The sequence below is a fragment of the Pseudophryne corroboree genome, chromosome 1 (assembly GCF_028390025.1).
Source record: "Pseudophryne corroboree isolate aPseCor3 chromosome 1, aPseCor3.hap2, whole genome shotgun sequence".
NCBI classification, from domain to species: domain Eukaryota; kingdom Metazoa; phylum Chordata; class Amphibia; order Anura; family Myobatrachidae; genus Pseudophryne; species Pseudophryne corroboree.
Window position 1 is genome coordinate 904,558,424 of NC_086444.1, and position 144,179 is coordinate 904,702,602.

Consider the following 144,179-nt stretch of genomic DNA (forward strand, 5'->3'; position numbering starts at 1 on the left):
ACTTCAGGCAGTGAAGCCAGTTCAATTTTGGAAGAAAATCGATAGAGCCGAAATCTGGACCTTAATGGAACCCAATTTTAGGCCCATAGTCACCTCTGACTGTAGGAAGTGCAGAAATCGACCTAGCTGAAATTTCTCCTTTGGGGCCTTCCTGGCCTCACAGTATGCAACATATTTTCGCCATATGCGGTGATAATGGTTTGCGTTCACTTCTTTCCTAGCTTTAAATAGCGTAGGGATAACTTCCTCCGGAATTCCCCTTTCCTTCAGGATCCGGCGTTCAACCGCCATGCCGTCAATGCAGCCGCGGTACGTCTTGGAACAGACAGGCCCCCTGCTGCAGCAGGTCCTGTCTGAGCGGCAGAGGCCATAGGTCCTCTGAGATCATTTCTTGGAGTTCTGGTTACCAAGCTCTTCTTGGCCAACCCGGAACAATGAGTATAGTTCTTACTCCTCTCCTTCTTATTATTCTCATTACCCTGGGTAAGAGAGGCAGAGAAGGGAACACACACACCGACTGGTACACCCACGGTGTTACCAGAGCGTCCACAGCTATCGCCTGAGGGTCCTTGACCTGGCGCAATATCTTTGTAACTTTTAGTTGAGGCGGGACGCCATCATGTCCACCTGTGGCCTTTCCCAACGGTGTACAATCATTTGGAAGACTTCTGGATGAAGTCCCCACTCTCCCGGGTGGAGGTCGTGTCTTCTGAGAAAGTCTGCTTCTCAGTTGTCCACTCCGGGAATGAACACTGCTGACAGTGCTAACACATGATTTTCCGCCCATCGGAGAATCCTTGTGGCTTCTGCCATCGCCATCCTGCTTCTTGTGCCGCCCTGTCGGTTTACATGAGCGACCGCCGTGATGTTGTCTGACTGGATCAGCACCGGCCTGTGTTGAAGCAGGGGTCTAGCCTGACTTAGGGCATTGTAAATGCACTCAGTTCCAGAATATTTATGTGTAGGGAAGTCTCCTGACTTTTCCATAGCCTTGGAAGTTCCTTCCCTGTGTGATTGCCCCCCAGCCTCGAAGGCTGGCATCCGTGGTCACCAGGACCTAGTCCTGTATGCCGAATCTGCGGCCCCCTAGAAGATGAGCACTCTGCAGCCACCACAACAGCGACACCTTGACCCTTGGAGACAGGGTTATCTGCCGATGCATCTGAAGATGCGACCCGGACCACTTGTCCAACAGATCCCACTGGAAAATCCTTGCATGGGACTTGGCGAATGGAATTTCTTCGTAAGAAGCTACCATCTTTCCCAGGGCTCGCGTGCATTGATGCACCGACACCTGTATACGTATTAGGAGGTCTCTGTCTAGAGACAACAACTCCTTGGACTTCTCCTCCGGGAGAAAACCTTTTTATCCTGTTCTGTGTCCAGAACCATACCCAGGAACAGTACACGCGTCGTAGGAACCAGCTGCGACTTTGGAATATTCAGAAACCAGCCGTGCTGTTGTAGCACTTCCCGAGATAGTGCTACTCCGACGAACAACTGCTCCCTGGACCTCGCCTTTATAAGGAGATCGTCCAAGTACGGGATAATTATTTCGGCCATTACCTTGGTAAATACCTCGGTGCCGGGGACAGACCAACGGCAACGTCTGGAATTGGTAATGACAATCCTGTACCACAATATTGAGGTACTCCTGGTGAAGAGGGTAAATAGGGACATGCAGGTAATCATCCTTGTTGTCCAGTGATACCATGAAATTCTCCAGGCTTGCAATAATCGCCCTGAGCGATTCCATTTTGAACTTGAACCTTCGTATATAAGTGTTCAAGGCTTTCCATTTTAGAATGGGTCTCACCGAACCGTCTGGTTTCGGTACCACAACATTTTGGAATAGTAACCCCGGCCTTGTTGAAGGAGGGGTACCTTGATTTCACCTGCTGGAAGTACAGCTTGTGAATTGCCGCCAGTACTACCTTTCTCCGAGGGCAGCAGGCAAGGCTGATGTGAGGTAACGGCGAGGGGGAGTCGCCTCGAACTCCAGCCTGTATCCCTGTGATACTATTTGCAGAACCTAGAGATCCACCTGTGGGCAAGCCCACTGGTCCCTGAAGTTCCCGAGACGCGCCCCTACCGCACCTGTCTCCACCTGTGGAGCCCCAGCGTCATGCGGTGGACTCAGAGGAAGCGGGGGAAGATTTTTGATCCTGGGAACCTTCTTCCCTTGTCTCTGTGCAGAAAGGAAGCGCCCTTGACCCGCTTGCTTTTCTGAAGCCGAAAGGACTGTACCTGAAAATACGGTGCTTTCTTAGGCTGTGAGGAAACCTGAGGTAAAAAATATTTATTTATTTTTTATTCCCAGCTGTTGCTGTGGATACGAGGTCCCAGAGACCATCCCCAAACAATTCCTCACCCTTATAAGGCAGAAACTCCATGTGCCTTTTACAGGCAGCATCACCTGTCCACTGCCGGGTTTCTAATACCCTCCTGGCATAATGGACATTGCATTAATTCAGGATGCCAGCCGGCAAATATCCCTCTGTGCATCCTTTATATATAAGACAACGTCTTAAATATGCTCAATGTTAGCAAAATATTATCCCTGTCTTAGCGTATTAATATTATCTGACAGGGTATCAGACCACGCTGCAGCAGCACTATTTATGCTGAGGCAATTGCAGGTTTCAGTATATAACCTGAGTGTGTAAATACAGACTTCAGGATCGCCTCCTGCTTTTTATCAGCAGGTTCCTTCAAGGTGGCCGTATCCTATGACGGCAGTGCCACCTTTTGACAAACGTGTGAGCGCCTTATCCACCCTAAGGGATATCTCCCAACGTGACCTATCCTCTGGCGGGAAAGGGTACGCCATCAGTAACTTTTTAGAAATTACCAGTTTCTTATCGGGGGAACCCACGCTTCTTTACACACTTCATTCACTCATCTGATGGGGGAACAAAACACTGGCTGCTTTTTCTCCCCAAAAATAAAACCCCTTTTATGTGGTACTTGGGTTCATGTCAGAAAATGCGTAACACATTTTCATTGCCGAGATCATGTAACGGATGTTCCTAGTGGATTGTGTATATGTCTCAACCTCGTCGACACTGGAGTCAGACTCCGTGTCGACATCTGTGTCTGCCATCTGAGGTAACGGGCGTTTTTTGAGCCCCTGATGGCCTTTGAGACGCCTGGGCAGGCGCGGGCTGAGAAGCCGGCTGTCCCACAGCTGTTACGTCATCCAGCCTTTTATGTAAGGAGTTGACACTGTCGGTTAATACCTTCCACCTATCCATCCACTCTGGTGTCGGCCCCACAGGGGGCGACATCCCATTTATCGGCCTCTGCTCCGCCTCCACATAGCCTTCCTCATCCAATATGTCGACACAGCCGTACCGACACACCGCACACACACAGGGAATGCTCTGACTGAGGACAGGACCCACAAAGTCCTTTGGGGAGAACGAGAGAGAGTATGCCAGCACACACCAGAGCGCTATATAATGCAGGGATTAACACTATAACTGAGTGATTTTTCCCCAAATAGCTGCTTGTATACATATATTGCGCCTAAATTTAGTGCCCCCCCTCTCTTTTTAACCCTTTGAGCCTGAAAACTACAGGGGAGAGCCTTGGGAGCCGTCTTCCAGCTGCACTGTGAAGAGAAAATGGCGCCAGTGTGCTGAGGGAGAAGCCACGCCCCTTTTTCGGCGGACTTTCTCCCGCTTTTTCTGGAATACTGGCAGGGGTAATTTTACATCTATATAGCCTCTAGGACTATATATGATGTAGATTTGCCAGCCAAGGTGTCATATATTGCCCTCAGGGCGCCCCCCCCAGCCCCCTGCACCCATCAGTGACCGGAGTGTGAGGTGTACATGAGGAGCAATGGCGCACAGCTGCAGTGCTGTGCGCTACCTTGGTGAAGACCGAAGTCTTCTGCCGCCGATTTTCCGGACTCTTCATGCTTCTGGCTCTGTAAGGGGGGCGGCGACGCGGCTCCGGGAACGAACACCAAGGTCGGGTCCTGCGGTCGATCCCTCTGGAGCTAATGGTGTCCAGTAGCCTAAGAAGCCCAAACTACCACCTGTTAGGTAGGTTCGCTTCTTCTCCCCTTAGTCCCTCGCTGCAGTGAGTCTGTTGCCAGCAGATCTCACTGTAAAATAAAAAACCTAAATATACTTTCTTTCTAGGAGCTCAGGAGAGCCCCTAGTGTGCATCCAGCTCAGCCGGGCACAAGAATCTAACTGAGGTCTGGAGGAGGGTCTTAGTGGGAGGAGCCAGTGCACACCAGGTAGTCCTAAAGCTTTCTTTAGTTGTGCCCAGTCTCCTGCGGAGCCGCTAATCCCCATGGTCCTTACGGAGTCCCAGCATCCACTTAGGACGTCAGAGAAAGTAGTTAATCAGTCCTTGCACATTCAGACATTAGGCTGTAGACCAATGAAGAGCTTTGTGGTGACATTTGTATAAAATCACAGCCATGTGACTGGCAAAAGTCACAGACACAGGCAGGGGTTGTGTACAACTCAGAATCAAGACCTCTGTATGCATGTGTGTTGAGCATGAAAAAGAGGAAGCCATGGAATAGTCAGAAACCATAACCTTATTCAGGGACTGGCAGAGAATATTGCAATGCAGGCAACTGGAAATGATCTATCCATTGTTTTCTCCTACCTTCCAACGCCAATGAAGGGGCAAATGTCATTTCAATATGATCCCTCTCAAACTCACATAATTTACCCTATTCCTCACTCATCCAATCTTGCACTGCATTTTACTAATTCCCCTTTCACATCGCACAAATAACCCAGTATCGACATGGCATATTGCCGTGTTGAAACGGGTCAATGTGCGATGTGAAAGCACTTTGGCCGAATTAGCGGGTCACCTGACCCTGTAATTCAACCCGGTAAAAAAGAAGGGTTATTACCGGGTTGAATACCGGGTCAGGCGCAGTGTGAATGGGAGCCGTTTCGATGCGACATGGCTCCCATTCACAGCATAGGGAGAGGCGGCGCAGGAGATGAGCTTATCTCCCAGCGCCACCCCTGCTGCTGTGCCCCCCCCCACCCCCACCCCCACTGCTATGGCAACCAACCCGGTATATTGCCGGGACGGAAAGCCACCAAAGCAGTGCAAATGCCGGATCCCACCCGGTAAGGACCTTACCGGGTGGGATCCTGCATTTGCGATCAGTAAGCGGCATTAGAGGAGTACTGATTATATATGATTTCCCTCTGACAAATGTTGTGCTTTGCTGAGAATTTAAAACAGCGGTCAGTTTGGAAACTCACTAGCTGCAGGACAGGCAGGGAAGATTTATTAAGGTGAAAGATGATAACTGCCATGTTACAGGCTGGGTTTGAAAAATGACAGTTAGGAACTTTCTGGCTGGAACTTTATCTCTTTCCACTTTATCACTTACCAGGCTTAATAAATCTGCCCCTCAATTATATAACATAAGACTTGCTAATGATGAATATGTTGTTGACCATGCGTTTATATCTTTCGCCTTTAATTGTTGACTAAGGAATAATTATCTTGCTGCAACTCTTTATAGTGTCTTTTATATTTATATGCATGCAACAAGGGACTTTTGCCGACATACTTCAAATGAATAGTTTACTGGCACACAGCGAGGGATCCATTTTTAGCTTGATTTGAATCTCTATAATTTAAGGAATCCAAAATGTATTTATCAAAAGTTCCACTTTCTTCCAGCAGGTTGGGGCTGAAATGCCAGCAGGGGGGATGCCGGCAGTCAGAATACCGACCACGGCATCCCGTTGTTTAGAATCCCGACAGGGGTCGGGCAGCATGCTACCCCTCATCAGAGCCATAACTAGACTTTTTGGTGCCCTGTGCCAGAGACAGAATTGGCACCCCCACCACCACCCTCTTATTTTTTTACAGTAGGGACATAAGGTGATACCTCATGGAGAAGGGTCTTGACAAGAATGATCCCAGAGAAACACCACTCTATGATGCCCCAATCTCATACATACATATATATTTATATATTAATTACAGAGTCTACAGAGGCTTAAAGTGGGAATCTCAGTCCTTACACATTCATAGGTGAAGGACTTTGCAGCAGTTGCATAAAGGCTCAGATAGTTGACCTTCAAAAGATGCAGCAGGCTTGGCATCAAGCTCTGAATCAGGCCCACAAGGTGGCACTACAGGATATTTTGAGTAGAATACATAGGCTCAATCACTCTTATACTAGACATGCTGTTCTGCCCCCTTCCTACTCAACCTTCTAACGCCACAGAGGAAAACCTCTCTAAACCTAAGAACCATACCCAGTGAAGGCTGTGCCCCTGGTCAGGGCCGGTTGTAGACCTTGTGGAGCCCAGGGCGAAAGTTTTCCCCCCAAGAATGTAACAGCTGCATAAGGGGGATTAGGTGCAATCAGGGAGATTGATGGTCTAATCAGGCAGTCAGGGAGATTGATACTATTTCAGGGAGTCTCCTGCAGAATGCGGCAGGGTAGGTAACTATGATATTTTGTAATTGTGGTGTCAAACCCAGAAAATGTTTTGGCTTGTAATGTTGATACAAGTAAAACACTGTCTACCCCTGAAAAACAAACAAACAAAAAAAACAAAGGTGTGCCTAGACCAGGCCTGGCCAACCTGTGGCTCTCCAGCTGTTGTAAAACTACACATCCCAGCATGCTCTGACACAGTTTTAGCATTTCCTAAGAGCAAAAGTATAGAAGGGCATGCTGGGACTTGTAGTTTCACAATAGCTGGAGAGCCACAGGTTGGCCAGGCCTAGACACACACCTATGACAATGATGACCATTAAGGCAACTTTAAAAAAATGGAAACTAACATGCTAGCTTATCTACTTAATTCTGTAAAACTGCTAATGATTTTAGCATACTTATGTAGAGAAGTGCAACAAAGTTAACATTCCTCAGTTTATTATGGCTTTGCCAGTTCGAGTTATTTCTGCAGCATTAATCTGAGAGCTCTACATTGCCTAGATAATAGCGCCATCTAGTGCTTAGATGCTGAAAAACATTAAAAATGACAGCAGATAAAACAAAAAGTGAAAATGTTGACAGTCAGCATGTCAACATAACATTTTCTAGTGTTAGTCAATGGCAGCCTAACCCTAAAACTGTTACTGTTGACATTGTGACTGTCGACAGTAAGAATGCCAACATAAAGACCATATTGACATTCTGAATGTCAATATGATTACATATCCACATATAGGGCTTGATTCAGATGTTGTCACAACTTAGGTGTCGCAACTGAGCGATTATTGTCACTGTGCATGCATTGCAGCCGCAGCGCACACATGCCAGGGTACCTTTGTGATGCTGCTCGCATTGAGGGATCAGTCAGAGTGAGTGACAGTAATAGGCCGCTTGAGCGAGGTAATGGGGCGTGTCTGCAAAAACTCAGTGACTATTTTTGGGGGATGTCTCAGTGTGTGAGTGCAATCTCATATGCATAAAACTTAAGTGGGCATTCTGCGCAGTCATGGAGGAACTCAGAAATGTAATGTTCCTCACATCTGTGCCACAGTTGTGATAAGGTACGCAGCTCCTGAGAATGTTGTGATGGCTTTGGTGGGCGTCTCTGTTCACTTGTGGATGGCTGCTACACTTGCATTGCCTCGTAGTTCCATCACTGAATGGAATGGCTGCTGCACCGCTATTGCAATCACATCTGATTCAGGCCCAGTGTCAGAACATTTCTGTCATCAAAAGTCCTAAAGAGAATAAAGAAGGATGTGGAAAACTTCTTGTATAAATTAGCCACTGCATTGCAGAAGAATAACAGTCACCAGTAAGGTGTTTAAGAAGGGTGTACTAAGGATTTTTCTCCCAGGGCAAAAACAGAGCTTGGCACCCACACACCTATCTAAACATATTTGTTCGTAAAGTGTGCCTCCAGTGGCCATACCATACTGCAAAAGAGGACCTTCAAAAAGAAAAAAATGGCTTTAAAAAGAAGCATTTGCACAAAATGGAAAAAATAAGATTTTACTCACCGGTAAATCTATTTCTCGTAGTCCGTAGTGGATGCTGGGAACTCCGAAAGGACCATGAGGAATAGCGGCTCCGCAGGAGACTGGGCACAACTAAAGAAAGCTTTTAGGTCACCTGGTGTGCACTGGCTCCTCCCACTATGACCCTCCTCCAAGCCTCAGTTAGGACACTGTGCCCGGACGAGCTGACATAATAAGGAAGGATTTTGAATCCCGGGTAAGACTCTTACCAGCCACACCAATCACACTGTATAACTCGTGATACAATACCCTGTTTAACAGTATGAAAACAACTGAGCCTCTCAACAGATGGCTCAACAATAACCCTTTAGTTAACAGTAACTATGTACAAGTATTGCAGACAATCCGCACTTGGGACGGGCGCCCAGCATCCACTAAGGACTACGAGAAATAGATTTACCGGTGAGTAAAATCTTATTTTCTCTGACGTCCTAGTGGATGCTGGGAACTCCGAAAGGACCATGGGGATTATACCAAAGCTCCCAAACGGGCGGGAGAGTGCGGATGACTCTGCAGCACCGAATGAGAGAACTCAAGGTCCTCCTCAGCCAGGGTATCAAATCTGTAGAATTTTGCAAACGTGTTTGCCCCTGACCAAGTAGCAGCTCGGCAAAGTTGTAAAGCCGAGACCCCTCGGGCAGCCGCCCAAGATGAGCCCACCTTCCTTGTGGAATGGGCTTTTACTGATTTAGGATGCGGCAGTCCAGCCGCAGAATGCGCCTGCTGAATTGTGCTACAAATCCAGCGAGCAATAGTCTGCTTAGAAGCAGGAGCACCCAGCTTGTTGGGTGCATACAGGATAAATAGCGAGTCAGTTTTCCTGACTCCAGCCGTCCTGGAAACATAAATTTTCAAGGCCCTGACTACGTCCAGCAACTTGGAATCCTCCAAGTCCCTAGTAGCCGCAGGCACCACAATAGGTTGGTTCAAGTGAAAAGCTGATACCACCTTAGGGAGAAACTGAGGACGAGTCCTCAATTCTGCCCTATCCATATGGAAAATCAGATAAGGGCTTTTACATGACAAAGCCGCCAATTCTGACACACGCCTGGCCGAAGCCAAGGCCAATAACATGACCACTTTCCACGTGAGATATTTTAGATCCACGGTTTTAAGTGGCTCAAACCAATGTGATTTTAAGAAACTCAACACCACGTTGAGATCCCAAGGTGCCACTGGAGGCACAAACGGGGGCTGAAAATGCAGCACTCCCTTCACAAACGTCTGAACTTCAGGTAATGAAGCCAGTTCTTTCTGGAAGAAAATCGACCGAGCCGAGATCTGTACCTTAATGGAGCCTAATTTCAGGCCCATAGTCACTCCTGCTTGTAGGAAATGCAGAAATCGACCTAGTTGAAATTCCTCTGTTGGGGCCTTTTTGGCCTCACACCAAGCAACATATTTCCGCCATATGCGGTGATAATGCTTTGCAGTTACATCTTTCCTGGCTTTAATCAGCGTAGGAATGACTTCCTCCGGAATGCCCTTTTCCTTCAGGATCCGGCGTTCAATCGCCATGCCGTCAAACGCAGCCGCGGTAAGTCTTGGAACAGACAGGGCCCCTGCTGCAGCAGGTCCTGTCTGAGCGGCAGAGGCCATGGGTCCTCTGAGATCATCTCTTGAAGTTCCGGGTACCACGCTCGTCTTGGCCAATCCGGAACCACGAGTATTGTTCTTACTCCTCGTTTTCTTATTATTCTCAGTACCCTTGGTATGAGAGGCAGAGGAGGGAACACATAAACTGACTGGTACACCCACGGTGTCACCAGAGCGTCCACAGCTATCGCCTGAGGGTCCCTTGACCTGGCGCAATATCTCTCTAGTTTTTTGTTTAGGCGGGACGCCATCATGTCCACTTGTGGACGTTCCCATCGATTTACAATCAGCGTGAAGACTTCTGGATGAAGTCCCCACTCTCCCGGGTGGAGGTCGTGCCTGCTGAGAAAGTCTGCTTCCCAGTCGTCCACTCCCGGAATGAACACTGCTGACAGTGCTAGTACGTGATTTTCCGCCCATCGGAGAATCCTTGTGGCTTCTGCCATCGCCATCCTGCTTCTTGTGCCGCCCTGTCGATTTACATGGGCGACTGCCGTGATGTTGTCTGACTGGATCAGTACCGGCTGGTTTTGAAGCAGAGGTCTTGCCTGACTTAGGGCGTTGTAAATGGCCCTTAGTTCCAGAATATTTATGTGTAGGGAAGTCTCCTGACTCGACCATAGTCCTTGGAAGTTTCTTCCCTGTGTGACTGCCCCCCAGCCCCGAAGGCTGGCATCCGTGGTCACCAGGACCCAGTCCAGTATGCCGAATCTGCGGCCCTCTAGAAGATGGGCACTCTGCAGCCACCACAGCAGAGACACCCTGGTTCTTGGAGACAGGGTTATCAGGCGATGCATCTGAAGATGCGATCCGGACCACTGGTCCAACAGGTCCCACTGAAAGATTCTGGCATGGAACCTGCCGAAAGGAATTGCTTCGTAAGAAGCCACCATCTTTCCCAGGACCCGCGTGCAGTGATGCACCGATACCTGTTTCGGTTTCAGGAGGTCTCTGACTAGAGATGACAGCTCCTTGGCTTTCTCCTCCGGGAGAAACACTTTTTTCTGGACTGTGTCCAGGATCATACCCAGGAACAGTAGACGTGTCGTCGGAACCAGCTGTGATTTTGGAATATTCAGAATCCAACCGTGCTGGTGTAGCACCTCGTGAGATAGTGCTACTCCCACCAACAACTGCTCCTTGGACCTCGCCTTTATTAGGAGATCGTCCAAGTACGGGATAATTAAAACTCCCTTTCTTCGAAGGAGTATCATCATTTCCGCCATTACTTTGGTAAACACCCTCGGTGCCGTGGAGAGTCCAAACGGCAGCGTCTGGAATTGGTAATGGCAATCCTGTACCACAAATCTGAGGTACTCCTGGTGAGGATAGTAAATGGGGACATGCAGGTAAGCATCCTTGATGTCCAGGGATACCATGTAATCCCCCTCGTCCAGGCTTGCAATAACCGCCCTGAGCGATTCCATCTTGAACTTGAATTTTTTTATGTATGTGTTCAAGGATTTCAAATTTAAAATGGGTCTCACCGAACCGTCCGGTTTCGGTACCACAAACAGTGTGGAATAGTAACCCCGTCCTTGTTGAAGTAGGGGCACCTTGACTATCACCTGCTGGGAATACAGCTTGTGAATTGCCTCTAGCACAGCCTCCCTGCCTGAGGGAGTTGTCGGCAAGGCAGATTTTAGGAACCGGTGGGGTGGAGACGCCTCGAATTCCAGTTTGTACCCTTGAGATACTATTTGCAGGATCCAGGGATCCACCTGTGAGCGAGCCCACTGATCGCTGAAATTTTTGAGGCGGCCCCCCACCGTACCTGGCTCCGCCTGTGGAGCCCCACCGTCATGCGGCGGACTTGGAAGAAGCGGGGGAGGACTTTTGCTCCTGGGAACCTGCTGTTTGTTGCAGCCTTTTTCCCCTACCTCTGCCTCTGGACAGAAAGGACCCGCCTTTTCCACGCCTGTTTTTCTGAGTCCGAAAGGACTGTACCTGATAAAACGGCGCCTTTTTAGGCTGTGAGGGAACATGGGGTAAAAATGCTGACTTTCCAGCAGTTGCTGTGGAAACTAGGTCCGAGAGACCATCCCCGAATAACTCCTCACCCTTATAAGGCAAAACTTCCATGTGCCTTTTTGAATCTGCATCCCCTGTCCACTGGTGAGTCCATAAGCCTCTCCTAGCAGAAATGGACAGTGCACTTATTTTAGATGCCAGCCGGCAGATCTCCCTCTGTGCATCTCTCATGTATAAGACTGAGTCTTTTATATGCTCTATGGTTAGCAGAATAGTGTCCCTGTCTAGGGTGTCAATATTTTCTGACAGGGAATCCGACCACGCAGCGGCAGCACTGCACATCCATGCTGACGCAAAAGCAGGTCTAAGTATAATGCCTGAGTGTGTATATACAGACTTCAGGATAGCCTCCTGCTTTCTATCAGCAGGTTCCTTGAGGGCGGCCGTATCCGGAGACGGTAGTGCCACCTTTTTAGACAAACGTGTGAGCGCTTTATCCACCCTAGGTGGTGTCTCCCAACGTGACCTATCCTCTGGCGGGAAAGGGAACGCCATTAGTAACTTCTTAGAGATTACCAATCTTTTATCAGGGAAAGCCCACGCTTCTTCACACACTTCATTTAATTCTTCTGATGGGGGAAAGACTACGGGTAGTTTTTTCTCCCCAAACATAATACCCTTTTTAGTGGTACCTGGATTTATATCAGAAATTTGTAACACCTCTTTCATTGCTTCAATCATGCAACGAATGGCCTTAGTGGACATTAGACTAGACTCATCGTCGTCGACACTGGTGTCAGTATCCGTGTCGACATCCGCGTCTGCCATCTGAGGTAGCGGGCGTTTTAGAGCCCCCGAAGGCCTTTGAGACACCTGGACAGGCACGAGCTGAGAAGCCGGCTGTCCCGCATTTGGCATGTCGTCCAATTTTTTGTGTAAGGAGTCGACGCGTGCACGCAATTCCTTCCATAAGTCCATCCACTCAGGTGTCTGCCCCGCAGAGGGTGACATCCCTTCTATATGCATCTGCTCCGCCTCCACATCATTATCCTCATCAAACATGTCGACACAGCCGTACCGACACACCGCACACACACAGGGAATGCTCTAACAGAGGACAGGACCCACAAAAGCCCTTTGGGGAGACAGAGTGAGAGTATGCCAGCACACACCAGAGCGCTATATAATGCAGGGACTAACTGAATTATGTCCCCTATAGCTGCTGTTATACATACTGCGCCTAAATTTAGTGCCCCCCCTCTCTTTTTTTACCCTTTTCTGTAGTGTAGACTGCAGGGGAGAGCCAGGGAGCTTCCTTCCAGCGGAGCTGTGAGGGAGAAATGGCGCCAGTGTGCTGAAGGAGATAGCTCCGCCCCTTTTTTGCGGACTATTCTCCCGCTTTTTTCTGGATTCTGGCAGGGGTAATTATCACATATATAGCCTCTGGGGCTATATATTGTGGTATTTTTGCCAGCCAAGGTCTTTTTATTGCTGCTCAGGGCGCCCCCCCCCCCCCCCCCCCCTAGCGCCCTGCACCCTCAGTGACCGGAGTGTGAAGTGTGTATGAGGAGCAATGGCGCACAGCTGCAGTGCTGTGCGCTACCTTGGTGAAGACTGATGTCTTCTGCCGCCGATTTTCCGGACCTCTTCTTACTTCTGGCTCTGTAAGGGGGACGGCGGCGCGGCTCCGGGACCGAACACCAAGGCCAGTTCCATGCGGTCGGTCCCTCTGGAGCTAATGGTGTCCAGTAGCCTAAGAAGCCCAAGCTAGCTGCAAGCAGGTAGGTTCGCTTCTTCTCCCCTTAGTCCCTCGCTGCAGTGAGCCTGTTGCCAGCAGGTCTCACTGTAAAATAAAAAACCTAAATATATACTTTCTTTCTAGAAGCTCAGGAGAGCCCCTAGTGTGCATCCAACCTCAGCCGGGCACAAAATCTAACTGAGGCTTGGAGGAGGGTCATAGTGGGAGGAGCCAGTGCACACCAGGTGACCTAAAAGCTTTCTTTAGTTGTGCCCAGTCTCCTGCGGAGCCGCTATTCCCCATGGTCCTTTCGGAGTTCCCAGCATCCACTAGGACGTCAGAGAAATAAAAAATACCCCATTAGGATTTCCTAAATGCCATCAGCCCCCCCTCTTCTAATGGCACCACTGGCAAAGTAGAAGCATGAATGAGCTATTACCCATTGGCACACTTTTCTGGTGTGAAGGAGACACTCTGTATACTGTATGTAATCAATGCTCAGGCAAAATTAAACTTTTGGCATGAGAATGTGCACTGCATCATGTTAGATAGCAACCTGATTGCAAGTTCACAATCAGTTGATCATTACAATAAAACTTCAAAATTGAGACTCTCAGCTCTTCAGCTCTACGAACTATGCTCGCTGTGGCTACTAGAGGCGGGTTGTGCTGTTATTGTCTATTTATTACACATTTGGACAACCTCTGCTCAATGGATTCAAGCCCTTGCCTACTATGATGATTGTACACTACTTGGATCCTAGAGTCTGTGTTATTTACTGCTACCAGACCACGCCCACAGCCTATATGCTTTGGTACTCCACTTTTCTTCCCCACCGGCTTGGCCATAACAGGTACCTTGCCCTGCGTTGGATACCTTACCCCAACTTTGTGGCCACCGTGGAGAAATTGAACTGAGATTATGGGGGACATTTAATAAAGCATTGATAGGAGCGGAGAAGTGAGCCAGCGGAGAAATTGCCCCATCAACCAATCAGCAGCTCTGTATCATTTTATAGTATGCAAATTATAGATGTTACTTCAGTTTTGATTGGTTACCATGGGCAACATCTCCACTGACTCACTTCTTAGCTCTCATCGCTGCTTAGTAAATATCCCCCAAAGTTCCTAACTGTCATTTTTCACACACTACCTGTAACATGGTTAACATGGTAGTTAGGGAGCAGGTGTTGGTATGCTGACAGTCGACCAAATGCAAGCTGTCAGGATTCCAGCATTGGTCTCCTGCACGCCGGGATCCTGACTGCCGGCATTTTGACTGCATCACCAAATAGCAGGGATGCATGGAGAGCAGGAGTAATAATGTTTTTCCTCAAACAGGTCATTATGGGGGAGAAAAGTTTGAGCAAAGCCACGTGAACCATATATACAGTCCTATTTAACACCTGCTTCACAAGTAATATACAAATAACATTCATGCTGCACCGTTACATTAACCAGAGATAGCCAAGCCTAAAAATCAGGACCTGCAGTGACCATCCAAAATTGTGCTATGCAGACCATGGCTAGCGTACTGTACATAGATTTACGGGATATTGTAAACAATAATTTATCTATGGCAGCATTATCTATAACTCTAAGACAACAAAACCCCAGAGTAAGAACGGAGGGTGAAATACCAGTGTCAGAGAAGAACCTGAACACAAAAGGATTGCAATTCCATACACTCCCATAGTAAATGCCAAGAGGTACCAGAATCTGTCCAAAAAAAAAAGTATGTTTTGTCTTTATGCTCTGAAACCCCATACATGGCAGGGACGTGCAGTCAGGGGAGGCAGTGCCTCCCCTGTCCTTAATGATAACAATAATGCAAAGATACTTATGACACATATTATGTGTCATAGGTAAATGCTTTATATTATTGTTATCATTTGTATATTAAAAATAGGTTTAAATTAGTTTTTGGAGGCACAGAAGTCAGTGCCTCTAGCGGGCAATGATAAAGGTCCAGAAATGAGGGGCGGGGCCAAGCTATGGGCAGTAAAAAGCCCATTTAAAAAATCAGTATAAGCGGCACTAGTATTAGTGCCTCAGTGACAGAGGCGAGCTTTCAGCCCATATGAAAGCACGCCCCTGTCTCTGAGGCAGATATGATTGGGCATCAGATATGGAGCTATCTTTGGGATCCATCCCACCTTCACTAAGTCTGAGAGACTCCGTTGTCCTCCCTCTACACCGCACCACCGTTCCTGTCCTTCATCGCCAGTGGAAGCCGGGAGTAGCTGCACTCTCTGCCGCCAGGGCTGACTTCACGATTACCCCAGGGCGTCAGACCGCACCCGGACATTCAGCTGTCACTCGGTCCCCACCCGCCGCAGACACTGTCAGAGACTGGCGCAGAGACCCCCGCCCGCTTCCTTCCAGGATCTTCGTTCTTGTGACTGAAGTGCTTCACGGCCATCTTATCTACACAGATCAGTGTCTCTGCTGAGCGCTGCTGTGTATTGCGCACAGGCCATCCTGCTCTCATTGTTTCAGCTAGACGTGCGCACTGTGGCAGGGGGGTTTGTGCCGAGTATAAGGGTAGGGTGTGTGATTAGTGCATTTGTGCCGGGTATAAGGGTAGGGTGTATGATTACTGCATGTGTGCCGGGTATAAGGGTAGGGTGTGTGTTACTGCATGTGTGCCGGGTGTAAGGGAAGAGGGGGAGGGGCGATTAGTGCATATGTGCCGGGGTATAAGGGGAGTGATTAGTGAGTGTACGCACGGGTATAAGGAGGAGGTGTAAAAATTACTGCCACTGTCTCGATCAACCGCCCTGCAGCTCTAAACCTGCTTCCATGCCTCCAGGCAGACCTTCTGCTGCTCTCCTTAACCCTGGGCACCTTTGCTGCCCAGACCTTGGCTGCCACTGCTCCCCAGACTTCGCGGGCATTGGCGGTAGAATCAGACTGGCAATTAGCACTGGGGGCAGTACCTGGCGGCAACATTAGCAGCTGGCGGGGGTGACCGTACAGTAGCGATCACTGACAGCAGCGTTAGTGGGCATGCCTCACCAGCCACTGACCTCACCGCACACCACTGCTACATGGCATTGGGAAATTGAAGCACCAAAACCACAGTACTTACTATTCAGCGGTTTTCATGGGGTTTGTAAACCACTGTATGTCAGGCATTCCCAACCGTGGTTCTCAGGGCATGCTAACAGTCCAGGTTTTAGAGATATCCATGCTTAAGCATGGGTGACTTAATTAATACCTCAGTTACTTTGATTTAGCCATCTGTGCTGAAGCCTGGATATCACTAAAACCTGCACTGTTAGTGTGCCTTGAGGCCAGAGTTTGGGAATGCCCGACAGCTGCTGTATGTCTGTTTTGTGAGGGGGTTTATAATAAGATTTTGACCAGACAGACATAAATCCAGTGTTAAAGCAAAGCATCCATCTGGCCAATCATTGGAGACAAATAAACAGGCACTTGTAATGGAGAAAGAAGAACACCTACACTCAAGTAGTCCCCCTGGCGCCAATATAATTAGTTTTATTCAATTACCAACATGTATATGTCCCAAATCCGCATGCAGCTCACCATATATAGAGGGACTTCCCAACCCTCTTTCAATGAACAAGAAAACTAAAACAAAAGAAATACAGATAGCGCTTGCAGATTTATTATTATAATAAATTTATTAATTAACTATTATCTCAATGATAATTCTCCACTAGTACTATTATAGTACCAAGGATATAGATTAATAAAAAATATATATTTTTTATTAATCTATATCCTTGGTACTATAATAGTACTAGTGGAGAATTATTATTGAGATAACTTGTAATGGAGGTAATCATACATTGAAGAAGTACTAAGTAACAGTTATGTTAATTTTGTTATATTAATAAAATCTTATTTCCCTTGTATCAGTGGAAAGAGTTTAATTTTATTGAGGGCAATATAATTTAATGCGTATATTAAAAGGATTAATATTAAAGTTAATGATTGGTTTTAATGTATCAGTATATTTCTCTTACGTCCTAGAGGATGCTGGGGACCCCATAAGGACCATGGGGTATAGACGGGCTCCACAGGAGACATGGGCACCTATAAAGAACTTTTAGTATGGGTGTGCACTGGCTCCTCCCTCTATGCCCCTCCTCCAGACCTCCGTTAGATCCTGTGCCCAGAGGAGAAGGGTGCACTGCAGAGAACTCTCCTGAGTTTTCACTGGAAAAAAGAATTTTGTTAGGCTTTTTATTTTCAGGGAGCACTGCTGGCAACAGGCTCCCTGCATCGTGGTACTGAGCAGACCTACTTAAATGATAGGCTCTGCTTCTTAGGCTACTGGACACCATTAGCTCCAGAGGGAGTCGTAACACAGGTCTCACCCTGGGGTTCGTCTTGGAGCCGCGCCGCCGTCCTCCTCACAGAGCCGGAAGATAGAAGCCGGGTGAGTATGAGAAGCAAGAAGACGTCAAAGGCGGCAGAAGACTTCAGATCTTCATGAGGTAAAGCGCGCAGCAGTAAGCTGCGCGCCATTGCTCCCACACACAGAAAGCACTGATGGGTGCAGGGCGGGCGCCCTGGGCAGCAATAAACCTCGTTTTTGGGCAAAAGAGGTCACATTAGGCTGCAGAGGCAACAAATAGATGATCCCCCGCCATTTTATTAAAATTGAAGAGACCGAAGCCCGCCACTGGAGGGGGCGGAGCTTGATCCCTCAGCACTAACCAGCACTATTTTCTCCACAGAGGCTGCAGAGAACGCTGGCTCCCCGGACTCTCCCCTGCTGAACACTTCAGAGGGCTGAAAAAGAGGAGGGGGGCACATTGGAGCGCAGTGAGTGGGAAGATTGGCATTATATAATAATATAAAAGCGCTGTCTGGATTTTCCAGTGTCAGTTTGGCGCTGGGTGTGTGCTGGCATACTCTCTCGCTGTCTCTCCTAAGGGCCTGGTTGCGGATTTGTCCCCTGTGTGTGGGGTGTCGGTACGTTCGTGTCAGCATGTCTGAAGCGGAAGGCTTCTCCAAGGAGGAGGTGGAGCAGATGAGTGGTGTGTCCCCGTCAGTAGTGCAGACTCAGGAATGGATGGACATGTGGCATATGTTAAATGCAAGTGTGGCATCTTTACATAAGAGGCTAGATAAAGCTGAATCCAGGGAGGCATCAGGGGGTCAATCCTCGGATTGGACCGACTCACAGGGCCCGTCGGGGGTCTCAAAAGCGTCCCTTGTCACTAATTGTGGACACAGAAACTGACACGGACTCTGATTCCAGTGTAGACTATGATGAAGCTAGATTGCACCCTAAGGTGACAAAGAGTATTCAGTGTTTGATTATTGCAATAAGAGATGTGTTGCATATTGCTGATGAACCCTCTGTTCCAGACACGAGGGTACACATGTTTAAGGGAAAGAAACAGATTGTATATCTGAGTCTCTCATCTCTCTCTGGCTACACTTTTCACACCCCAAGGAAATTTGTCTGCAAATGTCTGTGATCCTTCTTCAATGCAAAATAACCTCTGTTAATTAGCTGAACTTGTGATTGCATACCTCCCCCTTTGCCAGCTGATACAGTTGGAGCATTTAAGAGCAATATTATCAAGGCCTGCAGTCAGGACTTGGCCTGCTTGCAATTGTGAAGAATGCATTTGTTAAGAATGTGATTTAAGAATGGAGTTAGAACCAGAGTTTGAACTGGATTTGGACTACGCTAAAATCTCGAATAAAACAATTTCCCCAAACACTGCAACTCAGGACCATCATGTGGCCTCTCCTCACCTCTGCCTTGAGAACACCAGGACCAATGCCTACTACTTCTCTGTCCAAGAACATCATGACTGCCCCCAAGACTACCCCTCAAGCTGAGCAGGGAACTGAGGGGCGTGCGCATCAGGACCAGATTTTGCTGGGTCAGTTCCATTGGACATTAGTGTGCTCTCCACATTCTTACACCCACCCGCACTGCTCCCCACACTCTCACACCCACCCACCTGCACTGCTCTCATGAGACCAGGACATTTATCATTTTCACAAATTAATGTTTTCCTGCAAATGTGTCTTTCTCTTCTTTCAGGGTACTTTCCCCCCCACTGTGTGCTATTCCTGTAAAGTGTACCTCCATTGGTTGCACACCCTGCCAGCAGTAACCTACACAGTGCGCCTCACATGGCTGCCTCGGATGGTTCCTCCATGGGCAGGGTGTGCTTCATTTGGATCTTTCCATGCATGGTATAGCATACTCCTACACTCGTGTCAGTTTTCCCGTGAATGCATTTGGCCCTTGTATGGCTCATCTCCCACTGTGTAACCTTCGTAGTGCACCCAACATGGCTGCCTTATCTGGTAAACTTGTGGATGGAATGAAAAATACATGGACCTGATGGGTTTTATTGGAACCTACTCTGAACCTAAGGACGCTGCAATCTCCCCGTTTTGTGTTCTCTTCTAGGGGTGGACTATTCCACCCTGGGTAATCCTACGCAGAGCGCCTAAGATGGCTGCCGCACCTGGTACCTTGTGAGGGTGGAATACACAACCCCTGGAGGTTATTACCCAAAATGCTTACACCAACCCTGCATTATGCTTTCTGTCTTTATTGTCTGTGTGGTTTATCTTTTGATGTAATACTTAAATCTTCTGTATTATGTGCATTGTTTGAGTTCTAGTTGGCACCACGGATGGCTGCCTCAGTGCTGCTCTGCCAAGCAGCCTTTGTGTTTAGTCCTACGTGTACAATATGTCTAATATGTTGAGCCTATTGTACAGTTACAATGTGCAGTATCAACTCATACGTGTAATGTATGCTATGTTCTTCCCCCTTCATATGCTATGTATTCCCCCTTCATGTTGCTGCTTGGCGATGCATTGTACCACAAAGAATTCCTAGTGTACGTGAGTACACCTGGCCAAAAAAGCCGATTCTGATTAACTTTCCCCCATCTCATGAACTTAAGTTATTTGAAAAAGCTTGGGAGACTCCAGATAAGAGGCTGCAGATTCCCAAAAGAATTAATATGGCATACCCTTTCCCTACACAGGACAGGGTACGGTGGGAATCCTCTCCCACTGTGGACAAGGCTTTAACACTCCTGTCCAAGAAAGTGGCGCTGCCATCTCCAGACTCAGCCGCCCTCAAGGACCCTGCGGACCGCAGGCAGGAGACTATATTAAAGTCTATTTATTCACATACTGGTGCTTTGCTCAGACCGGCAATTGCATGGGTATGTAGCGCAGTTGCAGCTTGGACAGATACCCTGTTGGCTGACCTTGATACCCTAGATAGGGATGCTATTTTGTTAACTCTAGCCCATATTAAAGACGCAGTCTTGTATATGAGAGACGCTCAAAGGGACATTGGGTTGCTGGTTCCAGAGCCAATGCCATGGCTACTTCAGCAAGACGATCCTTATGGACCCGCCAATGGACGGGTGATGCGGATTCAAAAAAGCATATGGAGGTTTTACCCTATAAGGGTGACGTGTTGTTTGGGGATGGGCTTGCAGACCTGGTTTCCACAGCTACCGCGGGTAAATCTACCTTTTTACCTTTTATTCCCCAACAGCAAAAGAAAACTCCACAATATCACATGCAGTCCTTTCGGTCGCAAAAGTCAAGAAGAGGTCGGGGATCCTCCTTCCTTGCCAGAGGTAAGGGTAGAGGAAAGAGAACACCTGCTTCGGCTGGTGCCCAGAAACAGAAGTCCTCCCCGGCTTCTACAAAAGCCACTGCATGACGCTGGGGCTCCCCTGCGTGAGTCCGCACCAGTGGGGGCATGCCTTCGACTCTTCAGCCAGGTCTGGGTCAGGTCAAACATGAATCCTTGGGCGTTGGAAATAGTTTCCCAAGGCTACAAACTGGAATTCGAAGAGGTGCCCCCACGCCGATTTTTCAAGTCGGCCTTACCAACTTCTACCCCAGAGCGGGATGTAGTGTTAGCTGCAATTCAAACGCTGTGTCAACAGCAAGTAATTATCAGGGTTCCCCCTGAACCAACAGGGAAAAAGGTACTATTCGACCCTCTTTGTGGTCCCGAAGCCGGATGGTTCGGTCAGACCCATTTTAAAATCTAAAATCCATAAACCTGTACTTGAAAGATTCAAATTCAAGATGGAATCGCTCCGAGCGGTAATAGCCAGCCTGGAGGGGGGGGGGGGGGGGATTTTATGGTGTCACTGGACATAAAGGATGCTTACCTTCATGTCCCCATATATCCCTCTCATCATCAGGAGTACCTGAGATTTGCTGTACAGGATTGTCATTACCAGTTTCAGACGTTGCCGTTTGGGCTTTCCACTGCCCCGAGGATTTTCATCAAGATAATGGCGGAAATGATGGTGGTCCTGCGCAAGCAAGGAGTCACAATTATCCCATACTTGGACAATCTCCTGATAAAGGCGAGATCAAAAGAGCAATTGCTGAGAAACGTGTCACTCTCTCTGAGAGTACTCCAGCAACACGGTTGGATACTCAATCTACCGAAGTCACAGTTGGTTCCAACAACTCGACTAGCGTTCCTAGGTATGATACAGGACACGGAACAAAAGAAGGTTTTTCTCCCGTTGGAAAAAGCCCAGGACCTCCAGAACATGGTCAGAGACCTGCTAAAGCCAAAAAGAGTGTCAGTTCATCAATGCACTCGTGTTCTGGGGAAAATGGTGGCAGCCTACGAGGCCATCCCCTTCGGCAGGTTCCATGCGAGGACGTTTCAATGGGACCTTCTGGACAAATGGTCCAGGTCCCATCTACAATTACATATAGATTGGTAAATGCTCAATTAGCTTAGTGATATCATTCAGGTGCTCGAAAGGAAGGGGTATTTCTGAGCAAGAAAAAAAGCAATTGTTTCCCCAGCACACTGAATGGATAACAGTAACCAGATATAAATCCCACATGATAATAGAATTCAGAGATCTTCGTTACACATATTTGCGCAAATGTGTGGTTAAGCTCCAAAGCCGCATCAAGGCCTCTCTGTTGACAATACTAAATTCCTTTGTCGTATAAACAACCCTTTATGAAGTCTAAGAACACTGTACGCTGTTTGCTTAAGAAGTACCGTAATGGTACGCTAGTTGCGTAACGATCGCTCAGCCGTAGGCGAGACGCTCAAGCGTCACGTTCGCTCACGGCCCAGTGATCACAGGACACGTTATTGGCTATGACTAGAGTAATGATTCGCTATGGCGTAGCTTACGCTCAAGACCACGAGGTCACCAGCGGCGCAGACGCTCACAATGCTATACCTTTATGTCTAAACCTTATACCAATGAAATACACAGAATACCTTAATGTGAATACAGGGTGTACGTGCAACCTTGTGTAACCTGACTAACTACAAAGCTGCTTGAGCGTCACCGACGCTCAAGTGAACACTTAACACTATAGAAAATACACAGATACTGGTTTAGGGTCCGAAGCCTATTAACTGTATTATATCTAATATACTTGTAAAAAGGGGATAACAGTACAAATGATACACTACAATATAACAAAGACTTCCTAACCACAGAACTAAACAATAAATACAAAAAGACAATACTACACTGACCTAAATGCAATACAATACAATGCTATAATACTATGAGAGATATAAGAGAAAAGAGGAGAGAGAGAGAGAGACGGAGAGAGATGAGAGAAATTGGCTCACAGTAAGACAATGATTACGGAGAGAAAACTTACGCACAAAGGGTATGATCGCATGCGCCTCGATATCCAGCTCCCGGCTATCAGCAGATAACCGTTGATGAGAGAGTGAAGTTGGATATGGTCGGCCTGCCTATTTATGCCCCACACACAATGCAATCTCATAGTCCCTACAATCCCATTGTCCATTGGCCGAAGGAATTCGGCCCTGCATCATAACAAAAGGTCATAGGGTAATTCATACAGGTGGGCTGTGACTATTTCCAACAGCTCAGGTGGGTGGGAAACTAGGTTTCCCGCCGCATACCTGAGTATGAGTAAATAATAGAAATGGACATAAACTTCTTATGTCCATAACTATTCGCACGAGCGATTAATACGCTCCAAACCAACACCGGAATATTGCTAATTAAATACTCTTCCGATGGGTACCAAACACTGCTGTATGATTCCTGTTAGACCCTTCGTACGATGCAAAGAGGGATTCCTCAGCTCAGGGACATTCTATTTTAACCAAACTTTCAGAATCTATCAAAGGGACCATGATCTATAAACTACATTAATTGTGAACATTTGTAACGAATGAGTCGCACGCTACGACTACATACTCTTTACCGTAAATACGCATACCGTGCGAGCGGGTGCACGCAATAGCGGGTATGCGCAGTCACGGGAAAGCGCACGCATGCGCAGCATGTACCAGTGTGCGGTGCAAATATGGCAGTGTGCATAGAGACATTTTTCTGACTTTGACAGTCCACCCTTTGGCAGTCAATAATAACTGCCACCTTCTAAAATATTTAAGGAGAAAAATGTAAGTCAGGGGTTAATTGATTTCCATGGTGGGGTAAGGAAGAAGAGAGGAGTAGGTGTGAAAAGGGTATGACCTAGTGAGAAAGTAGAAGCATGTGTGTATGAGTCCATGTTTGGAGGGTCATGTATCATCGTGCCGTACGTGTGGTAAATCAAGCTTCGAGGTATTGCGAAGTATACATTTGAATTCCTTCTTATCCTGTGGTACAGGTCTGTGGATGGGCTGTCAAACTCTACCGAGCTCATTTCGGCTGTGGTTGTAACAAAATGGGGATGCACATTTTAGTTGATGATACATGAATGGGGGAGGTATGTGGTTGCTGCTATCTGTGCCTGTATTCCCTATCGTCTATGTGTGTCGTTACCTGGGGGTTGTAGAGATGAAGATAAAGAACACTTACGAAAAATGCAATGATATTCTATGTCAGGGAAATGTACATCTGTTGTTGAAGTTGTGTTCGGTATCTGTTGAGAGTCGTCTTCTTTGCGCTGTATTGCTCCTTGGGCATGAGCAAATAGCTTTGTCTGAGCCATCAGATTTACAAAAAATGTTGGGCTAGCGTGAGTTTAAAAATACTAGGGAAACTGGGGATCCATGGCAAAGTTCATCAAGTGTCCATATCATAGGTTGTCAAAACTTCATCTTTGGTGCTTGTCTGTTGTCTGTATAGCGTCTCGTCAACTTCCTCGTCCAAGGGGGTCTTTGTATCTTGGAGAAAAGCAGAAAAACAGGTGAAAGAAACGGACCGTATAATCGCATTTTCATCACATTCTGGTTTCTATCATTGGGTCATAAATCAAATCCAGGTTAATTACAGTTTCCTCGCTCCTCAAGCTCATCACTTTTGTACTTTGTTTGCACCTCATTAAAGCCTGCCCGCATCTAAATATCAATCCAATCGATATAATGACACCCAAGATACATAGTAGAAACTTTCCAACATCCATTATGACTCCTTGAGCCCAGTCTCCTAAACCGGAGAACCAATTTCGCGGGTTCAACCATGACACCCAACCAGTCAGCTCATTACCTACAGCAGCAAGGGTGAGATTGTGTTTTCGACGAAATTCCCACTTCAATTGGAGAATATCGTCCATCTTTTGGTCTATGACCTCTACCGGATCCTCGGTGCTATTTGTGATATACGTGCAACACTTTATGCCGTACTGTGTTGCCAATGTAACACAATATCCGCCTGTTACTGCTGTAAGATAATTAAGAACCATCCTATGCTGAACTAGTTCTGTTTTGTAAGCTTGAAGTTCTCTTCCAGTGTATCTAAACGTGTCATCATACATTTCAGTGATATTATCTAACAAATTGGCGAGTGCGGAAATGTATCTATAATTCATCACTCCTCGAGCGGTACGAGTGAAATCTAACGCTACCAGAACCTGAATCCCGGTGGATTCATGGATAAGATCAGAGGCCGGATGCTCTAACCTTTCTGACAGCTGTCTTTTAACTCGGTGCTCGTAATGAGTGTGAGTATAAGGAGCTTGGGCACCACGGTGTATGTCCTTCATTTTGTCAATTGGGGACTCGTCCGATCCTTCTCATATCTGCACTAGGTAGATCAGCAGACATTATCCCTCCAGCAAAGGGTGGGAGGTTGTCTCGCAGTGCTGACGGGATAAGCGTCTGCTTCGCTTAGATAAAGAGTGCTGAAGGAATCCGGGAACCGGAAGTAAGAACAAAACGCTTGTGTCTTTTAATACTGTTTTATTTCTCTTCTGTCTTGCGTATACACGCACGCATACATTTATCTGCATTTCTTTTTCAATTTCGTATATCACTATTCCTGTTTGCCAATTTTTATAGTTGATAGAAAGTGCTAAAAAGAGATTTGCTGTTATTTCATAGTAAAGGTAATAGTTAAAGTATAGAACAACACACGATTTGTCTAGGAGACAAGGCAGTCAGTGTGGATTGCGGTAGATGATCAGGGATCATTTACATTGATAAAAGTATATATTGTGTTACGGTGGATCTTTGCATTGCGTACACGTGTCGCTAACAAAGACTAGCGTACGCAATCCAAAAGGCAGACGCACGCAGCGTTCATTACGCAACGTAGCGTCCGGTTACGCCCACGCAGCTCAAGTCACGAAAAGTTGAATTAGCGCAAAGCGAGAATTAGCGCAAAGGCGATAAGTAACGCACAGCGGTAGATAACGCGAAGCGGTAAATAACGCAAATCTATTTTTGGAAAAATCTGAAATTTAGTTTAACAGATCCTGCTCCTAATTGGTAACACTGTTGGACTGAAGACAATTTCTGCGCAGAAATAGATATAGAAACAAAAGTGTACATGTGTTGAGTGAGTGTGTTTTTTATACATAAGTTTATACAACTTTAAGGTGGAACCAAAAGGAAAGTCGGGTACTCGTCAAGGGACATACGTGTAAGTGACATATACGGTGGCTAGGGAGGCATCCCTGGTTAAATAATATTTGAGCATTAGAGTATAGCGGACCATAAGGTAACAAGACCAGGAGGTCATAAGGTAACAAGACCAGGAGGTCACAAGGTACTAAAAGGTCCGCTATAAAGGTACAAGAGGCACAACGCCTGGGGTGTTGGTGCAGAACCCATATAGGCCATAAGCTCATGCTGAAGGAATCGCGGCCGGAAACATCGATTCCATTAAATCTCTCAGTACATAACAGGTAGTGCTTATGTACTGAACGATTGGACTGCACGTAATTGTGTGCAGTAGTTAGTAATCTGACCTAATACCATTAGAGTAAAGTGGTCACAAACGCTATTTGTACATTCTGACGTGATTTGTGTAATTTTTTATTTTTAAAGGGAAGTTCGCTGGTCACTCAGGAACTATCTAACAACCCCACCTTTACTGGAAAGAGTAAGTGTCCTGCGGGTAACCCTCATATGTTCCAGTAAACAGAAGGTTTTTGGTAGGGCCCTGTATCGAGTACGCCAGCACCACGTCGGTGTGATCAGGTCGTATTGGTCGAGGTGGGCGAGTGAGTGGGGTACTCGGTAAACCGCCACCGCCGGCCTACTGTGGAGTAATTTGGTTGTCTGTAAAGGCTTGCTGAAAACCTTGATACAGAAATCCAAGGAGGACTAAGCAACACCTGCAGACTATGGGGGCCAGTTGCTCAGGTAGGGGGCGATCAACCTTGGTTCAGGTTGATTCTGTGAACCGACCAGTTGGGTCGGCACGATATGTAATGTGTGAAAAATATGGAAGTCACACCGAATCTTTATGTGATGAATGGGAAAGAATGACTGTACAAGACAGGGACAAATTCCCAAGAATAGGTAGCTTTAGTCCAGAAGTGTTACAAAATTTAAGGAGGAGGATATGTCTCGTAAAATCAACAAAGAGACGAATTCAACATCATGATTATTTACAGTTATGGCACCAGGAAGGTGAGATACAGAGAGGTTTGGCTCTGGCGGCAGGATCTGGGGCAGTCAGGAAGCTGATAGCCACAGCTCCTCCTCCACCATACATTGCAGGAGAGAAGTTGATTGCGGAGAGAAACGCACTGGGTTGTAAAACACAAACTCTTAGTAACCCTGTAAATGTTAATGATGTTAACCAAATAACTCATGCAAGTATTAACCCGTGCAAGATGTACCCTGTTTTGAACCTTCCTCAGGAGTGTGATCAAGAAGACGATTCAGCAACAATTTCAGCTCTCTCTCTTGCAGCCACCATAGCAGAGACCACAGTAGGCACAGCGACACCCACGAGATTAGTGAAAGCCCCTAGCGGAGGGATAGGTGAGGTCGTGTCAACGGGTAAGTACGGCACCATGCACTACACTGAAACAATTGTACCACAACAAGCAGTAGAATCTACACAGGAAGAGGCTGTTAGAATTGCTCCTGTAAGGGTAATAGCAGTTCCCAATGGAAAAACAGATGTGTCTGGAGCCACTCCCATAAGGAACATTGCCATGTACACTCCATTTTCCAGAATGGAATTAAGAACAATAGTGTCCGAATTTCCTGACCCCAGAAAGGACTTAGTTGCTAGCCAAAAATACATCAGGGATCTAGGTAACACTGTAGAACCCAACAACAAGGATTGGCAGATACTGCTAAGAGCTTGTTTACCTTCCAATGTTGACGCAACTCAATTTTTAGCTGACTGTGCATTGGATAAAGATGTACCGCTTACAGACGTGTACAACAAGGATAATGTAAAAAGGATAAATTTACAGCTAAAGGAGTATTTCCCAGCCGTTGTTAAATGGAACAAGATATTTTCCATTAAGCAAAAGGAGTCCGAAACGGCAACAGAATATTTTCACCGGGCACTATTAGAAATGGCAAAGTACACTGGTATAGAAGACATTAAGACCAACCCAAACCATCGAGAAGTAGCAGTATCTGTACTGATGGATGGTTTGAAAGAAACATTAAAAGCTAGGGTACAGACCACGCAGCCATGTTGGCGAGGTCTGTCAGTGTCCACATTGAGAGAGGCTGCTATTGATCACGACAGAAACATCACTAGGCACAGGGAATCGCAAAGTGATAAGTTGATGTCCGTAAGTATACAGGCGCTGACCACAAGGCAGCCTGCGTATGTACCACCGAATCCTGTGGGTAAGGCAAGTGTAATAACATGTTTTTCTTGTAACAGACCGGGACACTATGCACGAGAATGTAGAACAAAGAGTGTACAAAGATCTTTTCAACCCCCTAGACAACGACACGACACACGACATTGGGAGCAGGGTCCACAGAGGCGGAGTTTTGAGCCACATACAGGGGAAACAAAAAGATATCCCCCGAACAGAGATTGGCATGCCTCTGGTAGTTCCCAGCTAACCCCCGCACAAGTAGTCGCTGCCAGCAGGATTCAGGGAGGTCAGCATACCCAATAGGGGTGTGGCCATACCTGTAATCTGCACCCAGTTAGGTTGATTGCTAGTCTTGGAAGCGAACCAGAGATTGCAATCAATGTAGCTGGTAAAACTTTAAACTTTCTTGTAGACACAGGGGCGGCCAAGTCAGTGATAAATTCGACAGTGGGCATGAGAACCACTGGTAGGACAATTCCAGCCATGGGAGTAACAGGAGTAGTCCAGCACTACCCTGTTAGCAAACCAGCCGAGATTACAATAGGGCCTTTGCATACCAAGCATTCCTTTTTGCTGGCTGCATCGGCACCAACTAATCTCCTGGGAAGAGACTTACTATGTAAAATGGGTTGCGTCATTTATTGTACTCCTGAAGGTGTATTCTTGGACATCCCTGAGAATCACGCTCAGGAAGTACGAGACATGTTAGACTCCCCATCAAAATTAATGTCACATTCCATTATGACAAATAGGAACCCATCCCAAGTAGAAGAGATGACATCTCAGATACCAGAGTCACTTTGGACAAAAGATGGACAGGACACTGGATTAATGGCAAACGTAGCTCCAGTAGTTGTACAAGTAAAAGATGGTAGGATAGCTCCAAAAATCCCACAGTATCCTCTGAAGCCAGAGGTGGAGTTAGGAGTTTTCCCAGTAATAGAGCGCTTGCTACAACAGGGCATTCTAGTAAGAACGTCCAGCACAGCAAATAGTCCCATCTTCCCTGTTAAAAAGAGTGGGGGGAGGGGTTACAGGCTAGTGCAGGATCTAAGGGGGATTAACAAAATAGTTGAGAGTCAGTTCCCCGTAGTGCCTAATCCAGCTGTCATCCTAATGCAAATTCCTCCCACTGCCAAATTTTTCACTGTTATTGACCTCTGCTCCGCATTCTTTTCGGTACCTCTGCACCCTGACAGCCAATATTTGTTTGCATTCACATACAGAGGAGTCCAATACACGTGGACTCGGTTACCCCAAGGTTTCATAGATAGTCCAAGTATATTTTCTCAAGCTTTGCATGATTGTTTACAGTCTTTCCAACCGGAGAGTGGATCAGTGTTGATACAGTACGTGGATGATCTACTACTGTGTTCTGATTCATTGGAGGCATCCCTGAAGGATACGAAACAGCTCCTGTTTCATCTTTCAGACACAGGTCACAAGGTTTCCAAAGACAAGTTGCAATTATGCCAAACTAAGGTAAAATATTTGGGACACTGTCTAACACAAGGACTGAGACACCTGACCGCTGATAGAATCCAAGCCATTAGAGACATGACACTGCCACAAACCCAGCAACAGATCAGGACGTTTTTAGGAATGTGTGGGTATTGCCGTAATTGGATCCCAGGGTTTTCCATATTGGCGCTACCTTTGCAGGAAATGGTCTCCTCAAACAAACCTGATCGGATTTCGCATACAGACGAATCCGAAACAGCATTTGAGAGACTCAAACAGTGTCTAACGCAGGCACCAGCACTAGGTATGCCAGACTATGGGAAACCCTTTGAACTATACGGAACAGAAAGTGCTGGGTGCGCAGCAGGTGTACTAACACAAAAACACGGTGACGCCAGCAGGCCAATTGCATACTACAGCGCCCAGCTAGACACGGTAGCGCGATCCCTCCCCACATGCTTGCGTAGCGTTGCGGCGATAGCATTGCTAGTGACGAAAAGCGAAGATGTCGTGCTAGGCCACAACCTCACAATCCATACACCGCATGCGGTATCTGCCTTATTGAATTCTGCCCAAACCAGACACGTCTCATCAGCAAGGTTTACAAGATGGGAATTGGCATTAATGGCCCCAGTAAACATCACCATAAGGAGATGCAGTGCATTAAATCCTGCAACATTTCTCCCAGGTGTGCCTGGTCAGGCACAAAGGGTGGAAGGTGAGAGTGATGGGGAAGGAGGATTTAATGCAAAGGAAGATACACATGATTGTATGGAATATTTGACCCAAAATTTTACCGCAAGGCCTGACATCAGTGACAATCCACTGGAAGATGCAGAACTCACGTTCTACACGGACGGTAGTTGTCACAGACAGTCAGACTCGGGAGACTTGTGTACTGGATACGCAGTCGTAGATGACCAAGGCACCATAGAAGCGGAACCGCTAGGCCCACCTCACTCAGCCCAGGTTGCTGAACTGGTCGCCCTAACCAGAGCATGTGAATTGGCTAAGGGTAAGTCAGCCAATATCTACACCGATTCTAGATACGCCTTCGGGGTAGTACATGATTTCGGAGCGCTATGGCGGCTCAGAAATTTCATGACGGCGGCTGGTACACCGATAGCGCATGCAGCTTATATAAAAAGGCTTCTAACAGCGATACAGGAACCCGACAGAGTGGCTGTTATCAAATGTAAAGCACATACATATAGCCAAGACCCAGTATCCCTTGGTAACAGCCGAGCAGACGAGGCCGCAAAGCTTGCAGCTGCTACCCCCATACGGACAGACACCACACAACTGATGGTATTTAATACCATCAACACACAGAAGTTGTGTGAGATGCAGAATTTGTGTTCCACACAGGAAAGAGCAGTCTGGAAGGCAAAGGGATATGGCCAGGGGTCCTCAGGGCTCTGGACGGATGGACATGGTAAACCAGTGGCCCCCAGGGCATACCTTCCATGTCTGGCTGAAGCAGCTCACGGGCTGACTCATCTAGGCAAGGAGGGGATGTGCAAATTGGTAAGAGCATACTGGTGCGCCCCAGGATTCTCCTCTCATGCGAGTAAAAGAGCAATGTCATGCCTTACCTGTCTGAGAAAGAATGTTGGAAAAGCAATACCTACAGAACCATCCCATATCCCACCTGCCGGCGGCCCTTTCCAGGTAATACAAATTGACTTCATTCAATTACCCCCATGTCGAAATTTGAAATATGTACTTGTTTGTATAGATGTTTTCTCGAATTGGGTCGAAGCTTTTCCAGCAGCTACAAATACCGCTATGTTCACAGCTAAGAAAATTGTGCAGGAATTTGTATGTAGATATGGTATCCCTAGAATCATTGAAAGTGATAGGGGTACCCATTTTACAGGTGATGTCTTTCAAGGAATGTGTAAGTTGATGGGAATTGATAGTAAGCTGCACACTCCGTACCGTCCACAGGCGAGTGCGAGAGGTCCCGGGTTCACATCCCGGACGAGCCCCCAATTGACAATACTAAATTCCTTTGTCGTATAAACAACCCTTTATGAAGTCTAAGAACACTGTACGCTGTTTGCTTAAGAAGTACCGTAATGGTACGCTAGTTGCGTAACGATCGCTCAGCCGTAGGCGAGACGCTCAAGCGTCATGTTCGCTCACGGCCCAGTGATCACAGGACACGTTATTGGCTATGACTAGAGTAATGATTCGCTATGGCGTAGCTTACGCTCAAGACCACGAGGTCACCAGCGGCGCAGACGCTCACAATGCTATACCTTTATGTCTAAACCTTATACCAATGAAATACACAGAATACCTTAATGTGAATACAGGGTGTACGTGCAACCTTGTGTAACCTGACTAACTACAAAGCTGCTTGAGCGTCACCGACGCTCAAGTGAACACTTAACACTATAGAAAATACACAGATACTGGTTTAGGGTCCGAAGCCTATTAACTGTATTATATCTAATATACTTGTAAAAAGGGGATAACAGTACAAATGATACACTACAATATAACAAAGACTTCCTAACCACAGAACTAAACAATAAATACAAAAAGACAATACTACACTGACCTAAATGCAATACAATACAATGCTATAATACTATGAGAGATATAAGAGAAAAGAGGAGAGAGAGAGAGAGAGACGGAGAGAGATGAGAGAAATTGGCTCACAGTAAGACAATGATTACGGAGAGAAAACTTACGCACAAAGGGTATGATCGCATGCGCCTCGATATCCAGCTCCCGGCTATCAGCAGATAACCGTTGATGAGAGAGTGAAGTTGGATATGGTCGGCCTGCCTATTTATGCCCCACACACAATGCAATCTCATAGTCCCTACAATCCCATTGTCCATTGGCCGAAGGAATTCGGCCCTGCATCATAACAAAAGGTCATAGGGTAATTCATACAGGTGGGCTGTGACTATTTCCAACAGCTCAGGTGGGTGGGAAACTAGGTTTCCCGCCGCATACCTGAGTATGAGTAAATAATAGAAATGGACATAAACTTCTTATGTCCATAACTATTCGCACGAGCGATTAATACGCTCCAAACCAACACCGGAATATTGCTAATTAAATACTCTTCCGATGGGTACCAAACACTGCTGTATGATTCCTGTTAGACCCTTCGTACGATGCAAAGAGGGATTCCTCAGCTCAGGGACATTCTATTTTAACCAAACTTTCAGAATCTATCAAAGGGACCATGATCTATAAACTACATTAATTGTGAACATTTGTAACGAATGAGTCGCACGCTACGACTACATACTCTTTACCGTAAATACGCATACCGTGCGAGCGGGTGCACGCAATAGCGGGTATGCGCAGTCACGGGAAAGCGCACGCATGCGCAGCATGTACCAGTGTGCGGTGCAAATATGGCAGTGTGCATAGAGACATTTTTCTGACTTTGACACTGTATATTTGGGGTCCCTAGCGCTATATCTAGGTGCAGGGTGTGGCACCCCAAAACACCAGAATGAGCCAGAAAGCACAGCGTGACATACCAGTGTAAAAAACTATAGTGTTAATAAATTAGTATTTAGGAAGCCGAAGCTATAGAGGGGGTGATACAAACATGAAATGTAATTAAAATAGAGAAATAGTGTTAGAAAATTAATAAGTGAAAAGTGTTAATAGAATGTAAAGGTATGCCACACTAAAGCCATCCAGCTCAGCCAGTCCAGAGGCACCACACCTCACACCTCCATTACCCCAATCTGGGTCTAATATTAACCAGCAAGGAGTCACATGATAATGGCTCCTTACTAAAATATGTCTAAGCTAAGAGCTACTTACCTTGGAGCAACCCCATAATGCTCCATGTGGCATGTCAGGGCCTGCACCTCCTCCTAATGCAGAAACCTCTCTGCCTCTCACAACATACATATAGATTGGTAAATGCTCAATTAGCTTAGTGATATCATTCAGGTGCTCGAAAGGAAGGGGTATTTCTGAGCAAGAAAAAAAGCAATTGTTTCCCCAGCACACTGAATGGATAACAGTAACCAGATATAAATCCCACATGATAATAGAATTCAGAGATCTTCGTTACACATATTTGCGCAAATGTGTGGTTAAGCCCCAAAGCCGCATCAAGGCCTCTCTGTATATTTGGGGTCCCTAGCGCTATATCTAGGTGCAGGGTGTGGCCTTGATGCGGCTTTGGGGCTTAACCACACATTTGCGCAAATGTGTAACGAAGATCTCTGAATTCTATTATCATGTGGGATTTATATCTGGTTACTGTTATCCATTCAGTGTGCTGGGGAAACAATTGCTTTTTTTCTTGCTCAGAAATACCCCTTCCTTTCGAGCACCTGAATGATATCACTAAGCTAATTGAGCATTTACCAATCTATATGTATGTTGTGAGAGGCAGAGAGGTTTCTGCATTAGGAGGAGGTGCAGGCCCTGACATGCCACATGGAGCATTATGGGGTTGCTCCAAGGTAAGTAGCTCTTAGCTTAGACATATTTTAGTAAGGAGCCATTATCATGTGACTCCTTGCTGGTTAATATTAGACCCAGATTGGGGTAATGGAGGTGTGAGGTGTGGTGCCTCTGGACTGGCTGAGCTGGATGGCTTTAGTGTGGCATACCTTTACATTCTATTAACACTTTTCACTTATTAATTTTCTAACACTATTTCTCTATTTTAATTACATTTCATGTTTGTATCACCCCCTCTATAGCTTCGGCTTCCTAAATACTAATTTATTAACACTATAGTTTTTTACACTGGTATGTCACGCTGTGCTTTCTGGCTCATTCTGGTGTTTTGGGGTGCCACACCCTGCACCTAGATATAGCGCTAGGGACCCCAAATATACAGAGAGGCCTTGATGCGGCTTTGGGGCTTAACCACACATTTGCGCAAATATGTGTAACGAAGATCTCTGAATTCTATTATCATGTGGGATTTATATCTGGTTACTGTTATCCATTCAGTGTGCTGGGGAAACAATTGCTTTTTTTCTTGCCCATCTACAATTACATCAAAAGATAACACTGTCCCCCAGGGCCAGGGTGTCTCTTCTATGGTGGCTGCAAAGTGCTCACCTCCTAGAGGGTCACAGATTCAGCATTCAGGACTGGGTTCTGGTAACCACGGACGCGAGCCTCCGAGGATGGGGAGCAGTCACCCAAGGAAGAAATTTTCAAGGACTATGGACAAGCCAGGAGTCCTGCCTGCACATCAACGTGTTGGAATTAAGGGCCATATACCACGGCCTTCGACAAGCGGAGAGTCTTCTTCGAAACCTATCGGTGCTGATTCAATCGGACAATGTCACAGCAGTGGCTCATGTGAACCGCCAAGGCGGGACAAGGAGCAGAGCCGCGATGGCAGAAGCCACCAGGATTCTTCGCTGGGCGGAAAATCACGTAAGCGCTCTGTCAGCTGTCTTCATTCCGGGTGTGGACAACTGGGAGGCAGACTTCCTCAGCAGACACTATCTCCATCCAGGAGAGTGAGGACTTCATCAAGAAGTCTTTGCAGAGATAACGGGTCTTTGGGGAGTTCCTCAAATAGACATGATGGCGTCACGCCTCAACAAGAAGCTTCGGAGGTATTGTGCCAGGTCCCGGGACCCTCAGGCAATAGCAGTAGACGCTCTGGTAACGCCATGGTTGTTCTAATCGGTCTACGTGTTTCCTCCTCTTCCTCTCATCACAAAAGTGTTGAGGATCATAAGGTGGAGGGAAAAGAGAGAAAAAAAAAAAAAAAAAAGAGTACAGACAATACTCATTGTTCCAGACTGGCCTTGAAGGGCCTGGTACTCAGATCTTCAGGAGATGCTCACAGAAGATCCTTGGCCTCTTCCTCTAAGGGAGGACCTGTTGCAGCAGGGGCCCTGCATGTTCCAAGACTTACCGCGGTTACGTTTGACTGCATGGCGGTTGAACGCCGGATCCTAGCTGAGAAAGGTATTCCGGAAGAGGTCATACCTACTCTAATAAAGGCTAGGAAGGAGGTGACGGCAAAACATTATCACCGTATCTGGCGGAAATATGTCTCTTGGTGTGAAACCAAGAATGCTACTACGGAAGATTTCCATTTGGGTCATTTTCTCCACTTCCTACAGACAGGAGTGGATATGGGCCTAAAATTAGGCTCTGTTAAGGTACAGATTTCGGCTCTGTCGATATTCTTTCAGAAGGAATAGGCTTCTCTTCCAGAAGTCCAGACTTTTGTAAAGGGAGTGCTACACATCCAGCCTCCTTTTGTGCCCCCAGTGGCACCATGGGACCTGAACGTGGTGTTGCAGTTCCTAAAATAACACTGGTTTGAACCCCTTAACACGGTTGAGTTGAAATTTCTGACCTGGAAGGTGGTCATGTTATTGGCCTTTGCATCTGCAAGGCGGGTGTCAGAATTAGCGGCCTTGTCTCACAAGAGCCCCTACTTGATTTTTCATGTTTATAGAGCGGAACTGAGGACTCGTCCTCAATTTTTACCTAAGGTGGTTTCTTCATTCCATATAAACCAACCTATTGTGGTGCCTGCGGCTACGAGTGACTTGGAGGATTCCAGGTCCCTGGATGTAGTCAGGGCCTTAAAGATTTATGTAGCCAGGACGGCTAGAATTAGGAAAACAGAGGCTCTGTTTGTTCTGTATGCAGTCAACAAGATTGGCGCGCCTGCTTCAAAGCAGACTATTGCTCGCTGGATCTGTAACACGATTCAGCAGGCGTATGTTACGGCTGGATTGCCGTTACCACATTCAGTAAAGGCCCATTCCAGTAAGAAGGTGGGCTCTTCTTGGGCGGCTGCCCGAGGCGTCTCGGCATTACAGCTTTGCCGAGCAGCGACTTGGTCGGGGTCAAACACTTTTGCTAAATTCTACAAGTTTGATACCCTGGCTGATGAGGACCTAGCATTTGCTCAGTCGGTGTTGCAGAGTCATCCGCACTCTCCCGCCCGATTGGGAGCTTTGGTATGAACCCCATGGTCCTTACGGAGTCCCCAGCATCCTCTAGGACGTAAGAGAAAATAAGAATTTACTTACCGATAATTCTATTTCTCGGAGTCCGTAGTGGATGCTGGGGTTCCTGAAAGGACCATGGGGAATAGCGGCTCCGCAGGAGACAGGGCACAAAAGTAAAGCTTTTACAGGTCAGGTGGTGTGTACTGGCTCCTCCCCCCATGACCCTCCTCCAGACTCCAGTTAGGTACTGTGCCCGGACGAGCGTACACAATAAGGGAGGATTTTGAATCCCGGGTAAGACTCATACCAGCCACACCAATCACACCGTACAACTTGTGATCTAAACCCAGTTAACAGTATGATAACAGAGGAGCCTCTGAAAGATGGCTTCCTAAACAATAACCCGAATTAGTTAACAATAACTATGTACAAGTATTGCAGATAATCCGCACTTGGGATGGGCGCCCAGCATCCACTACGGACTCCGAGAAATAGAATTATCGGTAAGTAAATTCTTATTTTCTCTATCGTCCTAAGTGGATGCTGGGGTTCCTGAAAGGACCATGGGGATTATACCAAAGCTCCCAAACGGGCGGGAGAGTGCGGATGACTCTGCAGCACCGAATGAGAGAACTCCAGGTCCTCCTTTGCCAGGGTATCAAATTTGTAAAAATTTACAAACGTGTTCTCCCCTGACCACGTAGCTGCTCGGCAGAGTTGTAATGCCGAGACCCCTCGGGCAGCCGCCCAAGATGAGCCCACCTTCCTTGCGGAATGGGCCTTAACAGATTTAGGCTGTGGCAGGCCTGCCACAGAATGTACAAGTTGAATTTTGTTACAAATCCAACGAGCAATCGACTGCTTAGAAGCAGGTGCACCCAACTTGTTGGGTGCATACAGTATAAACAGCGAGTCAGATTTTCTGACTCCAGCCGTCCTTTAAATGTATATTTTTAAGGCTCTGACAACGTCCAACAACTTGGAGTCCTTCAAGTCGTCTGTAGCCGCAGGCACTACAATAGGCTGGTTCAGGTGAAACGCTGATACCACCTTAGGGAGAAAATGCGGACGCGTCCGCAGCTCTGCCCTATGTCGAATGGAAAATTAAATAAGGGCTTTTATAAAACAAAGCCGCCAGTTCAGATACTCTCCCGGCCGAAGCCAGGGCCAGTAACATAGTCACTTTCCATGTGAGATATTTCAAATCCACATTCTTTAGTGGTTTAAACCAATTGGATTTGAGGAAATCTAAAACTACATTTAGATCCCACGGTGCCACCTTAGGCACCACAGGAGGCTGTATATGCAGTACTCCTTTGATAAAAATCTGGACCTCAGGGACTGAGGCCAATTCTTTTTGGAAGAATACTGATAGGGCCGAAATTTGAACCTTAATAGATCCCAATTTGAGACCCATAGACAATCCTGATTGCAGGAAATGTAGGAAAACGACCCAGTTGAAATTCCTCCATCGGAGCACTCCGCTGCTCGCACCACGCAACATATTTTCGCCAAATACGGCGATAATGCTTCGCGGTGACTTCCTTCCTTGCCTTTATCAAGGTAGGAATGACTTCTTCTGGAATGCCTTTTCCTTTTAGGATCTGGCATTCAAACGCCATGCCGTCAAACGCAGCCGCGGTAAGTCTTGAAAAAGACAAGTACCCTGCTGAAGCAGGTCCCTTCTCAGAAGTAGAGGCCACGGATCGTCCGTGACCATCTCTTGAAGTTCCGGGTACCAAGTCCTTCTTGGCCAATCCGGAGCCACTAGTCTTACTCCTCTTTGCCGTATAATCCTCAATACCTTTGGTATGAGAGGCAGAGGAGGAAACACATATACCGACTGGTACACCCAAGGTGTTACCAGCGCGTCCACAGCTATTGCCTGCGGATCTCTTGACCTGGCGCAATACCTGTCCAGTGTTTTGTTGAGGCGAGACGCCATCATGTCCACCATTGGTTTTACCCAACGGTTTAATAGCATGTGGAAAACTTCTGGATGAAGTCCCCACTCTCCCGGGTGAAGGTCGTGTCTGCTGAGGAAGTCTGCTTCCCAGTTGTCCACGCCCGGGATGAATACTGCTGACAGTGCTATCACGTGATTCTCCGCCCAGCGAAGGATCCTGGCAGTTTCTGCCATTGCACTCCTGCTTCTTGTGCCGCCCTGTCTGTTTACATGGGCGACTGCCGTGATGTTGTCCGACTGGATCAACACCGGTCTTCCTTGAAGCAGAGGTTCCGCCTGGCTTAGAGCATTGTAGATTGCTCTTAGTTCCAGAATGCTTATGTGAAGAGACTTTTTCAGGCTCGACCACACTCCCTGGAAATTTCTTCCCTGTGTGACTGCTCCCCAGCCTCTCAGGCTGGCATCCGTGGTCACCAGGATCCAATCCTGCATGCCGAATCTGCGGCCCTCCAATAGATGAGCCTCCTGCAACCACCACAGAAGGGATACCCTTGTCCTCGGCGACAGGGTTATCCGCAGGTGCATCTGAAGATGCGACCCTGACCATTTGTCCAACAGATCCCTTTGCATGGAATCTGCCGAAAGGGATTGCTTCGTAAGAAGCTACCATTTTTTCCCAGGACTCTTGTGCATTGATGTACAGACACCTTTCCTGGTTTTAGGAGGTTCCTGACCAGGTCAGATAACTCCTTGGCTTTTTCTTCGGGAAGAAAAACCTTTTTCTGAACTGTGTCCAGAATCATCCCCAGGAACAGCAGACGAGTTGTCGGCATTAATTGGGATTTTGGAATATTCAGAATCCATCCGTGCTGCTTTAGCACCTCTTGAGATAGTGCTAAACCCATCTCTAGCTGTTCTCTGGACCTTGCCCTTATTAGGAGATCGTCCAAGTATGGGATAATTAATACGCCTTTTCTTCGAAGAAGAAATATTATCTCGGCCATTACCTTTGTAAAGACCCGAGGTGCCGTGGACAAACCAAACGGCAGCGTCTGAAACTGATAGTGACAGTTTTGTACAACGAACCTGAGGTACCCCTGGTGTGAGGGGTAATTGGAACGTGGAGATACGCATCCTTGATGTCCAAGGATACCATAAAGTCCCCTTCTTCCAGGTTCGCTATCACTGCTCTGAGTGACTCCATCTTGAACTTGAACTTCTTTATGTACAGGTTCAAGGACTTCAGATTTAGAATAGGCCTTACCGAGCCATCCGGCTTCGGTACCACAAAAAGAGTGGAATAATACCCCTTCCCTTGTTGTAGAAGAGGTACCTTGACTATCACCTGCTGAGAATACAGCTTGTGAATGGCTTCCAAAACCGTCTCCCTTTCTGAGGGGGACGTTGGTAAAGCAGACTTCAGGAAACGGCGAGGTGGCTCTGTCTCTAATTTCAACCTGTACCCCTGAGATATTATCTGCAGGATCCAGGGATTTACCTGCGAGTGAGCCCACTGCGCGCTGTAATTCTTGAGACGACCGCCTACCGCCCCCGAGTCCGCTTGCGAAGCCCCAGCGTCATGCTGAGGCTTTTGTAGAAGCCGGGGAGGGCTTCTGTTCCTGGGAAGGAGCTGCCGGTTGCTGTCTCTTCCCTCGTCCTCTGCCTCGTGGCAGATATGAATAGCCCTTTGCTCTCTTATTTTTAAAGGAACGAAAGGGCTGCGGTTGAAAGGTCGGTGCCTTTTTCTGTTGGGGAGTGACTTGAGGTAGAAAGGTGGATTTCCCGGCCGTAGCCGTGGCCACCAAATCCGATAGACCGACCCCAAATAACTCCTCTACGCATCGCCTGTCCACTGTCGTGTCCATAAAGCTCTTCTGGCCGAAATGGACATAGCACTTACCCGTGATGCCAGTGTGCAGATATCTCTCTGTGCATCACGCATATAAAGAAATGCATCCTTTATTTGTTCTAACGACAGTAAAATATTGTCCCTGTCCAGGGTATCAATATTTTCGATCAGGGACTCTGACCAAACTACCCCAGCACTGCACATCCAGGCAGTCGCAATAGCTGGTCGTAGTATAACACCTGCATGTGTGTATATACCTTTTTGGATATTTTCCATCCTCCTATCTGATGGATCTTTAAGTGCGGCCGTCTCAGGAGAGGGTAACGCCACTTGTTTTGATAAGCGTGTTAGCGCTTTGTCCACCCTAGGAGGTGTTTCCCAGCGCTCCCTAACCTCTGGCGGGAAAGGGTATAAAGCCAATAACTTCTTTGAAATTAGCAGTTTTTTATCGGGGCACCCCACGCTTCATCACACACGTCATTTAATTCTTCTGATTCGGTAAAAACTACTGGTAGTTTTTTCACACCCCACATAATACCCTGTTTAGTGGTACCTGTAGTATCAGCTAAATGTAACATCTCCTTTATTGCCAAAATCATATAACGTGTGGCCCTACTGGAAAATACGGTTGATTCGTCACCTTCACCACCGGAATCAGTGCCTGTGTCTGGGTCTGTGTCGACCGACTGAGGCAAGGGGCGTTTTACAGCCCCTGACGGTGTTTGAGGCGCCTGGACAGGCACTAATTGAGTGTCCGGCCGCCTCATGTCGGCAAACGACTGCTTAAGCGAGTTGACGCTATCCCGTAATTCCACAAATAAAGGCATCCATTCTGGTGTCGACCCCCTAGAAGGTGACATCCTCATATTTGGCAATTGCTCCGCCTCCACACCAATAACGTCCTCATACATGTCGACACACACGTACCGACACACAGCAGACACACAGGGAATGCTCTATACGAAGACAGGACCCACTAGCCCTTTGGGGAGACAGAGGGAGAGTCTGCCAGCACACACCAAAAAACGCTATATATGACAGGGATAGCCTTATGATTAAGTGCTCCCTTATAGCTGCTTTTATATTAATATATTGCCATTTATTTTGCCCCCCCTCTCTGTTATACCCTGTTTCTGTAGTGCAGTGCAGGGGAGAGACCTGGGAGCCTTCCTGACCAGCGGAGCTGTGACAGAAAATGGCGCCGTGTGCTGAGGAGATAGGCCCCGCCCCTTTTCCGGCGGGCTCGTCTCCCGCTATTTAGTACATTTAGGCAGGGGTAAATATCTCCATATAGCCTCTGGGGCTATATGTGAGGTATTTTTAGCCTTTTTAAAGGTTTTCATTTGCCTCCCAGGGCGCCCCCCCCCCCCAGCGCCCTGCACCCTCAGTGACTGCCGTGTGAAGTGTGCTGAGAGGAAAATGGCGCACAGCTGCAGTGCTGTGCGCTACCTTAAGAAGACTGCAGGAGTCTTCAGCCGCCGATTCTGGACCTCTTCTTGCTTCAGCATCTGTGAGGGGGCCGGCGGCGTGGCTCCGGTGACCATCCAGGCTGTACCTGTGATCGTCCCTCTGGAGCTTCATGTCCAGTAGCCAAGAAGCCAATCCATCCTGCACGCAGGTGAGTTCACTTCTTCTCCCCTCTGTCCCTCGTTGCAGTGATCCTGTTGCCAGCAGGAATCACTGTAAAATAAAAAACCTAAGCTAAACTCTCTAAGCAGCTCTTTATGAGAGCCACCTAGAATTGCACCCTTCTCGGCCGGGCACAAAAATCTAACTGGAGTCTGGAGGAGGGTCATGGGGGGAGGAGCCAGTACACACCACCTGACCTGTAAAAGCTTTACTTTTGTGCCCTGTCTCCTGCGGAGCCGCTATTCCCCATGGTCCTTTCAGGAACCCCAGCATCCACTTAGGACGATAGAGAAATAATAAGAATTTACTCACCGGTAATTCTATTTCTCGTAGTCCGTAGTGGATGCTGGGTACTCCGTAAGGACCATGGGGAATAGACGGGCTCCGCAGGAGACTGGGCACTCTTTAAAGAAAGATTAGGTACTACATCTGGTGTGCACTGGCTCCTCCCTCTATGCCCCTCCTCCAGACCTCAGTTAGGGAAACTGTGCCCGAAAGAGCTGACATTACTAGGAAAGGATTTGGAATCCAGGGTAAGACTCATACCAGCCACACCAATCACACCGTACAACTTGTGATAACTATACCCAGTTAACAGTATGAACAATAGCTGAGCCTCATTCAACAGATGGCTCAGAACAATAACCCTATAGTTAAGCAATAACTATATACAAGTATTGCAGAAGTCCGCACTTGGGACGGGCTCCCAGCATCCACTACGGACTACGAGAAATAGAATTACCGGTGAGTAAATTCTTATTTTCTCTGACGTCCTAGTGGATGCTGGGTACTCCGTAAGGACCATGGGGATTATACCAAAGCTCCCAAACGGGCGGGAGAGTGCGGATGACTCTGCAGCACCGAATGAGCAAACTCAAGGTCCTCCTCAGCCAGGGTATCAAACTTGTAGAATTTTGCAAACGTGTTTGATCCCGACCAGGTAGCAGCTCGGCAATGTTGTAAAGCAGAGACCCCTCGGGCAGCCGCCCAAGAAGAGCCCACCTTCCTCGTGGAATGGGCTTTTACTGATTTAGGATGCGGCAGTCCAGCCGCAGAATGTGCAAGTTGAATCGTGCTACAGATCCAGCGAGCAATAGTCTGCTTAGAAGCAGGAGCACCCAGCTTGTTGGGTGCATGCAGGATAAACAGCGAGTCAGTTTTTCTGACTCTAGCCGTCCTGGAAACATAGATTTTCAGGGCCCGGACTACGTCCAGCAACTTGGAATCCTCCAAGTCCCGAGTAGCCGCAGGCACGACAATAGGTTGGTTCAAATGAAACGCTGATACCACCTTAGGGAGAAATTGGGGACGAGTCCTCAATTCTGCCCTGTTCATATGGAAAATCAGATAAGGGCTTTTACATGACAAAGCCACCAATTCTGACACACGCCTAGCCAAAGCCAAGGCCAAAAGCATGACCACTTTCCACGTGAGATACTTCAACTCCACGGTCTGAAGTGGCTCAAACCAATGTGATTTTAGGAAATCCAACACTACGTTTGAGATCCCAAGGTGCCACTGGAGGCACAAAAGGGGGCTGAATATGCAGCACTCCCTTAACAAACGTCTGAACTTCAGGCAGTGAAGCCAGTTCTTTTTGAAAGAAAATAGACAGGGACGAAATCTGGACTTTTATGGATCCCAATTTTAGGCCCATAGTCACTCCTGACTGTAGGAAGTGCAAAAATCGACCCAGCTGAAATTCCTCTGTTGGGGCCTTCACACCAAGCAACATATTTTCGCCATATGCGGTGATAATGTTTTGCTGTCACATCCTTCCTAGCTTTTATCAGCGTAGGAATGACTTCAACCGGAATGCCCTTTTCCATCAGGATCCGGCGTTCAACCGCCATGCCGTCAAACGCAGCCGCGGTAAGTCTTGGAACAGACAGGGCCCCTGCTGTAGCAGGTCCTGTCGGAGCGGCAGAGGCCAAGGGTCCTCTGAGATCATTTCTTGTAGTTCCGCGTACCAAGTTCTTCTTGGCCAATCTGGAACGATGAGTATAGTTCTTACTCCGCTCTTTCTTATTATCCTCAGTACCTTTGGTATGAGGGGAAGAGGAGGGAACACAAACCGACTGGTACACCCACGGTGTCACTAGAGCATCCACAGCTATCGCCTGAGGGTCCCTTGACCTGGCGCAATATCTTTTTAGCTTTTTGTTGAGGCGGGACGCCATCATGTCCACCTGTGGCCTTTCCCAACAATTTACATTCAGCTGGAAGACTTCTGGATGAAGTCCCCACTCTCCCGGGTGGAGGTCGTGCCTGCTGAGGAAGTCTGCTTCCCAGTTGTCCACTCCCGGAATGAACACTGCTGACAGTGCTATCACGTGATTCTCCGCCCATCGGAGAATCCTTGTGGCTTCTGCCATTGCCATCCTGCTTCTTGTGCCGCCCTGTCGGTTTACATGGGCGACCGCCGTGATGTTGTCTGACTGAATCAGCACCGGCTGGTTTTGAAGCAGGGGTTTTGCTTGACTTAGGGCATTGTAAATGGCCCTTAGTTCCAAAATATTTATGTGTAGGGAAGTCTCCTGACTCGACCATTGTCCTTGGAAGTTTCTTCCCTGAGTGACTGCCCCCCAACCTCGGAGGCTTGCATCCGTGGTCACCAGGACCCAGTCCTGAATGCCGAATCTGCAGCCCTCGAGAAGATGAGCACTCTGCAGCCACCACAGCAGAGACACCCTGGCCCTCGGGGACAGGGTGATCAACCGATGCAGCTGAAGATGCGATCCGGACCACTTGTCTAACAGATCCCACTGAAAGATCCTTGCATGGAACCAGCCGAAGGGAATTGCTTCGTAAGAAGCTACCATCTTTCCCAGGACTCACGTGCAGTGATGCACCGACACCTGTTTTGGTTTCAGGAGGTCTCTGACCAGAGATGACAACTCCTTGGCCTTCTCCTCCGGGAGAAACACCTTCTTCTGTTCTGTGTCCAGAATCATACCCAAGAACAGCAGACGCGTCGTAGGAACCAGCTGCGACTTTGGGATATTCAGAATCCAGCCGTGCTGTTGTAGCACTTCCTGAGATAGTGTTACTCCGACCAACAACTGCTCCATGGACCTCGCCTTTATAAGGAGATCGTCCAAGTACGGGATAATTATAACTCCCTTCTTTCGAAGGAGTATCATCATTTCGGCCATTACCTTGGTAAATACCCTCGGTGCCGTGGACAGACCAAACGGCAACGTCTGGAATTGGTAATGGCAGTCCTGTACCACAAATCGGAGGTACTCCTGGTGAGGTGGGTAAATGGGGACATGTAGGTAAGCATCCTTGATGTCCAGTGATACCATAAAATCCCCCTCTTCCAGGCTTGCAATAACCGCCCTTAGCAATTCCATTTTGAACTTGAACTTCCTTATATGTGTTCAAGGATTTCAAATTTAGAATGGGTCTCACCGAACCGTCTGGTTTCGGTACCACAAACATTGTGGAATAGTAACCCCGTCCCTGTTGAAGGAGGGGAACTTTGATTATCACCTGCTGGAGGTACAGCTTGTGAATTGCCGCCAGTACTACCTCCCTTTCCTTGGGAGTAGCTGGCAAGGCTGATTTGAGGTAACGGCGAGGGGGAGACGTCTCGAACTCCAGCTTGTATCCCTGAGATACCACTTGTAGAACCCAGAGATCCACCTGTGAGCGAACCCACTGGTCGCTGAAGTTCCGGAGACGGGCCACCACCGCACCTGGCTCCACCTGTGGAGCCCCAGCGTCATGCGGTGGACTTAGTGGAAGCAGGGGAGGATTTTTGTTCCTGGGAACTGGCTGTCTGGTGCAGCTTTTTCCCTCTACCCCTGCCTCTGGGCAGAAAGGATGCGCCTCTGACCCGCTTGCCTTTCTGGGGCCAAAAGGACTGTACTTGATAATACGGTGCTTTCTTAGGCTGTGAGGGAACCCGAGGTAAAAAGGTCGACTTCCCAGCTGTTGCTGTGGACACTAGGTCCGAGAGACCGTCCCCAAACAATTCCTCACCCTTATAAGGCAAAACTTCCATGTGCCTTTTAGAATCAGCATCACCTGTCCACTGCCGAGTCCATAATACTCTCCTGGCAGAAATGGACATTGCATTAATTCTAGATGCCAGCCGGCAAATGTCCCTCTGTGCATCCATCATATATAAGACTACGTCTTTAATATGCTCTATGGTTAGCAAAATAGTATCCCTGTCAAGGGAATCAATGTTATCTGACAGGGAATCAGACCATGCTGCTGCAGCACTACACATCCATGCCGAAGCAATAGCAGGTCGCAGTATAGTACCTGAGTGTGTATACACAGACTTCAGGATAGCCTCCTGCTTTCTATCTGCAGACTTCTTTAAGGCGGCCGTATCCTGAGACGGCAGTGCCACCTTTTTTGATAAGCGTGATAATGGCGTACCCTTTCCTATCCGTTGGCGGGAAAGGGTACGCCATTAGTAACCGCTTAGAAATCACCAGTTTATCATCTGGGGAACACCACACTTCTTCACACAATTCATTTAACTCATCAGATGGGGGAAAAGTCACTGGCTGCTTTTTCTCCCCAAACATAATACCCTTTTTTGTGGTAACCGGGTTAATGTCAGAAATGTGCAACACATTTTTCATTGCCGTAATCATGCATCGGATGGCCCTTGTGGATTGTACATTTGTCTCATCCTCGTCGACACTGGAGTCAGACTCCTTGTCGACATCTGTGTCTGCCATCTGAGGTAGCGGGCGTTTTTGAGCCCTTGATGGCCTCTGAGACGCTTGGGCAGGCACGGGCTGAGATGCCGGCTGTCCCAAAGCTGTTACGTCATCGAACCTTTTATGCAAGGAGTTGACATTGTCGGTTAATACCTTCCACATATCCATCCACTCTGGTGTCGGCCCCGCAGGGGGCGACATCACACTTATCGGCTCCTGCTCCGCCTCCACGTAAGCGTCCTCATCAAACATGTCGACACAGCCGTACCGACACACCGCACACACACAGGGAATGCTGACTGAGAACAGGACCCCACAAAGTCCTTTGGGGAGACAGAGAGAGAGTATGCCAGCACACACCAGAGCGCTATATAACTGAGGGATTTACACTAATACACAGTGAATTTTCCCCCCAATAGCTGCTTATTATCACAATTTGCGCCTAAATTTGTGCCCACCCTCTCTTTTTTACCCTTTCCGTAGTGTATACTGCAGGGGAGAGCCTGGGGAGCGTCCTTCCAGCGGAGCTGTGAAGAGAAAATGGCGCTGGCTGTGCTGAGGAAGATAGCCCCGCCCCTTCAGCGGCGGGCTTCTCCCGCATTTCTAATAATATTTATGGCGGGGGATTAGGCACATATACAGTTTAGAACTGTATTATGTGCAGTTTGCCAAGTAAGGTATACTAATTGCAGCCCAGGGCGCCCCCACCCCAGCACCTACCAGTGACTGGAGCGTGTGGTGTGCTGTGGGAGCAATGGTGCACAGGTGCAGTGCTGTGCGCTACCTTATTGAAGACCGGAGTCTTCAGCTGCCGATTTTCTCCGGAATCTTCTGTCTTCTGGCTCTGCAAGGGGGACGGCGGCGCGGCTCCGGGAACGGACGATCGAGGTCGGGCCCTGTGTTCGATCCCTCTGGAGCTAATGGTGTCCAGTAGCCTTAGATCACAAGCTAGCTGCAAGCAGGTAGGTTTGCTTCTCTCCCCTAAGTCACACGTAGCAGTGAGTCTGTTGCCAGCAGATCTCACTGAAAATAAAAAACCTAACAAATACTTTCTTTTTTAGTGAACTCAGGAGAGCCCACTAAGTGCATCCAGCTCTGGCCGGGCACAGATTCTAACTGAGGTCTGGAGGAGGGGCCAGTGCACACCAGATGTAGTACCTAATCTTTCTTTAAAGAGTGCCCAGTCTCCTGCAGAGCCCGTCTATTCCCCATGGTCCTTACGGAGTACCCAGCATCCACTAGGACGTCAGAGAAAATAAGAATTTACTTACCGATAATTCTATTTCTCATAGTCCGTAGTGGATGCTGGGGACTCCGAAAGGACCATGAGGAAATAACGGCTCCGCAGGAGACTGGGCACAAAAGTAAAAGCTTTAGGACTACCTGGTGTTCACTGGCCCCTCCCCCTATGACCCTCCTCCAAGCCTCAGTTAGGACACTGTGCCCGGACGAGCGTACACAATAAGGAAGGATTTTGAATCCCGGGTAAGACTCATACCAGCCACACCAATCACACCGTACAACTTGTGATTTGAACCCATGTAACAGCATGATAACAGAGGAGCCTCTGAAAAGATGGCTCACAACAATAATAACCCGATTTTTGTAACAATAACTATGTACAAGTATTGCAGACAATCCGCACTTGGGATGGGCGCCCAGCATCCACTACGGACTATGAGAAATAGAATTATCGGTAAGTAAATTCTTATTTTCTCTAACGTCCTAGTGGATGCTGGGGACTCCGAAAGGACCATGGGGATTATACCAAAGCTCCCAAACGGGCGGGAGAGTGCGGATGACTCTGCAGCACCGAATGAGAGAACTCCAGGTCCTCCTCAGCCAGGGTATCAAATTTGTAGAATTTTGCAAACGTATTTGCCCCTGACCAAGTAGCTGCTCGGCAAAGTTGTAAAGCCGAGACCGCTCGGGCAGCCGCCCAAGATGAGCCCACTTTCCGTGTGGAATGGGCTTTTACAGATTTTGGCTGTGGCAGGCCTGCCACAGAATGTGCAAGCTGAATTGTACTACAAATCCAACGAGCAATCGTCTGCTTAGAAGCAGGGGCACCCAGCTTGTTGGGTGCATACAGGATAAACAGCGAGTCAGATTTTCTGACTCCAGCCGTCCTGGAAACATATTTTCAGGGCCCTGACTACGTCCAGCAACTTGGAATCCTCCAAGTCCCTAGTAGCCGCAGGCACCACAATAGGCTGGTTTAAGTGAAATGCTGAAACCACCTTAGGGAGAAATTGAGGACGAGTCCTCAATTCTACCCTGTCCGTATGAAAAATTAGGTAAGGGCTTTTATAGGATAAAGCCGCCAATTCTGATACACGCCTGGCTGAAGCCAGGGCTAACAAAATATCTCACATGGAAAGTGGTAATGCTAAGTCCACAGTGGTGAGTGGTTCAAACCAATGTGATTTTAGGAATCCCAAAACTACATTGAGATCCCAAGGTGCCACTGGAGGCACAAAAGGAGGCTGTATATGCAGTACCCCCTTGACAAACGTCTGAACTTCAGGAACTGAAGCTAGTTCTTTTTGGAAGAATATTGACAGGGCCGAAATTTGAACCTTAATGGACCCTAATTTGAGGCCCATAGACAGTCCTGTTTGCAGGAAATGCAGGAATCGACCCAGTTGAAATTCCTCTGTAGGGGCCTTCCTGGCCTCACACCACGCAACATATTTACGCCAAATACGGTGATAATGTTGCACAGTTACATCCTTCCTGGCTTTGATCAGGGTAGGGATAACTTCATCCGGAATGCCTTTTTCCTTCAGGATCCGGCGTTCAACCGCCATGCCGTCAAACGCAGCCGCGGTAAGTCTTGGAACAGACATGGTCCCTGCTGGAGCAGGTCCTTTCTTAGAGGTAGAGGCCACGGGTCTTCCGTGCGCATCTCTTGAATTTCCGGGTACCAAGTCCTTCTTGGCCAATCCGGAGCCACGAGTATAGTCTTTACACCTCTCCTTCTTATGATTCTCAGTACCTTGGGTATGAGAGGCAGAGGAGGGAACACATATACTGACTGGTACACCCACGGTGTTACCAGAGCGTCCACAGCTATTGCCTGAGGGTCCCTTGACCTGGCGCAATATCTGTCCAGTTTTTTGTTGAGGCGGGACGCCATCATGTCCACCTTTGGTTTTTCCCAACGGTTCACAATCATGTGGAAGACTTCTGGGTGAAGTCCCCACTCCCCCGGGTGAAGATCGTGTCTGCTGAGGAAGTCTGCTTCCCAGTTGTCCACTCCCGGAATGAACACTGCTGACAGTGCTATCACATGATTTTCCGCCCAGCGAAGAATCCTTGCAACTTCCGTCATTGCCCTCCTGCTTCTTGTGCCGCCCTGTCTGTTTACGTGGGCGACTGCCGTGATGTTGTCCGACTGGATCAACACCGGCTGACCCTGAAGCAGAGGTCTTGCCTGACTTAGGGCATTGTAAATGGCCCTTAGTTCCAGGATATTTATGTGAAGTGACGTTTCCATGCTTGACCGCAAGCCCTGGAAATTTCTTCCCTGTGTGACTGCTCCCCAGCCTCTCAGGCTGGCATCCGTGGTCACCAGGACCCAATCCTGAATGCCGAATCTGCGGCCCTCTAGGAGATGAGCACTCTGTAACCACCACAGGAGAGACACCCTTGTCCTTGGCGACAGGGTTATCCGCTGATGCATTTGAAGATGCGATCCGGACCATTTGTCCAGCAGATCCCACTGAAAAGTTCTTGCGTGGAATCTGCCGAATGGAATCGCTTCGTAAGAAGCCACCATCTTTCCCAGGACCCTTGTGCATTGATGCACTGACACTTGGCCTGGTCTTAGGAGGTTCCTGACTAGGTCGGATAACTCCCTGGCTTTCTCCTCCGGGAGAAACACCTTTTTCTGTACTGTGTCCAGAATCATCCCTAGGAACAGCAGACGTGTCGTCGGAATCAGCTGCGATTTTGGAATATTTAGAATCCATCCGTGCTGTCGTAGTACTACTTGAGATAGTGCTACTCCGACCTCTAACTGTTCTCTGGACCTTGCCCTTATCAGGAGATCGTCCAAGTAACGGATAATTAAGACGCCTTTTCTTCGAAGAAGAATCATCATTTCGGCCATTACCTTGGTAAAGACCCGGGGTGCCGTGGACAATCCAAACGGCAGCGTCTGAAACTGATAGTGACAGTTCTGTACCACAAACCTGAGGTACCCTTGGTGAGAAGGGCAAATTGGGACATGGAGGTAAGCATCCTTGATGTCCAGAGACACCATATAGTCCCCTTCTTCCAGGTTCGCTATCACTGCTCTGAGTGACTCCATCTTGAACTTGAACCTTTTTATGTAAGTGTTCAAGGATTTCAGATTTAAAATGGGTCTCACCGAGCCGTCCGGCTTCGGTACCACAAACAGCGTGGAATAATACCCCTTTCCCTGTTGTAGGAGGGGCACCTTGATTATCACCTGCTGGGAATACAGCTTGTGAATGGCTTCCAATACCGCCTCCCTGTCGGGGGGAGACGTTGGTAAAGCAGACTTCAGGAACCGGCGAGGGGGAGACGTCTCGAATTCCAATTTGTACCCCTGAGATACTACCTGCAGGATCCAGGGGTCCACTTGCGAGTGAGCCCACTGCGCGCTGAAATTCTTGAGACGGGCCCCCACCGTGCCTGAGTCCGCTTGTAAGGCCCCAGCGTCATGCTGAGGACTTGGCAGAAGCGGGGGAGGGCTTCTGTTCGTGGGAAGAGGCTGTCTGCTGCAGTCTTTCCCCTTCCTCTGCCCCCGGGGCAGATAGGAGTGGTCTTTTGCCCGCTTGCCCTTATGGGGACGAAAGGACTGAGCCTGAAAAGACGGTATCTTTTTCTGCTGAGAGGTGACCTGGGGTAAAAAGGTGGATTTCCCAGCCGTTGCCGTGGCCACCAGGTCCGATAGACCGACCCCAAATAACTCCTCCCCTTTATACGGCAATACTTCCATATGCCGTTTGGAATCCGCATCACCTGACCACTGTCGCGTCCATAACCCTCTTCTGGCAGAAATGGACATCGCACTTACTCTTGATGCCAGAGTGCAAATATCCCTCTGTGCATCTCGCATATATAGAAATGCATCCTTTAAATGCTCTATAGTCAATAATATATATTGTCCCTGTCCAGGGTATCAATATTTTCAGTCAGGGAATCCGACCAAGCCACCCCAGCACTGCACATCCAGGCTGAGGCGATTGCTGGTCGCAGTATAATACCAGTATGTGTGTATATACTTTTTAGGATATTTTCCAGCTTCCTATCAGCTGGTTCCTTGAGGGCGGCCGTATCAGGAGACGGTAACGCCACTTGTTTTGATAAGCGTGTGAGCGCCTTATCTACCCTAGGGGGTGTTTCCCAACGTGCCCTAACCTCTGGCGGGAAAGGGTATAATGCCAATAATTTTTTAGAAATTAGCAGTTTATCGGGGGAAACCCACGCTTCATCACACACCTCATTTAATTCATCTGATTCAGGAAAAACTACGGGTAGTTTTTTTTTCACACCCCACATAATACCCTTTTTTGTGGTACTTGTAGTATCAGAAATGTTCAAAACCTCCTTCATTGCCGTGATCATGTAACGTGTGGCCCTACTGGAAAATACGTTTGTTTCCTCACCGTCGACACTGGAGTCAGTGTCCGTGTCAGTGTCTGTATCGACCTGAGGTAACGGGCGTTTTAGAGCCCCTGACGGTGTTTGAGACGCCTGTACAGGTATTAACTGATTTGCCGGCTGTCTCATGTAGTCAACAGTCTTTTGTAAAGTGCTGACACTATCACGTAATTCTTTCCATAAGACCATCCAGTCAGGTGTTGACTCCCTAGGGGGTGACATCACTAACACAGGCAATTGCTCCGCCTCCACACCATTTTCCTCCTCATCCATGTCGACACAACGTACCGACACAGCACACACACAGGGAATGCTCTGACAGAGGACAGGACCCCACTAGCCCTTTGGGGAGACAGAGGGAGAGTTTGCCAGCACACACCAGAGCGCTATATATATATATATATATATATATATATATATATATATATATAGGGATAACCTTATATAAGTGTTTTTCCCTGATATAGCTGCTGTATATATTTATCTGCCAAATTAGTGCCCCCCCTCTCTTGTTTTACCCGGTTTCTGTAGTTCAGGACTGCAGGGGAGAGTCAGGGAGCCTTCCTCCAACGGAGCTGTGAGGAAAAAATGGCGCCAGTGTGCTGAGGAGATAGGCTCCGCCCCCTTCTCGGCGGCCTTTCTCCCGCTTTTTTATGGAAAAATTGGCAGGGGTTAAATGCATCCATATAGCCCAGGAGCTATATGTGATGTATTTTTTGCCAAAAAAGGTGTTTTTATTGCGTCTCAGGGCGCCCCCCCCCAGCGCCCTGCACCCTCAGTGACCGGAGTGTGAAGTGTGCCGAGAGCAATGGCGCACAGCTGCGGTGCTGTGCGCTACCTTATTGAAGACAGGACGTCTTCTGCCGCCGATTTTCCGGACCTCTTCAGTCTTCTGGCTCTGTAAGGGGGCCGGCGGCGCGGCTCTGGGACCCATCCATGGCTGGGCCTGTGATCGTCCCTCTGGAGCTAATGTCCAGTAGCCTAAGAAGCCCAATCCACTCTGCACGCAGGTGAGTTCGCTTCTTCTCCCCTTAGTCCCTCGGTGCAGTGAGCCTGTTGCCAGCAGGTCTCACTGAAAATAAAAAACCTACTTTAAACTTTCTCTAAGCAGCTCAGGAGAGCCCCTTAGTATGCACCCTTCTCGTTCGGGCACAAAAATCTAACCGAGGCTTGGAGGAGGGTCATAGGGGGAGGGGCCAGTGCACACCAGGTAGTCCTAAAGCTTTTACTTTTGTGCCCAGTCTCCTGCGGAGCCGCTATTTCCCCATGGTCCTTTCGGAGTCCCCAGCATCCACTAGGACGTTAGAGAAATTAAGATTTTAAACCTACCGGTAAATCTATTTCTCCTAGTCCGTAGAGGATGCTGGGCGCCCGTCCCAGTGCGGAAAATCTGCAAGACTTGTATATGGTTATTGCTTACATAAGGGTTATGGTACAGTTGGAATCGGTCTTGGACCGTTGCCGTTTGTTCACTGTTAACTGGTTATGTGTATTCCAGGTTATATGGTATGATTGGTGTGGGCTGGTATGAATCTTGCCCTTAGATTTACAAAATCCTTTCCTCGTATTGTCCATCTCCTCTGGGCACAGTTCTCTAGCTGAGGTCTGGAGGAGGGGCAAAGAGGGAGGAGCCAGTGCACACCCATACTAAAAGTTCTTTATAGGTGTCTATGTCTTCTGCGGAGCCTGTCTATACCCCATGGTCCTTACGGAGTCCCCAGCATCCTCTACGGACTAGGAGAAATAGATTTACCGGTAGGTTTAAAAACTTATTATTCCTTCGTTCAGATTGGACCAGATGGCACAAACATGCGTTTGAAGCTACGTCGTCCATCCGAACCACTTGATTTGTTTGAAAATGTTTGTCAGATTTTTTTTTGCTAGTTTCTAAAGCTGGCGCTTTCGTAAATTCCTGGTTTCTATACTTGTAATGTTAAAACCCATCGATGGGGAGCTGTTGGTTTTCGGTTTGTGCTTCAGTATGTAGATGAAATTATATGAACTTGGCTATACATAAATGTTTGTATTTTATATTGCCAGATACCACTTCAAAATTGATATCCCTTCCTTTATCCTGCAAGTCCAAATGTCTTTAGTAATTATGGTATCTGATTTGTGAATAGTACTTAATCATGCAATGCAAAAAATTCAGGATTATGGATGGCCAATCTTTAGTATATGGCATTTGTATAAGTTAGTATAAGGTAATATAAATTAGAATAAGGAGTGTGAAGCTTATAAAATCATATAGTTATTAGAAATATTATGTTTGCAGCAGTTAAGAATAAAATGTTTACATCTTCCGAGATGACCCGCAGATCTGTGCTTAATGCATGGTCTGGTGAATCAGCAATACTTTTTTGTGCCAACACTTGAGGCCTAATCTGCAGACCACTCCACCCTGTTGTGCCGAGCACATTGGCATACTTCTCACGAATGTCTGATTGTATCGAGGGGCCCAAGGTTGATCACCCCAAGAACTTGTATGCAGCTAAGAGAGGCTGGACTATGAGACAGGCTTCTCAGAATAAACAGACTTTTAACCAATCATAATGGACGTGTCGGAAGAGCTGACTATCCTCAATTTTTACCTAAGGTGGTTTCTTCATTCCATATAAACCAACCTATTGTGGTGCCTGTGGCTACGAGTGACTTGGAGGATTCCAGGTCCCTGGATGTAGTCAGGGCCTTAAAGATTTATGTAGCCAGGACGGCTAGAATTAGGAAAACAGAGGCTCGGTTTGTTTTGTATGCAGCCAACAAGATTGGCGCGCCTGCTTCAAAGCAGACTATTGCTCGCTGGATCTGTAACACTATTCAGCAGGCGTATGTTACGGCTGGATTGCAGTTACCACATTCAGTAAAGGCCCATTCCATAATGGATGTGTCGGAAGAGCTGGCTATCGATGACAAATGAAGATTGGGACTTATGACTAAGCGATGTCATCTATTTGTTTCTTAGAATTTGGACCGAAGTGATTTTACAGAACCCGAGACTAAAATACTGAGCCTTAATTCTGTATGTTACGCAACTTTGTGATGAGACCTTCATGAGGTCTATATTCTTGATGAGTCAAGGGCTGCTGTAACGTTTGCTGACCAAGTAAAGCTTTAAAATTCAGCTTCTGGTATTGGACATTGTTATTTTGATTTATCAAGTAATTTATCAAGTAATTCCGCAAAACCATAAGAAAACCTAAAAAACAGACGCTTAGTAAATTACGCTTTAGTAATTTATTACTACTACCCACTATTCTTTTCCAACTACCTCTATCCTTATAACCATTTGACAATTGCCTATATTTTCACAGTGTTATTGTATGATAATTGTATCACTGTTTATAATGATACATGGTACACTACACTTGCTGTACCAGGCTAGAACATGGACAGTAATCTGCTAATAGGTTTTTCTTTATTTAAACATTTCCATGTTCATCTGGTTATGTAAATGTCCATCTGAAAAGTTTGACAAGTTCCAGCAGCAGATTTATGAGTTATGTAGTGCTGAAAGTCAATAAAACGGATGTCTCCATTTGCCTCCTAGTCAGCTCCTTCCCAATCTGGTATAAGCCACCAGCTGGGGTACTCGGTATATAAGCTCATCGTAGGTCAGATATGTATGACTCGCACATGCATTCATTATATTGTAACGCACAAGTACTCACATTGTTACATGCAGCTGGAATTGAGACTTTGTATCATACTCATCTGCAGTGAGTTTCTATTCTTGACACCCTTGTACAAACTGAGGGTTCGGATTCAAGGAATAGTAATATTAAACTAGCAATATTACTATTGAATTTGTAATATTAGCATCTAAACTGCATACACCTTATGCTTACTTAGAACTATATGCAGCAAATACCTGCTTTTATAAATATTTTAATACAGACAGAGCCAGATTAAGGCTATGGGGGGCCCGGGGCACTTCAAACAGGGGTGCCCCTAACGTAGAGGCAGGGAGAGCAAAATTATATATATTATATATATATATATATATATATATATATATATATATATATATATATATATATATATATATATATATATACACATATATACATATACATATTATATATAAATGATGTAGTTATATGACCGGCGGCAACAATACCGACGGCTACTTTCTGCCCCCCTCACAATCCCTACAGTCAGCATACCGACAAGCAGGGACTACACTCACTCCCACCTGTAGAGGGGGAACAGAACGTGTGGCAAGCTCAGCGCAGCTCACCACGAGCCCGCCGGGCATCTAAATGCAGAGATCCCAGGGTCGGTATGGTGACCGGCGGTCTCCAAATCACCGGTCACACAATACCAAATATATATATATATATATTAGTGATGAGCGGATTCTAATATACGTACACACACACGAGTTTATTATCTATCAAAGGCATGATGTCTGAACAATGCTGCGCCGGGTGCCCGCTGGGTGTTGCGCTGGGTAGTTTCACAAATAAATCCACAATAGTCCTGATGGTGCAGCACTCCTGGCATCTAAGTAATACCACTGTTTTAGGCATAAGTTTGACAACGTTTCATTGCCCTTTATTAGTGTGGCACTTTCATCAGGTCATGACACGTATAAAGGGCACTGAAGCATTGCCAAACTTATGCCTAAAACAGTGGTATTACTTAGACGCCAGGAGCGCTGCACCATTGGGAATATATATATATATATATATATATATATATATATATATATATATATATATATATATATATATATATATATCTATATATATCTATATATATATATCTATATATATATATCTATATATATATATCTATATATATATATCTATATATATATATATATATATATATATATATATATATATATATATATATATATATATATATATATATATATATATATATCTATCTCTATATCTATATATATCTATGTAGATGTGTGTCTGACAGACCCAACAATTTAACAGAGTAGCAGCAGGATTAAAGAAAAAAAAAATACAGCCTGAGCCAGCTTACTTCGTGCACGGCTGCTGGTGATACAGGAGAGCGAGTGCTGGCTCCACTTCTTCCGTGCAGCCTGCGCGCCCAGCCACTGACTGGCTACATCACGCCATTGGACAGCTGAGCAGTCGCTCAGATGTCCTGTCCTTCACGCAACGCCGGCGCCACCTCTGTTAGGTTGCCAGGGCAACCTATGAGACGACGCGGGGTCCTGGAGCGCAGTGCTGCAGGTCGGATCGGTAACACAGATCCGATCTGTGGCAGATGAGGCAGCGGGGGCCCTTTTAGAAAGGGGGGCCTGGGGTACATACCCCCTGGGCCCCCTCCTTAATCCGGCTCTGAATACAGAGAGCAGCTGAATTGATCACCCTCTTAGTATATTAGCTTGATATTTTAAACATGAGATAATCTGGTTTATAAATTGAATGCACATACAAAATGATTGTTGCAGATGTTTTATAGTGTTATTTATCTTTCTAAAGAACCTACATATAGAAATATAAAATAAAAATACCAGAAATATTGTATGGCCTCATGTGACTTCACTCAATTTAAAGCCTGGTAACAAACATTAGCGCAGAGTGAATTTTTTCTTCCTAGGTCTGTGAATTCAGGAGGCAATCTAATGCACACACAGGCATAAATTGTCACTCTGCAGCTTAATGTAAAAGATTATTTTAACAGCTAAATTATACCATTGAGTCTTACATATTACAACAAACCCTTATTCAGAGCCAAGAGACAATTAGTAGAAAGTGATCAATCCAAAGTAGTTGTGAGTGCTTTGGTAATGGCTGGAAATCATGCTATAGTTATACAATCCTTGCTTACAACACATAGTGGGATATATAATTACCTGCGGTACATTACTGCGGGTAATGATATCGCCCAGGGGTATCCTATTAGCCCATATAAGCCGGCACGAGCTGTGGCTTATGAGGGTTTTCTTACTGCACCGGGTGCTGGCTCCTGACAGCTCACAGTGCAGCGCTGCACCTCTAGCTTCCCCCCCCCCCCCCACACCCCCCACATGACTGCTGCCGTGGAAAGAGGATGGGGTGCGGATCATGGCGCTGCCCCGGCTTCCCCGCCAGGGGTCCCAGCGCTGAGTGCTGGCTCCTGGGCCACGGCATACTCACTGCAGTCCCATTCTGCTGCTGCAGCGGGCATGGGACACTGCAAGTCGCCGCGGTTATCTGGGATTTTGTTTCAACTGCCTCGAGCAAGCGAAACTAAATCCCCAGAAACAGACCCATTTTCAAGCGAAGATGGGGCCGTTTCTCAAGAAAACACAGGTTTCACTGAACCAGTGTGTTTTAGGGAGGAAAAACTGTTTTGTTTTTTAACTGGTGATCCTAAATTAATAACCTGTAAAAAAAAAAAATTTGAAACAAAAAAGGTGAAACAGAGAAAAAGAAAAAAAGAAAAAGAAAAAAAAAAGTACGCAAAACCCGATGTTTCTCCTGTAATAGAAAGTAGATTACTCTCCTACTATGGGCAGTATCCTAGCAACTAGTACACCAACCACTCATTAAAACAAAATGAAATGTTAAGTCATTTGAAATACTGAAGTTTATTACTTGTGACATAAGAATGCTTACTACATTTACTTACATTATTTCACAGACATGAAAAGACTGTATTTTGATTGTGCAACCACCAACACTATATAGGTGATCTTCTACTGAGAGTAGTAAATGGTAGGTACAAAACTACACAATATTTTCAGTCAAGAGACAAATACAGACAATGGACAAATAAAGTAGAGATTATAACATGAGGAACTTCAGAGAGTTTGAAATGGCAGCTACTGGCTTCAATGCAAATTCAATGTGATTAGAAGACAAAAAGGTACATCTAAACACTGTGCCTATGAATTGGTCAAAATATATAATAGCACCAGCAATATGGTTGTAACTTACAAGTAACCTCTTAAAGTGGACACTTCTATTTACCATGAGTATGTGAGTAACAAAGCAATTAGCATCTAGTAAATCGCTCTAGTAGCATATACAGACATTGCACAAAGCAGATTTACTTCTTTTCAGCTGATATATTACTCATCGTCGCCTCCACATACAAGAAGGAGGGTGTTCCTGTAGTCGCCAGATGTATCGCCCTGTGGAGATGAAAATCACCGTAAGATACAGTAACACACTGATCTTAAAAAGGGACAAGCAGAATGGGTTTGATTAAATTATGCCCATCTGTGTTTATGGGAAGTTTGTACAAGACTAGGTCTTCTTCAAATTAAATACAAAATAGAAAAGCAAAGCAGGTTTGTAGAACCTTCCCTCCAAAGGAAGCCTACACCTTGTAAAACTGGGAAATGTGCGCTGTGGTGTGTGGTGACTGGTGGATTTGCAGGTCTACAGTTTGTCAAGGATCTGTGACACACAACAATGGTAGAGTATGCCAATGTCACAAAGGAAAGGGGTACCAACATCACAAAACAGGCATGCTAGATAGTTATCCTAACCCAGCGGCAGGTCAGCTGAGAGGAGGCACTGCATCTTTTCTACCAGTCAAAAAGATCCAAAACTTCCAGTGGCAATGTACAAAATCAAGACAGTGAAATTTCACCTTCTTAGATGCAGAGTGCAAAAAAAAAAAAAAGAAACAAACAGTCAGGAGTGCCGTCAATTCTAAGTAATGTTTTGTAAAATCAAAATCCACAAATACAGTCAACGTGTCAAGGTCTGTGGACCTTTTCCATCATTACTTTTCACTAGCCCTGCAGAAAAGGTCTACGGATCGTGAAACATTGACATTTATGGATTTTGATTGAACAATACATCACAAAAAAAAAAAAAAAAAAGAGTCAGGAGTGCCGCCAATTCTTTCTCCGGTGGAGCTATAGCGTCAAACAGGGGATTCATGGAATATGTTACTGCACTGGGAAAGCACCCTGCAGCTGTGCTTGTTGTCCTCTGTACCAAGATATACACACACACACACACACACGTTGCAAGAATATCAAAATGATGGATCATCATAAGTGATGTCAGTGCCGGCGACTGTGCGCATCCTAACAAAAGCTTTCAATTGCTCAGTCGGGTGCCATCTAGCAGTCGACGGCATACTAAACATTGAGGCAAGGAGCATCTCATTTAATAACATATCTATCAATACATAAAATAATGGAAAGAGATTTTTATTATAATATACACACACACATACTGCCCTGCAAGCGGCGGCACTCAGAGACTAGTTTCAGCAGATAAACAGGTAAAGTGTAAAAAGTATCTTTAATTCATTCCAACCTTTCAGGGCCGTGTCGCCCCTTTTTCAAGATGAGGCAAAGAAAAAGGGGCGACACAGCCCCAAAATGTTGGAATGAATTAAAGACACTTTTTGCACTTTACCTGTTTATCTGCTGAAACCAGTCTGAGTGCTGCCGCTTGCAGGGCAGTACACGTAGGAGGATTTCACCGGAGCAGCTTGTAATAAATATTTTAACGTGTGTGTGTGTGATTTATCTATCTATGCGAGATATTAATGCGGACCATACACTAGGTCGATAAAGTGTATGAATACATGATACCTTGTCATTCGACCCATCACATTGTGCATGTTTTGGGTGCGAATACGATGCGACGCACAGCCCCATGGGTTCTACATCGCATCAACTGATCACATGTGCTGCACATACGATCAGCCGATCCTGGCCGCCAGCAATTGCGGAAGTACAATAGAACATACGGTGCTAAAGCACCATACAATCTATTGCATACCCGGCGCCTGGAGGTGGGGTGGAGGGGAGGATCGTAGTACAACTCGCACCTAGTCATACGAATGTATGGTCATAAGAATTAAATAACCCTCATTTATTTATTTTACCTTAATTGCTTGAAGCAGAGATTTTCCATAATGCTTTCGGTATTCTTTCCTTACATCAAGCAAATCAACTTCACTGCGTGAAACCATGACTCTTATCAATGTACAATCATCAGTGCCAGCTCCCTGTACATAGCAAAATTAAGAGAACATTGTTCATTAGATAACAATAATATCTGTAATAGAAATAGAAATTCAACAGCCCTATTATAATACTGGATTCTGCAGACTGAAGCAGCCTGATCACTTAGCCTAGTGGTTCCTGTTTGTGCCGCCCTAAAACAGTCACCTTCCAATTGCATTTAACACTATTTACTAACTCAGTCAAATACAGCTTTGAATTATGGCTTAAATAGTAAACTAGTCTGGTTTACCATTTATTTCAGTTGCCACTGATCTGTGACTTTAACAAGCTGCAGCACAGTATATATAACCTTGTGTTTGATAATGACAGAGTGAGTGATCTGCTTACATTACATAGGGGCACATATTTCAAACATTGAAGAGCAATAAAGTGAAGAGAGAAAGTGCCAACCAATCAGCTTCTGTCTGTCATGTTACAGACTGTATTTGAAAGAGGTCAGTTAGGAGCCAAGTGGCTGCTACTTTAGCTCTCTCCAAGATTTGATACATCTCACCCAGAAACAAAGCCATTTAAGAGCAACATCAATTCCTATATTTTTATCACGTGTGTGTGTGTGTGTGTGTGTGTGTGTGTGTGTGTGTGTGTGTGTGTGTGTGTGTGTGTGTGTGTGTGCGCGCGCGCGTGTGTGGCTTGCACAAATTTAAAAATAGCTAAGAAGTTTACAATCAAGTGTTACTTCTCATAGTTAATGAAATGGACTACTGTATTCTGGAGGATGACAATCATGCTTGCATAAAAACTTTAAAAAAAAAATACAAAGAATCTTACTCCTTTTGAGGTTTTTTTTCTTCTTTTTAAAACAAAGAAAATGGCGCACAATGCTAATAAAGCGGGTCATTTAGACCAGATTGCACGCTAGCTTTTTTGCAGCGGTGCGGTCGGGTAGGAACTGCGAATACGTATGCTCCGCAATACACAGGCACGTCAGCCGCCGGTGACTGGGATGGCCGGACAGCGACAGATTTTACAAAGAAAGCGATCGCACCGGTGATCGCAAGAAGATTGACGGGAAGAAGCAGTTTGTGGGTGTCAATTGACCATTTCTAGAGTGTGTCCGGAAAAACCCCTGCGTGGCCAGCCGTTTGGAGGGAGGATTCCTGACATCAGCTCCTGGACGGATCATCGCAGTCCTGAGCTGTGCAGAGACAGCTCTCTGCACAAGCATTCGCACCCCTGCACATCAACTACCTGATCGCAGCACTGCAAAAAACGCCTGCGTGCGATCAGGTCTAAAGTCCAGAATGGAATTTAGTCACACTTCCACCCGTTCCACAGAAATGCTGGGCTCCCCCGGAGACTGCCTGCACACTGCCAGCTCCTCCTCATGAGAATGCCACAGTACAGCACCCGGTTCCCTATTACTGCAGAAGAGACGGCATTTGCCCTAAACCCCCCCGCGCTGCATTCTCCTCACCTCACATAGCAGCAGCTGCAGCACTGGCCGCCAGGCCGGATAAAGAGGCTGTGCGGGCCTGATCCGGATGTTCCCCACCCCTGATCTATAGTGTTAAATATTAATACTGTAGTCCATACAGTAAATAAATAGAACAATGTTCACATTAATGTACAGAGTCGTTACCAGGTTCTTCTGCCACTCCCCCAGACTCCTGCACTTGCTGCAATGTGGGAGAGATTGTGGACTGCATTTGGAAACCCCGCTCTAGAAATTCTGCATTTGCTAATGTTGGCGTCATCCATTGGATACGCGACATCAAGGTGATGTCTGCACCGCCTTCTGATGCCTTTGCATGTACTGGTTACAGTAAATTTTATACCACAATCTTCCTCTGCATGTTTGATAATAGAACAGAACATATTCAGTAAAAATAAAAATGACAGTACATGAACCCTGTTGTATTTCTCAAGGATATGTATCTTTTGAGTATGTGCAGTTCCATATAGCACACGGTAAGAAGAACAGATGACAGACTAACACAGACATTGTTGCAGGTCATTGGCATTCATGGAAATGATCACTGCCATAGTGGGCAAGTGTATTGCAGATAGCGGATGTTCCCTTTATATCTCCTCAGTATTAGTTACGTTTCTAGCAGCTAGATACTACATGAAACAGGGTACTAGAGTGCAGATGACATGCAGCAACTCAGAAGATGATCTTAACGGGTGTGGTATGCATGACTGGTAGGGTCACCATACCGACGCCAGTATCCCGGCAGTGGAATGCTGCTGGGGGAGGCAAGCGCCTTGCCGTTGAGGCTTGAGGGGGCAGGATGTAGGGGGAGGTATTGTGACCGCCAGACACAACACCAAAGTGTGTATAGAGTGTTGTAATCTCCTAGACATATCACAGTTACTCTGTTCCATACACAGAGTGAGTTATACGTTAACAACAAAAGGCAAACAGTCAGCTGAAGGTTAACTACTGTACTTGCCTTCATTGCGTGGTACAGCGTTTCTGCAAAATATCCAGGAACACTTCGGACACTCTTCACTAAATAAATAAATAAATAAATAAATATATATATATATATATATATATATATAGTTACCGAAATCCTTAAAATGTTTAGATGAGGGAAACACTGAAGTGTTTATGAACATGTAGCAAATATTCATAGTTAAAAAAATGTGTGGTCAAGCAATGTTCTAGTGGAAGCATGCATTCTATGTCAACATCAGCTAACATTTTCTCAAGCCTGGGCTCCTCCTTAGGACCCAGCTGACGTTTGATGTTAGAACCGCTGCCAGCTCACGAGCAATTTCAGAATTTCCTCCATTGTAGCTTCTTTATGGGCTGGGGAGCGGAAACTAACTTCCCTTAACACCCCATGCACTGACACCACCTGTGGTAAAGTAGCCTTATAGTGGAAGCATGCACTCCAATTCTGGACTCCTTCACCACTGTTTTATTTCATTCTGGATGATCACAAAAAACACTAACTTTTCACGGAGCAGAATATTCACAGCCCTGTCACACACAAAAGGTGCATACACACAGTGTGACGGGGTGTCGTGGCCAATACTGACTACATGCCTCCGGGCACAATATAGTCTATATCAGCCCTGTCTGCACACACTATATTTTCTTGCGATGCAGATCCCGCAGGACCACACAGACATCGCAAGCTTATTCACACGCTGTGATATGCACTATGTTTCTGTGCAATATGGACTATATAATCCACATCACACAGAAAATGTTTATGCGCCTTAACAGAGTTCTACTCCATAGTAACTGGTCATTATCTGGCATTGGTCATACTGACAAATGACCTGCACCCCAGATTCCTCCTCCCCTTCCCAGATTGACAGGCAAACCAAAGAAAGCTAGCTACACAGGTATTTAAGACAAAGGCTGCCATCCTGCAGGGAGACACAGCATTTCCAACAATCAGGTAAAACACACATTTAATCTTTCACATAACTAACTTCCCTATGTTTTATTAACTAAACACCCGTCTCCTTTGTGGCAAAAGGGACTGTGTGCTACAAACGCTTTAAACAAACATAACCTTTTTTTAAATATAGTATACCGGTGCTGTCAAGTAGTTGTACTTACATACACCCTTATCTTTCTACATAAATAATACTTTGCCTTTACCATACTGTACTACACATCAGAGAATCTACACATTAAAGAATGACTTATTTTAGACTGTATTACCTGAGAAAAATGAACACCATAACGACATGAACAGGAAAGAAAATTACTTGGAAGAATGATTTTCATACATAAATCTCATTATTAAATGTACCACCATCTGTCTTTGCAATGGAAGGAGCACAAATTCCTGATGCTTACCTATGGCAAGAAGTAGCTTTTCTAGGTGGCCAGATGTTTCCCGGTCAATACTCTCTTCTACCTGATATCCAGAGATGGTCATGTACTTATCAAACACTGTAAGACAGACAGATGTTAGGAGCAGCTATGGAAAACACCAAAGTGTGTCCAGGAAGAGGCTGCAAAATCTAAAATAGCGTCCAATCTTAAATAATAGTCATCAGGAAGAGCTGTTAAACAAAACTGGTGTAGTTGAATCGTGCCCGATCTCCAGCTTAAAAAAAAAAAAAAAGTGTCAAAACCAGACTAAACGAAAGGGCGCGGCGCAAAAGGTCCACTTGGGTGCCCAAACGGGTCACTTTAACACATTTCAGCTTGCCACCCCTAGTTACCGCACCCATCGGCAGCAATATTTGAATAGTTGCCAGCGGGCGCAGGGACCCACAATAAGAATTGAACCTCATCCCATGTCTCCATGTATGGTAAAGAAAAGTTAACTTCTAAAGCGGTTTAAAAGGCAGTGTGATTTTGTGATGCAATGCAGCTTTTTGTGCTATTGCATTTGGGGTTCCAGGTTTTTAATGTGTGAATTCTTAAACATGTCAAAATGGCTTTTACTACAAATGTTTCTCCTTTTCATAGAAAAATTAAAGAGCTGAGTAATTTAATTTACTAATGTAGGCTAGGAACAGGGACGAACCTTGTATTGCACGCAACACTGTACATTTCATGTGGAGACAACTAAAAATATTTAAATGAGCTTCAAGGTAAGTAACCTCAGGGTTGGTAGAACTTGGACAAGTATAGTCATTGGCAACGGTTAGCACAACACATGAGATTTCGTTTAGAAAACCACAAGTGAAAAAGGAAAAAAAAAAAAATATATATCCACATTTTATTGCCTGTTTGCCGAGATGTGGAAACAAGGATGTGGTTAATTCATTAAACTTTGATAGTGTTGAATATTGAAAGCCACCACTGCAATGGTATAAATTATTCAATAGCTTTCAATATTGAAAATTAAGTACTACATTCATTAACCTCATTTAGTGATGTGGGGAGCAGAAAAACAAATTTAAGAGGTGATCTAGGTATTTTTAAAAATACCAGTTTCCATAGGTGTGTATATGTTACGAATGGAAGAATCTCCATCCATGGAGTTTTTCATTTACTAATCAAATGCTTTACTGAAGTACAGTCTAAAATGGTCAGGAGTGGTCAGCTGAATTCTAAACAGTGGCGTAACTCCCAGAGACATTGGGAGGCACTGGGTGCCGGGCTCCAGCTGTCAAAAGGTGCACCAAGAAAGAAAGGCCGAGGTGGACTGCTGAACTAGGACAAATCTGTCTCCACTATAAAATGAGCGATTTGCTACAGTGACTGCTGTCCAAGTTCACAAACCACCTTTTGCAGCTACAAGTCTGCTGTGGTGTCTTAAATGAAGGAAGAAAGGCGAGCACAAGTTGTTTTAAAGAAATGCTCCAATTATAAGAAAATATTTAAGGGGTTTTATTTTTTTTGGGGGGGGGGGCAGGGGGGTTTAATCAAAGCTTGGAGATCAATAAAATTGTGAGAGAATGTACCAACCAATATGCTCCTGTCATTTTTCAAACACAGCCTGTCAAATGTAAGGCAGAAGCCGATTGGCTGGTGCTATAGCTCAATTTTTTTTTCGCCGAGCTTTGCTAAAATTCCCCCTCAAGGCTCTATTATAATTTGCAGCCAGCATCTGAAAATAAAGATTCCTTATTGCCACAATTAGCTGCAAAAAGGAATCTTTATTCTCCCAGATGTACCACTGGCAACTCACGGAGACGTCAGCAAATGTGCAAGTCTGATCCACTGGGGAAGAAATCACCTTCTATTTTGCCTTCGGGCAACTGATATGAACTTATGCCCCGGATTCCAAATATACCACACACTATTCTTAATTTAGTCTTTAACGACATATAATGGATTCAATCTAATTAGGTGCAAGTCTGAAAACATTTGTATCATGAAGCATACATCATGGCAATGTGTGTTCATGTCAATCTGCGGTACCCACAGTGAGGTTGTGCTACTTTTCTACAAAAAAGAACTTAGAAGAAGCATATGTAAAACTATCCTGGGGAGAAAAATAAAATAAAAATTTCAATGGAGATAGCAGGCCCACATAGAAGGCCGTTAGTGGCAGTAAGGAAATTACTGCAGTTTAAATGTTGCCAAATGGATTATTTTTACACTTGATATTAATGTTGAAAGTGAACGCATGCAAGTGTCATGCCCGTCAGGTTGCCAGGGTCGATCTTCTGCACCGGAATTCTCGGCGCAGGGATCCCGTATCCAACTCCATATTTTACCCAACTACATTCCCATTGAATGAGTGATAGGACTTCCCATCTAGTAGCAACTAAAATCGTAGATGGCTATATCTATTGAAAAACGCGAACATGAAGAAAGCACACACAGGAGTAGTGACCGCTACTACACCTGTGTTTGCTTTCTTCATGTTCATCTGGAGTGCCAACTACTGTGTTTTTCTATACATTACACCTACAGTAGCTGAGGCGTTAGTGGGGCACCAGACATGCTGCAGTATCAGTTTTTGTGAGTGCCGGACTACACACACGTATATAGGTTTGAAAACAGAAACAAATATGCAAACGTTTGATGAAAGCACCACATTACAGACTGCATTTTGTTGGAATATTTGGCACTTGCACCTTATTTAAAGGGGAAAAATAAGCTACATAGTATACAAATATTTTAATTAAAAATAAATCATGTAAGGGGAAAGGTTTTGTAAAGTTTTGAGAACACAAACTAATCGAGGGAGGGACTGGAGAACTCATGCCAGAGATATTTTAATGCTTCCCATCTGTGAAGCCAAAGACTTTCCAACTACTGGAATCTTTTCCTGTGCAGGCCAGAGTCAGTCATCTGATAATTATCGGCTGATTTGGAGCTTGCGGGAGATGAAGGACAAAACAAGAGCCTGGAGTGTTCCAGTTTGGATTTACCACTGTTTCACTGGGGTATTTAAAAAAAAAAAAAAAAGGTTAAAATGTGATACAAAATTGTCAATTAGTTCAACAAGCCAGCAACAGGGTCTCCCTTCTGAGGTCTGGCTGACTCACCAGAGGAAATATTTTCCATATCACACTGGTGAGGTTTGTGTGGACATGTGACTCACCGAGAATAACCCTTGTCTAAAGTGACTCATATTTATATAAAAATCTTACAATGAATATGCTTCTTACATTCTTTTAGGAAGAAAAGGGGTTTTGGGGGAGGGAAAAGCACACTGGGTTTCACCTTCCAAATGGGTGAAATAGCAGGATTCTTTTAGGAGAAGGAATGGGGAAGATCTGAACATAAGCCCAAGAGAAAATACACAATTTTGTTAACATTTAACAGACGATTTTTCCCTTCAAAAAAGTAATTAAAAAAAAAAAAAAAAAAAAAAAGATATAGATATAAACCTTGAAATCTTCCGGCACTCCAGACAAACTGACTTGCTCCGGTGCCCTCCTGTGGGACTGTAAACCCAGGTATGTAGAAATCCAGAATGGTATAGGCGGCACTCAGAGACTGATAACCACAGGTAAACGTGAAAAAAGCCCCGTTTACCTGTGGTTATCAGTCTCTGAGTGCCGCCTACACCATTCTGGATTTATTATAATATATATATATATTTCAAAAAGTTATTTAATACATTTAAATATTCTATTATGCACATCTGCAGAACAGACCTTGTCAAAAACGGGGGGACACAGTGGGGTGGTGTGGTCGCATGTGATCTGACCATGCCAGTAAAGTGGTTAATACAAGGACACAAGTTATTTTATTAAGAGAAAATTCAGTGCATGAGATTATTTCTCACTGAAGCCTGTAAACAATAAGCAAGAGATGTACTAAGCCTTGGAGAGTGATAAAGTGTAGAGAGATAAAGTACCAGCAAATGCTCCTAACTGCCAGGTTATATTTGAAAAAAATGACAGGAAAGTGGTTGAACAGCCTAGTTCTGTTCATTAAGAACCACCATGCAAAAATCAACCGCTACTATAACTAATTCTTAGCATAATTTCTTATGTAAAGGACACAGGAGTCTATTCATGAAGCAGTGAAAAGTGTGGAGAAGTGAGCCAGTGGAGAAGTTACCCATGGCAACCAATCAGCATTGTAGTAACATTTGTAATTTGCATACTATACAATTGTACGGAGCAGCCGAGTGGTTGCCATGGGTAACTGCTCCACAAGCTCACTTCATGAATCGACACTACAGTAAGTAACACTATGCATTACAAGGTGCCCAGTTTTAGGAGACAGCAAATATCCTGTTTTAATGAATGTTAACTAGGAGTATTTACCTTTCCTCAGGTGGGACACGCTGCGGGTCCCCAATATAGTGATAAATTTTTCTTCATCTGTGCCCCACTTCAGTTCCCCGGCTTTAAACAAGTCCTAGTAGAATGAAAGGAAAATCAGAAAGCTATTCAGCTTCACAGAACCATCAGTCTCTTTCACCATGAGAACACAGAAAACCATCACATAGGATTGCACTGACCTGGGCATCCTGATCAACAAGAGCATCATCCACTCTAGAGTCTGGGTCCCTGTTGGCCTGAAGGACATGATCAGAGGTAATGTATTGCATAGTCCCAATGTTGCATAAATAAAAAAAAAAACAATGTCTGCAGGAGACAGTTGAACTGAACTGCTCTACAAATAACACCATTTAATTGCAGATGCTTTCATTATTGCTCAGTCATATACCAATACTAAATAGATTTCATGCAAGACATAACTTGAGATTGAAACCATTTAAAAAAAAAAAAAAAAAAAAAAAAAAAAAAAAAAAAAAAAAAAGGGATTATATAGTGCAATGATGGCTAACCTTGACACTCCAGCTATTGAACTACACATCCCAGCATGCCCTGCATCAGTTTTAGCATGGCCTAATAGCAAAACTGTAGCAGGGCATGCTGGGATGTGTAGTTCAACAGCTGGAGTGTCAAGGTTAGCCATCACTGATATAGTGTGTAGTGTACTAATTTAAGCATTTACATAATTCCTGGTTTTAATACAGAACTATAAATCGCAATCTTGATGGGATGCACAAACTGGCTTTATACCAGGGGCGGGGAACCTTTGGCCCTCCAGCCGTTGTTGAACTACACATACTAGCATGCCCCGCTACAGTTTTGCTGTTTGGCCAGGCTAAAACGGTGGCAGGGCATGCTGGGATGTGTAGTTCAACAGCTGGAGGGCCGAAGGTTTCCCACCCCTGCTTTACACTGACATCTTTCAGTAAATAAACTCTTGAAGACAATTGTTCAGGACAGTGTCACATTTTCCTCTATCACTTCCATATAAACTTTGTTTTGCAGTTTGAAGACATTTGAACATTTTGGCACACAAAAAAAAAAAAAAAAAAAAAAAGTGTGATCTCTTCCCCTCTCCTCCGTTATACTAAGAACACTATGGTAACAGTGCATACAGTACATCACAGATTCTACAGCAAGTAAGCGATTACTCAGTTCTGCCTTTATAGAAAAATAGGGGAGTTGTGCAACACTAGATCGTTCAGGACAAAAGGTTTAAAAACTACTTTATCACCAAGATAAAGACGTTAAAACCTTTCAGAAGACACCCTCTAGAAAGGATGAAATAACTTACAGACCGATCCTTTACAACAGCTTTGGCTTAAATTGTTAATATTTTACTCATTACATTGTTATTTGTAGGCAAATTCAGTCGTCACTTGGCACCTGCCTTAACATACAAAAAGCATGCCATTTCTGTATTAATTGTAACCATATTCTTTAGGGTTAGAATCTCCAGACCATAGCAATACAAAATATATACATATCACTGCCAAGTAGAGAGACAAGGATCAGTACCAACAGTTTAATATAAAGTAATCACACAGTATAGTGGTCATAGCATCCGCTTAATCACCCTGCCGAGAAGAAGTCCTACTGTCATTTCTGTACAACAAATTGACCAGAGGCTCTATATTTCTTGGCAATTTATTCAGAAATATGCAGCACGAGTCATATTTGAAAAGAAATAATCAGAAATATACTGCATGTGCAGAATGTCACACTATGTTCTGGCAAACCTGGTAAGTATGGGTTGAGCTGTTTAGCTCAATTTGGAATGGGTTTATGCCCTGATTAGAATAGCCATCACCTGTCAGCCCTATATCTACTTCCCTTGGCTCACCTGCCAATTACTAAAGAATCAGCAACCTAGCCTATGCATCTGTTCAGATTGGACTTTCGCTCTCCATGAAATTTATTCACATCATTGTGTTGTGTTCCTTACTGCATTTGTTCTTTATTCTGTTGCGTTGTATCTGTATGATTGATTTATCCTGTGTTTAAGTTGTATTTTGATACACTGCAGTCGTCTCTACACCGTTTATACTAGCATGGACATTTTCAGTGTCTATGTACATACACACACACACACACGTAATTAATCTACGGTACTCAACCATCTGCAGTATGTGACACCACCATCTGAATTCGAGAAAGGGAAAAAAAAAAAAAAAAAAACACCCCACACACCCCCCAACATACATTCTTCACTCACCTAACTACACTCCACACTATTTCATTTAGGGATTGTTGGTGCAATAATTTGTCAAGCCAGCCAGCTGCACCAAAGTGACCCCCTTCTGGCCAGTCTCTACACAATCACAAACTAACATTGCTCTGCATCATTTGCCACCAGGCATCACAAAGGGTTTAGGTCCGTTAGCTCATTGGCTTAAAAGACAACCTCACACACACACGTATATTAATTAGCACCTGGGGATTAGCGGACAGTAATTGTCTTACATACAGGAAAATGGGGTGTTCACAAACCCCAGGCACTGTAGACTGTTACGTGCCATGGATGAAATCCTATTTATATGAAATTGTGGTTACACTTTCTCTTGCACCCCATTTTCCATATGCAAGTCATACTTCCATATTTTTCCTTCATGTCTCTTAGACCAATTTATGCCTTTCCAGTGACTAAAAAAGGTTGATTAAAAAAAATAATATCTGGGTCCCTTGATGTATAGACACGCATATACACTAGATTGTATTTCATATACATTTTATTTTTATCTTACCTGCACAAGAACCACCAACATCCTTTCGAAGTATCCAGATGTATCTCCTGTGATGTCACCTTCCAACTCAGATCCATACTCTACAGAAAAACAGTGCAAGATGAACTTTAAAATACCAAGTTACTATTACATATAAAACATTGTAATAGACAACTTAAAATACATTGTTTATAACTGCTAGACTTACAGAATATCCATGTTTCATTATAACCATAGCAGTGCACCCGTACAGGCGAGCTGAAGATATTAAGTGCTTCATGTGGTGAAACTGTAGATTTATAGCAGTTATGCTGGGTTGCCTTGTGTGTATACCCTCAAGAGTGGGAACATAAACAAAAGATGTATGTATTTATTTAATAAAATTGTTTTTTTTTTCTTTTCTATAAGATGCGTTTGAGATGGTCCAAAAAAAAAAATGTAAAAATTTATATATAGCTATATACACACCAGAATATAAAACCATAAAAGACCTGTGTAGGGGGGGAGTTGGTGGTTTACCACTGTAGTTGAAAACAGCTGGGAGCACAATGTGCACTGCACCATAAAGGCAGAAACCTATTCAGACACTAGCCCACAGGATCAGATTTTGGTGGCCGACAAGTCAGTCATTAAGAATGACCAAAACCATGCCAATATGATCTCTTGAAATCAAATCTAATCAGGCGACCAATGTATGGGCATGTGTGTTATGTCAGCAGCTAATCAGAAAACCTGAAATATCCTTTTCATTTCAAGATACCCCGAAAGACCGCAACCTGGCTTGGACAAGGTAGTGCCACACTTGACCAGATATGAGAGTACATAGGTAATTTAATTCTATTTTGCCAATACTGTACCTCAACTAAAAGAAAAGCAGATTATATATTATATTTATATACACACTGTCAGGAGAACCACGTACCCATTGTATTTGTAGAGCCCAACATTACAGTAAACGTTTCCCCACATACCTTCTCTGTAGACCTTTTTTATGTGATTGATCTCAGCTGAATTTCTAGAAGCAAGAATTTCAATGAGCACATTCTCACAAGTGCCAGCACCCTGGAAAACAGACAACAGTTTATTTAGATCTGAAGCATGCTGCAATGTCTACTTCAGCAGCTTGTACCTAATATCAGATTTAAAAAAATAAAACACATCAGGCAGGAAACTAGCAGTGGTAATTATCTTGCAAGGAAAAGCAGTGATAGCCCCTGACTTTTACACTCTAAACTTTAATTATTAGCCCTTTTGCTAATGCACATTAACCAATAGATTGTGATCAGTGACCAGAACTATGGGTCAACGCGTTTGTGGCACTTGAGATAAGGGCCCTTACTGCAGATTTCTGTTCCACAGACTCAAACAGAAATCCACATTAAAGTACAGCCTGCGGGCTTATCAAGAGTTGCAGCTGTATAGCCCCAGCCACTGCATAATCCCAAGAGTAATTGAAGATTTACAGTTCTATTATAGATATTCACACACCCATCACCTGATCAAGGGTATAACTATGGGAGACCATGCCACCTTCTCCATTGCTCCAGGCAATGACTACAATATTTGCCCCACTATAGGCTGGAATAATAGCCCCGTACAACACAGTCACACAGAGATGGATCCCTGGTCAAATCCTGCAAAACACAGCCAGCCACATTACCGTGTTGAAGTCTGCAGCTGCAAGTATGGGAATAAACTGCAGGCCGCAGCAACATCAGCCAGCCAGCTTTGGGATTGGCGGCCGGCCACTGGTCTATGGTAGAGGTTTGGGTGAACAGGCACGAAGTTCGGCGAGGACGAGATGCAGGGTGTGCCAATGACAGATGTTCCTCCCCTTCCAATCAGTCTCTGTATTAACCCTGGGCTGCAGACCGTGCTTAGGAGACTAGGGACTGTGCCAAGCTATGCTGTCCACAGTCTGCTCCACCATAGCAGAATCCATCAGCTCCAGCACAGCAGTGAGGAGAGTGGAGCAGGAAACTGTACAGCACATGTAGAATGGTGCCTAGGCACTCTGGGGTGCCTTGGGTTGGTGGTTCAATTAAAGTTATTTATGGTCAATGTAATAGACAAAACCAGGGCTTGTGGCCCTCAATTATAAAATATGCAGACAAACAGAAGTGAATTCCGTTCCTCACCACATAACTGAACCAAAGGGCGACATAAAATAGTTTACTTAATTTCATATATTTTTTTTTCTGAATAAGAAACTTTTGGCCTAGGGGTGCTGTGAAAAACAAAATGGTGATACTCTAGGCAGCAGATAGAGAAGAAAATTTTTTTTTATACATATATATACACAAATAGAAGGGCGGCACTCACGAGACCTTTGAACGAGGAATGAATCAGACGGATAGCGTCACGGTGTTCAACGTTTCAGTCTCTTTACAGACTTTTTTCAAGAAGTCTGTAAAGAGACTGAAACGTTGAACACCGTGACGCTATCCGTCTGATTCATTCCTCGTTCAAAGGTCTCGTGAGTGCCGCCCTTCTATTTGTGTGTATGCTGGAGTTTTTTTCTTCATGGAGGGCACCCGAGCGACATACTGGTTGGTCAGTCATGCGAGTGCCGACTTAAGAGTGTGTGATTTATATATATATATATATATATATATATATATATATATATATATATATATATATATATATATATATATATATATATATATATATATATATATATATATATATATATTGCAGTCCAGCACTCCCAATGCTGTTAGTAAATGGCCCAGGTGCCCTCCGCAGTGGGTGTGGTACGGCTGACCGGCGGGGCCAGCTTACAGACGCCGGGATCCACGGGTTCTATTCCCACTCTATGGGTGTCGTGGACACCCACGAGTGGAAATAGTCCCTGTTGGTCAGCATGCCATCGGGACAGTGACCCTTCGGGCTGGTGGAGGTGGTCATGTGACTGTCGGTCAGCTGACCGGCGGTCACATGAATACCACCCGCCCGCAGTAAGGTACGAGTATAAATGAAGAAAAGATGGCGGCACTGCAGGACTTGTGAAATCAAAATCAGTGTATTAAGGCAAACTTTGCTGCTGGTTATATTACTTTGGACCTGATACTAAATTAGTGACAATGTTTTAGATGCAAAACTTTAAAATGTACTTTCATGAACTTGTCTAAAGTCTTTTCCTTTGAATAGTAATTACCTATTAAGTGATCTGTACCATATAAAAAGGACACCAAAATAGGTTGCAGCAACAGTCCACAGCATAAATCAGCACATTTAATACAGTGCTACAAATGTCTTGCAATGTATTGAACACATTTATTTCAGTAGGATTCTTAAGGTGTGTATACATGATGAGATAAATCTGTACGATTTTGACTATAGTCAAAATCCTAAGGAAAGCTACTGCACATCTGAAGGTGTTGGGCAGCTTGCGATACCGATCTCGATGCGCACTCCCGCGGGGTCGATATCGCAAGGCTAGATGGACTGTGCAGGCAAGTCAATCTCGACTATCGAGTGTACTATCTAGTACAAAGTATAGTCAAAGTTGGCACTTAGCCAAAATCTCACAGACAAAATTTTAATTATAGTTAGTCAAAATCTGTGCTATCTGGGCCCTGGAGGGAGTTCAAGGGAAATCGCTTAGTCAATCGGGCATAGCAAGGATCTCACCATGTGTACACACCTTAAATTAAGCCGGTCAAGCACATAGCAATTTTGTTACAATCTTTAGATTGTAAACTCTCACGAGCAAAGCCCTCTTCCCTCATGTGCTTATCCTTTGTCTTACTTTAATAATCTTCAACTGTACCACATCCAGCAGTCTTCTGCCACCTGATACTTATTCCAGTGTCATCTGCTGATGTAGCTATGTTTATTTACCCTGTACTTGTCCTATACGGTCATCAACTGTAAGTTGCTGTTTTCCTGTTTGATTATTTATGTACTCTGTAATTGGGCGTTGCGGAACCCTTGTGGCGCCATATAAATAAAAGATAATATTCTTATTCAAATTTGTTTTTAAAAAATAAATCAATAAATCCCAAGCAAACCTGCTCAGTTTTCTCTTTCTTTCTAGTCCATCTACATGGGGATTAGTAAAATATTAATGATAGGGTCAAATGATGTACCTAAGGATTTAACACAAATTGCTTTAGCCCACTCAGAGTATGCCCCACTTCCAAATCGGTCTTCTAATCCTCAACTAGACCTCTAATACCTTTTTTTCCTAGGCCACTGCTTACATCCATGAGATCATCATCAGACTCAGATTATCAGCAATTCACCAGGGAAATCAGCAGAATACAGTATGATAATTATCCCTGCCTTGCAGAACCCAATTTTTTTATTTATTTATTATTATTATTTTTTTTTTTTTTGGGGGGGGGGGGGGGGGTCAGAATCATTGAATCAAGGATTTCCAACATGTTAAATTCTGCAGATTACCTGACCTAATCATCAGCAAAATGAGGAATTGCGGTGATACTTGCCCGACGTATGGAACCCATTAGTGGGGACTGTGTTTGAAGCACCATCCTAGACCTTACATACTACACTTATGTGGAACCATATCAAATGCTTTTACACAAAGTAGCATCAAAATTAGTTGCATTGCCAAGATCCAGCTCACAACTTACTGTACTTTTCTGTCAAACTGTATTTCTCAGTTTTAAATACATATTCGTGTGGAAGGACATGTGCTTCCCCTGTCCTTGTATAAGACCATAGGCACTAGGCCCAGTGTCTCTAGGGAGGTACAACATCCTAATACTGTATGCCAGAGGTTCTCAAACGCTGTCCTCAAGGCACCCCAACATTCCAGGTTTTAAGTATATCCATGCTTGGCCACAGGTGACTTAAGCATCTCAATTTGATTAAACCATCTAATTTGAGCCATTAATATACCTAAAACCTTGAACTGTTGGGTTGTCTTGAGGACAGTGTTTGAAACCTCTGCTGTATGCTATTGCAGGCTGTGGCCATCTTCACTGTGTAAGAGTGTCAGCAGTATGTAGCCCATGAGGTGAGACCCCATTAGCTGCAATACCCTGTGTCGTATACCAAGGCTGGTAACCCCTGCATTATCCTGTACCTGTTTATCATTAAGTAAAGCATCCTGGTTAAGGACTTTTTGTGGCCTAAAAGCCACTTTCACATCCGCTGTGCAGCTATTTTGGCCACCATCCAAAATGCCTTATGAGAATATAGTGTGTGCATGCGTGTGTGTACAATATATATATATATATATATACATATACATACACATACATACACACACATTTTATTTACACTTTTTTTATTATTATTATTTATAGCTTTTTAGTAAACAGAAGGCTCTTAAACCCTCTGAAACCTGCATTTGTATTTACATTTCTTTACTGCTGGGTTTGCAGCATAAGCATATTAGATTTATTCACTTAAAGTTAGATCCACTCAACTATTAATCCTGTACAAATACTGTAACCATTTACATTGTAATTCTTTTATGCACGGACGTGATGTAAAATATTCTGTTCAACTGACAACCAATTACAAACTATACAAATGGACTAAAAGGGTAAAAAAAGAAAAAACCCCACCACCTTTAAATATTATGCATCCCCAAATCATTTCACATTCTCTTTGATCGCGATAACAAACGACATACCTTGACAGCATGTTTTAGTTCATATGCATCATACAAAGATGATGGGGTCATCAGCGCCACAATCGCCTTCTCTAGTTTACCAGAGAGCTCCGATTTCAGATCATCAACAAGATCCTATTCACAACACAAAGTTTAATTGAAGTTTTCAACTATAGCTCAAAAAATTGTTTAGCCATTTGATAGAAGGTGTAATCATTTTTGTGGAAGCCCCAGTGGGACTGGAAATGTTCAGGAACACACCACACTGGGTATATTAGGATATAGACACGTCACACATACCGTATTTCACAGTACAGTATCAGTATGAGTACCATATTTAAAGTGATGTACTGAAAGCCATTAAATTAACTTCTTATCCTTATTATTTATACTGGCTCACGAACCAGCCATATTGGGGACTAAGCAGTTTATTTAGTTACCCATGGCCATTATACCAAATCATGGTTTACACAAATACAGGTAACTAAGGGGGATTTCAATTACCCGTGTAAAAGAACCATGGTTGAAAAAGGGCGATAGCCTCGGGCTTTCATGCCCAGGCCTATTCAATTCCAGCCCATTTTTCACCCGAGACCCTTGTTAATGTCCACAAGAAAAGAAGGAAAAAAAAAACACCCCACACAAAAGATAAGTGCCGCTGGGAGGTTCACTCCAGGCCTAACTGAATAGCCCCAGGGTATTAATTTGCCCTCGGTAAATTACCACAGATAATTAAATCCACCCCACAAGACCAGGCTACTTTGTGAATTGCTGCTCTCACAAATTCAGTTTTTATTTAAGTCAATACAAGACCTTTTTCTAAGACCTGTCACAACAGGCTTTGCTCATAACCTGCATACATTATACAGTTTGTTAAACAGCAAAGTTGCAAAATGGACTGATATTAAACATTGTTGTAACTATTGGTACTACTTATGCGAGTCCCATCCCACTCCATCAGCAGTAAGGAATAACTCTGAAAAACTATTTTTATTTACACAGAAACCAAACAAAAAAATATCCATTATTAATTTAGCATTTTGTGACAGCCGATAGGATATATAGGTTTCTCTTTTTAATCACAATTTATCCCCTCCCCCCCCCCATTTCCATGTTCTATACCCGAGTTTTATATTGTTCGCTGAAAACACATTTTAATGTACTTAATAAAAATTACGTTAAGCCATAAGTATTTAGGAACCATAGTAGCACCCCCAGAGTATTAATTTGGTACTTATTACATATTTACACCCATATCTGGGTCAATTTGTGAAACCAAAATATTGGTCTAGTGCAACCAGATCTTTTATTTATAGTATATTAGTGATCTCATTTTATACACATTTGTAGCAAAAAGTTATTTTCATCCTTACCCTGCCAAATAAAGTCTTAAATGCAAGAGAAATTTGCTGACGCTGGGCATTGCTTCGTGCTGTAAGAATCTTCATAATAGTGTCTTCATCAGTACCTGAGAGTTTTAATGTTAAGATAAAAAAAAAAAAAAAAAAAAAAAGAGAAGAAGAAGTGAACAGCCCTCTAGATCCTAAATTCCCCAAAGGGCAGCCAATAAGATTTTTGTATTTACAGATGTGGCCATGCTGCATCAGGGCATGCCAGGCTGCGACTATTTGCAGGTGGCAGTTGTTGCTTCATTAATTCCTTTAGGAATAAATGGAGCAATCACCAGCTGTGAATAGTCGCAGCCTAGCATGCCATGCAGCTAGTAGTGTTGCAGCATGCTGCATCGCAGCAAAGAGGAGCATGGCTACATCCGTAATAATTATAATTTTTTTATATAATACATACACACACTATTGCATTCAATTACTATCTCACCCTCAATTAGCAGCCAAGTTATGTCTAATGATAGCCGCTGTAACAGTACAAGCAATTGTAATGGTAAGCAATAGCTGTATCCAGGCAACACTTAACCACAGCTGCCATTTTTTTGTCCATTGAACCACCTCCAAGTACAGCATATTCCCTGTAGCATACACTATCAAACTACTTGCCGTGATGTTAGGCTTAACTGCCAATTTCTAAATACTCATAAGCACAGGTAAAACAGATCATTTGAGGTGTCTGGCGGTATTTGGTTTAGTTTACTTATAGTGGTCTTATTTAATATATTTGGCCATGAAAATCCAGGTCAGGATCTCATTTTTTAAAGTAGAAATCAGTCAATGTATATATTTATATTCCCACATCACATTTGCTTAAAACAGTTACCTACTCTAACACGCTTATGCATTACACTATTTCCTCACAACAATTCACATATGGTACACTTGTATACTTTTAATTTAATGACCTAAATCTACCTTTTAACATAGCTCTGTCTCCAATATCTTATATGTATCATATAAATAAAAAGTATGCCATTTAGCAGATTACCACACATGCTTTATACCAGGGCTGGCCAAACCAGTCCTCGAGATCTACCAACAGTTCACATTTTCCAGACCACCAGGTGTAGTCTTTACTAATTAAGATGTGCTGCATTCATTCCTAACTGACAATTCTACAGATCTCCAGGAGGTCTGGAAAACATGAACTGTTGGTAGATCTCGAGGACCGGTTTGGCCAGCCCTGCTTTATACAGTATGTTTATAACAAATTGTTCATGTATTAAATAAAATTACATACACACATATATAGATCTTATATTCTTGCTACTATTGCAGGCAAGCCATCCCCTCCATTTCACACAAAACATACAAGTACCCCCATCCGTCCAGCTCACCCACTTCCCAATACGTCCCACCCTATCTTTAAACGCCCCCCCCCCCCGCCCCCCCCAAAAAAAGGAGGAAGTTTCCACGGCAAAATAAACATAGTTTTGCCATGTAAGTGATTGCCAATTTAAAAAAAAAAAAAAAAAAAAAACCCACACACACCCCGGAGTACTCACAAAATATCTCACTTTCCGATTCTGACACCCTATTACATTTCCCCACTTGGGTCTGTCGTGGGTATGCAGCCAGAGTCAAGACCTGTCTGAGTCGCATGTATGGATTGCATACAACATTTTCATTTGCATCTACCGCACATAACATAGCAAAAGAGTAGATACCACTGATAGGGAGGATAGATTATATTGCGGACAGAGGGCTGGGGGTGGTGCATTTGCAAAGATGCACGACTCTCCTACAAAAACAGCTGTTGGCGTCAGAATTGTGACTGCATTACATGCCACTAGGGATGAGGTCATCAGTGCTCAGGTGTATGCATGTCATAAACTAGAAGTGAAAGTCCATGCTCTTTTAAATATATCAATCCTCTATTATGCTTACTGTAAAAATATACACAGTAAGTAAATCTTTAGTAAAAGATAGGGATAATACCAGGCCTAGCGCTACCTGCTCAGCAAAGGGATGTAGAGCAGGGAGGCGCCAGGCTGGAGAGGCCCTCTGCATCCCTAGCATGATAGCGCAGTGTGAAGGACACAAAAAGGGGTGGGGCTACATGGAACCAAACTGCTGAGGAACAGGAGAATGAGCAGCTCTGGCCAGCCAGACTTTGGGACTAATTCAGATCTGATTTGCGCTGTGCGTTTTCGCAACAGTGGTCGATCAGATCCGAACTGCGCATGCACCCGACGGATGCAATGGACATCGCCGGTCAGCGACGGAATGGTGCAAAGGATCCATTTGCACAGTGATTGACAGGAAGAGGTCATTTGTGGGTGGCAACTGACCGTTTTCAGGGAGAGTCCGGAAAAACGCAGGCGGGCTCAAGCGTTTTTCAGGGAGCCGGATGTCAGTTCGCACTGGAAAAGTAAGTCCTGGGCTGCGCAGAGACTGCACAAACTAATTTTTGTGCAGCTCTGCAACACATGCGAACACACACACACTTGCACAGCAATTTTACCCTCCCCCTGTAGGTGGCGACTATCTAATCGCAGGGCAGCAAAAAAATGCAGCCCCGCGATTAGATCCGAGTTAGGCACTTTTAGTTAAGAAGATGGAAATAGTGCGCTTGAGAAAGTGCGACTGTGTGGGCATCGTGTTTGTAAGGGGCACTACTACAGGGAGAATTATGTATAAGCGGTGCTACGGTGGGGGCATTATGTGTATAAGCTGTACTACTGTGAGCATTATGTATATAAAAAGCACTTCTACACACGATGTAATGTGAATAAGATTGTGCTCCTGTGTTGCAGAATTTGAAATGGGGGTACTATTGTCTGGCCACGCACCTTCCATATAAGACCACACTCCCGTGCACGCTGTCCCTTTGTAAAGTATGGGAGGGTGCAAATTTATAGTTGGCAGGGGGAAACGCCAAACACCCTAGCATCGGCCCAAATTAATACCTTGGGTGAAGTGTTATTTTCTGAATGTAAAATAATTCTAGATAATTATACTACATAGTTTGAGTTCAGTCAAGTAATGTTAGTAATGTGAGAGTGTGAGAGAGTATATCATAATCAAGGTGGAGGAGATCAAGTCACCCAATAGATTACCACCTGCATTAGGCTAACACATACCGAGACCCTTCATTGCTTTCCGGAGTGCTTCTGCATCATCATTGGCATTAAAGCCTGGAAAATCCTTTATGGTTCCTCTTGAATACTAAAATGGAACAAAGAAGTAGAAGAAAAAAATAAATAATCAGTATTTGCCCGACATACTTTTGGTGAACTAGATATTATACATGAGAACATGTTTAATACTTCTCGCCCTGGCCATTCTTGGTAAAACTGCAAGTGGTAGAGGGCATTGCAATATATAATATAATATAATATTGTCCAATGTCCGGCTCTCACTTAATGCTATAGATCTGCGCCGGGTGCCCGCATGAGAGAAAAGTCAATATACAAATGTTGATATGCAGCACTCCTGGCGTCTTGAAAAATCACACGACTATTGCACTATCATATGGCAACGTTTCAGTGCCGTTTATTGTGGCACTTTCGTCAGGTTTAACCTGACGAAAGTGCCACAATAAACGGCACTGAAACGTTGCCATATGATAGTGCAATAGTCGTGTGATTTTTCAAGACGATATAATATATATATATATATATATATATATATATATATATATATATATATATATATATATATATAGAGAGAGAGAGAGACAGTATAAAGGGGCACTCACCAGAATTTTGCACGTAAAAAGCATTGCATTTTTATTTATACTTATCAAAGTGATTTCACAAGAAGGTTCTTTCAACGTTTCGATCCATCAGGATCATAGTCAGGAAATACAGCAAAAGCAGCATATACAGAAAGTTGCATCTGTCCATGTACACCAGTATCTAATGGTCAATGCCTAACGGGCCTCCTAAAGTACCCCCAGCACACTCAAACAAACCAATCCCAATGGACATGCAATGAACCTAATTGGCCCATTGAAGTATTCCAACTTACAGAGGGGGAATATAATATACCCATATTCTATCATCTAAATACAACTGTTAGGGTTAAAGATTAAAATACCCCTGTATACATAGTACTTACCAGAAGCAAAGCTGCTGGTACATTAAGGGATAATACCCTTAATGGATGTGCTGGCGTGCGTTTCAACTGGGTCCGGAAAGACCACTATGGATTTCCTGCTCGAATCCCGGGCAGCGTACGCGTCACGACTCAGCGTGACCACCCACAAAGCACTCAGGAAGCACCAGCGTGCGTTCCATTGTATTCATATGGAACGCACTGTGCTTCCTGTTGCGTCCGCATCACTTCCGGAAGCGGCTACAGAACGCCGCTAGACGATGAGTGTAATTCTGTAGTCATGGTTACAATCGGATTGGGCTCTTTAGTCATATCATTTAGCAAAAGTGTACAACAATGATATACTCTATCTGATATGCCATAGCCAAACCTGGATTACTTGCTAAATGTATATAGATATATAATATATAAAGAGGATATAATTTATTGAATATTTACTAGCCTCATTTGAAAACCAGATATATCATGACTGCATGTAAAGTCGATTGTGCTGAGATCAATAGGAGACCCATTAGAGGAAGTTTTACATAATATTTCAAACAGTGTCCACACACATATATATGTGTATACCACAATGTGAATAACAAACACTAAACATTAATTATACATAATATTAAAACCTATACCAAAAACAACCCATATAAATCTATTAGATCTTCATAATCTCAAATACCCCACAAAGAGCGGGTGTTATGAGATAGATTTATATTAAAATTAAAATTAAAAATGAGTGCGTTGGCAAAACATGCTTAGATTTGGAAAATCAAGAAAAAAAATTTTGTAAACAATTTGGTGATCCCTATCTCAGATATTTAATTTAGCGTAAAAAACACTGAGAGGATTATTTTCATTTAATCCGTTGGGCGAAATTGTGCCCAAACGGTAAATCCACCTGGACTCCAATTTCTTGAGAATCAGTCCCCTGTCCCCACCGCGTGGTAGGGGTGGTACCCAATCGATAATACGACATTGCAGGGTGACCAGTTGATGTCCAACGGTCAGGAAATGTTGCGCGACGGGTTTATCAGTCGATCCTGTAGATAAAGCTTGTCTAATCGTCATCTTATGGTTGGCCATCCGTTCTCGAAACATGCACGACGTCATCCCCACATACGACAGTCCACACGGGCAGGTGAGGAGATAAACCACATGGTCCATGCGGCAATGTAACTTGTAACGTATTCGGATCGGCCTTCCTGTTTGAGGATGCGGAAAAGTGGTTCCAGGAACCATTGAGCGGCATGTCGTACACCCCGTACATTTAATGCACCCAGGTTTCTGAGTCATCAGCCACGTGTTCTCACCCACAGTGGGCAACCTGCTGGGGTGCATCAGGAGTTGTTTGAGATTTCTCCCTCTACGGTACGCCATCATCGGGTTACCAGTGTTGAAAGCAGTTAATGTGGAGTCTGTAGAGACAATCGGCCAGTGTTTCTTTATCGTTTTGGCAACCTTTGATGATTTCTGATCATACTGTGTTACAAAGATCAAACGATCACCTTGTTTCTGCTTTTGTTTGCGTGTATTGTTACATGCTCTGGTGAGGCACCCTTCAATAGTTTTACTGTCATAGCCCCTTTCAAGGAAACGTTGACTCATTTCAACCAGCTGTATTTCTGCAACAACTGGATCAGAGTTGTTTCTAATAACCCGCATGAATTGTGAAATGGGCAAACTGTTCTTCAAATGGGGCGGATGATTACTTCTAGCGTGTAATATAGTATTTCTGTCCGTGTCTTTGCGGTAGAGGGTGGTACTTAGTCGGGAACCATCCCTTTTGATCATCACATCCAGAAATTGGATGTTGGTCTTACTACATTGTCCAGTAAAACGGACACTACTATCTAGCGAATTCAATGTACTAAGCATGCTTTTAAAATGCTCCTCAGTGCCTCTCCACAGAAGAAAAACCATCAATGAATCTTTTATAATAAAGAATCCTATCACCAAAGTGTGGAATAATATGCCTTGACTCATATTCATGCATAAACACTCCTGCATAGATAGGGGCCACATTGGACCCCATCGCTGTCCCTGCACACTGGATGTAAAAGTTGTTTTTATACATGAAGTGATTATGTACAAGGATAAGTTCCAATAACTCCAAAATGAATTCTACTGGTGGCCCTGTAGGTCCACATGGTCTGTGAGTCATCATAAGCCTCCGAACTGCTTCAATTCCCTGCTCGTGTGGAATGATCGTATACAAGGATGACACATCTAATGTACATAGTAATGCGTCATCCGGTAGATCATCTACTGCTAGGATTTTGTCCAGGAAATCCCCCGTGTCCCGTAGGTAACTTGGGATAAACTGGACAAGTCCCTGCAAAAAATTGTCCACAAACATAGACAAGGGCTGCAACAAGGAGCCCCGGGCAGAGATAATAGGTCTGCCAGGGGGATCTATCAAGGTTTTGTGTACCTTCGGCAGAGTGTAAATTACTGGGCAGACCGGGTGATCCACCTTAAGGAACTCCACGATCTGCTCAGTAAGCCAGCCGCATTTAACCGCCCTGTCGAGTTGTCCAGCATTATGGACACACTGGTCATATCCCCTTGAAGAAGTCCAGGCTTTTGAACGGACGAAATGCGTTGGGACTACTCTGCTGCTGTAACTCCTCTAATGGACAGATAAGCGATTGAACTTTTAAACTCCTGTACGCATGTATTTTGGCTATTTTATATGTATCGGGACAGTCTGCTGCTGAGTCCTTTTTAGATGGACAGATAAGCCTCAATATACCTTTTATCTTGTACGTTTTTAGTGTAGCCATTTGTATGTCTTTTATATTAAATTGTTATTGTGTTTACCTTTAAAAATGTCTGGGCTATCAAATTGATATAATTGGGAATAAGCACGTTCCCTAATTCATTGCCCTTTACTGCTAAATGACATTTTTTGGTGAAAACAGTACACACTATGCTTTGCTATCTTTTTTTCTTTACATGTGAATCTCAAATGATCAACAATCATTGGAAATCCTTATAAAACCAGATAAGTGCTCTTGGTTTTAATTATACCCACCTGATTTTGTTTCCCCTTTTAAAACTCGTTATTGCACTCCCATGCGCTCATTTTCTTCACTACTTATCTTTGTTTTTAAGTGTACACCTTACATTTATTCTGTATTATGAGCAGCTACTCTTAAGAGCTAAGGAGTGTTACTCAGAACAATTTAACACTGCACATCTGTACTGAAGCGCCTAGGTTTCTGTATATACACAGTGTTTTATTAAGCTATACGATTGCGTCATTGGAGTGCCGCACTGTGTGTGTGATATATATATATATGTGTGTGTGATATATATATATATGTGTGTGTGATATATATATATATGTGTGTGTGATATATATATATATATATATGTGTGTGTGATATATATATATATGTGTGTGTGATATATATATATATGTGTGTGTGATATATATATATATGTGTGTGTGATAGATATATATATGTGTGTGATATAATATATATATATATATATATATATATATATATATATATATATATATATATATATATATATATATATATATATATATATAGGAACGGCGTGCGGCACTCAGCCCAAAAGACCACAGCAAAGAGTCAAGTGTGCATGACAACGTTTCAATGCATCCGCATTGTCGTCAGGTTTATAAACCTGACAATGCGGATGCATTGAAACGTTGTTATGCACACTTGACTCTTTGCTGTGGTCTTTTGGGCTGAGTGCCGCACGCCGTTCCTCTACGTCTTATCCTACATGTGAGGGCACCGGCCGCAGTTATTTCTGTCATTTGGAGTGCCAGACTCATGTATGTATGTATGTATGTATGTATGTATGTATGTATGTATGTATGTATGTATGTATGTATATATATATATATAGTGTGTAACTTTTTTGCAATCAGTACACACATCATTGTGAAGTACAGCAGGCCATATGCGAATAGTATAACAATATAACCGCGGCAATGAAAGTCAAAGGGAAAAAAAAAAAAAAAAAAAATCACAAAAACAAATGGTGGCCGACATTGAATGAAGCTGTACATGGGTAGAATTGCAGTAAAAAGTCATGTAGTACACAAGTATAAAAAAAAACCTCTGATTACTTGGTACAAATTGTATTGTATTTTCAGTTACATAAATCCCAACTGATCCCAAAGGGAAAACATACCAGAAAAAAAAAAAAACCCACCAAACACCGACATCTGTAATAGGCTAAGCCAGTGGTTTCCAAACTTTGACTCACGGCGCCCTAGAATATCAGAATTTTTTTCACAGCACCCCTAGGCCAAAAATTTCTTAGAGAAATTTAGAAAGAAATATTACATTAAGTGGATCGCATTTATAAGTCATCCTTAGGGTCAGTTGTGTGGTGAGGGGCAAGATTTGCTTCTGTTTGGCCACATATTTTAGGACTGGCAGCCACCAGCACTGGTTTTGCCTATTATACCGACCATGAATAATTTGAATTGGTCCTGGACCACCAACCCAGGGCACCCCTGCAAGTGTCCTGAGGCACCCCAGGGAGCCACACCACAGTTTGGGAACCTCTGGGCTAAGCCATTTCTTTGTGAGAGCAACTACTCCAAAATGACGACACTGATTTTGGTGCAGAATTTTTCATAAGTGGACTGGTTGTTGAGAAATAACGCATTAAAGTCATGATTCTTTTTCCTACAGACAAGCAGTGAGTGAGGGGCAAGCGCTTTGTTTTTTTGCTCATTTTCGAGCAACAGTTGACCAGTAATACTCAGTAAATTTTCAATATCTACAGTACTACAAAAAAAAAAAAAAAAATCATTTATCGGCTGTAACCGATTGTCAACTAGTGCCATCAGATTGGTACATAAAAAGCAATCACACAGACTACATATCGCACTTCAGGCATCTGAAATCTTAATGAAATTTTATTGCCGATTTCAACACAAGTCAACCGGTATTCTCGGTTACACTGAAAACAGAACCTCCAGGCTCACTGGCATTGTGAAGTTAGATTATGCAAGATTACCTTCCCAGCTCATTTTCATAGGTAGAACCCAAATAGGACATTTACTGTACAATGGTGTAACTCAAGTCACATCCTAATAGCTCATAATGGTGTATTGCAAATTATAGCAAACAATTACAGTTTAATGGAAAAATCCTAAACCACAGAAACAAACATCAATTAGGACCACTCCATCGGTGCGTGGTTAGTAATAGCTCACTTAAATATTTATGATGATTCAAAGAGCCATCACAAAACAAGAAAAGTGAAAACAAAAAACCCTCACCCCCCCCCCCCCCCCAACTGTATTAAGTGAATGCTGGGATTAAAAAAAAAAAAAAAAAAAAAAGTTTTTTAAATTAATCTCACGACTACAAAATGAATTTAATATATAGCTGGTTGTTTTTTCATATGCTGGTTTTAGGAACCTCACAATAGTGGGTTGTCGTGCCACCAGACAATCCATTTTTACTGCACAGATATATAGTTGGAGAGCAAGAATCTGTTAATTCATTGCCTAGCCAAAATATTCAGGTTTTTATTTTTTATTTTTTTTTACAAGCAAGTAAAGCTGAGGAGAGATGAAAACATTGGAAATGGTTATTAATGACAATATAGAAATTACCTATGTACTTACTATAAAGACCCACCAAGTCAGGATATGTCACTGAAATGCGGAGGGCTAACTGTACTATGCCTGGGGCTGCAAAAAAATTGTTAATTTATCAGGCCTAGATTACATGCATGACCAGCCATCCATTACATATTAAAATCGATTTTTACATGACTGTGTGAACAGATTTTCACATGTATTAATCAGACCGTAGTTACCAATTACCCCTATTTCACACTAGCCATAATTTGACTGTTAATCAAAATATTTGCAGTGGCAAAAAAACAAAAAAACACACACAAAAACACACCCTTAGTAAGATCAACTTCATTATTTTTGAATGGACTGCACACTTTACACATTTTAAATACAACAGAAGTACATTACATCTATGTTCAGTAAGCAGTTCATGATGAAAAACAAGATATACATGGGACTGTAAAGTGTATTCTATACAGGGACATAGCGAGGGCGGCACCAGTGGAGCTCACGCTCCAGGCAAGGACACCGCAGCCCCAGTCACCATGGCAGGAGAGGCAGGTGTGGCGGCTATGGAGAGACACGGTGGGAGGCCGAGAGAGATGGGGCTGTAGGGACGAGCAGGAGGCTGTAAGTAACACGGAGCAGGAGGTGACACAGGGGACATGAGTGAGAATCTCTTGTATAATTACAAAACGGGTATTATTCCTACACAGTCAGTCATCTTCTGGACCATATGATCTCTCCATGAATAGGAGCTACAGACTAAAGATAATGGCTGCCCAAGGAGAACCAATTTCTTCAGAGGTTTCCCGTTGCAGAGAAACCACCATATAGGCAAGGTGTATTTTTACCTAGTACACACAGCTGTGGATTTTATTACTGTAATTACTTTAGTGGATTGGAATATCTAGCCCTCCATGCCACAGCTCGATACTGCCCCTAATATTTATTTTTGTTCCCCTGGGGAGAGGGAGCATAGCACGCACATGCTCCAGGCACAATAGCTCCCCCTCCGATTGGGTGGTACTTAGGTTGCCGGCACACATTATACCGGCGCCGGAATCCCGATACCTTTCATCCCTCTTGAGGGTCCACTACCCACCTGGAGGGAGAACAGATAGCGTGGCGCGCAGCATGGCAAGCCCACAAGGGGCTCATTGCGCTCACCCTGCTGTCGGCGGTCAGGATTCCGGCGCCTGTATGCTGGCCGCCGGGAGCCCGGACGCCGGCATACCATACTACACCCCTCTGATTGTATAGCAAGCTAAAATGATAGTCCTGTAACTGTGCGACATCTACACTAAGGCATTTCCTTGTATTCTCCCTTGTATCGACTCACCAAACCAGTGGCATTATGGTGTAACCTTGGTAGGAAAGGAATCATGTCTCCAGTTTATATATACTGTTTATCACACTAATATGTAACAGTGGAGGCCCATTTATTAATGTAATTGTTTTGAACAAAAGGGTTGGTGCACTATCAGGGCTGTAACTAGTCGTTTGTAGGCCACATTGCAACATTTGTAAGAGCCCCAAGAGGTGGTGTTCATAGGTCCCAGCCTGCGCCTGGAAGTGGGAAGTGGCTTACCTGGAAACCCCGTTTACATCACTAGGGGGTGTGGTCTCACAGTAAGTCCCCCTGGTTACATCATTCTGAGGGCGTGCCCAGCATCCATGAAAAGGAGCCAGGTGCTATTGGTTAATGTCACACTGCACAACCCAGCTCCTATTACTGCAAATTAGCCAGCATTTTGGTGTGACCCTCTGGAAGGGTGACACCAGGGTACAACTTGCATCCCCCCTTGTGACACCCCTGTTTCCAGAAACATGGGACATATAAGAAAACACCTTCCCTCCACGCACTATTGGCAACGACACCTACAGCAGATACATACATACATCTGCCAACAGCTGGGGTGCCAATCAGAGTCCAACCCACTTAGAGGTGGGACCCATAGAACAGATAGCACTCTCCAGACTTAAATCTCAATTATTCAGCAAAGAGAATTTAATAAAGGTAATCTCACAGTTCCAGTGTAAAGTCCAATTCCGACGTTTCGGTCCACACCAGGACCTTTGTCAAGGAGTTACAGCATAGTTACAGCAGACATCAGTACAGCATGGTCAGCATAAATGGGAACTGTTGTTACAAAGGGATAGCCTCACCGGCCCCCATTATATACCCCTCCCATTGGCGCCAGTCCCACCTCTCCACATCTTTGGAGTCAGTTGGAACGCCTTGCAGGACCATTTACAACACTTCCTGCTATCCAGGAAGTGTGTATTATCCATGCAGTCCGGCCCGAACAGCGGGCGCGCCGTGGAACGCAAACCGGAAGTGCGCGTTGGAACGCACGCGTCACTTCCGGTTTTTGCGCAAGCTATAGTTTCCATAGCAGCGGAGAAGCCGCTACTGGACGTAATAGTACATGCTTTTAGTGTTTCAGATGGGCTCAATCTTTAGCTACCCAAGGCTGCCTAATAGAGCAGGTTAATAAGGCATAATTATGGAGACATCTGGGGCTAAATGAGCCACTAATTATTATTAATGGGATTTCTGGCTGTAGGTAACTTAACCCAGCCAGTTTTAATTATTGTCGGGTATATTGGAGGCCGGAGAGTTCACTATATTAGGTGCTGCAACACATAGTAAAATGAAAATTAAACAATAAATGCCTAAGCAGTAAAATATTATAATGTATGCAAATCATTCAATATTCTAAATGTCTGAATGGTGTTTTCTTCACACCCTTCTGACCAGGTAGATCTTGCACTGAAAATCAAAGTACAAAAAAAAATTATTGTCATAACTAAATAGATCTTATGCGAACTAATGGGCCCTACTCACTTGGCGATGTGCCGCCGAGGTGCCCGACGAGCGACCCGGCGGCGGGGGGGCAGTGACGGGGGGAGTGAAGTTTCTTCACTCCCCCCCGTCACCCGGCTGCATTGAAGTGCAGGCAAATATGGACGAGATCGTCCATATTGGCCTGCATGCACAGCCGACGGGAGACCAGCGATGAACGAGCGCGGGGACGCGCATCGTTCATCGCTTTTGTCTCCACACTGAAAGATATGAACGAGTTCTCGTTCATATCTTTCAGAATATCGCCAAGTGTGTAGGGCCTATAAATCATATTCATAACTGCATATACAGGCACAGCTAATTACTGGAACCTGGGGGACAAAAGGTCTATTTCAAGAAGTTAGACAGGGGATTGTTCTCATTCATTCCTTTCGGAGCGATAGTGTCCAACGTGTGTATCCACAGGCTTTCACGTTTTCTGAGCAAGAGAGCACGATCACCGCCTCTTTGTAACGGGGGTATCCAGTCTATCAGTTTTGACCTCAGATCAGATACTTGATGTTTTAGAGTTAAGAAATGTCTGGCTACTGGTAAGGTCGCTGTCCCAGTGTTGATCGCCTGGTGTATTGACGTTCTATGGTTCGCCATCCGATCCCGGAACCTTCTAGTTGTCATTCCCACATAATACAGTCCACACGGACCTGTGAGGATGTAGATCAAATGGTCCATGTTACAGTGCAATCTGTATTTGATGGGTATTGCTTTCCCCGAATGGGGATGAGGAAAAGTCGGTCCTGTTAACATCCCTCTACATGTAGTGCAACCGGTGCATTTAAAGCACCCAGGTCTTTTCTCATGCAGCCATGTAGTGGTGGTGGGAAGTTCTTGACCAGCCATAGGTCTTAACAATATTTGTTTTAGGTTAGCAGCCCTGCGGTAGGCCATGATGGGGGGTGGTGTCCTTTTCAGTTTAAGATGGTCATCTGAGGTTAAGATAGGCCAATTCTTGCGGACGGCTCCTCGGATCCTATTTGATAGATGATCATATGTGGTTGTAAAAACCATACGCTCTGGTGCTGGGGTGGCCTCAGCCGGGGATGTAGACGTAGCGAATTTCTTCCTGGCTTTCTTCAGACAAGGCGTCACTGTTTTCTTATCATACCCTCGCTCTAGGAAGCGTGATGTCATCTCAGATATTTGTGTTTCCATGGTATCCCTATTGGTGTTATTACGCATCACTCAAGAACTGAGAGATTGGGAGATTGTCCTTGAGAGCAGGTGGGTGTTGGCTGGTTGCAAGTAGCAGGGTGTTGCGGTCCGTGGGTTTTCTGTACAAGCTTGTATTGATGCGACCCTCCTCCAATGTAATGGTTATGTCCAGAAAGTTGATACTGACGGGATCCACTTGATGGGTAAATCTTACTGGGCTGTCTATGCCGTTGAGCCAACTGACCATGTCGTTGAATGAGTCTACTGACCCCTTCCAAAGCAGGAAAATGCCCATTGCAGAACGCAAAGCCCTGTCAGCACTTAAGCGTGACACTAGCCTGGTGGTTAGGCCTGCGGACAAAGGGGGCGCAGTAGTAGTAGTACAGGATTGGGTCGACTACAATAGCGAAATAATGAGGCAGCTAAAGGATGAGTCCACCTACACTAGCCTGCAACATAATCCCATACCCGAGATCAAATTGGAAATTGATCGCGTATTAGAACAGGGATACAAAACACAACAGATTGACAAAAATACACTGGAATTTCTCACTGTTGAACATCCTGTGTGCCCCATAATCTATACTCTTCCCAAAATCCACAAAACCCTGTCACATCCACCAGGTAGGCCTATCATCTCAGCTAGGAAATCTCTGCTACAACCGCTTGCCATCTTTGTCGATACGTACCTGCAACCCATAGTACAGCAGGGAGATCGCTATGTGCGAGACACATCTGACTTTCTGCAGAAGCTGAAGACATTTCCATACGAGCTTGATGACACATTGCTGGCTACCATGGATGTATGTTCCCTGTACACCATCATACCACATGAACAAGGTCTACAAGCACTAGCAAAAGCCTGGCAACAATACCCACCGACAGGGCCGGCAACTGAAATTTCTCCTGGAATTGGCTACCGCAGTTCTTAAGCATAATCATTTCCTCTACCAAGGAAAATATTATTTACAACGTGAAGGGACCGCGATGGGTTCGAATTTGGCGCCGGCATACGCCAACATATACATGACCGAATATGAACAAGAACAAATTTTCCCGAGATTTGGATCCCAGATCCTCTTTTACAGAAGATTTATAGATGACATTTTCCTGCTTTGGAAGAGGTCAGTAGACTCATTCAACTACATGGTCAGTTGGCTCAACGGCATAGACAGCCCAGTAAGATTTACCAATCAAGTGGATCCAGTCAGTATCAACTTTCTGGACATAACCATTACATTGGAGGAGGGTCGCATCAATACAAGTTTGTACAGAAAACCCACGGACCGCAACACCCTGCTACTTGCAACCAGCCAACACCCACCTGCTCTCAAGGACAATCTCCCAATCTCTCAGTTCTTGAGAGTGATGCGTAATAACACCAATAGGGATACCATGGAAACACAAATATCTGAGATGACATCACGCTTCCTAGAGCGAGGGTATGATAAGAAAACAGTGACGCCTTGTCTGAAGAAAGCCAGGAAGAAATTCGCTACGTCTACATCCCCGGCTGAGGCCACTCCAGCACCAGAGCGTATGGTTTTTACAACCACATATGATCATCTATCAAATAGGATCCGAGGAGCCGTCCGCAAGAATTGGCCTATCTTAACCTCAGACGACCATCTTAAATTGAAAAGGACACCACCCCCCATCATGGCCTACCGCAGGGCCGCTAACCTAAAACAACTATTGTTAAGACCTATGGCTGGTCAAGAACTTCCCACCACCACTACATGGCTGCATGAGAAAAGACCTGGGTGCTTTAAATGCACCGGTTGCACTACATGTAGAGGGATGTTAACGGGACCGACTTTTCCTCATCCCCATTCGGGGAAAGCGATACCCATCAAATACAGATTGCACTGTAACATGGACCATTTGATCTACATCCTCACATGTCCGTGTGGACTGTATTATGTGGGAATGACAACTAGAAGGTTCCGGGATCGGATGGCGAACCATAGAACGTCAATACACCAGGCGATCAACACTGGGACAGCGACCTTACCAGTAGCCAGACATTTCTTAACTCTAAAACATCAAGTATCTGATCTGAGGTCAAAACTGATAGACTGGATACCCCCGTTACAAAGAGGCGGTGATCGTGCTCTCTTGCTCAGAAAACGTGAAAGCCTGTGGATACACACGTTGGACACTATCGCTCCGAAAGGAATGAATGAGAACAATCCCCTGTCTAACTTCTTGAAATAGACCTTTTGTCCCCCAGGTTCCAGTAATTAGCTGTGCCTGTATATGCAGTTATGAATATGATTTAGTTCGCATAAGTTATGACAATAATTTTTTTTGTACTTCGATTTTCAGTGCAAGATCTGGTCAGAAGGGTGTGAAGAAAACACCAGACATTTAGAATATTGAATGATTTGCATACATTATAATATTTTACTGCTTAGGCATTTATTGTTTAATTTTTTCATTTTACTATGTGTTGCAGCACCTAATATAGTGAACTCTCCGGCCTCCAATATACCCGACAATAATTAAAACTGGCTGGGTTAAGTTACCTACAGCCAGAAATCCCATTAATAATAATTAGTGGCTCATTTAGCCCCAGATGTCTCCATAATTATGCCTTATTAACCTGCTCTATTAGGCAGCCTTGGGTAGCTAAAGATTGAGCCCATCTGAAACACTAAAAGCATGTACTATTACGTCCAGTAGTGGCTTCTCTGCTGCTATGGAAACTATAGCTTGCGCAAAAACCGGAAGTGACGCGTGCGTTCCAACGCGCACTTCCGGTTTGCGTTCCACGGCGCGCCCGCTGTTCGGGCCGGACTGCATGGATAATACACACTTCCTGGATAGCAGGAAGTGTTGTAAATGGTCCTGCAAGGCGTTCCAACTGACTCCAAAGATGTGGAGAGGTGGGACTGGCGCCAATGGGAGGGGTATATAATGGGGGCCGGTGAGGCTATCCCTTTGTAACAACAGTTCCCATTTATGCGGACCATGCTGTACTGATGTCTGCTGTAACTATGCTGTAACTCCTTGACAAAGGTCCTGGTGTGGACCGTAACGTCGGAATTGGACTTTACACTGGAACTGTGAGATTACCTTTATTAAATTCTCTTTGCTGAATAATTGAGATTTAAGTCAGGAGAGTGCTATCTGTTCCACTAGGTGGATAACCTTGTACTAATATACACACACACACACACACACACACATATATCCTATTTACCAAGCTCTTTGGATGGTGATCACACATTCTGTGCGCAGGGATGGCACAGCAAGAAAACATTCTTAAAATCCCTCCCTAGTAGGCTGGCTGATCACCACCGCCCTCTTTACGCAAAATTTCTATATGCACGTTTAACTTTCTTTGGCTGCGCATGTGTAGTGTGTAAATCCCGGAAGCATGACAATAGCAAAGACTATACTGAAATTCTTTGGGTTACGGGGCAAGTATTTTATGTACTGTTCTGGCTATAGTGCCTTGATTGTTCCAAACCAGCATCTCCAGTTGCTGCAAACAGCAGTGATAAATAACCTCTTCTAACTCATACAATTTTGAGGGAGGGGGGGGGGGGGGGGGGGGGGGGAGTAGGAGTCTTAAAATCGCCCTGGTGTGCTTTATTTCCAAGCACCGAACCAAAAAGTGATTTTAGGATATACAATTTTAGTACAGATTGTAAGTGCTGACGTGTACAGAATATACACAATGGTGTTAATTTACACAAATCCATTCTGCGGATGGACCACGCGATTTCTGGCACCGTGCATGTTTCACAACCCACCGCACAGATTTATGGATGAAGCAGAGTAGTGTGCAACTGTGTGGTATAAAATGTCAACATTCAACATGAGACTTGTCATCCTTGGCATAACGGTGACTAACCTGCTCCTGGAAGCTGCAATAGCTCTAGTGGAGACTTAAGGTCCTGGTGGTCATGTGACCATCATCTGACGAAGCAGTGTTTTGGTTAGAACACTAACTAGCCCCTAGCCCAAACCTTAATCCCCACTCCTATCTCTCCCCCTAGTGTCAAACCCTAAATTGTGGTAATGACATTGTTATTGTGAACTTAATGACTACAGTACATCTCCGCAACTGAGTGACATCTCCACGTACAGCTGAATGTTAATAACTGGGTGTTAATGGGGCTTTCAAAAGTGAGCCGAGTGAGGGAAAGTACTGTAGGTGGAATTACAGGCTATGCTGCGCTGTGTGTAGGTAGAGATGCATCCTATCTCAAATGGACCACTTGTACCAAGGATATGGCTGATGTAAGTGCACCTCAATAATGATGGCCATTTGCAAGAGCCGATAGCTAGGACAGTCTGGCCACAGATATGTGCAACTCCGCATACTGGCAAATATTCACATTTAGTGCCATACATGTAGTGCAATTGCAATGACCTGCGTGCAAACTGAATTGGCCCCAATGTGTTGTTGAATTGGCCCCAATGCTGCTGTTGAATATGCATTCCCACCATTATCACTTAAATAGGCATATGTACTAAGCCTTGGAGAGCGATATAATGCCAAGAGGTAAAGTACCAACCAAGCAGCTGTCGTTTCACAGGCTGCATTTGAAAAATGGCAGTTAGGAGCGGAATTGCTGGTACAAATTGGTAACTAATAAGGGGGACATTTACTAAGCAGTGATAAGAGCGGAGAAGTGAGCCAGTGGAGAAATTGCCCCATCAACCAATCAGCAGTTCTATCATTTTATAGCATGCAAATTATAGATGTTACTTCAGTGCTGATTGGTTGCCATGGGCAACTTCTGCGCTCTTATCACTGCTTAGTAAATGTCCTCCTAAATCAAGGATTTGCAGAACAAAAGTAATGAAGCTGCTCACCATGTAATCTGACCCTGGCAGAGGCAGAAATACTGTACATACATGGAAATTACAAGTACAACTCTAGCAACCTTTGCTCTAAATGCAGCAAAAAAAGAAGGTCTCAAATTGGGTTGGAAAGAGGTCAGCAAAACCCCTTTCAGACATAAACCCCAGCTTTAACCCAGCTCAGACGCAGGACACTGAGCACCATTTTTCTGTACTTACCCCGTTCACACCTGGATGGCAACCTGGGTAATTCCTGGGTCAACGCCCTTCACACTGGACCCAGGTCTTCCATCTTACAGTGGACAATTGGAGATGTCATCACCAAACGCTACTGTGCCCACCAATTAATTTTTTATGCATGACCCGGGTCATACCTTTAACACACAAGCCAGGACACTAACCTATGTTGCAAGTCCCGGAAATAACCCTGGTTGGTTGCAGAGTTGTTGATCCAGCAATGTCAACCAAGGTCAGACCCTTTCAGACATAAGCAGGACCTAGGTCAATGTGCATGCGCAAGAAGAAAAAAAAAAAAAAAAAAAAAAATACGTTTTTGGCTTATGTCTGAAAGGGCTATAATAAACTACCGCTTTTTATTTCAAGGAACATTTTTATTTCAGACTACAAAAATATCAGGAAGCATTAGGTTGTGCAATACTTCCTACAATGTGCAACTAACATTTTCATAACCGTTTAATTACGGCTCTGCATGGTTCTTCCACAAAGACCATTTCTTGGGGGGGGGGGGGGGGGGGGGGGAGAATTGGCAATACAGCCGTGAACTCTAATATAGGGGGTAATTCCAAGTTGATCGCAATAGGATTTTTTTTTTATTTTTTTTTAGCAGTTGGGCAAAACCCTGTGCACTGCAGGGGAGGCAGATTTAACATGTGCAGAGAGTTAGATTTGGGTGTGGTGTGTTCAATCTGCAATTTAATTTGCAGTGTAAAAATAAAGCAGCCAGTGTTTACCCTGCACAGAAACAATAACCCACCCAAATCTAACACTCCTCCGCAAATGTTATATCTGCCTCCCCTGCAGTGCACATGGTTTTGCCCAACTGCTAAAAAAAAAAATCCTGCTGCGATCAACTTGGAATTACCCCCATAGTGCAAATGTAGCCTACTACTGTACAGTTCTAGGCACACTGAATACAGATGCAAATTTACTTGCATACACCTGCAAAGGTAATGGACATGGATTGGTAGATCTATGAATGTGCACTGTAAACAAGAACCTGTATTGCATGAGTTCAATCACGGTTTAAAAACTCATTTTTATTACACCATTGTAAAATATTGATTTTTTGCTTCCTGGCCAACTTAGTATTGTAAATGGATCCTCATGTAAAGGACAGACAACACTCCACCACACAGCTCAGTAGTTCATACAACCACACGAAACGTAGCCAGTCTCAATTAAGAATTTTCTAAATGGGTGGGTCCACCATGTAGTGCATGTGTGTATGAAAAATTGATGACCTGTTGCCATTATATAAACTAGGTCTTTTCTTAACACAACTCAAAGCCAGAATACACATACAGGCCCGTACATACTGGAGGGCTGTGTGATGGGTGCTATCGCACAGGACACATAGCCGAGTGGTAGGCACGGTTGCTGTCATCTTATGGGGTACCTGCAGATGTCAGGTGGTAAACTTCTTGCTCCCGGCACTTGTTCTGCGAGGTCATGTGCACAGGCGTACGTGGGGCACATGCATAACTAGACCTATGGGGGGCCCCATAGCAAACTTTACATGGTGGCCCCAGCTGCACAGTACCCAGAGCAGGGTGGGCTCTCACCACCTGAGCCCTGTGGGCAGCTTATCCATTCATAGCAGCATGCTGTAGCAGAAGCACACTTGCCGTCTCAGCTCAGTCTCTCCTCACTGATGCTGCATATTTTCTAACCATTGGTGGTTCCAGCTAAAACATCCATCAATTGTGAAAGTACCTATAGAACAGGATGTGGTCATGGTCCAGGGATGGGATTTTCCAGCAGGCTCAGCAGAGCCTCCTCCCAGCATCAGTGAGGAGATATTGAGCCGAACGGGACAGTAGATGTGCCTGCAGCAGCACTCTGCTAAGAAAGGGGAAGCCATCCACAGGGCTCAGGAGGTGAGCGCCCACCCGCTGGCAGGTTAACTGGGTGCAGGGGGAGGACTGCATCAGATGCTCCCCTTGCACCTATAGCTATATCCTGACATTAATCTTAAGCGGAGCTATTGCAAATGCCTAGCACCTGCCAATAAAAGGTATGTGTCCATTGGTGAATTTGCAAAGAAAGAAAAAAAAAAAAAAAAGCCACAATCTATGTAAAACCAGAGTTTATACAGGTCATTGTGGGAATGGTATGCCACTATACCCAAAGTCAGTCACCAATACATAACAAAACTCTGATGCACCAGCCAAGTAGCAAAGTGTTTGTTCTTTGGGAGGCTTGCCACCTAACAGCAGCAGGTGGGTGGGTTAGGCAGCAAGCCTCCCGAAATCGCTGAGGGAGAAGAGAGTGAAAGAACTTTCACCTCCACTCCCACACTTGCAGCAGCCTCAGCCGCTAGTAGATTTTTTCTGTCAGCGCTAGCATGGAGGACTGCGTCTCTGCGACAGACTCCCTCACACTGTCCTCCATGTCTGGCAGTATCACATGGAAAAGAGCCCATAAAAGGGCAGCACATTCTTCTCCCTCATCCTATGCCTCTTCAGAGGATATCCCCACAAAAAGAAAGAAAAATATTTTCTGTCAGTAACTTCCTTGACAGACTCATCTGATGCCGAGGTCAGCAAATCCCCTCCGCAGAACAGAAAGTTCTCCTAGCTCAGGGACCCCATTACACAAAAAAAAAAAAAAAACCACACACCAGAAATATAAATCTTATCAAAAACGGCCCTCTTCAGGCGATATTCCCCCTAGTGATGAGCGAGGTTCGGTTTTACTCGGTTTTACTCGGTTCTCAAAACGGCAGCTTATTGGCTATCCAAAACACGTGACATCCGTGAGCCAATAATATGCTGTTTTGAGAACCGAGTAAAACCGAATCCGCTCATCACTAATTCCCCCCCACTTCCTGGTATTGTCCATAGCAGACAGACCAAAAGTGCTCGGAACAAGCACAAATCTCCTGCCAGAAGCCTGCAAAATATACCTGCCCGTAGCAGGAAGCATGAAGGGACCCGCTCACAGTACACGGGGTCACCTATAAAAAGAACCACATTCCGCCTATAATGAACACAGCCACTCTTCCTCAGTGTATTGGGAATACGAGGAAGTGACAAGATCCTCCGCTTCTTCCCAGCTTGGAGAATTTAGCGATGTTCAAATGGCCAGAGTGGCTTTAGCAGGGAAAACACCTCCCCCTAAGCTATACGCCACACATTGGACACTAAAACATGACTCAGAAGTGCAGAAATTTGCCCAGCTGGCATTTAGAGCAACACTCATTAAAGAGGATGAGTTCGTGTTACGCTCTTATAGAGGGTTACCAGATGTGCCTGCATTATTTGCACCTGGTATAGACCCAGCCCTGACGTCCATAGTGGGTGAAAAGATGACACCACTGACCGCACTCTTAAGAAAATATAAGATAGCGGATGCTTGTCTGTACCTGATAAAGTTGAAAGAGAAGGGGAATCCAGCGTTTCTTTAGATTCACTAGTGGCATCCAAGCTTGCTCTCCTTAAGGCTATCAGTAGAGTAACGCTTATTATAGGCCAGACATTGTCACATTACTAATACTCGCAGATCCAGATGGCCAACTAGTGCAGGACTAGCAGACCTGGCTCCAAAATCCCTAGAATTCCCTAATTTGGATAATGCCCACTTATTCGGTCCCCAGTTTATTAAGGAAGTAAAAAAAAAAAAAAAAAAAAAAATCAGTCATACGGCCCGCAAATCCTTTTCTGACCTCAAAAAAGGGAACAAACAGTTCAAGAGACCCTTTCCCCAAGGGGGCTGGACTTCAAGAGCCGCAGGTGCGACCAAAGACTTTCAAGGCAACAGAAAAGCCCAGACAGGAGACTTCAGTAACAGGTCCAACGACACCACCAGGGCATCGACCGCCAATGCTTGGAACAACTTCAAAAGAGGTCGCAACTATGGTAAGCATACCCATACAACACAAAACACTCAGGGAATTTTTCGCAGAATGGCAAAAGATTACCACAGACGATTCAGGCTGGGCTAAATCTTCCCCCGATTCATTTCCCCCAAGCCAAACATATCATATTCCTTGTTCAAGGAATTGCAGACCTCAGCTAGACAAGGTACTTTCACTAGCACTGCTACAGGGAAAAATAGAACCGGTAGACCCAGCAGTAATGGGCTGGGTAAGCCACCTATTGCCAATATTAAAACAGGATGGCTCAACAAGACCAGTGTTAAGTGTCAAGGGGTTGAACAGATACTTGAAAGCAAAAAAGTTTTTGCATGGACAGCATCTCAGATATTCCTTATATACTCACAAGGGACTGCTTCTATATAAAATTAGACCTAAAAATAAGCTTTCCACTCTATATCAGTTGACCCCAACCACAGGTTCTCCTGGAAATACAATTTATACTAGTGCACAGTCATGGTATTTGGCCTCTCATGTGCACCCTATACATCCACACGGGCCACGAAAGCAGTTTTCTCACCTGCGCCAGCAGAGCTTTTTGTGCATAGTATACCTAAACATACTGCTAGTACAGCCAGACCTCGATACCATTTCAAAGCACAGAGAAGTAGACCTCTCCTTATTAGCAGACTTGGGCTTCACTATAAGCCGCCAGAAATCTGTTCTTACCCAAACCAAGTAATTAACGTTCCTGTGGTCCAATCTGGACACCCATTCTCTCACCCAAGCGGTTCCGCCAGAGAAATGGTTAGACAAAAACTTCAACGAAATGCAGATTATCCCTATGCAACTTGGCAACAATAGTTGGGAAAAATGATCGCGATGTCCCCAAATTTAACAGCCAACAAATTATAGTTGCGTCTGCTCAGAGGCATTCACCTCTCTAGGCCCATATGGCCGAAGTACTCAAACACCTGGGACATAGAACCATTTCTCTCTTTCCTGGCCTCTTGGGACACAGACACTGATATCAGCCTATTATCTCACAAACTAGCATCCTTGCTGGCCCTGGCTACAGCTGCAAGAGGAGCTGAACTCCCCCTCATACACATCTCAGACCCATGGCTAACACTCACGCCTACGGGATACCATATCATACTCAAAGGACACACTAAAACCTCCTCCTTTAATAGCCCCATTGTGGAGTTTGATATTATTCAAGATCCTCAAGACCCAAAACTGTGTGTAGCCTCCTGCTTATCAACCTACCTCTGCCAGACAATATCACACAACTCTATCACATGTAGAAGAACATATCGGCTTGCTAGACCCTCAACTATTAGAGGATGGATGTCGGCTTCTATGAAAGAAGCAGGGATCACTTCAAAAACCATTCCCTATGGGGGGGCAGCTGCAACAAAAGCTGCTGCCAAAGGCATACCTCTGCAGTCAGTCATGCTAGCTGCATGATGGTCCTCTGCTCGCACTTTTGCGAAACACTACCGGAGGCCAACAGACTCGCAAAAAATCAAGTTCCTCAGAGCAACCACCATGTATGTGGTAGTCTCCCCACCTGCAGTTGCTAAGTGGCAAGCCTCCCAAAGAACAAAACACTAGTTTGCAGGAATCTATAACTTGCAAACTGGATTTGTTCAAGGGAACAGGACTGCCACCTAGCAACAGCTCCCACCCGACCCACCCAGGGTTTACACCAGAGTTGCTAGTGCTGTTTCCTCTAGATAACTATATCACATACTTATATCTTCTCTCGTTGTTTCTTTAGGCGCACCGAGGGACCAAAGAAGCCGCAAGCACCTGCCAATATAGACCAGAAGTAGACTATTTTCCCGCCTTGGACGTTTATACCTAAAGTTCTGCCGATATTACCAGTTTCCAATTTCTTGTTTCCGCTACTGAGTTTAGCATAAAGTTTAAACCTTTGTCACTTCCTTATTTTCATTAGGGAAATGTTATTAGTTGCAGTTAAATAAACCATCCCTGATTTCAAAACACTACTAGTGGCTCTTCTCTTACAATGTTTAATACAGGGCTACTTAAGCACTAAGGTCATACCACCTTTCTCTATACTTTAGGGACACGTTTGTCAGTGAGCTTCTGGAAAAAAATCTGACCAGCGGCTGAGGCGTGTGTGCACGTGACGCAATGTGCACGTGGGCGCGCCGATGGTCGCTGTGTGGGAGAGGAGGTGAAAAATCTTTCACTCTCCCTCAGCGAAATCGGGAGGCTTGCTACATAACCCACCCACCTGCTGTTGCTAGGTGGCAAATCCAGTTTGCAGGTCATAGATTCCTGTAAACTAATGGATTACTAGAGATAGTTCTAAATTAGTCAGTACTGTATGAGTATTATCTAGCTGTATACAGCTCAGTATCAGTGGAGCAATTCATAAGAACATAAAAAATAAAAACCAATATGAGGATTGCATTAACTGTCTGAAACCTGACTAAAGTTACATAAAATACACAAACTTGTCTGTAGTGTATGTAAACACAAGGAGATCCAGCCACAAATATTAACTGTAACTAGGGGTGTGTGATCGGTAGTGCCACCCAGGTCACAAGGCTGTGGGGGTGGCAACATCGCTGCCCAGAGGCACCTGCCTCATGCTTCTGAATGGCTTGGAAGGTCTCACAGCTACTTGGCAGATGCTGGTCACTTTAGTGCACAGGGGGCATTACAGACGTGCCAAGCTACAGCTCTGGTTTTAATTCTGGGTTATGCAATTCACCATCAAGTTATTAATTAAACCTTTAAGGCAAATTGTAATAGCACCTTCGTGTTCTAGTAGAAAACTGTTGTGCAACTTTAATTGCATTTATTAACAATGTCATTCCTGTGGTAAACTTGGACACTATTTATGTAGGAAAATATAAGCGAGCATTTCCCTAGCAGTGTTTGTTTAGGTGATCAGTACAGCAGGACAGTGCTCAGCAGCTGCTGTGTCTCTACACTACAAGCACTGACAGGGTTACTAATCACAATCATAGAAGCTGCTGCTTGCTCATATGACCAGTGACATGGCCTACACAGCCTCTTCCTAGGAGTATTTGGGTGGGTTCACTACAGAGAGGGAAATAATTCTGAAAGTAGGTCAGAAAAGGAACTGCATCACATCAGTGCTATGTATTACTGTCCAGAGAGATAGACACACTGTATACACACACACACTGCATCATAAACAGCAGAAAAATGTAAATAAAAACACTAATTTTAAATATTAGAAAAAATAAAGCAGTGATGTTTTCTGTCAAATAGAGAGATTTTTTTTTAAATTACATTTTTTTATATTTTATTTTTTTAGGGGGGGGGGACGACACACACCACACTTTACAGACTCACCTTTGCCATCTTGCTATTGGGGTAGATTTCAAGGGCTGCAAAGGAAGGGTGACACTATGTTAGACGTAAATAGAGATACTCAGACTATTGTTTAAGACAAGGCCATGGATATTCGTCAAAAGTTTCCTGGTACAGGGTCAGCAGTAAGACAATAGGCAAAGCTGCATCTTATACAGGAAAGCTTCTCACATGACGCCAGATAACAAAAATATATTCCACCAACTAATACAGCAATAGGCCCAGGCAGTGCCCACCCGACAGGTAGACATTATGCAAATCATGAAATCTGATCAAGTATTGTGTTCTAGGGCAACATGATCGCTACATACAGGAGAACTCTTTCAGCCTGAGCACTCAGCTGCAACACCGCCTGTAATGTGCTCACTCTGGCAATGTGTACCATCTCAGTGCTAGTTCCAAATCTGATGCCAACTTAAACACTATACTGGGCATTGCATAATAAATTATTTTTTTCTTTTAACAAGATATAAAAAAAGATAACTACAGAAAACAATTGTCCTTATAAAAACTTTAGAAACAGTGGCTGATATATGAATAAGCGCACGACACCCCACACAAACAGACCAAAAAGCCTCTCAGAAGTAACACCTAACTTCAAGCAAATGTGGAAAGAACAAAAATAGAGACTTCAATAGGCGTTATATGAGGTTACATAAACACAGAAGGGAGTCAGTCAATCCCACCAAAGTGGATGTAATTTTCCCTCAGATGTCTCTTTGGGTAATACAAACAGTCCCCAGGATTCTTGGTTCTTTTACTCCTTCCAGATTGGCTAAAGGGAATCTATCTGGAAGGAGTAAAAGAACCAAGAATCCTGGGGACTGTTTGTATTACCCAAAGAGACATCTGAGGGAAAATTACATCCACTTTGGTGGGATTGACTGACTCCCTTCTGTGTTTATGTAACCTCATATAACGCCTATTGAAGTCTCTATTTTTGTTCTTTCCTTATAAAAACTTTAAATATCTGTGGGTTACAGGAACTCTCTATCAGTATATATTCCCAATAATAATTACATAGTTACTTTTTCTATCAAATAACACAATGCAATATATTTGGTACTATAGTGTACGGTTACTTGCAAAATAAAATGATCATTCCAGTCATATGTTTTCCATGGGATCCCAGCATCAGTATTCAGAGCAGTGTCAGGAATCCAGCGTCAGTATATTCCAACTGCCAGGATCCTTACCAGATCCCATTAAGGTATAATGTTGGTTTTAAAGCCAAACACAATGATGCACAAATAAAACAGTAAGCCAGACTTCCCCCTCTTGCAGCCAGTTCAGTAAATAGTCAAAACACACGTTTCCTTACCTGAACTGTTAGTTATTATCACACTGTGATAAGCAGAAAGATTATGATGCTCAGCCTGGCCTGCAGACAGTAAGCGAGACACACACACACAGCTCAGCGTGGAAGTAAAGTGAGAGCTCCCTGACACACCCTAGATCACTAGTACCGCCCTCATCCACCTCACTTCTCTGGCAGAGGAAGTTTCCTCCTCCTTTTACTCATGACAAATTTCCAGCTCTGTTTAACTGTTTCAGAAACGTGCTGGACTGTAGATACAAGTTCTGAGTTTTCATTACACTGAGTGCTGTGTACGTGGGTGTGACATTTAAAGCTCCAACAGGTTTTGTATGAGAAATGTAGTACGGATCTATATAATATACATAATCATATATCTGTTTTTCTACAAATCCACTTTATAGTACATTCACTCTGTTCAAAAGAATACGTTTTTTTATATATATTTTTATAACTCCAAGTACATTGCTGACATATGGGGTGAAAATGTGACTTAAAAATATTTCCCACAAACCATATGTTAAACTGCAGAATCTACTGAATAGTTAATAACTGTATTGAGTGGTCCTTGTTTAAGTGGTGTATTGAGTGGTCCTTGTTTAGGGCACCTGAAGGAGTATTGTGGTATTAGTGGTTTCAGGTGTCCTTTTAATTATGGGTAGGCTTTTTCTATACTATCCCTTTAAACAGGGACACATGAAATATACAAATTCTGTGGCTGGCTGGCTGACTTCAAGCCTGCATTTCACCTGGTTTTAATCAGCTAGCGAACCTATGTAATTCATGATTGTCCCAGATGAAAATAAGCCTAATTATGGGGAACATTTTTATCAAAGGTAGTAGGTTTGTGGGATAACGGGAGTAATTGCAGATTGGGAAAATTCCCCTACAACTTGCATAAAATAAAAAGTATTTCATTAAATGAAAACATACAGTACAGATGATAGTGTAGGGAAAAGGGGTTAATTTCAGATGTAAGCACATCCTGGGTTTTACCTATTGTAAAACTACAAGTCCCAGCATACCTATACTTAATAGACAGTTCAGAATAGGGTTTTTTTTTGTTGTTGAAGCATACTTCTCAACATGACCCTCTCCAGGAGGAACAGAATGCTCTGCTCTTGGACTTACCTCTTAATGTATGATTGCCATCACCTGTGGTGAAACACCTTTCTTTTATCCAGTAACCTGTTCAAAACGGGTGTCGGCAATCATAAATTAAAAGAAAAGTCCAGGAGCAGAACATTTTGTTCCTCCTGGAGAGGGTCACGCTGTGAGCTATGGTAAAGCCCCCAACCCTTTTCTTAATGGTCAGCGGCATCAGCCTCTCCACCCAGCCCAGCACACACAACCGTCTTATGTAATACAAATAGCAGTTGATTGATGAAAATTAGTAAACTTTTTTTTTTTTTTTTGGTTAAAGTTTGGTGCTAAAGTGTTAGGAGGTTGGACTTTGATGTGATGTTTAAACTTTGCAGAGTGCACCCTGCAATATTCAACTCATACTTGCCTACCTGACCCTCTCCATGAGGGAGAAAATGCTCTGTTCCTGGACATTCCTGGTAATGTATGATTGCCATCACCTGTGGTGAAACACCTTTCTTATCAATGAACTAGCTCACCACAGGTGATGGCAATCATACATTACCAGGAAAGTCCAGGAACAGAGCATTTTCTCCCTCATGGAGAGGGTCAGGTAGGCAAGTATGATTCAACTATCTCATAACATGAACATACTTCATACTTGCCTACGCTCCCTCATTCTGCAGGAGACTCCCTGAAAAAGAAGCAATCTCCTTGACGCATTGGTTATAAGGCACAATGATCCCTATGGCTACATGCATTTTAAATAGAGATGTGCAGCGGGCATTTTTCGTGTTTTGTGTTTTGGTTTTAGATTCGGTTCCGCGGTCGTGTTTTGGATTCGGACGCATTTTGGCAAAACCACCCTTTCGGATTTTTGTCGGATTCGGATGCGTTTTGGATTCAGGTGTTTTTTTCAAAAAAAAATCAAGAACAGCTTAAATCATAGAATTTGGGGGTAATTTTGATCCTATAGTATTATTAACCTCAATAACCATAATTTCCACTAATTTCCAGTCTATTCTGAACACCTCACAATATTATTTTTAGTCCTAAAATTTGCACCAAGGTCGCTGGATGACTAAGCTAAGCGACCCAAGTGGCCGGCACAAACACCTGGCCCATCTAGGAGTGGCACTGCAGTGTCAGACAGGATGGCACTTAAAAAAATTGTCCCCAAACAGCACATGATGCAAAGATAAATAAAAAAAAAAAAGAGGCGCAAGATGGAATTGTCTTTGGGCCCTACCACCCACCCGTATGTTGTATAAACAGGACATGCACACTTTAACAAACCCATCATTTCAGCGACGGTCTGCCACACGACTGTGGCTGAAATGACTGGTTGGTTTGGGTCCCGCCAAAAAAGAAGCAATCTCTCCTTGCACAAACTGGCTCTACAGAGGCAAGATGTCGACCTTATCCTCATCGTCCGATTCCTCACCCCTTTCACTGTGTACATCCTCCTCCTCACAGAGTATTAATTCGTCTCCACTGGAATCCACCATCACAGGTCCCTGTGTACTTTCTGAGGCAATTGCTGGTAAATGTCTCCACGGAGGAATTTATAATTCATTTTGATGATCATCATCTCCACATTTTCTGGAAGTAACCTCCTATGACGATCGCTGACAAGGTGACCGGGTGCACTAAACACTCTTTCGGAGTACACACTGGAGGAGGGGCAACTTAGGTAAAATAAAGCCAGTTTGTGCAAGGGCCTCCAAATTGCCTCTTTTTCCTGCCAGTATACGTACGGACTGTCTGACATGCCTACAGTGATGCTGTCACTCATATAATCCTCCACCATTCTTTCAATGGTGACAAAATCATATGCAGTGACAGTAGACGACATGTCAGTAATCGGCAGGTCCTTCAGTCCGGACCAGATGTCAGCACTTGCTCCTGACTGCCCTGCATCACCGCCAGCGGGCGGTTTTGGAAATGTTATCCTTTTCCTGGCAGCTCCAGTGGTGGTAGAAAATGAAGGAGGAGTGGTTGGCGGGTCACGTTCCGCTTGACTTGACAATTGTCTCACCAGCAGGTCGTTTAACATCTGCAGACTTGTGTCTGCCAGAAAGAGAGATACAACGTAGGCTTTAAACCTAGGATCGAGCACGGTGGCCAAAATGTAGTGCTCTGATTTCAACAGATTGACCACCCGTGAATCCTGGTTAAGCGAATTAAGGGCTCCATCCACAAGTCCCACATGCCCAGCGGAATCGCTCTGTTGTAGCTCCTCCTTCAATCTCTCCAGCTGCTTCTGCAAAAGCCTGATGAGGGAAATGACCTGACTCAGGCTGGCAGTGTCTGAACTGACTTCACGTGTGGCAAGTTCAAAGGGTTGGAGAACCTTGCACAACATGGAAATCATTCTCCACTGCGCTTGAGTCAGGTGCATTCCCCCTCCTTTGCCTATATCGTAGGCAGATGTATACGCTTGAATGGCCTTTTGCTGCTCCTCCATCCTCTGAAGCATACAGAGTGTTGAATTCCACCTCATTACCACCTCTTGCTTCAGCTGATGGCAGGGCATGTTCATGAGTGTTTGCTGGTACTCCAGTCTTCGGCATGCGGTGGCTGAATGCCGAAAGTGGCCCGCAATTTTTCGGGCCACCGACAGTATTTCTTGCATGCCCCTTTTCAAAAAATTATGCACCACCAAATTAATTGTATGTGCAAAACATGGGACGTGCTGGAATTTGCCCACATGTAATGCACGCACAATATTGGTGGCGTTGTCCGATATCACAAATCCCCAGGAGAGTCCAATTGGGGTAAGCTAATCTGCGATGATGTTCCTCAGTTTCCGTAAGAGGTTGTCAGCTGTGTGCCTCTTATGGAAAGCGGTGATACAAAGCGTAGCCTGCCTAGGAACGAGTTGGCGTTTGCGAGATGCTGCTACTGTTGCCGCTGCTGCTGTTGTTGCTGCGGGTGGCAATACATCTACCCAGTGTCAGATTGTGTTTTGGCTGTGTCCCCGGAGGGGGCGCTAGTGGGTCAGTGGAGGTACCTGGGAGAAAACGAGGAGGCTGGATAACGTTCCTGCGCATGAGCGCAATGATATTTATTAGCAGATGATATAAACAGAATGGCAGCAGAAATAATAGTAACAAATGGAAATGTCAATCACACAGCGTAATAGCTGAAAGTCTATGGCAACAGGATGACAGATGACTGGAGAAATAATAACCGGTAATATGATAAACAGAAGAACAGGTGCTTGTGGAAATGATTCTGGTTTGGAAACCAGTGCAGGTTTTAAACATGAAACTTGGCAGTGAGATGTTGAATGGCAAACCTGGTAGCAGAGGCAGGAGTCTGACTATCCACAGTGCAGGTGGTGAAGCACTGACAGCAGCAAGCTGTATCACAGGTGGAGGAATGGAACACACCTGGAGTCAGTCTCAACTGCAAGGCTGAAGCACACAAGGTGGTGATGAGTGTGAAGCCTGTTTGAAGATTGCAGGTATTGCTGGGCCTTGAAGTTCCACGGAGCTGTGCAGAGTAACCAGGAATACAAGTCTTTAAGCAGAGAGCCAGGAACACGGAAGGAACAGGAACAGATCCTTTCACATGGGTCGCAGGAGTGACACAAAGTCCAGGATGCCTGCAGACTGATCCTGCAGTCTCTTATGTACCCCTTGGTGCACAGGCATTGGATGAGTGAGGGAAAGTGGGTGCGGCCAAGCACCGGATTGGCCGCTGTATGCTGGTTGTTGTGAACTGTCATGGCGGCGCCCATGCCGCGGCCTAGCGGGAACGCGGCGTGCTACACGCCTGCTGTCTCAGGAGCGCTCCCAGGCCCGTGATGGCGTCCAGAGGCAGGGACACGGACGACATGTGACCGCAGGGAGCCAGGTCGGAGTCCGCAACGGCGGACGGACGTCAGCTTGGTGAGTCGATTCCTGACAGTACCCCCTCCTTTAAGGGTGGACACCGAACACCCACGTGGCTTGGATGGATGAGTGCTGTGGAAGACACGGACCAACCTTGGAGCATGGACATCCGATGAATTTACCCAACTTCTTTCCTCTGGGCCATAACCGGACCAATCGACCAGGTACTGGAGACGTCCATACCGGCAACGAGAGTCCAGAATTTTGCCAATCTCGAATTCCACGCCCCGCTGAGTTCGAATTTTGGGGCCAACTGGAAGAGCACTCTGAAAACGGTTCAGGACTAGAGGTCTGAGGAGAGAAACATGAAAAGCGTTAGGTATTCGAAGAGAAGGTGGTAACTTCAGTTTATAGGCCACAGGGTTGATGACTCTTTCAACAGGGAAAGGACCAATGAAACGGGGTGCAAACTTCATGGACGGAACCCTAAGACGGAGGTTACGGGTTGATAGCCAAACCTTGTCCCCAGGTTTCAGGTTAGGAACCGCACGTCTCTTGCGGTCGGCAAAGTACTTGTACCGGCTGGAGGCCTTTTTGAGAGACACGTGAATCTTTCTCCAAATTAATGAGAACTGAGTCAGGGCAGTAGTGGCAGCAGGAACATCCATATGAGGGAGTTCTTGGAAGTCTGGAACACGGGGATGTTGCCCATATACTGCGAAGAATGGTGTTGTTTCAGTAGCAGTATGATAGCGGAAGTTGTGGGCAAACTCGGCCCATGGGAGCAGATCGAACCAGTCATCCTGGGAAGATGAAACATACAATCTTAAAAACGTCTCAAGTTCTTGATTAACCCTCTCTGTCTGCCCATTCGTCTGAGGATGGTACGATGATGAAAACTTCAGCTTGACTTGCATGGCAGAACAGAGGGCCCTCCAAAACCTCGCTACAAACTGTACCCCCCGGTCGGATATTATTTCCGAGGGTAGACCATGTAAGCGGAAAATCTCCCGTAGGAAGATTTGGGCAAGTTTCGGGGCAGAAGGGAGACCCTGGAGAGGAACAAAATGAGCCATCTTGGTGAATCTGTCCACTACAACCCAGATGGTATTGTATCCCTGAGAAGGAGGAAGGTCGGTGATAAAATCCATGGACAGGTGTGACCAGGGACGACTAGGAACAGACAATGGTTGTAACTGACCTGCTGGAGACTGACGAGGAGTCTTATGCTGCACACACTTAGGACAGGATGCCACGAAATCCTTGATGTCAGCCTTCATCTTAGGCCACCAGTACGTCTCAGAGAGAAACTTGAAGGTCTTCAGGACACCAGGATGACCGGTGAACTTGGATTGATGAGCCCAAGATAGCAACTTGGGACGGAGTTCTGGGGAAACAAAAGTCTTACCAGGAGGAGGAGCTGGGGAGACTTGAGATGCAGCGAACACCACTGGACTCAGGATGGAATGAGGCACTGAGTCAGGCGTTTCCTCTTCGGATTCCATAGATCGGGATAAAGCGTCAGCTTTAACATTCTGCGAACCTGGGCGGAAATGAAGCTTAAAATTAAAACGTGAGAAAAACATAGCCCACCTGGACTGGCGAGGATTAAGGCACTGAGCTGCCTTTAAGTATAGCAGGTTTTTATGATCCGTGTAGATGTTGAACGGATGTTTGGCCCCTTCTAGGAGGTATCTCCATTCCTCGAGAGCCAGCTTAATCGCCAATAGTTCTTGATCTCCAACGGAGTAGTTAGCTTCTGCAGGAAGGAATTTGCGAGAATAAAATCCACAAGGGTGGACTTTCCCATCGGTTCCCTTCTGGGAGAGAACAGCTCCAACCCCAACTGTAGAGGCGTCCACCTCCAACTCGAACGGTCTGTTTACATCTGGCTGAGACAGAACTGGGGCAGACATAAAGGCCAGTTTGATCTTCTGGAAGGCTGCTAAGGCTTCTTCTGACCAGTTGGAATGGTTTGCCCCTTTCCGAGTCAGGTTGGTAATAGGAGCGATGAGAGTGGAGAATCCCCGAATAAATTTCCTATAGTAGTTGGCAAAACCCAGGAACCGCTGGATAGATTTGAGAGAATTTGGAATGGACCAATTGGCAATAGCTTCCAATTTTGTCGGGTCCATCTGAAGATCCGATCCGGAAATTATATAACCCAGGAAGGGTATAGAGGGAACTTCAAAGGTGCATTTAGAAAGTTTACCGTAGAGCCGGTTCTCACGAAGACGTCGGAGGACTTCACGGACTTGTAGACGATGAGATGGAAGGTCTTGGGAGAAGATGAGGATATCATCCAAGTAAACAACGAGGTACTTATACAGGACATCACGAAAGATTTCGTTCACAAAGTGTTGGAATACTGCTGGAGCATTACTCAACCCAAACGGCATTACCAGGTATTCGTAATGGCCATCTCGAGTGTTAAAAGCTGTCTTCCACTCGTCACCACTCCGAATTCTGATGAGATTGTAGGCACCGCGGAGATCTAACTTGGTGAAGATGCGGGCTCCTTTAACTCTGTCAAATAATTCGGTAATGAGTGGTAATGGATAACTATTTTTAATGGTAATGTCATTGAGACCCCGGTAGTCAATGCATGGACGCAGTCCTCCATCCTTCTTTTTAACAAAGAAGAAACCTGCACCAGCGGGTGATGATGAAGGGCGGATGAATCCCTTTTGTAGATTCTCCCTGATATATTCACTCATCGCCTCGGTTTCAGGAACAGACAACGGGTAGGTGCGCCCCCTAGGTGGCTTCTTGCCAGGAAGGAGATCGATGGGACAATCCCATTCCCTATGGGGCGGTAGGACATCAGCGGCCTTCTCACTGAAGACATCTGAGAAATCTTGATAAACTGCTGGGAGACTTGACTGTGTCTTAACTTCGGTAGACTTTATGGGACACACTTGGGCTAAACAGGACTGATGGCAATGTGAACCCCATGAGGTAAGCTGCAACGTTGACCAGTCAAACTGTGGATTATGTAGCTGGAGCCAGGGCATGCCCAAGACGATCTCCTGGGTGGCTTGAGGGATGACTAAGAACTTAATCAGTTCAGAGTGTAGGAATCCAACTCCCAGAACCACTGGGGCAGTTTGATGAGAAATATTCCCCTTGGAGATTCGACTACCATCCACAGCGGTAATATAAACTGGACAGGAAAGTTCACATATAGGTAAGCAAAATTTATTTACCGCAGCTTGGGTGATGAAGTTACCTGCAGCTCCACAGTCCACTAATGCTGATGCGGACTGGAGCCCAACTGAAGTCTCTAACGTCACAGGAAGGATAAGGTCTTGTTTAGAAGGAGCTTGACTAAAAGATCCCAACTTGACTCCTCCTTTACAAGTCAGGATCTGGCGTTTCCCGAACGCACTGTGCAGGAGTTAATCTGATGGCCCGCAGCCGCACAGTACAGACAGAGTCTCTCACGCATTCTTCTTGCCCGCTCTTCAGGAGTTAGGCGGGACCTATTTACCTGCATAGGCTCGTCAGAAGAAGGAGACTGGAACTGTACTGAAGGTATCATCCTTGATCTGCGTGGCTCACTCCGAGCGCGTTCATTATTGCGTTCGCGGATGCGAGAGTCCAACTTAATGCACAAGGAAATCAATTCAGACAATTGTACAGGAAGGTCGCGGGTCGCCAGTTCATCTTTGATCCGGTCAGAAAGTCCATGCCAGAAAGCTGCTACCAGGGCCTGATTATTCCACTGAATCTCTGCGGCCAACGTCTGGAACTGAATGACATATTGTCCCATGCTACGGGTACCTTGACGAAGTTGAATCAGGTCAGCGGAAGCTGATGTTGCACGACCAGGCTCGTCAAAGATCCGTCTGAAGGTTGACACGAAGTCTGTGTAGTTGTTAATCAGAGGGTCAGCACGTTCCCACAGAGGAGACACCCAGCTCAGAGCAGATCCAGAAAGTAAGGAGATGATGTAGGCAACCTTGGACCTTGGCGTGGGGAAATTATGTGGCAACAACTCAAACTGGATTTCACACTGGTTGAGAAACCCGCGACATAACTTTGGACTGCCATCATACTTGCTTGGCACGGGCAGGTGCAGACGTGACACTGGAGCTGATGCAGCCGGCATAGAGGAACTCACAGCACTGGCAGGTGCTGGAGTAACAGGAACAGTAGGAGTGAGTACACTAGGCAGGGATTGCTGTAGTGTATCTATCCGGGAGGACATCCCTTGCAGGAATTGAAACATCTGCTGCTGCGCAGCCTCTTGACCATCCAGACGGGAGACCAGATTTTGCAAGGCCTCTGACCCCACACTCCGTCCACCATCCGAGTCCATCGATCCTGGACTTACTGTCAGATTGTGTTTTGGCTGTGTCCCCGGAGGGGGCGCTAGTGGGTCAGTGGAGGTACCTGGGAGAAAACGAGGAGGCTGGATAACGTTCCTGCGCATGAGCGCAATGATATTTATTAGCAGATGATATAAACAGAATGGCAGCAGAAATAATAGTAACAAATGGAAATGTCAATCACACAGCGTAATAGCTGAAAGTCTATGGCAACAGGATGACAGATGACTGGAGAAATAATAACCGGTAATATGATAAACAGAAGAACAGGTGCTTGTGGAAATGATTCTGGTTTGGAAACCAGTGCAGGTTTTAAACATGAAACTTGGCAGTGAGATGTTGAATGGCAAACCTGGTAGCAGAGGCAGGAGTCTGACTATCCACAGTGCAGGTGGTGAAGCACTGACAGCAGCAAGCTGTATCACAGGTGGAGGAATGGAACACACCTGGAGTCAGTCTCAACTGCAAGGCTGAAGCACACAAGGTGGTGATGAGTGTGAAGCCTGTTTGAAGATTGCAGGTATTGCTGGGCCTTGAAGTTCCACGGAGCTGTGCAGAGTAACCAGGAATACAAGTCTTTAAGCAGAGAGCCAGGAACACGGAAGGAACAGGAACAGATCCTTTCACATGGGTCGCAGGAGTGACACAAAGTCCAGGATGCCTGCAGACTGATCCTGCAGTCTCTTATGTACCCCTTGGTGCACAGGCATTGGATGAGTGAGGGAAAGTGGGTGCGGCCAAGCACCGGATTGGCCGCTGTATGCTGGTTGTTGTGAACTGTCATGGCGGCGCCCATGCCGCGGCCTAGCGGGAACGCGGCGTGCTACACGCCTGCTGTCTCAGGAGCGCTCCCAGGCCCGTGATGGCGTCCAGAGGCAGGGACACGGACGACATGTGACCGCAGGGAGCCAGGTCGGAGTCCGCAACGGCGGACGGACGTCAGCTTGGTGAGTCGATTCCTGACACCCAGTGGGTACAACTGCATTTTTTAGGACACCGAGGACACTTTTTCTGACATCTGTGTACATTCTCGGTATCGCCTGCCTAGAGAAGTGGAACCTAGATGGGATTTGGTACCGGGGACACAAAACCTCAAGCAATTCTCTAAGTCCCTGTGAACTAACGGTGGATACCGGACGCACGTCTAACACCAACATAGTTGTCAAGGCCTGAGTTATCCGCTTTGCAACAGGATGACTGCTGTGATATTTCATCTTCCTCGCAAAGGACTGTTGGACAGTCAATTGCTTACTGGAAGTAGTACAAGTGGTCTTCCGACTTCCCCTCTGGGATGACGATTGACTCCCAGCAGTAACAACAGCAGCGGCAGCAACAGCAGCAGTAGGCGTTCCACTTAAGGATCCATCGGAGGAATACCAGTTAGGAGAGGACTCATCAGACTTGCCAGTGACATGGCCTGCAGGACTATTGGCGTTCCTGTCTAAGGAGGAAATTGACATTGAGGGAGTTGGTGGTGTGGTTTGCAGAAGCTTGGATACAAGAGGAAGAAGAGATTTAGTTGTCAGTGGACTGCTTCCGCTGTCACCGAAAGTTTTTGAACTTGTCAATGACATCTGATGAATGCGCTCCAAGTGACGTATAAGGGAGGATGTTCCTAGGTGGTTAACGTCCTTACCCCTACTTACTGTATTACAGCTTGACAAAGGCAACACACGGCTTGACACCTGTTGTCCGCATTTCTGTTGAAATAATTCCACACCGAAGAGGTGATTTTTTTTGTATTTTGACCAGGCATGTCACAACAGGTGTCTCCCCGGGTGCCTGACTTAAACAAACCACCTCACCATCAGAATCCTCCTCGTCAATTTACTCCTCAGCGCCAGCAACACCCATATCCTCATCCTGGTGTACTTCAACAGTGACATCTACAATTTGAATATCAGGAACTGGACTGTGGGTGCTCCTTCCAGCACTTTCAGGGGGCGTGCAAATGGTGGAAGGAGCCACCTCTTCCTGTCCAGTGTTGGGAAGGTCAGACATCGCAACTGACACAATTGGACTCTCCTTGGGGATTTGTGATTTAGAAGAACGCACGGTTCTTTGCTGTGCTTTTGCCAGCTTAACTCTTTTAATTTTTCTAGCGGGAGGATGAGTGCTTCCATCGTCATGTGAAGCTGAACCACTAGTCATGAGGGACATAGGAGAGGGCCTTAGCCGTTCCTTGCCACTCCGTGTCGTAAATGGCATATTGGCAAGTTTATGCTTCTCCTCAGACGATTTTAATTTAGATTTTTGGGTCATTTTACTGAACTTTTGCTTTTTGGATTTTACATGCTCTCTACTATGACATTGGGCATCGGCCTTGGCAGACGACATTGATGGCATTTCAGCACTAGGTGGAAGTGGATCTTGATCTTTCCCTATTTTACCCTCCAAATTTTTGTTCTCCATTTTTTAATGTGTGGAATTATATGCCAGTAATATATCTGGAATTAGATGGCAGTAATGTCTGGAATTAGATACCACTAGATAGATACCAAATACCACTGTGACTGGAATGATGATGACCTATGCACAGTGACAGGAATCTACCACAGCACCCTAGAGCAGCAAGATGCAGCACAAGACACTGTACTAGTATTAGTAATGTAGTATTACTGAGCACCACAAGACACTGAGCACTGATGATACTGAGCACTGATGATACTGAGCACTGATGATACTACGGAGAACTGACACTGAGCAGCATGATGCAGCATAAGACACTGTACTAGTATTATTGAGCAGCACAAAAGCACTCTGGAAATGTCACCCCACAGATACCACTGTGACTGGAATGATTGTGAACGATACACAGTCACAGGACACTACTACCACAGAACCCTACAGCAGCAAGATGCAGCACAAGAGAGACACTGTACTAGTAACTATTACTGAGCAGCACAAAAGCACTCTGGAATTGTCACCCTCCAGATACCACTGTGACTGGAATGATGATGAACGATACACAGTCACAGGACACTACTACCACAGCACCCTACAGCAGCAAGATGCAGCACAAGAGAGACACTGTACTAGTAACTATTACTGAGCAGCACAAAAGCACTCTGGAATTGTCACCACCCCAGATACCACTGTGGGGTAAATTTACTAAGATGGGAGTTCTATTTAAGATGGGATGTTGCCCATAGCAACCAATCAGATTCTACTTCTCATTTATCTAGCACCTTCTAGAAGAAAATACCTGTAATCTGATTGGTTGCTATGGGCAACATCCCATCTTAAATAGAACTCCCATCTTAGTAAATTTGCCCCTGTGACTGGAATGATGATGAATGATACACAGTCACAGGACACTACTACCACAGCACCCTACAGCAGCAAGATGCAGCACAAGAGAGACACTGTACTAGTAACTATTACTGAGCAGCACAAAAGCACTCTGGAATTGTTACCCCCAGATACCACTGTGACTGGAATGATGGTGAACGATTCACAGTCACAGGACACTACTACCACAGCACCCTACAGCAGCAAGATGCAGCACAAGAGAGACACTGTACTAGTAACTATTACTGAGCAGCACAAAAGCACTCTGGAATTGTCACCCCCCAGATACCACTGTGACTGGAATGATGATGAACGATACACAGTCACAGGACACTACTAACACAACACCCTACAGCAGCAAGATGCAGCACAAGACAGACACTGTACTAGTTTTACTGAGCAGCAATAAGCATTGATACTGAGCACTGATGTTGAGATTTGCCACTGAGAGAACGTAGCCACGTCCTCTCTGTACCCTCTACAATGCACGAGTGAAAATGGCGGCGATGCGCGGCTCTTTATATGGAATCCGAATCTTGCAAGAATCCGACAGCGGGATGATGACGTTTTGCCTCGTTCGGGTTTTCCGAGTCAGGCAGGAACAATCAAGCCTGGCTCGGACCCGTGTAAAACACGTGGAGTTCGGGGGGGGGGGGGGGGGGGGGGGGATGGGGGCGGTTCTCTGAGAACTGAACCCGCTCATCTCTAATTTTAAATAAAGTTTCTCGTGGCCACTTACAGTATATGGTGTTTTTTCTTCAAAAGGAAGATCTTACTAACTTTGGGACTCATTTACATTGGGATGTAAGTCATGTTTATGACACACCTCTCAGATGTAGCCGTGCTTGTCTGCACTGATAGGTATTACTTTCACATCTCCCTGAAATGCTTTTTCAAAAGTAGGCAAGTATGGCATACTTACCATCTTGGCCGCCCCCTCCTCCGGGAGAGGGCAGCCCGGTCAGCGCATAGGGGACGTGGTTGGTATGAAGATAGGCTATCAAGGGGTGTGGTTGCACCTTTACGTCATTGTGGCCTAGCCCCCATTCTACAGAGTCAAGATAACAGGCACTGTGCAGCAGCGGCCTGTAGGAGTATGCAGGAACCTTTGCCTGCCTTTCCGGGGTCCGGGGAGCGCCACCCGTTATTCGGGAGGCACCCAGACTTTCCAGGAGGGTAGACATTTCTATAATAGGCACAATGTGTGCAGTGCACACCCTGCACTCATATATTATACTTACCCCTCTGTAGTTCCCCGGCGAAGGCCTTGCACTGCAGACACAAATCACTTGGAAAATGGCAGCTGTGGCTATTTCTAAATGATTTGCGCATGGGTACTGGAGATGTCCATAATGCCAGAGTCTACTCGCTGCCAGAGAGAAGGGGGCCCGAAACGGAGGCCATCTCCTCTATTAAAACATCTCTGCTCATAACCATAGTCTTATCTATAATGGATGCAATGTGTGCAGTGCACATGGGCTCCTGGGTCCAGGGGGGCCTGCACCGCACACCCTGCATCCATGTTTCATTACTTACCTCTCTGGAATCCCGAGTTTGCGCTGCTTCTGATGAAGAAATCACTGTGATTAACGTATGTACAGTAGAGATTTGTCTCTGGGAACGTGGTGGACTCAGTTTAAACACCCCTGCTCATGATAATCCTCCTAATTTTGATGGGGGAGTCCTAATTTAAAGGGTCTGTATCACTTTCAAGACTGATTGGCCCAGCAGTTCTGGAGGTACAGCAGGTATACATAGGAGAGGGGTGGTCTTCTGTATGCCGACTGACGGGATCCCGGCGCACAGTATACCGGCGCCGGGATCCCGACAGCCGGCATACCGACACTTATTCTCCCTCGTGGGGGTCAATGACCCCCCTGGAGGGAGAATAAAATAGTGTGGCGCGCATAGCGCGCCACCGTGCCCGTAGCGTGGCGAGTGCAGCGAGCCCGCAAGGGGCTCATTTGCGCTCGCCACACTGTCGGTAAGCCGGCGGTCGGTCTCCCGGCGCCGGTATGCTGGTCGCCGGGAGCCCGACCGCCGGCATATCGTAGTGAACCCATAGGAGAGCATTGGTGAATGGGTGCCACAAACACCAGCCATGGGTGCACATGGAATTAAAGGTATGGTTGGAGAAGAGTAAGGGGAAAAGCTAGGTACACACTATACAATTGTTGGCCCGATTTGACAATAATTGGGTTCTGAAATATATTGTATCGTGTGCCCGAAGGATCATTTCTGTGTTTCGCAGATAATTCTGGAAAACCCTGCCCATGCATTTGAGCGATTGATTTATCGATCTGTCATCCCATACCAAAAATCTCGACCACAATCTCCCGATATTAGGTAGTGTGTGTGCACTCTCAATAATATTTCCTATGTTTTCCTGTCACTATACCCCTTTTCCACTACTAAGCACGGGTCGCAGCCGGGAGCCTGACACTGTGCTTAGTAGTACCTGGCTGCGGCCCCTGCTCAGCCCCTTTCCCACTGCGCTCACCAACCCGGCATATTGCCAAGTTGGTAACGCTGCTAGTGACGCGACAGTGTAAACGGGAGCAGTGTGCGTTTTCCTGTGTTTTTTGAGCTAGTGGAAAAGGGGTCTCCTCCTTGCAGGCGGACATATGCATATGCAGTGTGATGTGGCAGAAAATCGGTAACTTTAACAAAAATCTTTTAGTGTGTAGCTTAGATATTGATGCATACAATTTCCAGAAAAATCTTACAATTGGCTGGCTGACCCAAAAAATCTAACAGTGTGTATTTAGCTAAAGAAGAGGTAGCCTTATGCGCCCTGCACACTGGGCGATGTTGCAGGGCGATATGATCGCTCTCATTCATTAATGAACGAGAAATCGTTCATAACACGATGAACGATGCGCACCACCGTGGCTGTTCAACATTGGTTTTCCATCGTTTTGCAATGCAAGTCAATTTGGACGATATTGAGATAACTGAACGTCCAAATTGTTGCCGTTCCCCAGTGTGTAGGGCGCATAAGTACAGGTATACCCCCTCCAAGACACAAACAGACATATTTTTTTGTGACCACACTCCATGTCCTATTCCTCTCACTGGGATGCAGTTAATTTACTGGCTGTCTGGATCCCAGCGGTCAGACTACCAACACCGGAATCCCAATAGCCAGCGAAATGCCGCTGGTCGTAATCCCGACCAAAGCCCCGAGTTCCCACTTGGGTGGTTGTCCACTCCACCACCTGAAGGGGAATATAATACTGCGGCGAGCAAAGCTCACCACCGAGTCCGAAGCATGGTGAGCACAGCAAGCCCGCGAGGGGACTTGCTGCACTCGCCACCAGGATTCCGGCTGTCTGTCTCCTGACTGCCGGGATCACGACCGCCGGTATTACATACTGGACCATACTTCTGTCATTGGCAGAATGAGTGAATGGTGGGGCTTTATGCACAAACGTGCTTAGCCCCCCCCCCCCCCCCCCCAACCTACTGCCTTCTCTAGCAGATTATACCTAGTCTAGCTTTATTGTTATTTCCTAATTCAGCTTCCCTCTGTATTTTTGTTACACTTTATATAATTCCATCATATTATTGAGGCCTCTTATTTATCCCCTCTCACTAATACCAGGTAACACATCTCCATATAAGCTGGTTTTAATATATTAATATTTTTAATATATTAATATTTTTATTTCTTAGCCATCATTGCCCTTTACTTGTCGATCAGTGAGGTTCACTACACTGGGACCAGTAGCGGATCTTGCCACGGGCAAGCAAGATTTTTGCCCGGGGCGCCGGCGCCATCCGGAGGGCGCCGCACCATGGCAAGATCCGCTATGCTGTGCCCCTCGCTGCCCGCTGTGTCCCCCGCCGCCCCGCTGGTTCCCCGCTGTGAAGAGAGGACCTTTGCTGTGCGGTGCGCAATGACGTCATTGCGCACCGCACAGCATTGTGGGACTGACACAGACGCTAGGGGTCATAATTGACCTCTAGTGTCTGTCTATGCCAGATCCGCGGAGAGGAGTGGCGCCGGCGGAGGTCTGCAGCGGTCGGGAGCGGGTATAGTAAGTATTCATTTTATTTTACTTTTTTATTTTTCAGCGGCGCTACTCTACTGTACAGGGGGCATAACTGACCACGCCCCCTGTATGAAGCCACGCCCATATCCCCCCCCCCCCCCCCCCCCCCCCCCCCGGGTTGCCAAAAGGGCAAGAACCGTGCCTGACTCGGACCTCCAACGTTTGTGATATACTGGTCTCTAGAACAGAATTTAGTAGGCATGTGGTATCAGAGAGGCTGAAAATACAACAGTGCTCTGTAAACTGTGTACAAACTTATGATATGGAAAATGTTAGTATCAAAGCACCGCAGAGCTGTGTGAATTTAAGATTGTTGTTGGAAACTAGTAGCTATGTTGTTGCCATGTATGTAAACCCAGTGTGTTCCACAAGAGCACAGTCCCCAAGAGTACACATTTACAAGCATTGGCAATGAGACACAGGAGACACAAGAAAAGATTTCAAAATATCATATCTATAGCCTCAAAATATAAAGGTACATATGTGGAGATGTGCCCTGTGTCCCAGGGCACATCACCACAACAGTGTGCAGGGGATCTGCGTCCCCTGCAGTTTCTTGCTGTGGATAGCGCTGGGGCAGCTTGTCTGTACCCAGCGCTGGGAGTGCGGCAGCGGCGGGTGTCCGGTTCAGGGACCAGATATTTCCCAGCACCGGACTGTCGGCGGCGACGGGCAGCGGCGCGGCGGCGTTTCAAACTCGGCGCCACTTGGGCCGCCAATGAGAAGCGCCGCCAGCGTCTTTTCAAACCCGGCGCCGTCCGTGAGCCAATCGCGGCTCGCGGGGCGCCGGCCAATCAGATGCGGGCGCGGCGAGCCAATCGGCGCTTGCTGCGTCATAGGCCCCGCCTCCGGCGTCAGACGTCGGGCGGGAGCCGAAGAAAAGAAGAAGCGCGCAGAAGAGCGCGGGAGAAGCGGACGGGACCCGGAGAAGGAGGTCGGCGCGCAGGAGCGCAGCAGAGGACGCCGCGAGGAGAAGACGGGAGGCCGCGGGGGAAGAGCTCCGGTGGCCGCTGAAGAGGCCAGAAGACATTGGGCTGCGGAAAGAAGATGTCCAGCGGCGGCTGGACGCGGTGAGGCGACTGCGGCGCCGCTGGCCAGGATGGGCCAGCGGCCGAAGATTGAGAAGGAGCGCCGGAGAGGTCACCAGGGGTGGAAAGGAAGAGAGCTGACGAAGCTCCCCCCTGGTGCCTCTCCCAGCGGGTCAGGTAGGCCCTTCTCAGGCGCCCCTGTACCCGCTCCTCTTTAGACCACCGGGTGATCGGGCATTAGGCCCGTGGGTGCAGTCAGGCCCTCCCAGCCTGTGGGCAGATAGTTGGGCCCTCCCGGCCCGTGGGCACTTTGTCGGGCCCGTGGGCACATAGTCGGGGCCCGTGGCGCATGTTAGGCGGGCATTAGGCCCGTGGGCAATTCAGGCACTAGGCCTGTGGGGGCATTAGAGGGCATTAGGCCCTAGTTCAGTTTGGCGGCCGTTAGGGATATAAGGTGACCCTGGGCACTAGGCCCAGGTTACCCAACGGGCGACAAGTTAGGCGGGCGCTAGGCCCGAGGGATAAAGTCAGGCCTCGGGCCTGTGTGCAGTTAGGGGGCGTTAGGCCCAGTAAATAAGAGGTTCCCTCCCCAAAGGTGGATAAAGGTGGGACTGGGCACTAGGCCCAGTCCACCCCAAGGTGTTTAGGCAGACAGGCCCGCTCGGCCTGAGCCCCTGGAAAGACAGTGTACGGGAAGTGGGTGAGCTGTGCGGCCCCCACTACCTGGTGTTCTGATTCAGGTACTTAAAGGGACAGCACCGTGGTAGTTGCTTGCACTGTGTATCGTGATGTATGTTGTTACCGTGCGGGGCAAAGTGTGAGCTTGTTAAGTCTGTTTTTAGTTTTGTTGCACCACACCCACAGAGCTAGTTTGAGGGCTCTGCCGTTGTAGTTAGTATAGGGGTGTGACACTAGGTTAGAGTTAGGCCCTGCACGGCTGTTTGCTTGTTCGTTTGCCTCCTTACAGGGACCTGTAAGAGAAGAAGACGTTCGCAGTGCGGAACTGAAGGTGAGTAGCATCTGTGTACGTTTGTTCCTTTGTCTGCCCCCGAGCGCCGGAATAGGGGTTTGCTCACGGACGTGAGAACCCCTTCATCACACTACGCGTGAGAGTGCGAGTGTGTGAATTCTGGGTGGCTGAGGCTTTGTGCCTGTGATGACCTTTCACCCAACCGGTGAAGGTCGCCGTCACCCCTGGGGTATCCCCTTTTCCGGTGGAAGAAGGGTCGATACCCCCCCTTAAGGTAGACTATTTTCTCCTCAGCTCGTTCGTCCGTCAGCTCCGAGAGGGAATCGCCGTGTCCGGATCCGACTGAAGATTGCCAGGTCCGTTGACGGTTCCGGTACCTGAACGTGAGAGACTACACCTGCACGTGAGCAGGCATCACCACACCGCACCGCCACCCCTCTTACATTTTTGGCGTAGTCGGCAGAATCAAGGACACGATGTGGAACGTCACCAAGAAGACCTCCCTGCGGACGGTTCCGGAACAGACCCACCCCCGGATGTGTGCGGACCAGAGCGACTGGGTGACGGTGTCTGGGGCAGACCTCCTGAAGATGGTGCAGCGATCGGTCCAGCGTGGAAAGGAAGAGCGCCGGGAGAAGGGGCGCAAGAAGGCCGCTGTGACGCCCTGCAAGAAATTTCGGCAAACTGGGCACTTTGCCGACGAATGTACTAGGCGAGAGACATCCCCAAAGAACGTGGTCCAGAAAGCGGACCGAAGACGTCAGAAGGGCCAAGTGAAGAAAGAGTCATGGTGTTTGCTCTGCGGAAACTGCGGGCATGAGCATAACAGTTGTCCCTGGGAGGAAGAGTTGAGCCAAGACGAGGGTGATTTCTGGTGTGAAAGCTGTGGAGATCCCCGACATCGGCTCCCGGAGTGTCCATGGACGGAGGACAGGACAGACTACGAGGCCACGGTGAAGCAGCTGACGGAGTCTCGTCAGCAACTTTGGGACCGGGTGGCTGCAGAGCCCGTGTGCACGCTCTGAGAGGCTAGGGGACATGCGCTTCCAGATTGTCCGTGGAATGAAGACCGGATTATTGCGGATGGTCATGCCCAGAGATGGGAGAAGGAAACCAGAGAAATGGAGCGGAAGACCCTGCTTGAAGTTAGTTCGCAGGTGCCCATTTCCTCTGAGCCGGAACCAACGGGTGAAGATCCCTCAGTGAAGGAGGTGGCCAAGGAACCCGTCTTGGAGAAGGTGGCAGTGGCCCTCCCTTGTTGGAAGTGTCGGCGATCAGGACATTCGGCCAATGAGTGTCCCTGGGAAGATGCCGCGGACCTACTCTGCCCCAAGAAAGTGACCCCATTAAAGAAGGATCCATTCCCGCATAAGGCGGAGGTGGACGACTGGGAGGTGAAGATACCACACTGTGAGGAAAAGCGTAAAGACCCAGTGACGAGGACATCCGGAATCTCCCCGCGTTGGAACCGTCCACGACCAGGGCGTGCGGAACAGGTGTGTCCTGGGTACCAAGAGATGCCAGTGGAAGCGAAGGAGTACGCTGAGGAAGTAGAGATGCCAGCGGAAGCGAAGGAGTACGCTGAGGAAGTAGAGATGCCAGCGGAAGCGAAGGAGTACGCTGAGGAGGTAGAGATGCCAGCGGAAGCAAAGGAGTACGCTGAGGAAGTAGAGATGCCAGCGGAAGAGAAGTACGCTGAGGAATTAGAGATGCCAGCGGAAGGGACTAAGTACGCTGAGGAGGAAAATAGTCCCCTAGTCCAGGTATCTGAGGAGGACTCGGACTACGGTGAAATGTCCGCCGACGAATCCCTCCAAGAACAGATGGAGGACGACTCTGGCATCGGGAGTGCCGACGAGGGTGACTGGCAGGATCGGGTGGAGTCGTGCTCCCAGTTGATTGCCCTCCGTGAAGAGGAGGAGATAGTCCTGGAGCAAGAATACCTGCCGGAAGTGACGAGTTGGACGGACGTACGGGGAGAGGATCGTGATGCTGTGGGAGGACCCGTTCCAGAGGAAGACATAGGACCTTTGGAGATGCCCCACGAGGAAATGCGACAGATGGTGGTTGTTACCCGGGAGGAAACGGATGCCCCGGAGGATTCCGCTGTTGGGTGGTGGTCGGTACCACACCCTGAAGACAGGGACGATGCCCCAGATGATATGGGAGGTCGAGAGTGGGTGACTGTTGTCCCCGTGGAGGAAGATTCCCCTTGGTGGCCAACGTCGAGCGACCGTGAGGAGATGCCACTCCCCCAGAGGATCCGCCGATGGAGGTCAGGAGGTAAGAAGAGGAACCCGGAGCTGGAGGAGGAAGGATGTGGGGTCACGGTCTGTCCGGGCTGGGCCCTCGAATACAACCTCGCCGAAGAGACCTCGGAATTCCCTGACCCGCGGACAATGGACGTCGTGGAGACCTTTGAAGGGACTACAAAGGAAAAAGGGGGGGAAAATGTGGAGATGTGCCCTGTGTCCCAGGGCACATCACCACAACAGTGTGCAGGGGATCTGCGTCCCCTGCAGTTTCTTGCTGTGGACAGCGCTGGGGCAGCTTGTCTGTACCCAGCGCTGGGAGTGCGGCAGCGGCGGGTGTCCGGTGCAGGGACCAGATATTTCCCAGCACCGGACTGTCGGCGGCGACGGACAGCGGCGCAGCGGCGTTTCAAACTTGGCGCCACTTGGGCCGCCAATGAAAAGCGCCGCCAGCGTCTTTTCAAACCCGGCGCCGTCCGTGAGCCAATCGCAGCTCGCGGGGCGCCGGCCAATCAGAGGCGGGCGCGGCGAGCCAACCGGCGCTCGCCGCGTCATAGGCCCCGTGTCACAACTGAGGGCCTGAGCTGACGGAAGGCAGCCTCAGTTGTAGGGGCTGAGATGTACCGGAACCTGGGAGGTTGTATCAGACCCCTGGACATGTAAGTAACATGAAGAGAAACCGCCCGAAGGCGTGACCACGACAACTTGAGTAAAAGTCAATGATATTTATTTATGACAAACTCCATGCATCACAGTAGCAGTAAAAGTAACATAAAAATCAGCAGAGAAATAATAATACAGTTCCTGGGTACTACAGGGTGGCAGGGGCCACAGAGCTCTGGTGGTATGAGACAGTTCTTATTATCTGCAAGTTGGAAAGTCCTTACCAGGCTCAACTGTAGCAATGAGGAAAGCCCCGGGTCGTACCAGCTGGTGTTCCAGGGAAAGCTGGACTGCTGTAGATAAAATGCTGCTGTGGGTACTGGTTAGAACCAGACAGGTGTTGGCACGGAGTGGATACTGGCTGGAACCAGTTAATTAATAAATAAAGCTTGAGAGCGATGCAATGTAGATGAAATGTAGAATTTGAGAGCGGAGAAATAATAATACCGGTGGAGAGTGGTAAACTGCAGAAAGGACACCGGCCCTTTAAGAGAAGCTGTACACTGCTGGAAGCTGAGCTGGAAGCAGGTGATGTTGTAGCTGGAAACAGGTGAGTCCAGTATGGATCAGAGAGTCAGGCTACACCGCAGATGGAATGCTGGTGCGGGTCTCTATAGCAGAAGTCTGGAGACAGGAGCAGGAACCTGGAAGACATTCACAGAAGAGAGACAAACTGGAACTAGGTTTGACAACCAAAGCACTGACGCCTTCCTTGCTCAGGCACAGTGTATTTATACCTGCAGCAAGGAAGGGATTGGCTAGGCAATTATGCAGATTAACAAAACTGACAACAGATTGGAGGAAATGATCAGCTGACAGAATCCAAGATGGCTGCGCCCATGCAGACACTTGGAGGGAAGTTTGGTTTGTAATCCATGTGGTCTGGAAAACAGTAATGGCGGCGCCGGCCACCGGAGACAGGAGACGCCAGGCTGACAGATGCACATCCAACCACGCGGACACAGCGGAGGCCGCGGCTGACGTAATCGCCACTCTGAATGCAGAAGCTCAGGGACGGCGGCGGAGGCCGCGGGAGACGCCATGCCATATGTATAAGGCGTTACTGTGACTGCGTCCAGAGAGACAGGCGAGGATGCGGGAATGTGCACATCAGGATGACAGATGGGATCCGGTCCTGGAGCGCTGAGCCAGCCTTAGGAGGCATCTGATAGGTAAGAAATGGCGTCCAGATACCCGGATCGTGACAGCACCCCCCCCTTTAGGAGTGGCCCCAGGACACTTCTTTGGCTTTTGAGGAAACTTGGAATGGAATCTCCGGACCAAGGCAGGAGCATGAACATCAGAAGCATTGGTCCATGAACGTTCTTCAGGGCCATAACCCTTCCAGTCAATAAGATACTGAAGTTGACCGTAACGGTGACGTGAGTCCAGGATCTTGGCTACTTCATACTCAACGCCTCGTTGAGTTTGGACTTTCGGAGTTGGAGGAAGTGAGGAATGAAACCGATTCAAGATTAGCGGTTTCAACAGGGAAACATGGAATGTCCTGGGTATCTTTAAGAAGGGAGGCAACTGGAGTCTGTAAGCAACAGGATTGATGACTTGATCAATTTTAAAAGGACCGATGTAGCGAGGTGCAAACTTCATACTGGGAACTCTTGACCTCAAATTCTTCGTGGATAACCATACCCGATCACCCACCTTGAGAGCAGGAACTGCTCGACGCTTCTTATCCGCAAACTTCTTGTACCTGAACGATGCCTTGAGCAGAGCTGATCGTACGCTCTTCCAGATATTGGCAAACTGATGCAAGGTGATATCCACTGCGGGAACAGAAGTTGCTGGAAGCGGTTGGAACTCAGGGACTTTAGGGTGGAATCCAAAGTTGGTGAAGAATGGTGTTGAAGAAGATGAAGAATGATACTGGTTGTTATGACAGAACTCGGCCCAGGGAAGTAATTGAACCCAGTCATCTTGAGAGGAGGACACATAGATGCGGAGGAAGGACTCCAAGTCCTGATTCACCCTCTCAGTTTGACCATTGGTCTGAGGATGGTAAGCCGTGGAAAACTTTAGCTTGACTTGGAGGGCTTGACATAAACTTCGCCAGAATTTGGCTGTGAATTGAACTCCTCGATCTGAGATAATTTCTTCTGGAAGACCGTGGAGTCGAAAGATCTCTTGTATGAATACTTGAGCCAACTTGGAAGCTGACGGAAGACCGGTGAGAGGAATGAAGTGTGCCATCTTGGTGAACCGGTCAACTACCACCCAGATGGTATTAAACTTGTTGCACATGGGCAAATCTGTAATAAAATCCATGGACAAATGGGTCCATGGACGACGGGGAACAGATAGTGGAACCAGTTGCCCCGCAGGCGACTGGCGGGATACTTTATGTTGAGCACACTTTGGGCAAGATGCAATAAACTCCAAAACTTCCTTTTTCAGAGTTGGCCACCAATAGGACCTAGAGATAAACTCCAGGGTTTTTTGGATACCTGTATGTCCGGCAAAGCGGGAAGCATGGGCCCAATGCATGAGCTTCTTCCTTAGTGTCGGCTTCACAAAACTTTTCCCTGATGGGGGCGTAGAGTCCATCCCTACCGTGGAGAATGCCAACGGATTTATAATAGGATGCTTGTCTGAAGACTCTGACTCATTTTCTTGCTCCCATGAGCGGGAAAGGGCATCGGCCTTGCGATTCTGAGAGCCCGGACAGAACTGGAGTTTAAAGTCGAACCTGGAAAAGAAAAGTGCCCATCTGGCCTGACGAGGGTTGAGACATTGTGCGCCTTTCAGATATAGAAGGTTCTTGTGGTCTGTAAGGATGGTGATTGAATGAGAAGCTCCCTCCAACAGATATCTCCACTCCTCTAGAGCGAGCTTGATGGCTAGCAACTCCTGGTCGCCAATGGCATAGTTGCGCTCAGCTGGGGAGAACTTCCGTGAGAAGAAACTGCAAGGATGTAAATGGCCATCTTTAGCCCTCTGAGATAACACCGCTCCTACTCCAACGGAGGAGGCATCCACCTCTAGGATGAAAGGAGAGTCGATGTCAGGCTGTTTCAGGACAGGCGCAGAGATGAACCTCTGTTTTAAAAGATGAAAAGCTTGCATGGCTTCTTCAGACCACTTGGACGGGTTAGCACCCTTCTTGGTGAAAGCAGTAATAGGCGCCACAATGGTGGAAAAGTCTTGTATAAACTTTCGGTAATAATTGGCGAACCCCAAGAACCTCTGGACCCCTTTGAGGGTTAAGGGTACTGGCCAATTCTGGATTGCTTGTAGTTTCTCAGGATCCATCTCTAGTCCGGAACCGGACACAATGTACCCTAGAAACGGAATGGACTTGACTTCAAAGACGCATTTCTCTAATTTGCAATAGAGATGATTGACACGGAGACGGGACAGAACCTCCTTTACCCAAAAACGATGTTCCTCTAAATTGTTGGCAAAAATGAGGATATCATCTAGATAGACCACGACATGACGGTATAGAATGTCTCTGAAGATCTCATTGACGAAATGCTGGAAGACAGCTGGAGCATTGCTCAATCCGAAGGGCATGACGAGGTACTCATAATGTCCGTCACGGGTGTTAAATGCGGTCTTCCACTCGTCACCCTTACGGATCCGGATGAGATTGTATGCACCTCTCAAGTCCAGCTTTGTAAAGATGGTAGCTCCGCTAACTCTGTCAAAGAGCTCATTAATCAGGGGTAAAGGATAGCAGTTCTTGATGGTAATGTCGTTCAAACCTCTGTAGTCGATGCACGGCCGCAGACCACCATCTTTCTTTTTTACAAAAAAGAAGCCTGCGCCGGCTGGAGAAGAAGAAGGTCGAATGAACCCCTTTGCTAGGTTCTCTTTAATGTATTCCTCCATAGAATGCGTCTCAGGCAGAGACAACGGATAAGTTCGGCCTCGAGGTGGAACCTTCCCTGGAACGAGATCAATCGGGCAGTCCCATTCTCTATGAGGAGGAAGGATATCAGCAGAAGCTTTACTGAACACATCCGTGAAATCTTGATATGGAGGAGGTGGAACATCAGACGACCTGGGGGAGGAAGAACAGACAGGCAATACTTTGAACAAACATGTCTCAGCACAGGAGGAACCCCATGCCAGGATTTGCGTAGTCGTCCAATCAATTGTAGGATTGTGAAGACGGAGCCATGGAACGCCCAGGACCACAGGATGTGTGGCTCTTGGAATCACTAAAAGTGAAATAAGTTCGGAATGAAGAACTCCCACTCTCAGACGAACTGGTAGAGTCCTTAGAGCAATAACTGTATCAAAAATTTTACTGCCATCCACGGCAGTTAAGGAAAAGGAGGAAGGAAGTCTCTCGGTGGGTAGGGACCACCGTTTAACATAGGCTTCGGTAATAAAGTTCCCAGCTGCTCCGGAATCCAGGAGGGCAATGACGTTTTGATAACGTTGAGCAACTTGAAGCGAGACTGGGGTATTATAATCTTGAGGAGATGGAGAGGAGATCATTACTCCTAGCCGGCCCTCTCCTTGGCGAGCTAGGATTTGGAGTTTTCCCGGACGTTTGGGACAGGCATTAATAGTGTGAGACGGAGCTGCACAATACAGACAGAGAGACTCAGAGAGACGTCTTCGGCGCTCAGCAGGAGTTAAACGGGAACGGCCAATTTGCATGGGTTCATCTTTAGTTGGTGACAGTTGGCGAGGAGGAGGAGCAGAAGATTTTGGAGCAGATGATCTTCCACGCTCAGTTGCTCTCTCTCTGAAACGTAAGTCAACTTTTGTACAAAGTGAGATTAGCTCATCTAACTTGGAGGGTAAGTCTCTGGTAGCTAACTCATCTTTAATACGCTCGGATAAACCATGCCAGAATGCAGCATACAGGGCCTCGTCGTTCCATGCCAGTTCAGATGCCAGGATCTGGAACTGTATAAGATATTGTCCTACAGTATGTGATCCCTGGCGTAAACGGAGAATCTCAGACGAAGCTGAAGTTACCCGGCCTGGCTCGTCGAAGATGCGCCTGAATGTTGACACGAATGCAGTGTAAGAAGATAGCAGGGTGTCGGACCTCTCCCATAACGGTGATGCCCAGTCAAGGGCTGAGCCACTGAGAAGTGAGATGATGTAGGCAATTTTTGTACGGTCACTGGGAAAATTGCCAGGTTGTAGCTCAAACTGAATCTCACACTGGTTGAGAAATCCCCTGCAGAATCTTGGAGATCCGTCAAATTTTGCTGGCGTTGGAAGATGAAGACGTGGAGCAGAAACGGGTAAGGTGGGTGGGGTTATAGTTGGAGTCACTGTGGTTGACGCCCCAGATGCGCCTGATCCACGGAGAGTTGTCTGAATCCCATCCAGCCGAGTAGAGAGATCCTGGAGACAGCGGATGATGTGGCCCTGTGCAGCCTCCTGATGTTCAAGTCGGGCTGCCAGTTCTTGCATCGGCCTGGCCGCTTGATCCTGGTCTCCGGCTGGATTCATTTGGTCAGTGCTTACTGTCACAACTGAGGGCCTGAGCTGACGGAAGGCAGCCTCAGTTGTAGGGGCTGAGATGTACCGGAACCTGGGAGGTTGTATCAGACCCCTGGACATGTAAGTAACATGAAGAGAAACCGCCCGAAGGCGTGACCACGACAACTTGAGTAAAAGTCAATGATATTTATTTATGACAAACTCCATGCATCACAGTAGCAGTAAAAGTAACATAAAAATCAGCAGAGAAATAATAACAGTTCCTGGGTACTACAGGGTGGCAGGGGCCACAGAGCTCTGGTGGTATGAGACAGTTCTTATTATCTGCAAGTTGGAAAGTCCTTACCAGGCTCAACTGTAGCAATGAGGAAAGCCCAGGGTCGTACCAGCTGGTGTTCCAGGGAAAGCTGGACTGCTGTAGATAAAATGCTGCTGTGGGTACTGGTTAGAACCAGACAGGTGTTGGCACGGAGTGGATACTGGCTGGAACCAGTTAATTAATAAATAAAGCTTGAGAGCGATGCAATGTAGATGAAATGTAGAATTTGAGAGCGGAGAAATAATAATACCGGTGGAGAGTGGTAAACTGCAGAAAGGACACCGGCCCTTTAAGAGAAGCTGTACACTGCTGGAAGCTGAGCTGGAAGCAGGTGATGTTGTAGCTGGAAACAGGTGAGTCCACTATGGATCGGAGAGTCAGGCTACACCGCAGATGGAATGCTGGTGCGGGTCTCTATAGCAGAAGTCTGGAGACAGGAGCTGGAACCTGGAAGACATTCACAGAAGAGAGACAAACTGGAACTAGGTTTGACAACCAAAGCACTGACGCCTTCCTTGCTCAGGCACAGTGTATTTATACCTGCAGCAAGGAAGGGATTGGCTAGGCAATTATGCAGATTAACAAAACTGACAACAGATTGGAGGAAATGATCAGCTGACAGAATCCAAGATGGCTGCGCCCATGCAGACACTTGGAGGGAAGTTTGGTTTGTAATCCATGTGGTCTGGAAAACAGTAATGGCGGCGCCGGCCACCGGAGACAGGAGACGCCAGGCTGACAGATGCACATCCAACCACGCGGACACAGCGGAGGCCGCGGCTGACGTAATCGCCACTCTGAATGCAGAAGCTCAGGGACGGCGGCGGAGGCCGCGGGAGACGCCATGCCATATGTATAAGGCGTTACTGTGACTGCGTCCAGAGAGACAGGCGAGGATGCGGGAATGTGCACATCAGGATGACAGATGGGATCCGGTCCTGGAGCGCTGAGCCAGCCTTAGGAGGCATCTGATAGGTAAGAAATGGCGTCCAGATACCCGGATCGTGACACCCCGCCTCCAGCGTCTGACGTCAGACGCCGGGCGGGAGCCGAAGAAAAGAAGAAGCGCGCGGGAGAAGCGGACGGGACCCGGAGAAGGAGGTCGGCGCGCAGGAGCGCAGCAGAGGACGCCGCGAGGAGAAGACGGGAGGCCGCGCCGAAGAGCGGTGAAGAGCTCCGGTGGCCGCTGAAGAGGCCAGGAGACGTTCGGCTGCGGAAAGATGTCCAGCGGCGGCTGGACGCGGTGAGGCGACGGCGGCGCCGCTGGCCAGGACGGGCCAGCGGCCGAAGATTGAGAAGGAGCGCCGGAGAGGTCACCAGGGGTGGAAAGGAAGAGAGCTGACGAAGCTCCCCCCTGGTGCCTCTCCCAGCGGGTCAGGTAGGCCCTTCTCAGGCGCCCCTGTACCCGCTCCTCCCTAGACCACCGGGTGATCGGGCATTAGGTCCGTGGGTGCAGTCAGGCCCTCCCGGCCTGTGGGCAGATAGTCGGGCCCTCCCGGCCCGTGGGCACTTTGTCGGGCCCCCGGCCCGTGGCGCATGTTAGGCGGGCATTAGGCCCGTGGGCAATTCAGGCACTAGGCCTGTGGGGGCATTAGAGGGCATTAGGCCCTAGTTCAGTTTGGCGGCCGCTAGGGATATAAGGTGACCCTGGGCACTAGGCCCAGGTCACCCAACGGGCGACAAGTTAGGCGGGCGCTAGGCCCGAGGGATAAAGTCAGGCCTCGGGCCTGTGTGCAGTTAGGGGGCGTTAGGCCCAATAAGAGGTTCCCTCCCCAAAGGTGGATAGAGGTGGGACTGGGCACTAGGCCCAGTCCACCCCACGGTGTTTAGGCAGACAGGCCCGCTCGGCCTGAGCCCCTGGAAAGACAGTGTACGGGAAGTGGGTGAGCTGTGCGGCCCCCACTACCTGGTGTTCTGATTCAGTTACTTAAAGGGACAGCACCGTGGTAGTTGCTTGCACTGTGTATCGTGATGTATGTTGTTACCGTGCGGGGCAAAGTGTGAGCTTGTTAAGTCTGTGTTTAGTTTTGTTGCGCCACACCCACAGAGCTAGTTTGAGGGCTCTGCCGTTGTAGTTAGTATAGGGGTGTGACACTAGGTTAGAGTTAGGCCCTGCACGGCTGTTTGCTTGTTCGTTTGCCTCCTTACAGGGACCTGTAAGAGAAGAAGACGTTCGCAGTGCGGAACTGACGGTGAGTAGCATCTGTGTACGTTTGTGCCTTTGTCTGTCCCCGAGCGCCGGAATAGGGGTTTGCTCACGGACGCGAGAACCCCTTCATCACACTACGCGCGAGAGTGCAAGTGTGTGAATTCTGGGTGGCTGAGGCTTTGTGCCTGTGATGACCTTTCACCCAACCGGTGAAGGTCGCCGTCACCCCTGGGGTATCCCCTTTTCCGGTGGAAGAAGGGTTGATACGCCCCCTTAAGGTAGACTATTTTCTCCTCAGCTCGTTCGTCCGTCAGCTCCGAGAGGGAATCGCCGTGTCCGGATCCGACTGAAGATTGCCAGGTCCGTTGACGGTTCCGGTACCTGAAGGTGAGAGAGAGCGGCTCCTGGTGAGTAGCAAAACTACACCTGCACGGCAGCAGGCATCACCACACCGCACCGCCACCCCTCTTACACATATACTGCAGTGTTTTATCTAAATTATAGCGACCGACTTTCTGGCTGTCCCCTCTAGGAGGTCAAACGTGTTCATATTAAATAAACCCACCCAGGAGAAATGACATTCTAACAAAGTCATGCTACTTGTAAACTGTAAATTGTTTCTGCTTACATTTTTCAAACAGACTGTAACATGGCACTTAGGAGATGATTGGTTGGTACTTTACCCATAGTTGCCTACCCTGCTGCACTATCCTCCGGGAGGCTGCAGCGTGGTAGGCTAATGGGGGCGTGTCTGGCGGCAATGTGGGTGGTCTGCGGGCGTGGCCGACGGGGACAGTGAGCGGTCCAGGGGCGTGGCACCATAGTCGCGTCATCGTAGCCACGCCCCGCTAGACAGTGCTGAGAAAACAGGCACTGTACAGCGGGGGGCGGACCTACGATGATGCAAATCAGCGCTAATCATGTCATCGTATCCCCCTCGGACCGCCCACTTTTTCTCTGCTGTGGGCGGCCAGGGAGGAGTGCGGGGGCTGCCAGCAAAAGCGGGACACTTGCCCACCTTTCCGGGGGACCGTGAGGACCACCCGATTTTTGGGAACCTCCCGGCCTTTCCGGGAGGGTAGGCAAGTATGACTTTACCACCATGCTATTTATCATTCTCCAAAGCTTGCTATATCTGGGCCTAGTCTTTGCCACTCCTTCCATAGATCAGATAGCAGGAAAATAGTGGTATAGCAGCCAGAACTGTGTAAACATATTTAATACTGTAACACAGGATTTTTTCCTAGTAGAGAGTGAATTATTTGTTAATTTATAAAGCTCACCAGTCCGCAGTGCCTCTGCTGAAATGATACACAAATAAATTAAGTGCACTTACAACTATAAAATCACAATGATTGCTAAAATGACATGAGTAGTATATGACTGTAAGCACAGGCATGTGCAGCTGATTTTATTAGGGGTGCTCCGCTTTTTGGGTGTGTCTAGCACTATTTTACATTGGGGGTCATTCTGACCCATTCGCACGCAGCGGTTCTTCGCTGCGGTGCGTATGGGTCATAACTGCGGCTGCGCGGCGCCCGCATAGCACACGCGCGTTGTTGCCCAGCAATGCCAGTCACCGGGCAACGACGTCATGACCGAATAAAGCGATCACAGGCCCGATCGCGAGAAGATTGGCGTTTACTCACCGTTTCCTGGGCGTGGTAAGGTGAACGCAGGCGTTTTCAGGCATTTGGAGGGTGGATGTCTGATGTCACAGCCGGGACCTTCATCGCTGGATCCGTCGCACAGGGTAAGTAGGTGCAGGGCTGGTCTTGTTCTGCACAAAACTTTTTTAGCATAGCAGGGCTGCACAAGCGATCGCAGCACAACTATGCTAAAATACACTCTCCCATAGTCGGCGTCAAGTTGATCGCACGAGCAGCAAAAAGTTGCTACGTGCGATCAACTTGGAATGACCCCCATTGTGTCAGTAAAATCACATGGGTTAATCTAATTTCTCCCTAGTTCCTAATAATACAAGTAGATAAGTTCCTAATAATACAAGTAGATAAGTTCCTAATAATACAAGTAGATAAGTTCCTAATAATACAAGTAGATACTGGGGTATATGCAATTGCGGTCGAATTCGCGGCAATTATCGCCGTTTTTTAATTCGACCAAATTCGCCAGGTGAATCCCGGCAGGTGCCTGCCGGGATTCACCATATTCAATGAAAAACGGATTCGCCAGAATCGCGGGCGAAAATCGGCCGATTTGGCGGATTTTGCCGCGATTTTAAAAAACGGGAAAAAAACGTGAAAAACCCGAAAAAAAAATGGCGTGGGGTCCCCCCTCCAAAGCATAACCAGCCTCGGGCTCTTTGAGCTGGTCCTGGTTCTAAAAATGCAGGGGAAAAATTGGCCAGGGATCCCCCGTATTTTTAAAACCAGCACCGGGCTCTGCGCCTGATGCTGGTGCCAAAAATACGGGGGACAAAAAGAGTAGGGGTCCCCCGTATTTTTAACACCAGCATCGGGCTCCACTAGCTGGACAGATAATGCCACAGCCGGGGGTCACTTTTATGCCGTGCCCTGCGGCCGTGGCATCAAATATCCAACTAGTCACCCCTGGCCGGGGTACCCTGGGGGAGTGGGGACCCCTTCAATCAAGGGGTCCCCCCCCCCCAGCCACCCAAGGGCCAGGGGTGAAGCCCGAGGCTGTCCCCCCCCATCCAATGGGCTGCGGATGGGGGGGCTGATAGCCTTTGTGATAATAAAAAGATATTGTTTTTTCCATTAGTACTACAAGTCCCAGCAAGCCTCCCCCGCAAGCTGGTACTTGGAGAACCACAAGTACCAGCATGCGGGAGAAAAACGGGCCCGCTGGTACCTGTAGTACTACTGGAAAAAAAATACCCAAATAAAAACAGGACACAGACACCGTGACTTGTACAACTTTATTACATACTGCCGACACACACATACTTACCTATGTTGACACGCCGACTGCCACGGTCGCCGACGATCCGAGGGTACCTGTGAAAAAATTATACTCACCTTCCAGCGTCCAGAGGTACATCCACGTCCAGAGGTAAATCCACGTTCTTGGCAAAAAAACAAACCGAACACCGATCCATACCGGACTAGAAAGGGGTCCAATGTTTTCACATCAGACCCCTTTCTCCCGAATGCCGGGACATCACGTGACTCCTGTCACTGACGTCCCTTCAGCCAATCAGGAAGCGCTACTTCCGTGGCGCTCACCTGATTGGCTGTCCGCTGTCTGTACTGTGACAGCGCATCGCAAAGCCGCTCCATTACTTTCAATGGTGGGAACTTTGCGGGTAGCGGTGGGGTCACCCGCCGGTCAGCCGCTGACCGGCGGGTGACCTCACCGCTAGCCGCTAAGTTCCCACCATTGAATATAATGGAGGGAGCTGTGCGATGCGCTGTCACAGTGCAGACAGCGCTCAGCCAATCAGGTGAGCGCAACGAAGTTGCGCTTCCTGATTGGCTTAGAGACCTGTCAGTGACAGCTGTCACTGACAGGTCTCATTCGTGGAAAGGTGTCCCATGTGTCAGCATGGGACCCCTTTCAGTCCGTTTTTGGTGCGGGTATTTGCGTTTTCTTATTTTGCCAAGTCCGTGGATTTATCTCTGGACCATGGTTGAGGTGAGTATTTTGAACTTTTCTTTACAGGTATCCGTGGATTCTACATGGAGAAGAGGACCGATGTCGGCGTGTGAACATAGGTAAGTATGTGTGTGTCGACGTATGAAATAAAGTTTTACTGTCGACGGTGTGTGTGTCCTGTTTTTATTTGGGTATTTTTTTCCCAGTAGTACTACAGGTACCAGCGGGCCCGTTTTTCTCCCGCATGCTGGTACTTGTGGTTCTCCAAGTACCAGCTTGCGGGGGAGGCTTGCTGGGACTTGTAGTACTATTGGAAAAAACAATATCTTTTTATTATCACAAAGGCTATCAGCCCCCCCATCCGCAGCCCATTGGATGGGGGGGGACAGCCTCGGGCTTCACCCCTGGCCCTTGGGTGGCTGGGGGGGGGGACCCCTTGATTGAAGGGGTCCCCACTCCCCCAGGGTACCCCGGCCAGGGGTGACTAGTTGGATATTTGATGCCACGGCCGCAGGGCACGGCATAAAAGTGACCCCCGGCTGTGGCATTATCTGTCCAGCTAGTGGAGCCCGATGCTGGTGTTAAAAATACGGGGGACCCCTACTCTTTTTGTCCCCCGTATTTTTGGCACCAGCACCAGGCGCAGAGCCCGGTGCTGGTTTTAAAAATACGGGGGATCCCCTGTCAATTTTTCCCCCGCATTTTTAGAACCAGGACCAGCTCAATGAGCCCGAGGCTGGTTATGCTTTGGAGGGGGGACCCCACGCCATTTTTTTTTATGATTTTACCCTTCCAGCATAAAAAATAAATAAATAATATTTTAAAAAATATATAAATAATATTTGTGCCTCCCCCAAAAAAAAAAAAGTACCTAATCCCTTCTAATATAAATAGATCTGCTATTCCCAAAAAAAAAAACACCAAAAAAAACATGTTTAAAATTTTTTTATTTGTTTTCACCCTCCAAAGTGTGGCGGATTGAAAATGACGAATTTGCTGTCTAAAAGCACTGCTGTCGAATTTCAAAACTTGAATTGAATATGCTTTGGTCGAATTGCAGCACTTGTATCATTGCAGAAAAGTCGAATTTGCAAAAATTCGAATTTCAAAAAGTCGAATTTTGAAAGTCCGTTTTTTGGTCGGAAAGCACTGGATTGCATAGGGGAATTTTTTTTTTTGGTCGAAAATGACCCGAAATTCGACAATTTCGGGAATTCGACCGCAATTGCATATACCCCACTGACTGTCCACCACGCATAATCCTGAGTCCTAGCTGCCACTGCACCCTATTGCTGCTTACACTTCCTCAACTTATCCCTGACCCAGTGGTAGAACTAGAGAGTGGTGGGCCTAAGTGCATATGCATTCCTCTCCCCCCTCCCAACACACACACCCCACCCCTTGCACCCCCAGGCACCTACACCCTTATTTTGAGTGGGCCTCTCTGAAAAGTACAGGAGACCGAACATTTGAGTTTTAATATAACACAAGTAAAAAAAATTTCTCTGACGTCCTAGTGGATGCTGGGAACTCCGTAAGGACCATGGGGAATAGCGGCTCCGCAGGAGACTGGGCACAAAAGTAAAAGCTATCTGACTAGCTGGTGTGCACTGGCTCCTCCCCCTATGACCCTCCTCCAAGCCTCAGTTAGATTTTTGTGCCCGGCCGAGAAGGGTGCATGCTAGGTAGCTCTCCAGAGCTGCTTAGAGTAAAAGTTTTAAATAGGTTTTTTTATTTTCAGTGAGACCTGCTGGCAACAGGCTCACTGCATCGTGGGACTAAGGGGAGAAGAAGCGAACTCACCTGCATGCAGAGTGGATTGGGCTTCTTGGCTACTGGACATTAGCTCCAGAGGGACGATCACAGGTTCAGCCTGGATGGGTCCCGGAGCCGCGCCGCCGGCCCCCTTACAGAGCCAGAAGAGCGAAGAGGTCCGGAAAAATCGGCGGCAGAAGACGTTCCTGTCTTCAATAAGGTAGCGCACAGCACTGCAGCTGTGCGCCATTGCTCTCAGCACACTTCACACTCCGGTCACTGAGGGTGCAGGGCGCTGGGGGGGAGCGCCCTGAGACGCAATAAAACATGTTTTAAACCTTATATGGCTAAAGAAATGCATCACATATAGCTCCTGGGCTATATGGATGCATTTAACCCCTGCCAGTTTTCCTAAAAAAAGCGTAAGAAAAGGCAGCCGAAAAGGGGGCGGAGCCTATCTCCTCAGCACACAAGCGCCATTTTCCCTCACAGCTCCGCTGGAAGGACGGCTCCCTGACTCTCCCCTGCAGTCCTGCTACAGAATCAGGGTAAAACAAGAGAGGGGGGGCACTAATTGGCAGAAAATACATATACAGCAGCTATAGAAGGGAGAAACACTTATATAAGGTTATCCCTGCATATATATAGCGCTCTGGTGTGTGCTGGCAAACTCTCCCTCTGTCTCCCCAAAGGGCTCGTGGGGTCCTGTCCTCTATCAGAGCATTCCCTGTGTGTGTGCTGTGTGTCGGTACGATTGTGTCGACATATATGAGGAGGAAAATTATGTGGAGGCGGAGCAATTGCCTGTAATAGTGATGTCACCCCCTAGGGAGTCGACACCTGACTGGATGGTAGTATGGAAGGAATTACGTGACAGTGTCAGCACTTTGCAAAAAAACTGTTGACGACATGAGACAGCCGGCAAATCAGTCAGTGCCTGTCCAGGCGTCTCAAACACCGTCAGGGGCTCTAAAGCGCCCGTTACCTCAGATGGTCGACACAGACCCAGACACGGATACTGACTCCAGTGTCGACGGTGACGAGACAAACGTAATGTCCAGTAGGGCCACACGTTACATGATCACGGCAATGAAGGAGGCTTTGAACATTTCTGATACTACAAGTACCACAAAAAGGGGTATTATGTGGGGTGTGAAAAAACTACCCATAGTTTTTCCTGAATCAGATGAATTAAATGAGGTGTGTGACAAAGCGTGGGTTACCCCCGATAAAAAACTGCTGATTTCTAATAAATTATTGGCATTATACCCTTTCCCGCCTGAGGTTAGGGCGCGTTGGGAAACACCCCCTAGAGTAGATAAGGCGCTCACACGCTTATCAAAACAAGTGGCGTTACCGTCTCCTGATACGGCCGCCCTCAAGGAACCAGCTGATAGAAAGCTGGAAAATATCCTAAAAGGTATATACACACATACTGGTGTTATACTACGACCAGCAATCGCCTCAGCCTGGATGTGCAGCGCTGGAGTGGCTTGGTCGGATTCCCTGACTGAAAATATTGATACCCTGGATAGGGACAGTATATTATTGACTATAGAGCATTTAAAGGATGCATTACTATATATGCGAGATGCACAGAGGGATATTTGCACCCTGGCATCAAGAGTAAGTGCGTTGTCCATTTCTGCCAGAAGAAGTTTATGGACACGACAGTGGTCAGGTGATGCGGATTCCAAACGGCATATGGAAGTTTTGCCGTATAAAGGGGAGGAGTTATTTGGGGTCGGTCTGTCAGACCTGGTGGCCACGGCGACGGCTGGGAAATCCACCTTTTTACCCCAGGTCACCTCTCAGCAGAAAAAGACACCGTCTTTTCAAACTCAGTCCTTTCGTCCCCATAAGGGCAAGCGGGCAAAAGGCCACTCATTTCTGCCCCGGGGCAGAGGAAGGGGAAAAAGACTGCAGCAGGCAGCCTCTTCCCAGGATCAGAAGCCCTCCCCCGCTTCTGCCAAGTCTTCAGCATGACGCTGGGGCTTTACAAGCGGACTCAGGCACGGTGGGGGCCCGTCTCAAAAATTTCAACGCGCAGTGGGCTCACTCGCAAGTGGACCCCTGGATCCTGCAGGTAGTATCACAGGGGTACAAATTGGAATTCGAGACGTCTCCCCCTCGCCGGTTCCTGAAGTCTGCTCTACCAACGTCTCCCTCCGACAGGGAGGCAGTATTGGAAGCTATTCACAAGCTGTATTCCCAGCAGGTGATAATCAAGGTACCCCTCCTACAACAGGGAAAGGGGTATTATTCCACGCTGTTTGTGGTACCGAAGCCGGACGGCTCGGTGAGACCGATTTTAAATCTGAAATCATTGAACACTTACATAAAAAGGTTCAAATTCAAGATGGAATCACTCAGAGCAGTGATAGCGAACCTGGAAGAAGGGGACTATATGGTGTCTCTGGACATCAAAGATGCTTATCTCCATGTCCCAATCTACCCTTCTCACCAAGGGTACCTCAGGTTTGTGGTACAGAACTGTCATTATCAGTTTCAGACGCTGCCGTTTGGATTGTCCACGGCACCACGGGTCTTTACCAAGGTAATGGCCGAAATTATGATTCTTCTTCGAAGAAAAGGCGTCTTAATTATCCCTTACTTGGACGATCTCCTGATAAGGGCAAGATCCAGGGAACAGTTAGAGGTCGGAGTAGCACTATCTCAGGTGGTGCTACGTCAGCACGGGTGGATTCTAAATATTCCAAAATCGCAGCTGATTCCAACAACACGTCTACTGTTCCTAGGGATGATTCTGGACACAGTCCAGAAAAAGGTGTTTCTCCCGGAGGAGAAGGCCAGGGAGTTATCCGAGCTAGTCAGGAACCTCCTGAAACCAGTACAAGTGTCAGTGCATCAATGCACAAGGGTCCTGGGAAAGATGGTGGCTTCTTACGAAGCGATTCCATTCGGAAGATTCCATGCAAGAACTTTTCAGTGGGATCTGCTGGACAAATGGTCCGGATCGCATCTTCAGATGCATCAGCGGATAACCCTATCTCCAAGGACAAGGGTGTCTCTCCTGTGGTGGTTGCAGAG

At 46.2% G+C, this 144,179-nt stretch overlaps 1 protein-coding gene across 3 annotated transcripts; it reads right to left on the reverse strand.

The window, feature by feature from the left end:
- Nucleotides 1-24,279: 24,279 nt before the first annotated feature.
- ANXA5 (annexin A5) lies at nucleotides 24,280-106,570 on the reverse strand. 3 transcript variants are annotated; one of them, XM_063920247.1, is made up of 14 exons: nucleotides 106,394-106,570; nucleotides 105,055-105,089; nucleotides 82,254-82,338; nucleotides 79,138-79,232; nucleotides 77,786-77,899; nucleotides 73,146-73,236; nucleotides 72,196-72,275; nucleotides 69,634-69,690; nucleotides 69,437-69,530; nucleotides 65,106-65,201; nucleotides 63,736-63,794; nucleotides 61,201-61,323; nucleotides 59,399-59,479; nucleotides 24,280-24,421 (listed from the first exon to the last, which is right to left on the reverse strand). In XM_063920247.1, exons 2-13 carry the CDS (start codon nucleotides 105,061-105,063, stop codon nucleotides 59,417-59,419), a joined length of 966 nt encoding a protein of 321 aa, XP_063776317.1. In that variant the 5' UTR covers nucleotides 105,064-105,089; nucleotides 106,394-106,570; the 3' UTR covers nucleotides 24,280-24,421; nucleotides 59,399-59,416. The 3 variants fall into 3 exon arrangements, with proteins under 3 accessions (XP_063776317.1, XP_063776316.1, XP_063776318.1); XM_063920246.1 differs by lacking the exon at nucleotides 24,280-24,421 and having other exon boundaries at nucleotides 58,915-59,479; XM_063920248.1 differs by lacking the exon at nucleotides 24,280-24,421 and having other exon boundaries at nucleotides 58,915-59,479; nucleotides 61,201-61,319; nucleotides 63,732-63,794.
- Between the last annotated feature and the right edge of the window lie 37,609 nt (nucleotides 106,571-144,179).

Coding starts and splice junctions, on each gene's coding strand:
- ANXA5 (XM_063920247.1), bottom strand. Junction 77,900..79,137: donor TTAAGACTTTATTTGGCAGG/GTAAGGATGAAA, acceptor TGTTGTGAATAG/GATCTTGTTGATGATCTGAA. Junction 65,202..69,436: donor CGTGTCCCACCTGAGGAAAG/GTAAATACTCCT, acceptor TCTGTCTTACAG/TGTTTGATAAGTACATGACC.